At 43.9% G+C, this 144,179-nt stretch overlaps 3 protein-coding genes and 1 pseudogene across 3 annotated transcripts; 1 reads left to right on the plus strand and 3 right to left on the minus strand.

Moving 5' to 3' along the window:
• Positions 1-5,090: 5,090 nt before the first annotated feature.
• On the minus strand, positions 5,091-57,847 carry LOC142202392 (complement C3-like). Its single transcript, XM_075272486.1, has 41 exons — positions 57,758-57,847; positions 51,489-51,681; positions 48,915-49,077; positions 48,522-48,592; positions 40,371-40,465; positions 39,690-39,772; positions 38,322-38,409; positions 37,945-38,047; positions 36,989-37,109; positions 36,655-36,770; positions 35,347-35,490; positions 33,079-33,291; positions 32,788-32,988; positions 31,001-31,156; positions 30,673-30,802; positions 30,525-30,590; positions 22,097-22,303; positions 19,550-19,706; positions 19,151-19,236; positions 18,082-18,221; positions 17,750-17,962; positions 16,880-16,946; positions 16,626-16,715; positions 15,856-16,059; positions 15,692-15,767; positions 14,712-14,871; positions 14,422-14,517; positions 14,082-14,232; positions 13,440-13,603; positions 13,198-13,356; positions 12,798-12,860; positions 12,018-12,108; positions 11,679-11,733; positions 11,505-11,592; positions 10,410-10,499; positions 9,407-9,512; positions 9,196-9,285; positions 8,008-8,094; positions 6,822-6,905; positions 5,995-6,130; positions 5,091-5,497 (listed from the first exon to the last, which is right to left on the minus strand). The coding sequence occupies exons 1-41, from the start codon at positions 57,823-57,825 to the stop codon at positions 5,365-5,367; spliced, it is 5,004 nt and encodes a 1,667-aa protein (XP_075128587.1). The 5' UTR covers positions 57,826-57,847; the 3' UTR covers positions 5,091-5,364.
• A 16,805-nt stretch (positions 57,848-74,652) lies between these two features.
• LOC142204430 (tumor necrosis factor ligand superfamily member 14-like) lies at positions 74,653-82,216 on the plus strand. Its single transcript, XM_075275742.1, has 4 exons — positions 74,653-74,874; positions 77,490-77,532; positions 78,260-78,301; positions 81,786-82,216. The coding sequence occupies exons 1-4, from the start codon at positions 74,653-74,655 to the stop codon at positions 82,214-82,216; spliced, it is 738 nt and encodes a 245-aa protein (XP_075131843.1).
• A 3,139-nt stretch (positions 82,217-85,355) lies between these two features.
• On the minus strand, positions 85,356-85,467 carry LOC142205429 (small nucleolar RNA SNORA17; annotated as a pseudogene).
• A 44,711-nt stretch (positions 85,468-130,178) lies between these two features.
• On the minus strand, positions 130,179-141,310 carry LOC142204722 (E3 ubiquitin-protein ligase Rnf220-like). The gene is made up of 11 exons (XM_075276035.1): positions 140,800-141,310; positions 136,358-136,478; positions 135,660-135,702; positions 135,485-135,565; positions 134,840-134,882; positions 132,955-132,998; positions 132,291-132,387; positions 131,467-131,551; positions 130,700-130,784; positions 130,498-130,572; positions 130,179-130,250 (listed from the first exon to the last, which is right to left on the minus strand). The coding sequence occupies exons 1-11, from the start codon at positions 141,308-141,310 to the stop codon at positions 130,179-130,181; spliced, it is 1,257 nt and encodes a 418-aa protein (XP_075132136.1).
• Positions 141,311-144,179: the final 2,869 nt, after the last annotated feature.

Genomic DNA, 144,179 nt, shown 5'->3' on the forward strand with positions numbered 1-144,179 from the left:
AGTTAGCAAGTAATTCCCCCTTGAGGAGGGTTTTCTCGGCCCATAGAGGTCAGGACCGACCGCCTGAAGGCCGTAGCGTCGGAAGCCCGGGAGTTTAGGCGATAGTGCCTTACAAAGGTGAGAGGCGAGGACCAGGAGGTGCCGCACAGATGTGTTCTAGTGGAACCGCCGACCTCTCCGCCCAGGAAGATGAAACCGCTCTGAATAAGCAGTTAGGCAAGCTGAAGGGGAAAGGCCCCGGGACGAAAAAAGCTGTCTTTAGGGCCTCTCTTACCCAGCGGGATATAGAGGCCTTTGAGGCCTCTAAATCTCCCGGCTAAAGTACTCAGGAGGTGCTCTGACCTCCTAAAAGACAGGATCCGGTCTTGGTAGATCCGGAGGCATCTGCCTAAATCCAAGGAATGTAGCCTAACCTCCTCGGGGGAGGAAGGCCCCGGCACGAAGGTTGGTAAGGATATCAGTTGATTTAAGTTTGCCAGGGAAGGCACCTTGGGCGTATACCCTGGCAGAAAACGCAGCTGAACCCTGTCACTAAAGAAGGCTCTTCAGAAGACAGGGCTTGAAGTTCCCCAACCCTCTCCTATCCCGCGGTCCGATCCCCAGGTTTTGAAGATGTTCCAGATTCTGCGGTAGTTCCTATTTGTGGACACCGCTCTGGTGCAGGAGATAGTTCTCAAGACGGCCTCTCACAGACCTCCTTGAGTGACCAGGTCTGGGAGAGGGGGAAGCCTTCAATACCACAGTAATAGATATTAGTGTAACCTGCACCAAAACAAAAGGAAAAGTTGAAAGAGGATTGAGTTTACCTTACTGCTGGCAATGAATCAAACTGCAGCACTTAAAATATGACTGCAATATCATCCTCAATCTATCTCCAAAAGACAGAAAAAGGAAAAGAAGAGAAGGTTTGCAAACACCTTCTTCCAAACCATACAGGAGACCACACAGGCCTCCTCCACCTGTCCCACCATCACAGGACAGAAAGAAACACGCAGGTGGGAGGTCCTTGTGCCCTCTTATAGGGCCAGGTTGTGGCTGGTTAATGAATTAAAAATTCCATCTGTCCTACCAGCGCACAGGGGCAGAATATCCCACTTGTGCTGCTGTTATGGCTAAGGGAAAACAGATTATCATAATCCAAGCTTCTTGTCTGAGAGAATTCCCAAAGGTTTCGTGACCTAGAAATCACTTAGTGAGTCAAATATGATGAAGGAATGGGATGAATAGTTTTATGACCGTTCGGTAAGAATTGTGAGATCCAAAAAATTAAAACCATCTCAAGATTATCCAGACAATAAAATAATATCCACGAGGATGAAGATGAAAGAGGAAGACATTTCCGGTGATGTTCTTCATGAAACCACCATCAAGATTCAAAAGGATTTTCCTATGAATATTTAAATTTGTAGACAATTAAAAATTAAAATGTTTGCCATTTTAAATAATTTAAAAAATTTGCAGAGCTTCAAAAGATTCTTCACAACCATCTCAGTGGTGACATCTTTTGTTCTGATTATTGTCCATGGTTACCATGGTCTATGCTCTGGGACTTGTCAGAAACCCATCCATGACGTCCTTATTGTGGACAGGTTAATTATACATAACATTGTGGATGTGCCCTTTAAGTGGATTTATTGGGGCACGCCCATTATTGCTTTTTCGTCTATTTTCTAAATTGAAAGTGAAGAAGTCAACTACCGAAAGGCCAAAAAATAAAAATGCCCTTAAAACCCCCCTGGTAATGAATGCACCCTTTTTGTATTTCAGTCCTGCCCATATTTTAGGTCTTGCCTTGCAGATAATAAATAGTTAAACCAAAGTTCAATTTACATTTTGCGCCGACGTAACACCTCCCCCGTATCTGCGCAATTTTGGCCTCACGCCGCCCCATAGTGTGAAGTGTTACTACTGTATATACTATACTGGAATGTTATCTGGGGGAGTACAATAAAGGTTATAAAAGGTCCCACAGCGGGCACTCTCATCACAAGGGGATTTCTGAAAGAATTTTATTGTTCATTGTTTCATTAGTTGTATTTTTATTTTCGCTTTAGACAAACTTCCCAACTTTCAGAGGACGAAACCCACAGTATAATGCCCCCTTCTTATGGCCCCTACGGTATAATTCTTCCTCATTCTTATCCCCAAAATATAACCCCCGTTATTGTGGCCTATGCACAATATAATGACCCCTACCTGTGGCTCCCACACTATAATACCCTCTACCTGTGGCTCCCACACTATAATGGCCACTACCTGTGGCTCCCATACTATAATGGCCACTACCTGTGGCTCCTACATTATAATGGCCACTACCTGCGACTCCCACACTATAATGGCCACTACCTGTGGCCCTAACACTATAATGGCAATACCTGTGGCTCCCACACTATAATAGCCACTACCTGTGGCTCCCACACTATAATGGCCACTACCTATGGCTTACACACTATAATGACCACTACCTGTGGCTCCCACATGATAATGTCCCCTACTTGTGGCCCTCACACTATAATGGCCCGTACCTGTGGCTCCTACACTGTAATGTCCCCTACCTGTGGCTCTCACACTATAATGTTTCCTACCTGTGGCTCCCACACTATAATGGCCACTTCCTGTGCTCCCACACTATAATGTCCCCTACCTGTGGCTCCCAAACTATTATGCCCTCTACCCATGGCTCCCACACTATAATGGCCACTACCTGTGGCTCCCACACTATAATGTCCCCTACCTGTGTCTCCACACTGTAATGTCCCCTACCTGTGGCTCTCACACTATAATGTTTCCTACCTGTGGCTCCCACACTGTAATGGCCACTACCTGTGGCTCCCACACTATAATGTCCCCTACCTGTGGCTCCCACATTATAATGCCATCTACCTGTGGCTCCCACACTATAATGGCCACTACCTGTGGCTCCCACACTATAATGGCCACTACCTGTGGCTCCTACACTATCATGGAAACTACCTGTGGCTCCCACACTATCATGGCCACTACCTGTGGCTCCCACACTATAATACCCTCTACCCGTGGCTCCCAACCTATCATGGCCACTACCGGTGGCTCCCACACTATAATGGCCCCTACCTGTGGCTCCCACACTATAGTAGCCACTACCTGTGTCTCCCACACTATAATAGCCACTACCTGTGGCTCCCACACTATAATAGCCACTACCTGTGGCCCTCACACTATAATGACCACTACCTGTGGCTCCCACACTATAATAGCCACTACCAGTGGCTCCCACACTATAATAGCCACTACCTGTGGCCCTCACACTATCATGGCCACTACCTATGGCTTACGCACTATAATGACCACTACCTGTTGCTCCCACACTATTATGCCCTCTACCCATGGCTCCCACACTATAATGCCACTACCTGTGGCTCCCACACTATAATGGCCACTACCTGTGGCTCCCACACTATAATGCCATCTACCTGTGGCTCCCACACTATAATGGCCACTACCTGTGGCTCCCACACTATCATGGCCACTACCTGTGGCTCCCATACTATAATGGCCACTACCTGAAGCTCCCACACTATAATGTCTCCTACCTGTGGCTCCAACACTATAATGGCCACTACCTGTGGCTCCCACACTATCATGGCTACTACCTGTGGCCCTCACACTATCATGGCCACTACCTATGGCTCCCACACTATAATGTACACTACCTGTGGCTCCCACACTATAATGTCCACTACCTGAAGCTCCCACACTATAATGTCCCCTACTTGTGGCTCCCACACTATAATGTCCCCTACCTGTGGCTCCTACACTATAATGGCCACTACCTGTGGCTCCCACACTATAATGTCCCCCACCTGAAGCTCCCACACTATAATGGCACTACCTGTGGCTCCCACACTATAATGTCCCCTACCTGTGGCTCCCACACTATAATGGCCACTACCTGTGGCTCCCACACTATCATGGCCACTACCTGTGGCTCCCACACTATAATGGCCTCTACCTGTGGCTCCCACACTATAATGGCCACTACCTGTGGCTCCCACACTATAATGGCCCCTACCTGCAACTCCCACACTATAATGGCCACTACCTGAATCTCCCACACTATAATGTCTCCTACCTTTGGCTCCCACACTATAATGGCCACTACCTGTGGCTCCCACACTATCATGCCCTCTACCTGTGGCTCCCACACTATAATGTCCCCTACCTGTGGCTCCTACACTATAGTGGCCACTACCTGTGGCTCTCACACTATAATGTCCCATACCTGTGGCTCCCACACTATAATGCTGCGTTTTTTGATTTATAAAGATGAAGCTTATTACGTACTGTAAATGTATTTTCCCTGTAAAAATAAGAAACTGAACTGAAGAATATAACAAATCTGCATGCGGTAATTTGTAAAGTGCTACCGAATATTTTGGTGCCATATAAGTAAATTGGATTCTTGCAATTTTTTAAATTGTACCCAACTGCACAGTCTGAATGCACCCTAAGGGTAAAAAATGGTGGACTGAACTGTGATGGTATACTCAACTCATTGTCCACATTGTATACTCACTCACGGTATATACCCTAGTGGTGGTTATGAGTTACTGCAGGGTTAGGTCAGGCAAAACAGAAGGACATTTCAATTGCACAGGACAGAGTCCCAGTGTCTGGATATTACCGTACATACTTGTTATGGCGCCCCCTGCTGTGGCAGACACAGAGGTCCAGCCTTTATGAACCCTGACATGGGAAATTTCTTGAGAGGTGGGAAAATCCCTGAGAAGGAATAATATTTGTCACAGCCAGGCAGGAAACATGAGTCAGTGTCTGGGAATAGTGGAGGTGAGCTGGATTATAGAATATTCTGGATTTCTGGAGGGGTGCAGAGGAGTACGAAGGTGGTGCATGCAGGGTAATGCTGGGAACGAACGCCAGAGTATGAGGATTTCTAGATTTCGTGAATTTTTACATAGAGCTGAGATCTGAGATAGATATGTGGGTATATTAGAACACATGACTATACATGGTGATAGCACAAGGGGCGGGGCTGTGACAACCCGTCTTTTATTTACATGAAAAAAATAGAAAACCAATAGAATTTCTTTACAGCTGTTATATATGTTGTTGGGGAAGCTCTTCGACAACCAATAAGGCTGCCACTGCCGCATCAGCAGGGATTGCCGTCAAATCCTCCTAGATGGTAAAATTGATCTAGTGCTGAAGTGATACATTTGCAGGACATATGATGGCTGCCATATAAGTTGTCACCCAGATTTTCCAGAAAGTGTTGCATTGCGCAGTCAAAGTCTTGGAGAGTTGCGTTCACTGGCTGGAAGCATAGGGCACTAGCGCCCCCTGGTGGTGGGCTGTAATCCGGCCTCAGTGGGGGCAGCCGGTCAGCCTTAGATGATCAATAAAATTATAGATATCCTCACACAGGTCGCTGGTGGCGCACTCCCTCTTAGTGGGGACAGTTTCAAGCCACGTACCGCCATTGATAACGTAAGACATCCTGAAGAAGAGCAAAACACAGTCAGGTGCAAGAAGCAAAATATCTAAGTGGGAGTGGCCTTTTTGCGGGGCGTGGCCTGATAAAAGTTCGCTGCTTTTTGAGGGGCGTGCTTCTTCCGGTGCTGGGGGGTCAAACTTCTAGGCCTCAGGCAGAGATGACCGTGGCCACAAGAAAAATGGCCGCTTACACAGTAAGTAAGCGGCCTTTCTTAAGGCTATTCCTACGTGTTAGTCACAAAAGATTGCTTTTTAATGATGGATCCCTTTAAATCTACTCTGGATCGGAGCTAATTTGAAGTGTGCCCCAAATTTTGGAAAGTTTTTGGAAAAATCTCCAGAAATGTAGTAAATCAGGCTGCCGCAAAATGATAAGAGGCATGTGCTAATCTTTAGAATTGTGAATGCAGCTCTGGAGGTGACTAGAGTGTTTGTGTATTCATGATATGGATTTGTGTGTAGAATACGACCACTGACCGTAGACCCGCTCACTATACTCACTCATTCTTCATTTCCCAGACATCCTCGCTGCGCCCCCACATGATGTAGGTTCGGCCCACGTTCACCTTCACCGAGTCTCGGCAGCTTTTGTGGATGTAAAACCTTCGTTTGTCGCCATCTTTTATCTCATCAGTTCCTGTAATGAGGGAAAGGTCAGATCACCTGGTAGGTCACTTATCAGAGCAGAAGTTTGTGCTTCAGAGCTGTTCTTACTAATTAGAAACAGGAATAGGGTTGAGAAGATCGGGATCGGAAAAGATTGGATGCCGATCGGCGATCGAGCAAATTTTACGATCGCGATCAGGATCGGCTGGAAAATGATCGGAAATCGGATTTAAAAATCTCAAGATCGGCTCAACCCGACTGTATATACAATATACTATTGGGGTTGAGTGATTGGGAAAGATCGCATCCCGATCGGCGATTGAGCAAATTTCACAATCGTGATCGGCTGGAAAATGATCGGAAATCGGATTTTAAAATCGATCTTGAAATCTCAAGATCGGCTCAACCCTAAACAGGACAGAGGTTCCAGGGCCCCAATGCTAAATCTATAAGAGGACCCTGCCTGGTGCCACTAGCGGTATATTTTATGTGGCAGAGCACCCTCTGAAGGTCCATGACCCAATAGCAACTTCTACCACTGCACCCACAGGTACACCCCTGGTTATGGCCATTGTGATGGCAGAATCAGGCATTAACACAGTCTTGTATCTTACTCTAATAGACAAGGATAGAAGAAGATAAAACGCCCACGTGACAGCCCACATGGACCCTGAACTAGAAACACAAATTTAGGGTTTCCACTTATTATTTCATTCACCCACCTAGTTTGACGACGCGTGTGACTACCATGGTGAAGATGTCATAGGCCCCGGTCTTTTCAATATTTTCCAGTTTGCATTCGTAGACTGTAAGGAAGAGAGAGAATATGTAAGTCATAGCCAGGAGATCGGGATCTATATATAGAACTTTCCAGACCGGGGTCATACATGTTACCTGCAAATTGCAATACCCTCAATATTTGACTATGAAGGACAGTCGCATGACCATAGCAAGAATTACACCACGTAGGAGGCAAAATGTCTCCATGGAGCCCTCATCTTAAAGGAAAATAATACATGCTGATATTCAACTCTGCGACCTGTGAGCATTCCCCGACCTCTTTTGTCCTCTTCTGTGATATCATGGGCTGGAGGACCAATGAGCCCTGTGATTGGCCATCAGCATTCATATGGGGTGCCCCAACATCAAGGGCCGTGATGTTGGCACTCTTCATGTGACCGTTTAGGCCCAATCACAGGGCTCAGTGGTCCCCTGTGGTCCATGACATCACAGAAGAGGACATAAAAGGCCTCAAGTCGATGGGGAACACGCACTAGACACCACAAGGGAGCCATGAGAGTTGAGGGAAGGTGAGTATCTGAGTTTATTATTTTACCTCCCCTGGACTTCTGCTTATTATACTCCCGGATCTGAAGAGATCGAGGAGTATAATAGTGGTTTGTGGGTGGTGAACCTCAAAAATCTCAAATTTGTCCAAACCCAAGATTGTTGGAAAATTTGTAACAAACCCGGATTGTTACGAACTGGTACCCTCATCTTGACTTGGAACCAGGAAACATGAAAGAGCCTTCAAGTTGATACCAACTGGGCCACATGGGACATTCCCTATGGTCCACCTGGGACAACCAGCCATGAGAAATAGGAGCTATTTTGATTTTTATGGACACAAAAGCTACACAATCTTCCAAGTATTGTCTTGATTCCATCATATTTATAGCAAAGTCTTGGTAGACTTTCTTCAGCCAGGGCAAAGATCCAGACTGGCTTGTTGGCACCTTCCTGGCACATGCCCCTAGCTTACAAGGCTATGTAGAGAACAATGGATGAAGACACAGAAATGATAACGAGGTCCCAACTGCACAAAAGAAGTTCATGAGGAACCACCATTCCTATTGTCCACCATCTTGATGGAGGTAACTGATGATACAAGCTGGAGTGTCTCCTTACCGTAGTCCACTCCAGGAGCACAAGCTAATTCAATTCGCTTATTTGGGTCCAGTTTTCCCTTGTAGGCATTTTTGAGGGTACATCTTTCTGCAATAGAAATGGGTACATCTCCATTTAACATTATATTCACCTTATGTTTACATACATTAAGCCCACAGCTCCTCCATCCATTAGTAGCTCAAGAGACAATTTCAGTCATATCAGATCATGTTTGACCCCAGTAGGTTGCTTAACCTTGTTTGACACTGAAGCTCTGTTTTTTCTGATTAGCTGCTATGTATAAGCACAAGCCCACCACAAACTTATCAAAAAGTTAATGAAGAGAGCTGAGTTACAGGAAAATCAATGTAATCTCTGGTGTTGAATACCTTGCACCAAACGAATGCTCAACCAACAGCTATCCAAGGAGCGTGGACATAAGAGTCCTTCAAGAATACACATGAATGACTCTTCATGGTCATTGCTGGTTCTTGGCCCACAAGAGTGAACACTAATCTAGAATGGAAATCCGGGGACCTCAAGTGAAATAAATTGTATTCTAAGGTCACCAAGATCTGGCACCTAGAACCTTGCGATGCTAAGGATCTGGCACCAACGAAAGTAAACAATGTCGGAAATAACGGGCACCATCATAGTAGTCCTGTTTCAGAGCCACCATTGTAAAAATATAGGTGTCCCTTGACCACTAACTTTATGCTCAGATGTTTTGGCCCATGAAAATTAGAGTGGGAATAATATCTCGATCTCTAGATATTTTTGGAACATAGACAATGGACAACTAAAGTTTTGTTACTATAGGCATTGGACAACCCATGTTTTAACATGAAAGGACTACTGTTTATGGACCATCAATGCAACTGGACTAGCATTTGAGGACAACAACTGCAAGTATTGTCATTCAATGTAACCTAGGTTCTTATTAATCAAGAACTAATTCTGGTTTTTAGATACCTTCCTTGGGTGAAGTACATTGGTTGACCAGGTTTCAAGGTATGCAAGAACTTATAAAGGTACCGGTTGCACCTAGGCCTTGATGTCTAAAGAGGCCCAAAGTGACACGTAAGGAGATACCACCAGAATTACCATTATAGTTGGAAGGTCCTGTTGTAGATTAGTGGGGTCTTGGTACACCTCAGATACTACTCCATCTCTGTAACGTTAATTCATTTGTCCACCCTATCATATTACCTGAAATACAGTGACATTCGGCATCCTTGCAGATCTTCCTCAGCTCTCCCTCTTCTTCTGTTGGGTGATAAAACTTGGTACATCGATTTTCTGGAGGGTGAAAGAGACATTTTTGGATCACGCTAATATTCACTGACTCTAGGTCAGAAATAAGGGAGGTTCAGTCACATGGTCCTGTCTCAGAGAGTGCACATGGTATACCATAAGTTACCTAAAGCGTAATATTCATAGATGGTGATCGCAGCCGGTTGTAAAATTCCGACCTCAAAATTCTGATGGATCCTAAATTTCAGATGTTGAGTCTCAGTGTTGGATACCTAAAAAGGTGATTCAAATAGAAAAATGTCATAAAGTAAATAAAAAATAATGGACAAAGGATTTGGCATGTAGAGTTTTTCACATTTTTTGGGGTCAAATGGGCCCAAATGGTGCAGCTCAGCTACTACGCAGTCCTACTGATGACTTATCCTTAGGATAGATCATCCAGATCGAAATTCTGGAAAACCAAGTTAAAAGGTGTCCATGGAGAAATGTATCAGAAGATCCAAAGTAGTCAGTATGGATCTTTGTGAAGTTCATGAGAAGATTTAGAGAAGTTCTTGAGATGATATGAAACAGTCATAAGATGATTTGGTACAAAAAATAAGGTGCACTGAGCAGATCGACAATTAAAGTGGATATACCACAACTAGATGTGCAACAAGGTTCCTATGAGCGGCAGTTCTATTTACGTCCCCTTATACAGGGGAGCGGCAAAAATCAAACAATAAACCAATTTGGGTAAAACCCAATAAAATATATAGAAAACTGCGCTGAACCTATATCGATAAAAAAACAGATTTTTTATTGAAGACACTTAGTAAAAACACACACCTGTGTGTGTGTTTTTACTAAGTGTCTTCAATAAAAAATCTGTTTTTTTATCGATATAGGTTCAGCGCAGTTTTCTATATATTTTATTGGGTTTTACCCAAATTGGTTTATTGTTTGATAAGATGATTTGGAGAAGTTATGGAGGGCCACAAACCTAGTAGAAGATTTTGAGAAGTGTAGGCATACATCAGGTCCAACATTGCTAGACCAAATATAGACTATCCTTGAGAAGACATTGGGTGAGATAAAATAAGGTGAAGATGGACAGAAGGTAAATAGTCAAGAAGGAGAGAACATGAATGATCCTCACGGAATTCTGCAAATCTTAAGTGATTTCTTACCTTGTCCAAGTACAAAATCAAGGATCCTCGTTCAGAACGCTCCGTGTCCATCTCATATTTAGAAATGTATTTGTCCACATGATTTGTGAGCTAGAACAAAAGTTTGAGAACAGAATTAGTAGATGTTACACCTCATGTGTTGTTTGTAATCCTAGAATATTCTGCTATGAATCTAGAGGACCTTGTATGGTGTCGTATGTTAAGGTGGCCATTGGCCGGAAGACTTTTTGGTGAGATTATAATGGATTTTTCCATGGTGATACTCTTGTGGAGGATAGACATTCAGATCCTTGGCCCTAAGTGGGAAATTCTCTTTAAGTTGAAGAGAGTAGTGGTTAAGGAGACCTGATGAACTGATGAAGTATGGGCTCCTTTGGACATGGAAGACGAAAGGAAGTTCCTCCATTTCTTCTTACCTTCTAACATGACATTGGGATACCACATACTATGGCATTAGTGGGTTCTGTCAGCTGGGGGCACCATCACTGATTGCTTCATCCTTAGGCCTCGTCTTGGCAAAATTACCATTCAACAGATACTTACCTTAAACTTGGCACTGGCCAACCATGAATGGAGTCCTCCTGATTTTCCTTTGATGGTGGATATTAGGAAAGAGACATTTGGACTTCAATATATCAAAACCTTATGTTCTCAAAGACAAAACATGCACGCCCACGCAAGCCAAGCATGCATGTTGGGATTTGAGATGGAAAGCTGTTGGCCAAAAAGGCCTGGTATGGTCAACATAGGTCCAAGTTATGTTGACATGGCTTTGGAGATCACCCAGTCTATGCTCAATCTTCCTGCAGAAAATAAAACCTTGCCTAGGGATTCACGGATACACTTGAGGGAATGTTATAGGAATGTTTTATAGGTAGTTTCTTAATGCATATGGGAAAAGGTTGTCCAAAGTAGAAGGCTGCTTTGATGACCTCAAAAGTTAGTAGATGGCTATCGCTGAAATGGTTATAGCAACTAGGTGTGTCTTGAAATATCCCGTCAGATTCTTAACATACACAGCCTACGGGGTTAAGGTTCACAAACTATAAAACTTCATGAGCAAAGGATCATAAATTTTTGGACTTGGTAACAAACCCTATTGAGATCATCCGTGTCAGGTGTGAAACCTGTGAGAAGAGACAAATCCACGATGGTCATTGTAGAGTCACTGGGCCCAAGATATCTGCATTAGAAACACAATCATAAGTTTACAAGGATCACAATGTACATGACAACATGTGAGTCCCAAAAAAGTCACAATGTTCTTACTTCATATAGATGTTTACGAACATGGATTTCATGACCCCAATGGGTTTCTTGGCACCTAAAGATACAAGAAAATGGAATAAAACTACCATGTCGTGCCATGGATAATGCTTTTAGGCCTCATAGGCACCTTTGGTCCTCCTCCGATACTAAGGCTTGAGTACAACTAATGCACCTTCTATAGCTGGGTCCTCGTTAACACCATGGACATGTACTGGGCTGGCCTTGGTGGTTTAAGATCATTGCCCCAAGACTTCCCAACTATCGACCGGGTTTTTCACATTTTTTTCTCTAAATTCTATGACCCTAAATACAATCTTATTTTATTAAGTAAGTGTTCACCTTTAGGAAGATCTTCAAGTTTAACCGAGAACTCAAATTTTTTGCATGGGACAGTTCCTTCAGCTAATGGTGTATAGTAGACAGACATCACCTGGAATGATACGGGTCAGACATAAGACAGTGGTGATACAGAGAGACAAGACGTACAATTAGAAAATGGGAGATTTTTAATAAATTTTGTAAAAATTTATGACTGGCCTATCAATATTCTAACATGTTCAGTAACTAAACCCAGAGTTATAGAGAGTACTGATCTTACCGACGAGGCCATCCTGTCAATCATGGAAGCCCATGGTGGGCAAAGTACTGGGTTGGTACAACCCCAGTTCCTGGCATAGACTGTACAATTGGAACAAAGAATATCAAGACTCACAGAGCACCCATGTGAGTGAGGAAACCAATTGAGGAGAAACTGAACAACAGAGCCCCGAGGACCTCGAACTGGAATCCAAGATGGGAACAGTGTACAATGGTGTGCTGGAACTTGATGAGAGTGGGGTTCGATTAGTCGAAGCATCTCCAATAATATTGGCCCACATTTTACCGAGATAGAGAGAGACTTCCTTTGCATTAGTCAAGTGGCTGAAGACCGGTGTCGAGAGTAAGTTACTATATCAGTTTGCAACTCGATCGAATGTCCAAAAAGTTTCAGTAAAGAAGACTTCCAAAACCGACTTAGTTGCTGGTACTGTGTTCATCTCCTGCAAGTTTAATACAACCCAACACTGTATACCTTACATGAGGAGGACATGGCAGGGAATCCACCATATGGCCACTCACCGTTAGGGTGCCCGTTCCTTTTCCTGTTGCCGTGACTTTAAGCTCGCCGCCTTTCATTGCCATCTGTATATGAGATAACAGATAATGAAATGTTCACCTCATCCCCACCAATAATGACTTACTCATTTTCTGGGACTTGATCTACTATCCTTAGAATCAGTCATTAATAATTGGTCAGTGCAGGACTAAGCTGCAGTACCGAGATGAGCCATAACTGTCACACACTCTTCAACACTAGAGCTTCTTCATTCGGCTGATGGGTGGCAAGCCGTACCTCCACCGATCAAATAATAATGACTTTTTCCATTCTTAAACCCCTTTACAGAAATTTTCTACAAAGACGACAATGGTTCAGTATTCATATCCTTTCGGTGGAACTATATACTATAGGTACACTTACTTTCTCGCTGCGCTGGAGCATAATATTCTGTGTATTGATCTTCCAAGTAAGACCTCCACTTCTACCGGGAAGAGAAAGCCTCACGTCCATGTCAACTTCATTTATTTCAGGTGCATGAATCTGGTACTCTGACATGGCCTGGAAAACCATGATGGTGGCCTGGAAAAAAGACAACAATGAAGAACATGGTGGACATTCATATTCAGGTCCTTGAATTTAACATTCATCGAGAGCCAGCCTACCTGTGTGGAGCCATAGCCTCCACCGTAGAATCGCTGCTCGATCAACCATTGGGCCACAGGCCTTGCCGAGGCGTAGTTGCCAAGCTTGAGGAGAGCAAGCAAGCCATAGGAGGTCGCTTCAATCATGTAGAGCTCGGAGGAGTAATCATCCCAGTGGGTACCATCTAAACATGGAAGAAGATATACAGTGCTGTTACCGTTATGAAGACCTGGGGGTCCTCTACCAAGCTAGTTCTTCAGATCCTACCACTCAGAATTTTCTAGTTGTCCTTCGTAGTCACCATATGGTATAGTTAGTGTTGGCGTTTCAACAATTTTAATAGATCCTTAGTCAACAATAGGTCCTCAATAGATGAACTTGATTTGGGGGTGGTCAACCTTTAAGAACCTCATGAGACTTTGGAAGAACCAACAGTCAGAGAGACTAAAGACTTATCTATGATGACAGTGAGACGTCCTTGAGATGACCAGTGGTCTTCTAGTCAGGAGGTCTACATAATATCTGGTCTACAACATTGATGGTCTCTTCAAAGAGGTAATTGTTTTTGGAGAGGTCTCATTGTACATGGGAGACCTTCATTAGGCCAAGAGGGAACCAACCTGGATAGATAACGTTACCAAAGGATCCAATGTTATACTAACCAGTGGAGGTTCTCAACAGTACATCAGCATTGGGGAGTCGGTCCACCAAGGAGAGAGCGTAGGATGTGATGCAGGTGGAGTACCGTTTCTTCAAGGTCTTCATCCGACCTTCCAAGTACGCAGCGCTCTTACTCACACCGGATTCCAGTTCCTGAAAAGTGACTTTATGGTTTATTCCTTCTTGGATCAGATCAGTGCTAATAGTCTAGTCACCTCCAGAGCTGCATTCACAATACTGCTGAATGCCTTTAGAAGTGATTTGGCATACAGAACAAAGAGAAGCCGTACTGAAAAATTTCTTGGAGTGGTTACCTGGAAGTACAAGTAATATCCGACTTACCGGGACTTTGTCCTGGCAGTAGCTCTTTGCCTCCACTAGGGCGATCAAGACGAACGCTGTCAGGCTGGCATCGGTTTCGGTGTTTCCAGTTCCTCCCTACAGAGAAAGGGTATAGATTTCCATGATTATGGGGGCGGCCATCTTGCCTGAGGTTCTCCTCTGCTCTGTTAACAGCATTTAGTGATACGCTTTACAGCATAGTCATAGTCATCACAAAAACTTGGCTTAAAAGTAAGTCCACTCATGGGCTTCAACAGATAACGGAACTCATGGGCTAGTCTTCAACGTACCACCATCTCTCCATGAATCACAGGGGCATCCTCTCTGAATACCCCATTCGCTTCTTGTTTCTCTTTAAGTAGCCAGGTGATGGCGCCACACAGGATGTTTTTATCTATGGGAATGAATTTATAAGCCAAGGAGAAGACCTTCACCACATATGCAGTGAGCCTGTCAGGATAAAAAACAACATGGAGGGAAATGGTTAATTCAATCACACTTAAAAGGGGCCATCCACCCACATCATATTCACAAAAATCTAATGGGCTAATAGGGGGTGCTCCTAGTAACCAGCCCCCCAGAAAAGCCCAGTATATACATTGAGTAAAATATATAATAATTGGGGTTGAGCCGATCTTGAGATTTCAGGATCGATTTTAAAATGCGATTTCTGATCATTTCCAGCCAATCCGATCGCGATCGTGAAATTTGCTCCGATCTTTCCCGATCCCGATCGCTCAACCCTAGTTAATGCTTCTCTTTGGGAAAAGTCACTTTTAGGGTTGAGCCGATCTTGAGATTTCAAAATCTGATTTCCGATCATTTTCCAGCTGATCCCGATCATGAAATTTGCTCGATGGCTGATCGGGATCCGATCTTTTCCGATCCCGATTGCTCAACCCAAATAATAAGTGTTTATGCATTAGACCATCATGGATAACATACCAATATTAACCCACTGGATCATTGGAAAACCACTGTAGACCATTTGGGATATTACACAAATACCAATACTGACTATCTTGGTGTTGCCAATCTAAAATTTAGTTGACCATCTGAGTCATGGCAGACAGACTGAAACATTTCCTACATCCACAGCGACCAGTCTGTCTTGGATTACTGAAGTGCTCAAGTCAAGGTTGATTGGGCCCTATGAGGGTGGCAGGGAAGGAGTCTTGGCAGTCCTCAGCCCTGGTGAATCCCTATCTCTTAGTGCTCTAGTAATCATATTTGGTGGAGAACATAAAATGGTGGACTACATCTAACTCACCAGGTGCTTGCTGGTCGGTTGGTAAAGGCAGAGTAAGAGTTGTCAGGTTTTCGGAAGACCAATTGTTGTATATAGCCTAAAAAAAACCAAAGTATATCGTGAAAGACCATTATTATTCACCATTTACCATCCTACTTACCTGCCTCAGCAGGTTTCTCACTCACCCTGGTTAATGTTCTTCACCGCTTCCTCTCTACGTTCCATTCCAATTTTTTCCCACTGGTTGGTGACATCCAGGTACCGGCAAGCAATCACAGTTGGCGTCATGCTCATCATGATCTGCTCTCCACAACCGGATGGAACCACGATCAAATGCTTTAGTTTGGCACCATCAATGGAATTGTCTAGTGTTTCTCCGAGAAGACCACCTGGAATCATAATAATTGGGTTAGAGAGTCATTGGAACATGGACAACACTGCTCCCGAACTGTCCCAAAAAGGGGTACAATATGGTCTTCAGTGGAAAGAAAGGGTGGATTCAAGAGTCAAGGACAATAACTTGAGAGAGTCATCAAGCCCCTCTCTGATTAGACCACCTGGAATCATAATAATTGGGTTAGAGGGCCATTGGACATGGACAACACTGCTCCTGTGCTGTCCCAAAAAGGTGTACTATAAAGTCTTGAGTAGAGAGAAAGGATGGATTCAGCACTCAAGGACAATAACTTGAGAGGGTCTTCAAGCCCAACTTCTGACCTATGCTACTCATGAAGCCCAACAAGCGTGATATACAGTCCAAAGCCATAACTATCAAAAAGACCTGGTCATAACGTCAAGCGTAGGGGTTTATTGAAAGGACCCTAAACTGGACCTAGAAGGTGCATGTCTCATGAGTGGTGGCTTAGAACTTACACAATGGCTCTGTCTTAGATACCAAGATATCCTTTGTGACCCTCCCTTACTTTACCAATATTGTGATCCCTGAACTTCTCACCTTTGACACTGACATAAGTCTCAGGGTCGGTGTTGGGTACAATATCGTTTGGTGGAAAAGTGTTAAGAATTATTTCCTGGATTCCGTTATCTGCAAAGTTATTGGGAGAAATGAAGATGTTTAGGTCAAGGGTACTAACATATACAACAGAGAAACGGGAAATAACGAGAGACAAACACAAGATCGAAATGAACCACGTAAAGTTGTAGAAATAAAGAACTTGTACTCCGGATATTCCGATATTAAGATCTCACCTGCCCCGGAACGAAGAGGCTCAAGGATGACACTCTGGATAGTTTTAAGGATCTTCATTCCTTCTGGCTGTGAGAAAATTAATTTATATTCATGAAATGAACAACATAAAAGTAATTGTATACATGTACATAGGGGCAGTATTATAGTAGTTATATAGTCTTGTACATAGGTGGTATTATTATAGTAGTTATATTCTTGTACATAGGAGGTAGTATTATAGTAGTTATATTCTTGTACATATGAGGTAGTATTATAGTAGTTATATTCTTGTACATAGGAGTAGTATTATAGTAGTTATATTCTTGTACATAGGAGTAGTATTATAGTAGTTATATTCCTGTACATAGGAGTAGTATTATAGTAGTTATATTCTTGTACATAGGAGCAGTATTATAGTAGTTATATTCTTGTACATAGGAGTAGTATTATAGTAGTTATATTCCTGTACATAGGAGTAGTATTATAGTAGTTATATTCTTGTACATAGGAGCAGTATTATAGTAGTTATATTCTTGTACATAGGAGGTGGTATTATAGTAGTTATATTCTTGTACATAGGAGCAGTATTATAGTAGTTATATTCTTGTACATAGGAGCAGTATTATGGTAGTTATATTCTTGTACATAGGAGTAGTATTATAGTAGTTATATTCTTGTACATAGGAGTAGTATTATAGTAGTTATATTCTTGTACATAGGAGCAGTATTATAGTAGTTATATTCTTGTACATAGGAGTAGTATTATAGTAGTTATATTCTTGTACATAGGAGTAGTATTATAGTAGTTATATTCTTGTACATAGGAGCAGTATTATAGTAGTTATAATCTGTCTTGCGCAAGTAGAGTTGAATTTTTCTATGAAACTTACCACAACTTTTAGATGTTTGACCACGCCATCTGTCAAATACCAATCCTTGACTGATGCTTTTACTTCTATGCGAATGTTACCAATCTCTAGAGGAACAATAACAAATGGGATGACCCAGGATGCCATTTTAGCCAAAGTGACCACTTGGCGGAAGTTGGCTTCAGCTGTGGCTGAGCTGCACATTTTCGCATTGTGCGTCAGCTCTACTCGTACCTAGACAGATATAATTTTATTAGGGGCAATCATTTCTTACATCTGTTGAGTAGATCCAGTAGACATCCATGGTCTTACATCCGGCCTCAGTCAGTCACATCCCACCCACTAGGCCTTACCTCAATTTCTTCTTCCACATAACTGTACAGGACGGCTTGGATCTCCACTTGCTCATTTCGGACCACAGAATATGGAAGCCGAAGATCGATGAAGAAACTCTTCTTGACCAGCATTTCATAGGGTTTAGCAACGCAAATTCCTGCGGGCCAGCAAACAATTGCTCTACTTATATCCACAATGTGGGAGTGAAGGTATTCAACTTTCTGCATACATACAGCCATGCTTCCATGGATCCTTAAATTCTATAATTAACCCAATTTAACATCCCCCTTTGGTTTTTAATAGAGATCGACTACCATAGCATTGAGGAGACATGGGAGCATGGTGGTACCACTGCAATAGAGGTGGACACATCTACTGGGTGGATATCCAATATGGTGGACACCTCTTAGGTGATGATTAGTTACAGGGCTATGTCTGTTAATGGACTTTGCAGATCTCAACACTTCTTAGTAATCTCTACTATCCAGTATCTAATGGTATGGACACCTACTGGATATTGCATGGTATGAGGACACCTCCTATGTAAAAGTGCCCCTGTTTTTATCAAATATACTGAGACTAATGGACCTCTCTGCTGGATTTTGTAATGTTGTGTGTGTAATTTAATGTAATGTTGTGTGTGTCTACTCTCTCTAGGGGTTGTCCATTTTTTCATTAGACAGAACATCTCATGATAAGCTGAACCTTTCAATGATAAGAGATTGTCCTCATTGGGTTCAATAAACCATCCAACTTCTCGCCATATAACTTATGTGGCACCTCAATACTGATATATAGTCACATCAGCATCTCTATTAGATGATATATAAAGATGGGGTGCTCCTACTGACAAAATTCTAGTGATTTAGGCACCCCCCAATTTCAGGACCAGAGACAGAACAGGTTCTTCTTTGTATAGACTTGGTCCATGTTGCAGATCAAGGTGTTGTTATGTTCTTCAAGATACTAGGGCCACCATTGGTCAATGGCGGAGGCTTCTACAAATGAATTTGGTGCTCACCGTTGCCAAGGGATAACCGGCAAAATACTCCGGCGCTAGAAACTCCACTGTTTATAGGAAATTACCTGATTTTGGAGACAGACTGATGGCCAAGAATTCCCAGGTAGTGATTGATTCTGGCAAATTGGCGTTAATAACCTTTGAGGAAAGCCTGGGTGAGATAAAACCAAAAAACTGGTGAGCCCAGGAAGAACGATTGGACTGTATCATAACAACTTTATTTGGCCATGAGATATTTGATGGCAACACGAGCAAATTTTACTTGGATCTTCCGACAATCTAATACCTATAAGTGACTATAAACCACTCTAAAGGGCCATTGACATAATGGATTAAAAAGGCTCCAAGTACATAGGAACTAAAGCGTATGGACCCCAGCCACAAAATATACAGTATCAGTTAGGGTTATGGAGGTCCTAGAGTGACAGAGCAGTACAGACAGACACTACTAGCAGGGTACTTACCCATTGGAGTCTGCTCTCGTGGGGAGGACCTCCACCTTCCACAGCCAACTCTCGTAGAAAATACTACGTACGTTAATATTTTCCATCATTTCATAGGAATCGTCATCAGCGCTTGTACCCGACTGTATGGACTCCTTAACAACAGAGGCATGATGCACTAAAAAGGATCAAAGGTGGAAAGGAGAGACATCTCAGATCAATGAGGACATCAAGAAGTCTTCTCTTCATTCCTGTCCCATTGAGGAAAAGAATAGAGAACCTGACTTCCTGTCCACACATGGGACACGGTCATCTGGAAAGGCTTATTACTGGCCACTTGACCATGCTGAGGACTACAAGTAAGCAAACTGGTTCATAACAAATGCAGAATCCCAGTGGACACTGCTAAAATGTTTTATTTCGTATACACCTACTTTGCAAGGGACCTGGGTTTGGCCTGGCCAACCATTGGCTAGAGTAAGGAGACAAGAGGGAGAATCCGTTCTGTGGAGTCTTCCACCCCAATATGGGAAGCTGCATTGGTTCAGGTTGCTTCAGTAAGGTTTCAGTATTTTGATCATCTGCACTTCTGAGATGTTCTTGCACTTTTCATCAGCGCCAACACCAAGCTAAGAGTGGAGATGACTCCTCTCAACTGGAAGCACCCCATGAGGACTGCCACAACCATCGGGCCCCCACAACCTTGCCCTAACTTGGGAGGTGGGCTGGAGGAGTCAGTTGAGTGTCCTTGGCCTACTGTTGCCAAAAATTTTTTTTGTGGAAGTGCTACTTTACCTACTTCACTTAGTTCCCAACAAGGAATTCTTGTAATGGGGGACCATGTTATGCTATTTACCTGGTGTTGAAGAAGAAATTAATTGGGTACAGTATTCGAAGTGGAAGACAAACCAAGGCAACAATACTTGGTTGGTGCTGTCTCTCAGTGTCCCCATCTTTGCCTCCTCTTTACTGGTTTAGGACATTTCAGCTATCTGGGCTTCAGTCCTGTTTCTTCTGTCTATCTAAAGAGGACCTGTCAATACCTCCAACTCTTTCCATCCTTCAATCGGGGCCATTCCAATAATTCTGGCCCAGTTGGAATTTTTTCTGACCATCCTTGAACAATCAAAGTTTTAACACCCCCTATGCAAAGTAGTCAGGTGGGCAGCTCCAGTCCAGGACCACCCACCTGACTTTAGATACAATTAGCATGTCTGAAACTAACGGCTCAGGAAGGGTGTGGGCTAGAGAAAAAAGTCCAAAGTGCCGGAATCAGTGGATCAGTGTATTTTATAGAAGTTGGTGGAGGTGGTGAAAGGTCCTCTTTAAAGGACTGTGGTGTGCCATACTGTACTAAGGCGTTGTCTTGCTGTTTGACTAGTCCTTTACCAACTTGACTAGTACTGTTTCCTAGCTGTCCGCCGACTGCCCTAACCTCCTGCCTGCCTACCGTAGACCATGGAGTGCAAGCTATTGTACTAAAGTGTTCATCCAGAAGAAGGCAAAACAGTCCTACAAAGAGGTGTAACTTCGAATATCAGAATAAATTCCCAGGAAAGAGTAGATGTGTCTCAAGAGGGGCAGAGGCCTCAGAGTAGAATAGTGTCCAAATTTGATAATCGGGGACCCCTTAGATATAATGCTGTAAGTGTAAGTAAAATAGTAGTGATAAGGTCAGAGTTGTGTTTTTGACTAATTGACCAATAATCCCGGGTAACTGTCATCGTCCTAATTAATTAGGCGGAGTGCCAACAGTAAGGACATGACACCAGACACACTATGCTGGTATTAGTCCCTCTCTCAACCAAGAAGGAAATACTGACGCACTTTTATTAAAACACCGTGGGGATAACTAGTAGCAGAGAAAGGAAGAGAGATAACAACAATGTAAGTTTTCATATTCATTCCTGATTGGTATGATACATCTCAGTCAAACAGAAAAAGTTTAAGCAGTTCCATAGATAGCCGGCTACTCCCGGTCCTGCATGGTAACCTTGGGGAGATGTCTTCTGGCAGCAAGCCAAGCATTTGTTTTTCTTGCACCCATCCTGGATGCAGGCGCCATCTTATCATATAACGTTATACCAGTTTCAAGCATAAGCAACTCTATCTAGCATTCAGCTTTTTACGGATAACCATGTTTTTCATATATTACATGATTATAACCTTCATAGTAGTGCCCTATAGTCCCCAAATAATAGTTCCTGAACAATAGAACTACCATTACAGAGATGGAAACACAAGAAGACCTGTAAAAGTAGACTCCTTCAGATGCTGAATGGGGTCATAGACATCTTCACGTGGTGTAGGCCTAGGGCTAGTTGCTCCTTGTTATATTATAATCCTACAATGATTATGTGTTACAACTACATCCAGATTTGGTCAAAAACTTAAACAGTGACTACTAAGAGTATGAAAGAACTTCTATACACTGGTGCCAAAAACTGCACCCTCCTCTATATGTGACCTAACTAGATGTTCTCATCATGTGTATTGAAACATATGTAGCCGAATAAATCCTGTATACGACACTATGGCGTTTATCAGCATCAAGCTAGTCATACTCACTATAATTCATGGTTGGACGTCTTCCTGGTTTCCTTCTTATAGCTGTTTCGGGCTCAAAGACGAACTTGCAGCAAGCCAAGAAGACCGTGGCACATTCCCCGTCCTCTAAGACAAACTCGGACCGCTTCTGGCAGGAGTAGCCCATGGGGTTTTCCCTCATTCCGTCTTCACAACATCTCCGCAGGCGCAGATCTATATACTCTTGTGCTAGGGACCCAAAAGAGGGGATATTTAGATTTTATTTGCATTTTATACAATGGCCTGTCCTCAGGGGTGTATCTATTGTAGTGCGGGGGTAAGAGCGACGGACATTGGAGACATCCAGCTGCAGTTTATAAGTTTTTACTGAAAAGACTTTTAAAGAACAAAAGTATGCTTTTATAGGCAGCAAGTGTAACAGTTCAGAAGAACCCCATCTTTGGCGGCACTCCTATGAGCAGGGAGTCTCCCTCTCCTTCCACATAGTTTCCCAGTGTTCTAACCTCCCCCTCGGACAGGGGCAAGGTGATGTTCTTTGCGTCTTACTGTGGGCTCTGTGCTGAATCCATCCCAACTAATCACAGTTATGTCTATCTGTTCGGTGAAGTTTGCAGGCACCCCAATTGTAGTACCATGGCCATGATGGCCCGCTCTCTGAGCCATGCCTGATTCTTGGGAAGTTCTGCAGATCTGACCCTTTCACTTCAGAAATTTCTGAAACTAGAAGACCAGTTCCCCTATCGGCCAAGGGGAGATTCTGTTGTGTTCCAATACCATAAGCATTGATGTAACTATACAATGTGTAGGTGTAACAGGAACCTCCAGTTTTCTTTCTGCCACATAGAAAGACACCAATTTGTATGGGTGGAGAGGACCTGAACATGGAAGTGGTCAACACAGATGTTGCGATGTACCCAAATTGGGTAAGGGTTCTAGGAGCTTGTATTCCGAATAGTCAGGAGCGTGGAGGTGTCAAGAAGCAGCTGAAATCCTCTATATGTAAGAGGGTGAAACAGCCCCTGTGTAGTGAATGTGCAATGTGTAATTGAGTTGATGTTTTCATAACCTGACATTTTGTTGTTTGACCACAAGAGGTCGCTGTTGCGAGATAACAAGTAAAAGGAAAAAGGCTGCATGCCCCTGGAAGATTGATGTGGAAACCCTGATCGTTGTAGGAAGGTTCTAGGAGCCATTTTGAGTCAGAGTGTGCTGGACTCTAGAGGAGAAGAGAGAGCTGTGGAGACATCACTGTGCAGAGAGGGTCCTTGGAGGGAGAAGCCACAGCAAGAATAGCTGAGGATTTGAGACTTTCAGAGTCTGTCCAGACACCATCCTAAGGAGAAGATTACTGTCAGAGACTTGGCTGAGAAGTGAGACTGCCAGTGAGACCGCATGCTGTCCGAGGAGCTCCTCTTCACCCGGATGCTAACAGAGACTAAAAGGTGCCCAACAGAAGTAAGCGTGCACGCACCACACTGCAAGTTTGGCGCCATATTGCTGGGACTGAGTAAAAAGCCTGTAGTTAGTTAGTTAGGTATAATCATCACCCCAGGCTACAATACTGGTGAACTATCTACCTGTCTGGTAAAAGGACTAAGTCACAGAGGATTTCTACAGAGTTATATCTCCCAGAGAGGGACTTGTAAGGAAGTCTGGGAGCAACATTTAGTTTAACTTTACACTGTTTGGCTTGCAAGCTAACTAACCATTATACTTGCTTAGTTGTACTTGGTTTGGGGGGAATTTAGTAGTATTGTGATAAGATTGTAAACACTGGTGTTACACCGCCGGATGCCTGTGTCACACACACTGAATTGTTCCTGTGTAATAGGGTAATAACAGGTAACAGGCAGCTGCATAGGCGCAGCCTGCAGGTAGGTAAAAGCTTGGAGTATATTGAAGGCCACACTAGTGGGCACCGTGCTGTATAACACCAGGGTCCCAGCCTCTAGGCTGTGTAAATGTAATACCTGGGAGTGTTCTTTTGGACAAAAGAGGTTATCTAAACTAAGTAAAGTCCTATCTTGGTTAAATTGAATTGGACTCACTTCCTTTGTTCGTGACTTCGCTGTATCCTGGGGAGCCCACCTCGGTACACGGCTTACAACTTGGCGTAGTCGGCAGGATACAGCGACCCTCATGGACGGGAATGTGGTGGGAGAGAATCCCCTGGCACCAGCTGTGGTGGTCCAGGGTGCCCCTGCACAGCAAGCCCCAGCGCTGGTAATGCCGGCCCAAGTGGGGTACTTAACGGCCGGGGCACTAATGCAGCATCTGCCAAAGTTTGATGGTAATAATATGACGTTGCAGGACTGGACTGAAAGGGTACGAAGTATAGTTAGACTGAGCAACCTGATACCGGAACTGCGTGCAGAGATAGCATTAGGGGCCCTAGAAGGTGACGCTAGACGGACAGTGATGGTACGGCCCGAATCAGAAAGAGACACTTTAGAAAAAATATTTGCTCTGCTAGAGGGAGCTCAGGGAGGGCGTGCCAAGGTAGCGCAGTTGCGGAGCAACTTCTTCAATCGGTCACAGAGGGAGGGTGAGACTTTAACGCAATACTCTAACGCCTTACAAGAGATGCTGAATGAAGTGCAGCGACGGGACTCAGAGGCTATGGGAGCCTTCAAAGAAGTGGACCGGCTACTACGAGATCAATTCATCCTAGGGTTATCCAATAAGTTGTTACAGGATAAACTGCAAGAGATGATCCGGGCAGATGCCAACCTGACATTCTATAATGTTTACCTGGCTGCTGTAGAGAGGGAAGAAGCGCCCGTGGCTGTGAATGTGAAGTCCGTGAGTAGCACCCAAGTGACAGGGACCCGAGGAGGTCCTGAAGACCCAGGGTCCTTAAAGGATGTAGTCCAGGCTCTACGGGCAGAAATGAGAGAACTCCGACTGGAGGTGTCCCAGATGCGAGCAGGTCAATCCATGGTTCCAGAAATGACCGCATCGTCCTACTCTCCCCCGCTGAGAGTACACCGTGGCCGAGGACCCACCAACCGAGGCTCATCAGCTGGGCAGGGATCAAGGGGACCCCTCTGCTGGAGTTGCAGACAGTATGGCCATATCGCCAGAGAGTGTAAGTGGAGGTGGAACCCGAGCCGGCTTTAAACTCCCGACCGCCGCAGTAACGGGGCGTCCTGTGGCGGTTCACCAACAATCAAGCCCCATATGTGATGAATGCGACCTATATGCTAGCAGCCCCGTTATGGAAGCTGAGCTGGAGGGCCAGAAGGTACGCTGCTTAGTTGATACTGGATCGGAGTGCACCCTGATGCCCCTGGAGTTCTTCGAGAGACACTTCGGACATATGATGGAGCCAGAGGATGGAAGTGTCATCCGGTTGATAGCTGCCAACAATGGTGCGATGGACGTACAAGGGATCGTCTGGATGCGGGTCCGGCTGTTTGGGCAAGACATTGGCAAAAAGGGGATCGTGCTGATAGACCATCCGTCCAGGAGAGGACTCGATGTGACGCTGGGCATGAACGTGCTGAGAGACCTAGATCATCACCTTTATGCAAAGGAAGGACCTAAATACTGGCAGCGGGCCACCACACACCGGCCGACTCAGAAGGTCCTACAGCAAATGGTGAGGAGCTGTAGTTTGCAGAAGAGCACCATGGCAGGGCGCTCCATTGGATACGTGAAGGTGCCGCTGAGTGCCCCAATGAAGATTCCACCGCGACAGGAAAATATTGTGATGCTTCCGGTGGGGGCTGGACGACCATTAAATGGACTAGAGGTCTTGATAGAGCCTGCCCTGCAGGGAGAAACGCAGACCCGCCCTCTGGTAGCCCGAGCACTTGCCACTGTGAAGGATGGGTGTGTGCCTATACGCTGTCTCAACGTTCTGGACAGTGAGTTGTTCGTGCCTGGGAATACCCTGCTGGCTGAAGTTCACGTGCCCGGGGGTGACATCCTTCGCCGGAAGAGCTTCACGTTGCAGCCTGATGGGAGGTCGTCTTGGACCTATGCTGTGAAGGTCCAGCAAAGGCAGCCTCCAACGGCAGAGTGGAATGGCCAAGTGATCATGTCTCTGATGGGAGTAGATCGCCGGTCTCTGACCCCGGGACAACAGAAGCTTCTGGAGGACACTCTGTGGGAATTCCAGGAGGCGTTTTCAAGACACGATGAAGACTTCGGGTGTGCTACCGCCATTGAACACGAAATCCCCACTGGCGACGCTGCGCCTATTCGGGAGCGGTATAGGCAGATTCCCCCCAAGATGTATCAGGAGGTGAAAGAAATGGTGGCTAGCATGCTTGAGAATCAAGTGATCCAGGAGAGTAAGAGCCCATGGGCTGCTCCGGTGGTCTTGGTGCGGAAGAAAGACGGAAGTCTCCGTTTCTGCGTAGATTACCGGAAACTAAATGCTAAGACCGTCCGTGATGCATACCCCCTTCCACGGATTGAAGAGTCACTATCCTCCCTCGGTCATGCCAAGTATTTCTCAACGCTTGACTTGGCCAGTGGATATTGGCAAGTGCCAGTGGCCGAGAAGGACAAGGCCAAGACAGCGTTTATCTTACCCATGGGACTCTATGAGTTTAACAGAATGCCTTTCGGTCTGTCCAATGCCCCAGGGACATTTCAGCGGTTGATGGAGCTCTGTTTGGGTGACCTAAACTTTGAGTCGGTATTGATATATTTGGATGACGTTGCAGTGTTTGGGTCCTCATTTGAAGATCATCTCGAAAAGCTGTGGCAGGTCCTAGGGCGATTGCGTGATCATGGGCTAAAAATCAAGCCCAAGAAGTGTCAACTATTCCAGCAGCGAATAGAGTACTTGGGACATGTAGTCACTCCGGAAGGGGTACAACCTGCGCCCAGCAAGGTGGAGGCCGTCCAGAAGTGGCCCCAACCAAGAACCCTGCGTGAAGTACAAGCCTTTCTAGGGTTGGCCGGTTATTACAGGAGATTCATACCCAAGTTCTCTCATCGGGCTGGCCCCCTAAATGAACTACTGAGAGGCACAGCTGGTGGACCCAAGAATCGCCCCATTGAGTGGGGGCCACGACAGCAAGAAGCCTTTGAGGGGTTAAAGAAAGCTCTGACCAGTACCCCGATCCTGGCCTATGCACAGTTTGATAAGCCATTCCTGTTGTACACCGATGGAAGTCTACATGGTCTGGGAGCTGTGCTATCTCAAGTTCAAGATGGACGTGAGAGGGTGATTGCCTATGGCAGCCGGTCCTTAAGGGAGTCAGAGCGTAACCCCGACAACTACAGCTCCTTTAAGTTGGAGCTTTTGGCACTTGTATGGGCCATGACTGAAAGATTCACAGAGTATCTGACGGGTGCAGAAGTGATTGTGATGACGGACAATAACCCTTTAGCACACTTAGAGAACACTAAGTTAGGTGCCCTTGAGCAGAGGTGGATGTCCCGCCTTTCCAAGTATCAATACCGTATCCAGTTCCGATCAGGGAGAGAGAATGGCAATGCTGATGCCCTCTCCCGAGTCCCTGTGGGGTTGCCAACCAAGAGTGGAGAGGAAGGGCTAGAAGACAGTGAAATCCCACACCTCGGCAGAATACCGCCATTCCAGAACATAACCCATTCAAGTGGGGTGGCTTCAGGGATGCTGATGGTGCTGGGGAAGACATTGGAAGATTGGGAAAGGGTTCAAAATAGCTGTCCGGACCTATGTAAAGTGAAAGAGTGGATCCGGACTAAGATCTGGCCACGGCCGAATGAGCGGGCTAGCTTAACCCAAGAGGGTCAGAAGTTACTGAGACAGTGGGATAAGCTGGTTGTCATCCAAGGACTCCTATGTCGGACCATATACATACAGTCAGAGCTGCAGCACCGGCAACAGATTGTCATCCCGATGTCATTGGGACCAGTAGCCGCTCAGGAAGCCCATGAGAGTGGGGCCCATTTTGGGAGTGCCAAAACGTACCAATGGCTCCAACGATTTGTGTATTGTCCAGATTTGGGAAAGATGGTGTCCAAGGCATGTCTTCAATGTCGGTCCTGCGGGCTGAGTAAAAGTCCCGAACAACGTGCCCCTGTACAAACTATTCAAACATCTGCCCCCCTGCAAATTCTAATGATTGATTATGTACAGATTGGGTACTCTACCTCAGGACATTCTTACTGTTTGGTTATGACGGACCATTTTACAAAGTATGCAGTAGCTGTACCCACCAGAGATCAGACGGCTGAATCCGCTGCCGAAGCGGTCTGCAAACACTTTATACAAGTGTTTGGGTGTCCACAGAAAATCCATTCAGATCAGGGGGCGTGCTTTCAGGGGGCTTTGATGAGTGAATTGTATCAACTCTATGGGATCGAACGTTCTCGCATGACCCCATATCATCCACAGGGGAACGGGGCATGCGAGCGGTTCAACCGCACCTTGATACAGATGTTGCGGACGCTAGAGGATAGTCAAAAAGCTCGGTGGCCAGAGTATCTACCTGAACTGATGTGGGCCTATAACAATAGAGTACACAACACCACTGGTTACTCTCCACACATGTTGATGTTTGGGAGGGCAGGTCAAGAGATTGAGGATCTCCACATGCCAGATCCAATGCAGCCTCCTCCAAGGAGCACTACCGCATGGGCGCAAGAACACCGTCGCCGACTGAGAGCAGTACATAAGGTTGTGGGTGAACGCATGAGACAAATAGTACACCCCAACCCAGGGTCGGTGCAGAGGGATGAGTACGCCCCAGGTGATCGTGTGATTGTCAGGGCCAAGAGGCCAAAGGGAAAATTGGATGGGCGGTGGGAGGCGGTACCATATGTTGTGAAGCGAAAGGTAGACCCTGATATTCCAGTGTATGAGGTACAGCCAGTAGGGACTGGAGGACCCTCAAGGAACCTTCACCGTAACATGTTAAGACGCTGCAATTTTGAACACTCGGTGGCCGACCAGGTGGTACAGGCTCCTAGCATTGCTACCAGGGAAACCCCCTTAGACGATGAGTGGTGGGTTGTCCCTGCCCCAGCCGATCCAGGGAACCAAGTCGAGTCTAGTTTGCCGCCCAGGGAGGGAGTTGTACAATCTGCAGAACAGCCATCATTGGGTGTGCCGGGTGCCCCTGATTCTGTAACTCTGCGTAGGACAGCCAGGTCCAATGCTGGGGTACCCCCACAGCGCTATGCACAAGATGAGTTTATATGGGAAAGGTTGCCAGGGACGTCAACCTCTAGTGGGGTGGCATGTAAGAGGGTGAAACAGCCCCTGTGTAGTGAATGTGCAATGTGTAATTGAGTTGATGTTTTCATAACCTGACATTTTGTTGTTTGACCACAAGAGGTCGCTGTTGCGAGATAACAAGTAAAAGGAAAAAGGCTGCATGCCCCTGGAAGATTGATGTGGAGACCCTGATCGTTGTAGGAAGGTTCTAGGAGCCATTTTGAGTCAGAGTGTGCTGGACTCTAGAGGAGAAGAGAGAGCTGTGGAGACATCACTGTGCAGAGAGGGTCCTTGGAGGGAGAAGCCACAGCAAGAATAGCTGAGGATTTGAGACTTTCAGAGTCTGTCCAGACACCATCCTAAGGAGAAGATTACTGTCAGAGACTTGGCTGAGAAGTGAGACTGCCAGTGAGACCGCATGCTGTCCGAGGAGCTCCTCTTCACCCTGATGCTAACAGAGACTAAAAGGTACCCAACAGAAGTAAGCGTGCACGCACCACACTGCAAGTTTTGCACCATATTGCTGGGACTGAGTAAAAAGCCTGTAGTTAGTTAGTTAGGTATAATCATCACCCCAGGCTGCAATACTGGTGAACTATCTACCTGTCTGGTAAAAGGACTAAGTCACAGAGGATTTCTACAGAGTTATATCTCCCAGAGAGGGACTTGTAAGGAAGTCTGGGAGCAACATTTAGTTTAACTTTACACTGTTTGGCTTGCAAGCTAACTAACCATTATACTTGCTTAGTTGTACTTGGTTTGGGGGGAATTTAGTAGTATTGTGATAAGATTGTAAACCCTGGTGTTACACTGCCGGATGCCTGTGTCACACACACTGAATTGTTCCTGTGTAATAGGGTAATAACAGGTAACAGGCAGCTGCATAGGCGCAGTCTGCAGGTAGGTAAAAGCTTGGAGTATATTGAAGGCCACACTAGTGGGCACCGTGCTGTATAACACCAGGGTCCCAGCCTCTAGGCTGCGTAAATGTAATACCTGGGAGTGTTCTTTTGGACAAAAGAGGTTATCTAAACTAAGTAAAGTCCTATCTTGGTTAAATTGAATTGGACTCACTTCCTTTGTTCGTGACTTCGCTGTATCCTGGGGAGCCCACCTCGGTACACGGCTTACATATATACACCAATGCCCGTAACATGTTCCATTCCCATGCCAGAACACGAAAGACAAGTCAAAGATCTCATGTCAAAGTCAAAGCTCTACTAAAGTGTTACGGCCAAGACCTAAACTACATTGACTTAACCAATGGTCCCCATTTTAGACAAATACCTTTCTTAGCTTTTGCCTCAGAGGACACAGATCTTTTTCTTCTACTAGGTTCTTCACAGGTCAACTCTATAGAATGAAAATAAAAAATCAGTCACAAAAATGTATACAAAGCATATCTCCCTCCAGGGCGCTTCATTGTTACTTTTACCTAATCGTATTGAGTTTGTAAGGCCAATATTGGTTTCTACAGAGAGACCGGCGTCTGTAAAGACCCCTGCATTATCTATGCCGCCTCCTGGGGTACATCCAAGGTCACTTTTTTCCACCTCCTGCCAAATCTTAAGAAGAAAGAAAAAAAAATAGTGTTAAGTCTTCTTCAATATTGACTTTGGTTCAGTTGAAAGCCATACAACAACCAATATGGCAGCCATGACATCCCACATGAGCATTTCTCTAGACTTGTTGATGATGGTTCTTCTCAAGGTCTTAAAGCTAACGTGAACTGGGGTCCCCATCACCAGTGTTAGATGTCTCACCTTGTCTTGAGATAATATGTTCTTCTTGTTCAAAACAAAGACAGCTTTGTCCACGGCCACCAGCCCTACACTGGCCCCAGGTTCTCCGGTTATTCTCATTCGCACAACTGATCCTGGTTGTGGATCCATGACAGCTCTGTCTGGAGAAAAGTCAAGCTGCAAGAAAGAACATTGATTATCTTACAATAAGTCCATCACATACCTTGAAATGATCATACATGTTGACAAGGTCATCTACTGGCTTCTTCTTTGAGGGAACATCATAGACCAAGATTAACATAATCATAGACAACACTTTGTGTGTTAATCCAGAGCAATGGGCTATGGCGTACATACCACAAAGCCAATAGATACCCCATTCTAGTACAATGATGCCGGAAGGGAGATTGGTTGGAATCTTAAAAATTGGTTGGTTCTATTAGGTTGGGTGGAGAACATGAGTTTGATGCTCCTCTCCAGAAGATCTATATTGTTACTGAAATTGATGCAAGGGTCAAGAAAATGGTATGAATATGGTAAATACCAAGAGGCTTGGGTTGTACACCTGTCACCATAATAGAAAGCCCAGTTTGATCTTCTATATACTGCCATGCTTACTTTCTTTCTATAGGCTATCTATAATGGAGGATCTCATGACTTTGTTTAGGTTTTCATGGGCAGTTACCAATTGTTTTCCACCTTGCCTGGCTCCAGTGCTGGCTCCGGTCAGTTGAGTGGCCACAGCCCATCCAAGAGTCATGTCTGGTTGCCAAGAAGCCAGAGGCATTTCTTCTGCCCTGGCCTCCATTTTATGCTTATAGTCAAAGACATCTCTTCTGCTAAGGTGACCTGAAGATGACACCAAGCCTGGTGGCCTATTTGAAGGTGGAATTGTCCAACCATACTTCACCTGTTGATTGAGATTTGCCTTTGCCATGCCTGGTTTGTTTTGGTGGAATTATTCTCCTTGGAACCACACCTTCTGTTGTATTCCTAGATTTGACCTTTGTCTCAGTTTCTGACATTGGTTCCCTCTTGTTTGTCGCATCCCGATTGCTTTCCTGGGGATGACTCTTGGCTCAAGTCTATTCATGAACCTGTGAATCTTCCTGCAGTTTATTCTTCATTGTGTGGGTCAAGGGTGAAGACCAGGAGATCCCTTAATTTTTGAACCTAGATCTCACATGCATAAAATGGATTAAGGCTTAGTGAATCTACATCTATGGTATGTAACAGTACCACCAATGATGGCGCCTACCAAAAGCAGGACCTAAAAGGTTGGCAAGGAAAATAATCAAGTGGACACTTGGTGGAACAAAGCTGAGCCTTCCACTGGAAGAAGAAATGCTACAATGTGGTCATTGAGAAGGCCAAGTCAATTATGGTCACAAGAGTTGAAATTAATAGGGGACAAGGACAACAAAAAATGGACTGGGTGAAGGTATCTAAGGGATCATGAACATTCTGCTTAAAAGCCTGGAGGCTCCCAAACGTAGACAGAAGAAGCTCGAGGTTGATGAGTCATATGGTTACTCAGAGTCAAAATTGACTTGGTTATCAATTAAAGCAAAATTTTATTAACCATAATATTCTTCTTGAAGCCCAACCTCAGTGTATGTCGCAGGATCTCTTAATTCTATGTACTCTGCATCCTCTAGATGTTCTGTTAGGATGGCCACCATCTGTGTACATAGTTCTAGGACTGATTCTCCATTTGAAGGTTTTCCTGATATTATCTGGTGACCACCTAAACTTTTCAAACCAACCATAAACCATATGAAGATAAGTCCTCCAACACTAAGCCTCACCTTCTGTATGCAAGAGTTCACCACATCCACCCACACCGAATCCGACACAATCTCTATCTCATTGCCTGGCACGGTGTAATAAGCCACAATACGGAAAGAAGGCATGTATTTATCGGAGATCACCAGTGACATCACAGTAAGGGTCTGTTCGGGATCTCGTGGTTGTTGACCTATTTTTATGATCTGACCCTTACTCAGGATCTGAGGAGAGACCAGAATATCAGCTCAGGGCTAGAAACAAACAATGAGACCAAATGGATTGATGTTATAGGCATTAATACTGTGTTTTACCATATAGGTGATGAAGCTGAAGCTTCTTTGGATGTTCATGTTTTTGGTCTTCACCACAAAGTGAATATGTAGAGTATCCCCAGGATTGACTTTGGTTGATAGAACGCCAATATGCAGATAATTCCCTGGTCCATGCCTGGGTTTGTAAGCCTTCACTTTCAACTTGGCGAAGGTCTGTCTGGTTGCAGAAACATCTAAAGCCTTTGTTCCCAACTAGATAAAATAGGAAAAATTGCAGGATAAATAATATGGCTGCTGTAGTGGAAACAAAACTTTCATATTACTGCCCCATGAGACAAGTATAATTTCTATAATACTATTCCTATGTACAATAATATAACTTCTATAATACTACCTCCTATGTACAAGAATATAACTACTATAATACTGCTCCTATGTACAAGAATATAACTACAACAATACTGCCCCCTATGTACAAGAATATAACTACTATAATACTGCCCCTATGTACAAGAATATAACTACTATAATACTACTCCTATGTACAAGAATATAACTACTATAATACTGCTCCTATGTACAAGAATATAACTACTATAATACTGCTCCTATGTACTAGAATATAACTACTATAATACTGCCCCCTATGTACAAGAATATAACTACTATAATACTACCTCCTATGTACAAGAATATAACTACTATAATACTGCTCTTATGTACAAGAATATAACTACTATAATACTACTCCTATGTACTAGAATATAACTACTATAATACTGCCCCCTATGTACAAGAATATAACTACTATAATACTCCTCCTATGTACAAGAATATAACTACTATAATACTGCTCCTATGTACTAGAATATAACTACTATAATACTGCTCCTATGTACAAGAATATAACTACTATAATACTACTCCTATGTACAAGAATATAACTACTATAATACTGCCTCCTATGTACAAGAATATAACTACTATAATACTACTACTATGTACAAGAATATAACTACTATAATACTGCTCTTATGTACAAGAATATAACTACTATAATACTCCTCCTATGTACAAGAATATAACTACTATAATACTTCTCCTATGTACAAGAATATAACTACTATAATACTGCTCCTATGTACAAGAATATAACTACTATAATACTACCTCCTATGTACAAGAATATAACTACTATAATACTGCCTCCTATGTACAAGAATATAACTACTATAATACTACTACTATGTACAAGAATATAACTACTATAATACTGCTCCTATGTACAAGAATATAACTACTATAATACTGCTCCTATGTACAAGAATATAACTACTATAATACTACTTCTATGTACAAGAATATAACTACTATAATACTGCTCCTATGTACAAGAATATAACTACTATAATACTGCTCCTATGTACAAGAATATAACTACTATAATACTACCTCCTATGTACACGAATATAACTACTATAATACTGCCTCCTATGTACAAGAATATAACTACTATAATACTGCTCCTATGTACAAGAATATAACTACTATAATACTACTCCTATGTACAAGAATATAACTACTATAATACTACTACTATGTACAAGAATATAACTACTATAATACTACTCCTATATACAAGAATATAACTACTATAATACTACTACTATGTACAAGAATATAACTACTATAATACTGCTCCTATGTACAAGAATATAACTACTATAATACTACTACTATGTACAAGAATATAACTACTATAATACTACTCCTATATACAAGAATATAACTACTATAATACTGCTCCTATGTACAAGAATATAACTACTATAATACTGCTCCTATGTACAAGAATATAACTACTATAATAGTACTCTTATGTACAAGAATATAACTACTATAATACTGCTCCTATGTACAAGAATATAACTACTATAATACTACTCCTATGTACAAGAATATAACTACTATAATACTGCCCCCTATGTACAAGAATATAACTACTATAATACTGCTCCTATGTACAAGAATATAACTACTATAATACTGCTCCTATGTACAAGAATATAACTACTATAATACTACTCCTATGTACAAGAATATAACTACTATAATACTACTACTATGTACAAGAATATAACTACTATAATACTACTCCTATATACAAGAATATAACTACTATAATACTACTACTATGTACAAGAATATAACTACTATAATACTGCTCCTATGTACAAGAATATAACTACTATAATACTGATACTAGAGGTGAATATTATTGGTTATTATGGTGATTCAGTCACTTACATGAATTTCCATTTCCTGGATATCAGACTGAGTGTTCAGGACAAGTTGAGCTTCTCCTCGTTTATCAGTTGTGATACATTTGTTGTCCACGGTGCAGATCTCTACATTTGGTGCTATGGACCCGTCTGGGCTCTGCAGTAAGATCTGGATAAAAATTATATATGGAATGAGAGCCTTATAGGAGGCGACAGTGACCGTCCTTACATATGGATAGAAGAGGGAACATGTCATTGTGCTCGGTAATATTGATCAGGTCATTTTTTTTTTCCGCTTTTGCTTCATTTTGGCTAAATCAGAATATCTTGAGAACCTTTCAGTCAGTATAGCCATAGGGGGTCTTGTTGTTTGCAGGATGAGCTGTATTTTCTAATTCTCCTATTTATTGTTCTTTTCTACGTGTCTTGTGAAGCTGTAAAGAAAAATATTTGCGGGGTAGAGTGGGAAACATACATGTCCACCATGAATTTTAGGATTTTAGCTTATTTCAGTGGGCGGTCCCAATTGGTGTATCAATCTGCTCAGCTCCTCCTACTGTATAACATGCATTTGCATGGTGAAAGGTCCCTTTAAGGTCCAAACACCGAGGACCACAAAGTAGAGCAGGACATTTGGCACTTACATTCAACAAAGATCAGGACACGTGGTGACCATAGAATTGGGTTTTCCTGGTTGGACGGCCCTTTTACTCAATATCCCTAGTAGGGAGAATGTGTACCCTGGCGGGCCTCCACCATCCTGCCATACACAGAATCTTGACTGCCTACACTGTTGGAAAGAAACCATCATCTACCTCCAAGGAGCAGGACACAAATATCTTGGAGGTGCTTTCAGATCACTACAATAAACCCTCGCTTGATCTCCAAAAAACCCCACGAAAAACGTGGAACAAAAAGTTACTCAAAGTCCATTCTGCCTGAAATTCCCCGTAGGGAGTCTTCTGGACTACGTCTATTGGGAACCTGAAACGTTCCTCTTCTTGGAGTCCTGCAGATGTAAAAGATGACTTGAAGTCTATGAAGTCTATGGTCTCCCTATTAGGGGAGAGCGATCAGGATCGGAAAAGATCGGATTCCAATTGGCGATCGAGTAAATTCCGATCCCGATCTCTTCCAGTGGCATCGAGGTCAAAGGTTATCTCAAGATCGGCTCAACCCTATTCCTGTATATATCATTAATAGGGTTGAGCGATCGGGAAAGATCGGATCCCGATCGGTGATCGAGCAAATTTCACGCTCACGATCGGGATCAGCTGGAAAAAAATCGATCCTTAAATCTCAAGATCGGCTCCACCCCACTCCCTATACTTACGTTTGCTATATAGGGAAGGCCAGGCTTGAAATACTTGGAGGTCTTGGGGAAGAGCATTTTGAATGCGGTCTTCACTATAGGAATGTCGATCCTCTCGGCGGTCACCAAGTCACTGCCTGGAAGAGATTACGTCATGATATAGTCATCAAGTACTGGAAATCCCTATTAACAATCTAATTCTTACAAAATTTAAGCAAGGGTGGGGCTGTGGGCGGGGTTGAGTAGGCATGCTCCTTGGGGGAGGGAGCTAAAAAGCCTCTCTGACTTGAATAAGGTTCAAAAAAATGTTTTTTTTTTCTTAAAAATACACGAGTTGCCCATGTCCCCTCCATACCTGCGTTGGTTAAGACCGTGACAGTGACATAAAGCGAGCTTCCAACGAGGGACTCCACATCCCAGAATATGCTGCTGATCATGTGACGATGCAGCGTTGCCTTTGCTTTGCCATCAATCACCTGTAAGGACAATTACACATTGCTTTTTTGGGAACATACACAACCATACTGCAAATTTTTTACCAACATTTTGTATTTTATCTCCACATGTCCTTCTACCGTTTATGTGATTTTTTGATTCTCCTTTCATATCCAAATTCATAATATGGGAAATCTTATTTGGCATTTAAGCCCCACCCCTGAGCTGCTGGATAGGCCCACGAGGATCTAGTGATATGGTTTACAGCATAGTCAAGTAGTCCATAGGCAGTAATAGTCAGGAGCCAACTCATTGAGTTCTATGGGAGAGTTTTCTAGACATCCCCTGTGCAGGGAGGAGGTGGCGATACGCTGTGACATCATCAGTGGTGTTATCTATGGAGGTGTTATCTTCTATTGTAATCCTGTCTCTGATATCAATGAGGTAACTGCTGCAAAGAAAACTCCTAACCCATTGGCAAGTGTCAGTCTATTAGGCTTAGAGACCATAGTGGAAATTTTGTTCATAATGACATGGAAAACATCTTAAAAAAAAAAAATAATAAATTGTAAATTTATTTAACAAAAAAAATCTGTTTTACAAAGTTTTAATTTTTGGTAACACATTCTCTTCAAGGAGGTGCTAATTTCTTAGCACTACTCTACCATGTTATTAGGCTTACTTGTCAGAGTGAAAATTGCAGGATCACGTAAAAACAAGAAAATGAAAATATTAAACATATGTTGTTTTTTTTTAAAGGCCATTTTTGGTTCCACATGCTCCCTAAGGTATGTTTGGGCCATGCCTAGACACAGGGGCACATGGGACCCTTGTCGGCCCTCCTGGCTCATCTCTCCTTGTGATAAATCTTCTTACCGTGATGTTCTTTATTGAATCTGGGAGACTCCTTTTCTCTTTGTTAACACTGACACCAAACATTACATTTCCAGACCCCTCCACCGCCTTCCCGTGCAAAAACCTAAAAACAAAATGATGACGGTTATCCCATCTATGGAGGTTAATATTTCCCCGTGTCCTAAGTCCCATCCATAGAAGTTTATGACTTTTTGAAAATTGAAAAAAAACAAACAAAAAAACCAAATCAATAAATTCTAGACATTTCTTTTTTAAAATTGTTCAAAAAGTTCTTTAGAAAGCAATAGTGACATCTACAGGACAGGAGGAGATATTACACATATTATGCTGAAGCCAGATCCTTGTTATTTCCCACGTCCCTTTAAGACATGTCTTACCTGGCAGTAATATCCACAGTGAAGTGATCGTCGTCCACAAAGTAATAACTCTGTGGGGTCTCCAGCAAGACTTCAAAACTTGGCAAAACTAAGAAGAGAACAAGTCACTTATAACCACACGGCAAAGTCTGCGGCTTCTTCGCCATCACACAACTCCACTCACAGGAACAAAGAAGGTCTGACAATATTTGTGTTACCTTAAAGTTTCTTCTATCTCATGTGTATTTTTGCTGTGGAAACCAAACCCTGAACCTCAGATATCTGCTCCGGGTACTGGTGTGGATATGTACAGAGACCAGCACATTTCGATGGAGATAACCGGTGTGTGGCCACCTGCTGGGGATTCTAAGCTGAGTATCTATCTATCTATCTATCTATCTATCTATCTATCTATCTATCTATCTATCTCCTATCTATCTATCTATCTATCTATCTATCTATCTATCTATCTCCTATCTATCTACCTCCTATCTATCTATCTATCTATCTATCTATCTATCATCTATCTACCTATCTATCTATCTCCTATCTATCTATCTATCTATCTATCTATCTATCTATCTATCTCCTATCTATCTATCTATCTATCTATCTATCTATCTCCTATCTATCTACCTATCTATCTATCTATCTCCTATCTATCTATCTATCTATCTATCTATCTATCTATCTATCTCCTATCTATCTATCTATCTATCTATCTCCTATCTATCTATCTATCTATCTATCTATCTATCTATCTATCTATCTCCTATCTATCTACCTATCTATCTATCTCCTATCTATCTATCTATCTATCTATCTATCTATCTATCTATCTCCTATCTATCTATCTATCTATCTATCTATCTATCTCCTATCTATCTATCTATCTATCTATCTATCTATCTATCTATCTATCTATCTAGGAAATGGAAAAAATGGCAGCACTCCAATATTTAGAAAAAGTGTGGGTTTATTCCAAGCAGCGACGTTTCGGTTCTTATCTGAACCTTTTTCAGGCTTGAAAAAGGTTCAGATAAGAACCGAAACGTCGCTGCTTGGAATAAACCCACACTTTTTCTAAATATTGGAGTGCTGCCATTTTTTCAATTTCCTATATAAAGTTGAAGATTAGCCACCTTCCAGTTTGGCTTTGCACCCGGTTTGTATGCTGTACTGCTTCTGCATTTTTTTCTATCTATCTATCTATCTATCTATCTATCTATCTATCTCCTATCTATCTATCTATCTATCTATCTATCTATCTATCTATCTATCTATCTATCTATCTATCTATCTATCTATCCATACCACCCATGTATACATCCAATGTCTTATCTGTCTTATATCTATCTATAATCTTATTCTACAGTATATTCTACTCACCATATTCTTTGACTTCAAACTCCGTCTGGAAAATTTCTTGAGGGGCCTCCTGGAAATGACTAGTAATCTTCCATATTCCCTCACTGTAAAGTAAACACGTGGCATGAAATACCCCCAGACTGGGCTGTATATAGTGAGCAGGGCACAATGGAGGGGGCAGCAGAAGGCTTGTCACCCTGACCACTGGTATTCTTGTAGGACGTTATGAGGCTCGATCACATTGGTGTCACCTTCACTTACAACCCTACCACCCACAAAATATGTCCAGGGGCACCTCTCATCTCCTTCTTCTACAGTATTTGTCCCAGGTTGACCCCAGTCTCTGGACTTCTTATCTCCTCAGACACATCCTACCTTCAAAAAGTTGAGGCCTCCAAACCTGCTTTTTCACCCATGTTCCCCTCCACTATGATTGTCCCTCCATAGCTCCCACCTCACCTATGGTTACCTACACGATGATGACACGAAGATGACCACACATACACAGATCTCTCCATTCATCTGTATGGGACTACTAAAAAAAAGTTGAGGTTGTCTTCTTGGGAAGTCCCATTGAGGTGGATGAAAAGAGTTGCATGTGCTCAGCCCTACCTCATCCCCTTATATCTGCCAATGGGGACCCTTCAGCTTGGTCAGTGATGGACCCTTATATACCGGTTCATACAGATGGTATATACTCACGTAGCAATCTCTGGAAGGGTATAACTCTTATGGATGATGACGCTTTCCTTATTGGAAGAGAGCAGGCTCTTCAGCACGACGATGCCATCAGGATTCTGAAAAGTCAGAGGTCAATAAGTTATCAGTGCCCCAAAAATCTAAAGATACCACATGTATTCATATAAGAGAAGTGTGGGAGGACTGAAAAGGTGGCCACCTCCAGGGGGCACCAGAGAGGCGGTCTTCTTATCAAAGGAGAGCTATTTTATATGCGCTGTTTTCCCAGCCCAACCACATGGCCCTAACACCACTGATGGTCCCAGCTGGTGGGGTTGGAAGATGGTGGTCAGGACATAAGGACATTTATTCTCACCTTTCTTCACCTCTTTTAGGGCTCCTCGAAGCTTCCAGTGCTCTTTGTCACAGGGGCGGATCCAGGGCCGGGCGAGCCGGGCAACCGCTTGGGGCCCCTCGCTTAGCGGGGCCCCGCGGCCTGGCCTTAACAAAATGGTCCCGGTCAGCTCGGCAGTCGGGCAAGTGCCGGGACCCTCAGAGCCGCTGGGGGCCCCCCCGGCACTTGCCTGTCACGATTTCAGCTCATCGGCGCGTCCGTCCGCCGATGAGCTGGAATACATACGCGATTAAAGCAGGAGCTGTGACCTCAGCTCCTGCTTTAAAGCTCCGGCCCGGCTTGCGTGTATAGGCGCGATGACGTCATCACATCGCGCCTACACACGCAAGCCGGGCCGTAGCTAAGCAGGAGCTGAGGTCACAGCTCCTGCATCGCGTATGTGACTGGAGTGAGAGAGGAGCATCGGGGGAACGATGGAAGGTGAGTGATAGAAGGTGAGTGTAAGTGTTTGTTTTGTATTAAATATTAAGGTGGAACATAATGAAGGGGGCCCATGAAACTGGGGGGCAAATGAAGGGGAGGGGGGGGACGGCATGACACTGGGGAAGATGAAGGGGGTGGGGAGAGAACGGCATGAAACTGGGGACAGAGATGGAGGGGGCCCAATGAAACTGGGGGGCAAATGAAGGTGAGGGGGGAACGGCATGACACTGGGGCAGAGACGGGGGACATTAAACTGTGGGCAGATGAAGGGGGAGAACGTGATGAAACTGGAGACAGAGATGGAGGGGGGGACATGAAACTGGGGGCAGAGGAAGGATGTGTATGAAACAGGGAGAGATGGAGGGGGGCATATAATTTACGGGTGACTGTAGGAGGATTATACTGTGTGGGAGCACATGATAAATGAATGAGAATGGGTGGAATCAACATAAAAGTGGGTGGAGCCAAATTTGCCGCGGCACGCAGAGCACGCCGTACATTTTACCCCTCTTTCTACTCATTAAAATTAGGAGGTATGGCGTTGGTGACGCCACACTCCTGCCAGACGTCACTCGCTTCATCTGCGACGCACAGTGTCTCGACTCCCCACCTCCTTTACAAGGGGGCCCACTGAGGCTCTGTCGCCCAAGGGCCCATAAAAACCTGGAGCCGGCCCTGGGTCAGCATATCCTGATTTCAACTCATCGGCGTCCTACGGACGCTGATGAGCTGAATACATAGGTGTTTAAAGCAGGAGGTGTCACAGCTCAGCTCCTGTTTTAACGCTGAGCTCCGGCATTTGTAGTCGCGATGTGATGATGTCACATCGCGCCTACAATATGTGTATGAGGGAGACTGCGGAGAGAGCTGCGGGGGAGCGAGGGAAGGTGAGTGTGTGTGAGAACAGTATGACGCTGGGGCAGATGGAGGGGGGGAGAACAGCATGACACTGGGGCAGATAGAGGGGGGGAGAACGGCATGACACTGGGGCAGATGAAGGGGGGAGAACAGCATGACACTGGGACAGATGGAGGAGGAGAACGGCATGACACTGGGGCAGAGACGGGTCGGGGGACATGAAACTGTGGGCAGATAAAGGGGGAGAATGGCATGAAACTGGGGACAGAGATGGGGGGGGACATGAAACTAGGGGTAGATGAAGGGTGTATATGAAAATGGGGAGAGATGGAGGGGGGGGACATATAATTTACGGGTGACTGTAGGAGGATTATACTGTGTGGAATCACATGAAAAATGAATGAGAATGGGCGGAGTCAACATAAAAGTGGGTGGGGACTAATTTGCTGCGGCGCACTGCGCGTAGGGCCCCGCCAAAGTCAATTGCCCAGGGCCCCGCAAACCCTGGATCCGCCACTGCTTTGTCAGTCTTCTTGGTGACATCATGCACCCAGGGTGGCCTGTGATTGGGTCTCAGGGGTGACATGGGCATCGTGATATCACCAGGAGAGTAATGGATGCCACAAACAGGGCCAAAAGAGGTGAGGATAGGGGAGTGTAAATGTTTTTGACGTGAACGTAGAACTTCTTCACTTCCAGTTCCATCCAAATCTGGAATGTGAGCCACCAAAACCCAAAATTAAACAAATCTTGAGAGGTCGCCCATCAGTATATGGAAGCCAGCTGCGGTGAGGTGACATCCGGTCATCTCACTTGGTGAGTAGTTCCATAGAGAATTGTGTCCTCTACCACCAAGCTTTATGTGTGAGGGAGAGGGAGACTTCCCTTCTACAGGTCAGGCGCCTAGAAAACCGGGATCCTGTTCTAGAACCATCTGCCTACTGTTCCGGTTTATTTATATCTTCTACCACATTGAAAGACTTTAGTAACTTTCCCGGCCGTCGCTCTTGTGTCCGCCCCGGCTCACGTTCCAGGCTCATCTTCATTGAACGGTCACGGTCAGTTTCGGGAATGTGCGTTGGTTTTACTATAAATCCCGTCCTTCATCCAGATCTTATCTCCCGTTGACATGATAAATCTTTGTGTATAGATCCTATCTGTGTTGGCCGTTGCTTCATTCACTTCCCCATAAGGGCCCCGCTCTCTGTCATTTCCCATCAGTCTCTGTTTGCTCTTGGGTGGAGGGATCAATCATTACCCAATACTGGGGGTTACTTGGCTTTCCTCTAGTTCTGTGTGCTCAGGTCAACCATTGGACATTACTATGGTGATTGCTAAGGGTTCTGGAGCAAATAGAACAAAGGGTGGATCTGTCTATTTCACCCCTCCCCCCACTGATTAAATATTTTCTTCCACTAGGTGTAGACGTAATGCCTACACATGCCAACCGGGCGCATAGCTGGTCCTAATCTCAGCTGAGAAGTGGTTACAGTTGTATCCAGTGTAGGCAATACTCTGTGAGCTGAACACATCAGTAATAGAGATGAGCGAACAGTGTTCTATCGAACACATGTTCGATCGGATATCAGGGTGTTCGCCATGTTCGAATCGAATCGAACACCGCGTGGTAAAGTGCGCCAAAATTCGATTCCCCTCCCACCTTCCCTGGCGCCTTTTTTGCACCAATAACAGCGCAGGGGAGGTGGGACAGGAACTACGACACCGGGGGCATTGAAAAAAATTGGAAAAAGTCATTGGCTGCCGAAATCAGGTGACCTCCATTTTAGACGAATAGTGGATTTCAAATCCGGGTCATATGAGAATGTGAACTTTGTGACTAAGAGACAGGGATAGCTGTACAGGCAGGGATAGCTAGGGATAACCTTTATTTAGGGGGGAATGTTATTAAAAATAACTTTTTGGGGCTCTATCGGGTGTGTAATTGTGATTTTTGTGAGATAAACTTTTTCCCATAGGGATGCATTGGCCAGCGCTGATTGGCCGAATTCCGTACTCTGGCCAATCAGTGCTGGCCAATGCATTCTATTAGCTTGATGAAGCAGAGTGTGCACAAGGGTTCAAGCGCACCCTCGGCTCTGATGTAGCAGAGCCGAGGCTGCACAAGGGTTCAAGCGCACCCTCGGCTCTGATGTAGCAGAGCCGAGGGTGCACTTGAACCCTTGTGCACCCTCGGCTCTGCTACATCAGAGCCGAGGGTGCGCTTGAACCCTTGTGCAGCCTCGGCTCTGCTACATCAGAGCCGAGGGTGCGCTTGAACCCTTGTGCACACTCTGCTTCATCAAGCTAATAGAATGCATTGGCCAGCGCTGATTGGCCAATGCATTCTATTAGCCCGATGAAGTAGAGCTGAATGTGTGTGCTAAGCACACACATTCAGCACTGCTTCATCACGCCAATACAATGCATTAGCCAGTGCTGATTGGCCAGAGTACGGAATTCGGCCAATCAGCGCTGGCTCTTCTGGAGGAGGCGGAGACTAAGATCGCTCCACACCAGTCTCCATTCAGGTCCGACCTTAGACTCCGCCTCCTCCAGCAGAGCCAGCGCTGATTGGCCGAATTCCGTACTCTGGCCAATCAGCGCTGGCCAATGCATTCTATTAGCCCGATGAAGTAGAGCTGAATGTGTGTGCTTGATGAAGCAGAGTGTGCACAAGGGTTCAAGCGCACCCTCGGCTCTGATGTAGCAGAGCCGAGGCTGCACAAGGGTTCAAGCGCACCCTCGGCTCTGATGTAGCAGAGCCGAGGCTGCACAAGGGTTCAAGTGCACCCTCGGCTCTGATGTAGCAGAGCCGAGGCTGCACAAGGGTTCAAGCGCACCCTCGGCTCTGATGTAGCAGAGTCGAGGCTGCACAAGGGTTCAAGCGCACCCTCGGCTCTGATGTAGCAGAGCCGAGGGTGCACTTGAACCCTTGTGCACCCTCGGCTCTGCTACATCAGAGCCGAGGGTGCGCTTGAACCCTTGTGCAGCCTCGGCTCTGCTACATCAGAGCCAAGGGTGCGCTTGAACCCTTGTGCACACTCTGCTTCATCAAGCTAATAGAATGCATTGGCCAGCGCTGATTGGCCAATGCATTCTATTAGCCCGATGAAGTAGAGCTGAATGTGTGTGCTAAGCACACACATTCAGCACTGCTTCATCACGCCAATACAATGCATTAGCCAGTGCTGATTGGCCAGAGTACGGAATTCGGCCAATCAGCGCTGGCTCTGCTGGAGGAGGCGGAGTCTAAGATCGCTCCACACCAGTCTCCATTCAGGTCCGACCTTAGACTCCGCCTCCTCCAGCAGAGCCAGCGCTGATTGGTCGAGTTCCGTACTCTGGCCAATCAGCGCTGGCCAATGCATTCTATTAGCCCGATGAAGTAGAGCTGAATGTGTGTGCTTAGCACACACATTCAGCTCTACTTCATCGGGCTAATAGAATGCATTGGCCAATCAGCGCTGGCCAATGCATTCTATTAGCGTGAACTGAGTTTGCACAGGGGTTCTAGTGCACCCTCGGCTCTGCTACATCAGATTGCTACATCTGATGTAGCAGTGCCGAGTGTGCATCAGATGTGTAGTTGAGCAAAACTGACTCAGCACTGCTAAGTCTCTGCATTCACATAGGAATGCATTGGCCAGCCTTCGGCCAATCAGCGCTGGCTCTGCCGGAGGAGGCGGAGTCTAAGGTCGGACCTGAATGGAGACTGGTGTGGAGCGATCTTAGACTCCGCCTCCTCCAGCAGAGCCAGCGCTGATTGGTTGAGTTCCGTACTCTGGCCAATCAGCACTGGCCAATGCATTTCTATGGGGAAAAGTTAGCTTGCGAAAATCGCAAACTGACAGGGATTTCCATGAAATAAAGTGACTTTTATGCCCCCAGACATGCTTCCCCTGCTGTCCCAGTGTCATTCCAGGGTGTTGGTCATAGTGGACTTGGTGACCCTCCAGACACGAATTTGGGTTTCCCCCTTAACGAGTTTATGTTCCCCATAGACTATAATGGGGTTCGAAACCCATTCGAACACTCGAACAGTGAGCGGCTGTTCGAATCGAATTTCGAACCTCGAACATTTTAGTGTTCACTCATCTCTAATCAGTAACTGTTAGTCCTGCTCTCAGCTAAGTGGTTACAATTGTATGTAGGCAACGCTCTGTGAGCTGAGGTATCACCTAGTCCTGATCTCAGCTGCAAATGGTTACAATTATAGGTAGTCTAAACAATGCTCTATAAGCGGAATGTATCAGTAATAGCTAGCCCTGCTCTTAACTGAGAAGTGATTGCAATTGTATCCAATGTAGGCAATGCTCTGTGTGCTGACAACAGCAGCAGCTAGCCCTGGTCTTAAGGGTGTATTCACACGGAGTAAAATGGAGTGTAATTTGGAGCGTTTACGGAAGCGTTTTTTACACGCGTAAACGCTCCGTAAACGCCACGTTTAAAAAAAACACTCCAAAATACACTCCATTTTACTCCGTGTGAATGCACCCTAACTGTCTAGAGAGTGCTCTGTGAGCAGCCAGTCCTGCTACACAGCTAGAAGTGGTTACAATTGTATCCAAACTAGACAATGCTCTGTGAGCAAAACACATCAGCAGAAGCTGCACAAATCTCTTGGCTAGTTTCGGTGAGGACTGATAAAATTGTCCTACGCCTCCCCCCCCCCCAAAAAAAAAACAAAAAAAAAAAACCCTCTAATTTATACATCATAGCACCATTCAAAAGTGAATATCTTCTGCTGGACCATTATTGTGTTAGAGCCTGAGCTGTCAGATGATTGGCTGGTATTCTGGTGGGACATTCCAACACTGGCTGGTTAGCCAGGATGCAGAGCTCACAGAGCATTGTCTAGACTGGATACAATTGTATCTACTCGTAAGCTATACAGTAAGTAGGACTGGCTGTATACAATGTATCAGTCTAGAGTCCAGGCTGTGGAGCTTACAGAGCATTGTCTAGGCTGGATACAATTGTATCTACCCCCCATCTCTGAGCAGGATTGGCTGTGTACAAGGTATCAGTCTAGAGTCCAGGCTGTTGAGCTCACAGAGCATTGTCTAGACAGGATACAATTGTATCTATTTGTAAGCTATAATTAGGGCTGGTTGTGTACAATGTATCAACCTAGAGTCCAGGCTGTAGAGCTCACAGAGCATTGTCTATACTGAATACAATTGTATCTACTCTTCAACTCTGAGCATAATTGGCTGTGTACAATGTATCAGTCTATAGTCCAAGCTGTAGAGCTCACAGAGCATTGTCTAGGCTGGATATAATTATAACTACCCCCATCTCTGAGCAGGATTGGCTTTGTATAATGTATCAGTCTACAGTCCAGGCTTTTGAGTTCACAGAACATTGTCTAGACTGGATATAATTGTATCTACCCCCCAGCTCTGAGCAGGATTGGCTTTGTACAATGTATCAGTCTAGAGTTCAGGCTGTGGAGCTTACAGAGCATTGTCTAGACAGGATGCAATTGTACCAACCCCCCAGCTGTGAGTAGTACTGACTGTATCCAGGCATTTACCACATTTGTGCAGTTTTATCTTAGATGTTGGAATAAATACATCCCCTCTGTGGACTCCGGTGGACCTTGTACCAATAGCGGAGGTGACAGATCTCACGAGCAATGTCCTGTAACCCGTCCCCTGGAATTTTGCATGCTGTATGAGGTCTAATACTGGAGATACACATGCGATGTCTACTCAGCTGACAGCTATTCCTCTCTACCGTTCACACACACATGCACACTGATACTAAGGGACCTTGCTTGACCTCAGGATACACCATATGGGGGGGTGGGGGGTGGTATTGTATTCTCATACCTTAGATTGGGCGGCCCCTCCCAGAAGTAAATAGGTGAAGTAGAGGAACCTGCCAAGTTTACACTCAGTCAATGGAGGGCACGACTGCACCCGCTGTACTGGTTGTATTAGGTATTGTATTCTGCAGCACAAAGACTAATGTGAACACGGACAAGGTGTCAGGTTCCAATACAATGGATGGAGGAAAAGCTGGGAGGGGGTAACAAGGGAGGGGGAGGGGGTAACAAGGGAGGGGGAGGGGGGTGCACTTACTTATACTAAGACTACGTTCACACCTGCCTTGGAGAATCTGTGTAACATTGAGTAAGCATGTCCTGCGATGGGACAGTGAAAACATCGGATACCTGATTGACCCCACTATAATTAAAGGGGTCCCCCGGGATTCATCCATATCCATCAACAAATCCCTTTAATATTTGGTTTATGATGGAACTGAAGAATGGACACAAATGTGAACAAACCCGAACAGACCCAGTGTTTCATTTCTTTACTATTTTCCAAATTTCTGCTTTAGCAGAGGGTTTGTTACAATGGATTCCAGTCTGGAAAATCCTCTGCGAGATGAACAGGCCGCACTCCAGACTGTCACATGTTACTGCACTGATACAATGTAACAAACAAACAAAGAGGATTACACAATCTTACCGTAACCTCCATGTCCACCGTCCGTGAATCGGGCTGAAGGGAGAGGCTGGTGACGTACGCTCGGTAGAGAACTAAAGAAGACAAGGAACTCAGGATTATACTCCAGTCACATCCAAAGCTGATCAGGGAACTTTCTTAGTATCCTAAGAACATTACAGTATGAGCCCCGATGATGGTCTGACAATGAGCCCAATGAATAGAGCCCTCAGTAGATACTACTGTCAGGAGAAAACAGCGCCAGGAGAGTGGAGTTGGCCATACATATAACAGCCAAGTTGGCCCAATCTGTCAAGTTTGGCAAACACTGCTCACTAGTGACTATATCTGGCTATGGAGGGGGATCAGTATCACAAGACCCCTTTAATTTGAACAAGATGGTTCCCTGCACGTCACCTGCGGTCCCGGGGTTGTAGATGGGCTTGTCGGTCTGTATGAAGATGTATCCGGTGTGGAATGAAAGCAGCACAACTTTAATGAGATTGCACTTATCCGACCTGACCGACACCGAGACGTACTTCTTCCTCAGAGGCTCTTGCTTGAATTTTGTGGCAGAAATCTAAGACAAAACAAGAGTACAATGTATATGGTAGAGATCCAATATGGCAGGCAGTATTAAAGTAGTTATATTCTTGTACATAGGAGCAGTATTATAGTAGTTATATTCTTATACATAGGAGCAGTATTATAGTAGTTATATTCTTATACATAGGAGGTAGTATTATAGTAGTTATATTCTTGTACATAGGAGCAGTATTATAGTAGTTATATTCTTGTACATAGGAGCAGTATTATAGTAGTTATATTCTTGTACATAGGAGGTAGTATTATAGTAGTTATATTCTTGTACATAGGAGTAGTATTATAGTAGTTATATTCTTGTACATAGGAGCAGTATTATAGTAGTTATATTCTTGTACATAGGAGCAGTATTATAGTAGTTATATTCTTGTACATAGGAGGTAGTATTATAGTAGTTATATTCTTGTACATAGGAGCAGTATTATAGTAGTTATATTCTTGTACATAGGAGTAGTATTATAGTAGTTATATTCTTGTACATAGGAGTAGTATTATAGTAGTTATATTCTTGTACATAGGAACAGTATTATAGTAGTTATATTCTTGTACATAGGAACAGTATTATAGTAGTTATATTCTTGTACATAGGAGGTAGTATTATAGTAGTTATATTCTTGTACATAGGAGCAGTATTATAGTAGTTATATTCTTGTACATAGGAACAGTATTATAGTAGTTATATTCTTGTACATAGGAGGTAGTATTATAGCAGTTATATTCTTGTACATAGGAGAAGTATTATAGTAGTTATATTCTTGTATATAGGAGCAGTATTATAGTAGTTATACTCTTGTACATAGGAGCAGTATTATAGTAGTTATATTCTTGTACATAGGAGCAGTATTATAGTAGTTATATTCTTGTACATAGGAGGTAGTATTATAGTAGTTATATTATTGTACATAGGAGCAGTATTATAGTAGTTATATTCTTGTACATAGGAGTAGTATTACAGTAGTTATATTCTTGTACATAGGAGCAGTATTATAGTAGTTATATTCTTGTACATAGGAGCAGTATTATAGTAGTTATATTCTTGTACATAGGAGGTAGTATTATAGTAGTTATATTCTTGTACATAGGAGGTAGTATTATAGTAGTTATATTATTGTACATAGGAGCAGTATTATAGTAGTTATATTCTTGTACATAGGAGGTAGTATTATAGTAGTTATATTCTTGTACATAGGAGGTAGTATTATAGTAGTTATATTATTGTACATAGGAGCAGTATTATAGTAGTTATATTCTTGTACATAGGAGTAGTATTACAGTAGTTATATTCTTGTACATAGGAGCAGTATTATAGTAGTTATATTCTTGTACATAGGAGCAGTATTATAGTAGTTATATTCTTGTACATAGGAGTAGTATTATAGTAGTTATATTCTTGTACATAGGAGCAGTATTATAGTAGTTATATTCTTGTACATAAGGGGCAGTATTATAGTAGTTATATTCTTGTACATATGAGTAGTATTATAGTAGTTATATTCTTGTACATAAGGGGCAGTATTATAGTAGTTATATTCTTGTACATATGAGTAGTATTATAGTAGTTATATTCTTGTACATAGGAGTAGTATTATAGTAGTTATATTCTTGTACATAGGAGGCAGTATTATAGTAGTTATATTCTTGTACATAGGAGCAGTATTATAGCAGTTATATTCTTGTACATAGGAGGTAGTATTATAGGAGTTATATTCTTGTACATAGGAACAGTATTATAGTAGTTATATTCTTGTACATAGGAGGTAGTATTATAGTAGTTATATTCTACTAGGAGGTAGTATTATAGTAGTTATATTCTTTTTTTTTTTATATGTAGATTGTGATCCCCACATGGAACCCACAATGTACATTTTTTCCCTATCAGTATGTCTTTTTTGGAATATGGGATGGAAATCCATGCAAACACGGGGAGAACATACAAACTCCTTGCAGGTGGTTTTTTTGCCCTTGGTGGGATTTGAACACCAGGACTCCAGTGTTGCAAGGCTGCAGTGCTAACCACTGAGCCACCGTGTGGCCCCTAGTAGTTATATTCTTGTACATAGGAATAGTATTATAGTAGTTATATTCTTGTACATAGGAATAGTATTATAGTAGTTATATTCTTGTAGATAGGGGCAGTATTACAGTAATTATATTTCCGTATATAGGGGCAGGATTACAGTATGTACTTTCTTAGATTTAGGGAATATGGTGTTGGTTCTCTATTTTGGGCATGATAAGGACAATTAGAACATTATCAGAAGAATAACTCTTCTTTTCTCCTTCTTGTATGTCTCTTCTACATTCTTTACCATGTAGTTCTAATCTCTTCTCCTACAACTATAATGTACAGCTCTACAATGGGACATATTGTCGTCTACATTTGCTCACCTTCATAGTCACTTTCTCCAAGAAGCCATTAGCACTGTTTAAGTTGACCATGGTCTTGGCCACCTCAAGTTCCTTCAAAGGAAAGTCTTGGATAATAATTTCAGCCTTGAAATCTTCTTTTTGTAAATGAGCGTCCACCACAATGGTCTCCTCCACCTCCACATGGAGGACATTGGGCATGATGAGGGCACATCTGTTGGCAGAGATAGTTCATCACAGTGAGCTTCCTAAATGGCGCTATGTTATACATATCCCCAAACATGACCCAACCATTGGACATGACCATCACACTGTTCTATTATTCGCTATACACAGAACTCTGTATGTTGCTAACAGGGAGAAATTCAATATTCATGAAAATCCTAACAGTATAAGAGTCCTCAGGCTGGACCCAAGTTCCTGCTCCAGCCCTGGTCTAAAGAACCCTGACATAACACTCCATATACAGCACTCACATATATATAGATTCATAAATTGGTTTATATTATGTATGTACAGTGGGGCAAAAAAGTATTTAGTCAGTCACCAATAGTGCAAGTTCCACCACTTAAAAAGATGAGAGGCGTCTGTAATTTACATCATAGGTAGACCTCAACTATGAGAGACAAAATGAGAAAACAAATCCAGAAAATCACATTGTCTGATTTTGTAAGAATTTATTTGCAAATTATGGTGGAAAATAAGTATTTGGTCAGTAACAAAATTTCATCTCAATACTTTGTTATATATCCTTTGTTGGCAATGACAGAGGTCAAACGTTTTCTGTAAGTCTTCACAAGGTTGGCACACACTGTTGTTGGTATGTTGGCCCATTCCTCCATGCAGATCTCCTCTAGAGCAGTGATGTTTTGGGGCTGTCGCTTGGCAACACGGACTTTCAACTCCCTCCAAAGGTTTTCTATAGGGTTGAGATCTGGAGACTGGCTAGGCCACACCAGGACCTTGAAATGCTTCTTACAAAGCCACTCCTTCGTTGCCCTGGCGGTGTGCTTTGGATCATTGTCATGTTGAAAGACCCAGCCACGTTTCATCTTCAATGCCCTTGCTGATGGAAGGAGGTTTGCACTCAAAATCTCCTGATACATGGCCCCATTCATTCTTTCATGTACCCGGATCAGTCGTCCTGGCCCCTTTGCAGAGAAACAGCCCCAAAGCATGATGTTTCCACCCCCATGCTTTACAGTAGGTATGGTGTTTGATGGATGCAACTCAGTATTCTTTTTCCTCCAAACACGAAAAGTTGTGTTTCTACCAAACAGTTCCAGTTTGGTTTCATCAGACCATAGGAGATTCTCCCAATACTCTTCTGGATCATCCAAATGCTCTCTAGCAAACTTCAGACGGGCCCGGACATGTACTGGCTTAAGCAGTGGGACACGTCTGGCACTGCAGGATCTGAGTCCCTGGCGGCGTAGTGTGTTACTGATGGTAGGCTTTGTTACATTGGTCCCAGCTCTCTGCAGTTCATTCACTAGGTCCCCCCACGTGGTTCTGGGGTTTTTGCTCACAGTTCTTGTGATCATTTTGACCCCATGGGGTGAGATTTTGCGTGGAGCCCCAGATCGAGGGAGATTATCAGTGGTCTTGTATGTCTTCCATTTTCTAATTATTGCTCCCACAGTTGATTTCTTCAATCCAAGCTGGTTGCCTATTGCAGATTCAGTCTTCCCAGCCTGGTGCAGGGCTACAATTTTGTTTCTGGTGTCCTTTGACAGCTCTTTGGTCTTCACCATAGTGGAGTTTGGAGTCTGACTGTTTGAGGGTGTGCACAGGTGTCTTTTTATACTGATAACAAGTTTAAACAGGTGCCATTACTACAGGTAATGAGTGGAGGAAAAAGGAGACTCTTAAAGAAGAAGTTAGGGTGAATTCACACTGAGTAAACGCTAGCTTATTCTGAACGTAAAACACGTTCAGAATAAGCGGCGTCTAAAGCAGCTCCATTCATTTCTATGGGAGCGGGGATACGAGCGCTCCCCATAGAAATGAATGGGCTGCTTCTTTCACTCCGTGCAGTCCCATTGAAGTGAATGGGGAGTGCCGGCGTGTACGCTCCGGCATGAGCAGAGCTTGCCGTATACGCCGGCACTCCCCATTCACTTCAATGGGACTGCACGGAGTGAAAGAAGCAGCTCATTCATTTCTATGGGGAGCGCTCGTATCCCCGCTCCCATAGAAATGAATGGAGCTGCTTTAGACGCCGCTTATTCTGAACGTGTTTTACGTTCAGAATAAGCTAGCGTTTACTCAGTGTGAATGCACCCTTATAGGTCTGTGAGAGTCTGATGTATTCATAAGTTATGAGTCTGGTGTAGTCGTATGCTTAGAATCTGATGAATTCACAGGTTATTATTCTGGTGTAGTTGTATGTCTAGAGTCTGATGTATTCATAGGTTCTGAGTCTGGTGTATTCATAGTTTATGAGTCTGATGTATTCATAGGTTTTGAGTCTGGGGTAGTCGTAGGTTTAGAGTCTGGTGTATTCAATGCTTATGAGTCAGGTGAATTCATAGGTTCTGAGTTTGGTGTATTAATAGGTTTAGAGTCTGATGTATTCATAGGTTTAGAGTCTAATGTATTCATAGGTTATGAGTCTGGTGCATTCATAGGTTTAGAGTCTGGTGTAGTCATAGGTTATGGGTCTGGTGTATTCATAGGTTATGAGTCTGGTGTATTCATAGGTTCTGAGTCTGGTGTATTCATAGGTTCTGAGTCTGGTGTATTCGTAGGTTCTGAGTCTGGTGTATTCGTAGGTTATGAGTCTAGTGTATTCATAGGTTTAGAGTCTGGTGTATTCATAGGTTTAGAGTCTGGTGTAGTCATAGGTTTAGAGTCTGGTGTATTCATAGGTTATGAGTCTGATGTATTCATAGGTTATGAGTCTGGTGCATTCATAGGTTTAGAGTCTGGTGTAGTCATAGGTTATGGGTCTGGTGTATTCATAGGTTATGAGTCTGGTGTATTCATAGGTTCTGAGTCTGGTGTATTCGTAGGTTCTGAGTCTGGTGTATTCGTAGGTTATGAGTCTGATGTATTCATAGGTTTTGAGTCTGGGGTAGTCGTAGGTTTAGAGTCTGGTGTATTCAATGCTTATGAGTCAGGTGAATTCATAGGTTCTGAGTTTGGTGTATTAATAGGTTTAGAGTCTGATGTATTCATAGGTTTAGAGTCTAATGTATTCATAGGTTATGAGTCTGGTGCATTCATAGGTTTAGAGTCTGGTGTAGTCATAGGTTATGGGTCTGGTGTATTCATAGGTTATGAGTCTGGTGTATTCATAGGTTCTGAGTCTGGTGTATTCATAAGTTCTGAGTCTGGTGTATTCGTAGGTTCTGAGTCTGGTGTATTCGTAGGTTATGAGTCTAGTGTATTCATAGGTTTAGAGTCTGGTGTATTCATAGGTTTAGAGTCTGGTGTAGTCATAGGTTTAGAGTCTGGTGTATTCATAGGTTATGAGTCTGATGTATTCATAGGTTATGAGTCTGGTGCATTCATAGGTTTAGAGTCTGGTGTAGTCATAGGTTATGGGTCTGGTGTATTCATAGGTTATGAGTCTGGTGTATTCATAGGTTCTGAGTCTGGTGTATTCGTAGGTTCTGAGTCTGGTGTATTCGTAGGTTATGAGTCTAGTGTATTCATAGGTTTAGAGTCTGGTGTAGTCATAAGTTTAGAGTCTGGTGTATTCATAGGTTATGAGTCTGATGTATTGATAGGTTTAGAGTCTGGTGTAGTCATAGGTTTAGAGTCTGGTGTATTCATAGGTTATGAGTCTGATGTATTCATAGGTTTAGAGTCTGGTGTATTCATAGGTTTAGAGTCTGGTGTAGTCATAAGTTTAGAGTCTGGTATATTCATAGGTTATGAGTCTGGTGTATTCATAGGTTATGAGTCTGGTGTATTCATAGGTTTAGAGTCTGGTGTATTCATAGGTTTAGAGTCTGGTGTATTCATAGGTTATGAGTCTGGTGTATTCATAGGTTATGAGTCTGGTGCATTCATAGGTTATGAGTCTGGTGTACTCATAGGTTTAGAGTCTGGTGTATTCCATAGGTTTAGAGTCTGGTGTATTCATAGATTATGAGTCTGGTGTATTCATAGGTTTAGAGTCTGGTATATTCATAGGTTATGAGTCTGGTGTATTCATAGGTTATGAGTCTGGTGCATTCATAGGTTATGAGTCTGGTGTATTCATAGGTTATGAGTCTGGTGCATTCATAGGTTATGAGTCTGGTGTATTCATAGATTTAGAGTCTGGTGTATTCATAGGTTATGAGTCTGGTGTATTCATAGATTTAGAGTCTGGTGTATTCATAGGTTATGAGTCTGGTGTATTCATAGGTTATGAGTCTGGTGTATTCATAGGTTATGAGTCTGGTGTATTCATAAGTTCTTTGTTTGGCAGAGATCACTCCTGCTGGCCTATCTCTTCCTCACAGTGAACGGCGTCTGGGTGCTTTGATTGTTCTCTCTATTTTCAGATTACAATTTGCTCAGGATTTGTTTGATTCTTTTCCATGGAAATGGTTTATTTACTTTGCTTAGTTTTTGTTGGATCTGTTCCCTTTCAAGGGAAAATAAACATGAGTGAAGACCAAAGACTGTGTGTGATACTATCTGGTACGGCGGGAGCTTATTATACTAGATGTCTATTAGGTCTATGAAACAAATGTGTAAATATAGAGATGTAGCAAAGTTAAAGGAGTTAAAGGGAATCTGTCCAGTGGAGTGCAGTGCAGTGGAGTGGAGTGCAGTGAGTTATGTATAGAAATCCTGCTGAAAGTCACTTTTATTCAGCTGTCCGAGTCACCTGGGTGGGCATGTATGTACACACATTCAGAAGATGTGAGTTTGGGCACACTGCATTAACCATCACGTTCATAGGGGTGTAATGACCCATCTGTATGATGTCTGACCCCTCCAGAACGTCAATCACGCCACTATGGACATGATCACAACAGTGCAGGTGTGACTAGTCAGACAGAATAAGGATATTTTTTAGCAATACCCCCTAGCAGGATATTATACTACTACTCCAGAGCCAAGCAGGCGGAGTAGAGCAGGTCAGCCATGTTATCCAGGGTTGGTGCACCACCAGATAAGACCAAACTAGAAGACTTCCGCTCCCAATGAAAAGATCCCCAGGAGTGGTGTGATGGGGAACAGCATATATACTGTATATATTAGTCAGTGGGAACATTTACACTAGAAGTGTTTTTTATTACTTGATAATCCCTTTAAGGGCACTTTAATGAGCACCTGTCACCATGTGTGAAAGGCCCAATGATATTCATCATCTGATCTGCACTTTCAACCTGAGCATTTTGGTGTCTTGTTTATCCAAATCCGTTCAGTTATTCCAAAGATATAAGCCCTTTTATTATTGATGTACATTAGGGTCTACTAGGCAAGTGGGCTAGTGACATATAGCACACAGAGACCCCGCCCACAGCACACAGAGACCCCCGCCCACAGCACACAGAGACCCCCGCCCCAGAGGAACCACAGTTACCGCCCATTTGGCTAGTATATTCTAGTGTGCATCAACAATAAAAGGGCTTATATCTTTGGAACGGATCGTAAACCCCCCCACAGAGGTGAATGCTCAACGGAATGTACTCGGAGGACACTGAGAAGTCACCCCAAATGTTATTCACTGCAATCCACTGCCAAATCAGCCCCAACTTGGAAGGACACTCGGCTGTGTACATGGGGTCTAATACAATTCTATGATACTGTATACATAGAGCACTACAACTCCCAACATAAGCGACCACGTGACATGATATAATCCCATTATACACTATACTTCGAACACTACAACCCTCAATATGGCCGACTACTGAACATGATTATAATACAATGGACAATGTACAGGACCCTATTACAAATCTATAATACTTTATACCAGCAGGACCTACAACTGGACATGACCAGAATACATTATCATACTGTATGCACAAAAGACTACAACCCCCAACATAGCCAGACCACTAGACATGACCCTAATACAATTCTATTATACTGTATACATTAGGGTTGAGCGATCAGGAAAGATCGGATCCCGATCGGCGATCGAGCAAGTTTCATGATCGCGATTGGCTGGAAAATGATTGAATTTTTAAAACGATCCTGAAATCTCAAGATCGGCTCAACCCTAATATACATGGATCACTACAATCCCCAGCATCACTAGATATAATTATAATACAACAGAACACTAAAGTGCCCAGCATGCCCCTGGCACTGCCCATACTACCCATGTTACTCACGGTGGCTCTCCATAGACCGCAGTCAGGCAGGTGAGGAGCGTGATGTACAGGACTACTCTCCCCATCATGCCGGCAGGACTGTGTGCAGACCTTCTTAGACAGGGGCTTTATGTAGGATTAAGATTTTTAGCAAACAGTCCCATTAATCAGTAACTGGGAGAGGAGCCAAAACCAGCAGGAAAGTCCAAGCTTGTGCAATCCAAACAGCCGGCCAGGTACAGCGCCCCGATGATCCTGCTACCTGGTGTACAGAGCCATGACCCTCCGGGACACAAACACTACTGGGGAGGTCTATTCAAGGCCGGGGACTTTAAGCACTGTGGGCTAAGTTACCACAGGGCACCCTGTTACACCCTGAAATGGGCGGGGTCAGCCACAGCTTTAAGAACTTTTCTCCAAATAAACTTACAACCTCTGCACAGTGGGTATGACGCGGTATGCCGGCCGCAGACAAGTCCGCCTTCAAATTGAACTCCCAACTGTCCTGGATTCAGCGGAACAGTCCTGGATTCCGGGTCCTGTCCCACTGTCACGGTTGGCAGGACGTATGTCCCGGCTTCAACACACCAAAGATCACAGATGAATTGAATATGGTGGTGAAGCAGGAGCCGATGGCTTCCTGCTTCACCACTGTACCCAGAAGCAGAAGTACAGCTGTAGTGGCTGCCACAGGGTCTGCAATCTTAGGGGGCTCGGGGGGCCATTGCTGCTTTTTTTCTTTCCTTTTAAATAGGCCGTTACCTGCTGAGTAATGGACCCTATTTACTTACCAATCTCCGTTCCTACTCACTGCCCCCTCCACTTCTCCTTCTGCTCTCCTTGAGTCCTAAAGTACGTCGCTGGGGCCCCCTGGGGGCAAGAAAGAAAAGTGGAGGTGTCCATCAACAGGAGCAAGGTTCAGTAAGCAAGGCTGCGGGCCCATGGCTAGAGTATTGGTTGGGTGAACTCCAACAAATACTGTGTGCAGGGACCACTATGAGACATTATATTGTGTGGAGGAGCCACTATGGGACATAATACTGTGTGCAGGGGCCACTATGGGGGATAATACTGTGTGCAGGGGCCACTATGGGGCATAATACTGTGTGCTGGGGCCACTATGGGACATAATACTGTGTGCAGGGGCCACTATGGGGTATAATACTGTGTGCAGGGGCCACTATGGGACATAATACTCTGTGCAGGGGCCACTATGGGGCATAATACTGTGTGCAGGGGCCACTATGGGGCATAATACTGTGCGCAGGGGCCACTATGGGGGATTATACTGTGTGCAGGGGCCACTATGGGGGATAATACTGTGTGTAGGGACCACTATGGGGCATAATACTGTGTGCAGGGGCCACTATGGGACATAATACTGTGTGCAGGGGCCACTATGGGGCATAATACTGTGTGCAGGGGTCACTATGGGGCATAATACTGTGCGCAGGGGCCACTATGGGACATAATACTGTGTGCAGGGGCCACTATGGGGCATAATACTGTGTGCAGGGGTCACTATGGGGCATAATACTGTGTGCAGGGGCCACTATGGGGGATTATACTGTGTGCAGGGGCCACTATGGGGGATAATACTGTGTGCAGGGACCACTATGGGGCATAATACTGTGTGCAGGGGCCACTATGGGGCATAATACTGTGTGCAGGGGCCACTATGGGGTATAATACTGTGTGCAGGGGCCACTATGAGGATAATACTGTGTGCAGGGGCCACTATGGGACATAATACTGTGTGCAGGGGCCACTATGGGGATAATACTGTGTGCAGGGGCCACTATGGGACATAATACTGTGTGCAGGAGCCACTATGGGGCATAATACTGTGTGCAGGGGGCACTATGGGGGATAATACTGTGTGCAGGGGGCACTATGGGGGATAATACTGTGTGCAGGAGCCACTATGGGGTATAACACTGTGTGCAGGGGCCACTACGGGGAATAATACTGTGTGCAGGGACGACGCCAGAACCGTTGGGGCTAAACTGCTACTAACCACTGTAGGGACTTGTCTAGCCACTGCCCGTACAATAATGGCGCTGGCTTTTGGAAAGGGCAGGATATGTTAGCTGCTCTATATCCTAGGCTGACACTCTTGGCTGGGTGATCTCTTGTTCTCAAGCTTTGGGAAGTAACATGTAGCACCCCTGGAGGTCAAGGTGGAAGTGGGACTAGACAGAATTAGGGATGGGGCAGCCAGATATGGACTGTTACCCATTGGAATATCCAATAATAATCCAATAGTTTTCAGCCTAATGTGTCACTGTGTGTGGGGGGAGGAGACAATGTTATGTGTGTGTGTGTGTGGGGGGGGTCAAGGAAGGGACAATGTACTGTGAGAGGGCCAGTCAAGGGGTGTATATACCGTATGAGTCAATAAAGGGGGCAATACAGTATATGGAGGCCATTACAGGTGGCAATAATCTTTTTAACCTACAATCGGGAGGGGGCAATTTGGACATGGCCTAAACGTTTTGGGTCCTCAGACACAATTTTGCTTGGGTTCCCAAAATCACAAATGTGGGCAAAGGGAGGCTTGGAAAAAAAGGCCACAATGTTGTAGACAAGGCTCTAGGACCCTGTTGGGCCATCTCCGGCCTGGGTACAAGGTGAAGAACAAAGGTGATGGTGGCTGCTGTCACTGGCAGGACAATGGGCACCATGACCAAATTTCCTTCTGCTAAGTGCCTGGAAATTGTTCAGGCAGTGACAGGGGTGTGATGAAAGCGCCCCTTGTGTCTGGGTGGGGCACAAGGAAACTGTGGGATCAAAAGATCCTCCCTTAAGGTGATCCATCAGGTCTGCAGCGTTTTTAGCGGATGTGCGCCCTCACGTAACCGCCGCCCCAACACCTTCTAACAGCTAGGTCAGAACATCTCAGATGGCAGGCTGGTCGTCGAAATCACAGTCCGGCTACTCAAATGGGAAACAGCGTCTTTGAGTGTGTTGTAGAGGAATGTCTTGTAGTCAGTGATCTCTCACCAAGAGGTACACTACCCAAAAGTAGCCTGCAAGAGTATTTTATGGCCTCTTGTGGCAAGACCCAGTGTCTAACCAGACCCCTCCTGTAATCATTTACATATCTGTCCAAAGCTTCACTGCAGGACACGTTTTGCAGCAATCCAACACTTCCATCTGGGGGCGGTATTTTTTTTGTAGATTACTTCATCTGGGTCTACATCAGGACACTGTGGAGGGCCACAACCACCACCCCGCTCCTATTCAGGTGATGCCCTTATATAAGGAGATGACCTTCATATTACACATATAGGAACTTACGTGCTATCGACACCCAGCACCTCTCAGATACTCTACAGTCCTCTCTGTCCCCCATCTTCTCAATCTCCTGTCCCAATCTGGCCACCAGTCACTATAATGAAACCCTTAAAAATGCATTGGATGAGGTGGCTCCCCCCTCCACTTGTAAAGTCCCACATAGGAGGCAGCAGCCCTGGCACACGCCACAGACACGATTTCTTCAGCGGTGCTCTAGGTGTGCCGAACGTCTCTGGAGAAAATCACGTTCACCTGCAGATTTCCTCCACTTCAAATTTATGCTTAAAACATATAGTTCTGCCCTTTACCTCGCCAAACAAGACTACTTCACCGCCCTCATCTCTTCTCTCTCCAACAACCCTAAAAAGCTTTTTGAAACTTTTCACTCCTTACTCACACCAAAGGTGCAGACGCCATTCACAGACCTTAGTGCCGATGACCTTGCCACTTATTTCCATGATAAAATTGATACGATCCGTCAGGAAATTACTGCCCAAGCCCCAGGTGGCATTGATAACCTCATCAATCGCACTTCAGACTGTCCATTCTCATCTTTTGAACCTGTTACAGAAGAGGAAGTCTCCCAACTACTTTCTTCATCTCGCCCTACAACCTGCAGTAGTGATCCCTTCCCCTTACACCTTCTCCAATCTCTGTCCCCTGCTGTCACAACTTACCTTACTAAAATATTTAACCTCTCTCTCTCTTCTGGAATCTTCCCATCCTCCTTCAAGCATGCTGTTATAACTCCGCTGTTGAAAAAACCCTCCCTGGATCCATCCTGTGCTGCTAACTATCGACCCGTCTCTAACCTCCCCTTCATCTCTAAACTCTTGGAACGCCTGGTCTATTCTCGTCTAATCCGCTATCTCTCTGCTAACTCTCTGCTTGACCCCTTACAATCTGGTTTCCGTGCTCTGCACTCTACTGAAACGGCTCTCACAAAAGTCTCCAATGATCTCCTAATGGCTAAATCCAATGGTGACTTCTCTCTTCTTATTCTACTGGACCTCTCTGCAGCCTTTGACACTGTTGACCATCATCTCCTCCTCACTATGCTCCACTCAGTTGGCCTCAATGACACTGCGCTCTCCTGGTTCTCCTCTTATCTCTCAGACCCCACTTTCAGTGTATCATTCGCAGGCTCTGTTTCCTCCCCGCTTTCCCTTGCTGTTGGGGTTCCTCAGGGCTCGGTCCTAGGCCCCCTCCTCTTTTCTCTCTACACAGCCCCCATTGGACAAACCATTGCCAGATTTGGCTTCAGGTACCATCTTTATGCTGATGACACCCAATTATACACATCTTCCCGTGACATCACCCCTGCACTCATACAGAACACCAGCAACTGTCTCTCTGCTGTCTCAAATATCATGTCCTCTCTCTATCTGAAACTAAATCTCTCCAACACTGAACTACTACTGTTTCCACCATCTAACAGATCTGTCCCTGATATATCCATTGCAGTCTCAGGCCTTACTATAACTCCTAGGCAGCAGGCCCGCTGCCTCGGGGTCATGTTTGACGCAGACCTTTCCTTCACCCCTCATATTGAATCACTTGCACGTTCATGTCACCTCCACCTCAAAAACATCTCCAGAATACGCCCTTTCCTTACCAGAGATACACTAAAGACACTTATTGTCTCTCTGATTCATTCTCGCCTTGACTACAGTAACTCCTTACTAATCGGTCTTCCCCTCACTAAACTCTCCCCTCTACAATCTATTCTGAATGCAGCGGCCAGGCTCATCTACCAGGCTAGACGCTACAGCGATGCCTCTGGTCTCTGCCAGTCACTACATTGGCTGCCTATTCAATATAGAATAAAATATAACGTTATCACCCTCATCCACAAGGCTCTCCATAATGCCGCACCTCCCTACATTTCCTCCCTCATCTCTGTCTACTGCCCAACCCGTGCTCTCCGCTCACTCAATGATCTAACACTTACATCCTCTATTATCAGAACCTCCCACGCTCGTATACAAGACTTCTCCCGAGCTGCACCACTTCTCTGGAATGCTCTACCCCGGACAATCAGAGTAACTCCCAATTTCTACAGTTTCAAACGCAAACTAAAGACACATCTTATCAGACAGGCCGATCACAATGTCTAACATAAACCCTTAACCCTCCTCTGTCTCCGCTCCCACATTTCCCTACATGATATGAGGCCATCTAAGGATAACTTTATCTGTCCAAGCTCCATCCACATGTTACAGGACATGACTTTCAACTGCTCATAAAGTCTTATGTTTATGCAATGACAGTCACCTCTATTACAAAAGTGTCTGACCTCTGTATAAGCAATTTACCTCTTGTGTCACCCCCTCTACCTTATAGATTGTAAGCTCTTGCGAGCAGGGCCCTCAGTCCCATTGTGTGAAATGATTTTCTTTGTAATGTATCTTTCTGTCTGGATTTGAACCCTACAAATTGTACAGCGCTGCGGAATATGTTGGCGCTATAGAAATAAAATTTATTATATTATTATTATATAAGTGTATATAAGAGAGTCCACCAGATGCTTCTCCTCATGTAGTTTCCTTTGTCACCACTAGAGGACACTCCGCACATCTTGCAGGATGAGTCTGTGTCTGTTCTATTCCAGGTAATGCCCCAATTCTAAAATCGTAACCTCACAAAGATTTTCTCTGTATTCAGATGTAGCAGAGCTATAGGCGGTAGGTTTACTGGAAGCCATATGGCAAACCACAGATACTTATGACATGTTCTATCTGACAAGGTCAGCTCTGCTACATCTGTAGGTGTATAGGAACCCTGCATCATTGTATAGTGCTGGTTCTGTACTGGTGCCAATAACCTGATGTTCCGTATATAAAACCTGACCCCTGATCTAACTAATGTTGGTGGGTCTACAGGCTGAATATTGGGGTCTGGATAAGGGGTTTTTATTATTATAGGCTTCAGTTTGGGGTCCGAATAAGGGGTCTGGATATTAGGGACAGATCCCAACCCATAACAAGCCCCACCTCAATAAACTTTGACAACTACGTCAGATCCTTTATTTGCCCTCAGAATAACCTTTATAAAATACACATGTGGGTGTCATAGAGAAGAGTTTCTTTGCCCCGGACCCCCCTCCATGAGCCGATGACAGACAGCAGTCCCCGCCCCGTCATACTCAAGCTGTTTATATATTTCATGGACTCTGTTTCATCTGAATGGCCGTTATGCAATACCTTATCTCTCCTGTAGTGGCCACTGCTGCCTGCTGAATCACCATGACAGTTCTCAGGGATAGTCTGTGATGAGAAAACCCCTTTAAGAGCAGAATTCAGTCCTTACTAGGGTATATTAGGAGGGGATTGCTTGGTGGCGTCACTTATGTCACACAGAACAGTATAGTAATAGCAAGTTCTATCCATTTTCTAAATTAATTTTGTGAGGTTCGCTCATCTCTGAGATCCCCACCGACCAGGACAATGACATACTGTTGTCCCCCATTGTGAATGGAGCAATCATATTCCTATAGCACAACTGCAGTGAGGGGCCACTGGGGACTGGTCAATGCACTCTACTGAAACGGCCCTTACTAAAGTCTCCAATGATCTCCTGACGGCTAAATCCAATGGTGACTTCTCTCTTCTTATTCTACTGGACCTCTCTGCAGCTTTTGACACTGTTGACCATCATCTCCTCCTCACTATGCTCCGCTCAGTCGGCCTCAATGACACTGCGCTCTCCTGGTTCTCCTCTTATCTCTCAGACCCCACTTTCAGTGTATCATTTGCGGGCTCTGTTTCCTCCCCGCTTTCCCTTGCTGTTGGGGTTCCTCAGGGCTCGGTCCTAGGCCCCCTGCTATTTTCTCTCTACACAGCCCCCATTGGACAAACCATTGCCAGATTTGGCTTCAGGTACCATCTCTATGCTGATGACACCCAATTATACACATCTTCCCATGACATCACCCCTGCACTCATACAGAACACCAGCGACTGTCTCTCTGCTGTCTCTAATATCATGTCCTCACTCTATCTGATACTAAATCTCTCTAAGACTGAACTACTACTGTTTCCACCATCTAACAGATCTGTCCCTGATATATCCATTGTAGTCTCAGGCCTTACTATAACTCCCAGGCAGCATGGGTTGTTTGACTCAGACCTTCCTTCATCCCCCATATTCAGTCACTCATGCACCTGTGTCATCTCCACCTCAAAAACCACTATGTTTTATAGATAGGTGTCTAGGAGCCCTGACAGTGTTATACACTATGTTTTATAGATAGGTATCTAGGAGCCCTGACAGTGTTATACACTATGTTTTATAGATAGGTATCTAGGAGACTTAAGAGTATTCTACGCTATGTTTTATAGATAGGTTCCTAGGAGCCCTAAGAGTGTTCTACACTATGTTTTATAGATAGGTTCCTAGGAGCCCTGACAGTGTTCTACACTATGTTTTATAGATAGGTTCCTAGGAGCCCTGACAGTATTCTACACTATGTTTTATAGATAGGTTCCTAGGAGCCCTGACAGTATTCTACACTATGTTTTATAGATAGGTTCCTAGGAGCCCTAAGAGTATTCTACACTATGTTTTATAGATAGGTTCCTAGGAGCCCTGACAGTATTCTACACTATGTTTTATAGATAGGTTCCTAGGAGCCCTAAGAGTATTCTACACTATGTTTTATAGATAGGTTCCTAGGAGTCCTGACAGTATTCTACACTATGTTTTATAGATAGGTTCCTAGGAGCCCTAAGAGTATTCTACACTATGTTTTATAGATCGGTTCCTAGGAGCCCTAAGAGTGTTCTACACTATGTTTTATAGATAGGTTCCTAGGGGCCCAGACAGTGTTCTACACTATGTTTTATTTGATAGGTTCAATGGAGTCCTAAGAGTATTGTACACTATGTTTTATAGATAGGTTCCTAGGGGCCCAGACAGTATTCTACACTATGTTTTATAGATAGGTTCCTAGGAGTCCTGACAGTATTCTACACAATGTTTTATAGATAGGTTCCTAGGGGCCCAGACAGTGTTCTACACTATGTTTTATAGATAGGTTCCTAGGAGCCCTGACAGTATTCTGCACTATGTTTTATAGATAGGTTCCTAGGGGCCCAGACAGTGTTCTACACTATGTTTTATAGATAGGTTCCTAGGAGCCCTGACAGTGTTCTACACTATGTTTTATAGATAGGTTCCTAGGAGCCCTGACAGTGTTCTACACTATGTTTTATTGATAGGTTCCTAGGAGCCCTGACAGTATTCTACACTATGTTTTATAGATAGGTTCCTAGGAGTCCTAAGAGTATTCTACACTATGTTTTATAGATAGGTTCCTAGGGGCCCTGACAGTGTTCTACACTATGTTTTATAGATAGGTTCCTAGGAGCCCTGACAGTGTTCTACACTATGTTTTATAGATAGGTTCCTAGGAGCCCTAAGAGTTAGGAGTTGAATTAAGTTTTGTGGCAGGGAAACCAGTTTGATTTGCTACAGTAACATCTTGGTTCCTTCAAGTGGGTTGGAGGTTGTTAGATGTTAGACCAGTGGATGATGTAGAAACATATTATTCTTTTTTATTTTACAAGGGCTTTGTCCGTTCCGTTGCTTGGTCCATTCCTACGGGCATAGTCGTGGGACAGCTGTGACAACCAGCCTAGTCTGATGATAACACATGGTAGAAGGTTTAATATTGAATATCTTTAACCTTTGTCTCTGAATACGGTACATTGTATCTGAGCTAGGTAACTTGTGTTTTGATCTTGACGTTGACCTTGACCCTAGCCTTGCTTCTTGATTCTTCTTCTATCTTGCTCACTGTTGCCTTGTACTTATAGTTTGACCATCAGGTTTAGACCCCTGAAATATCTTCTGAGAATGACTTATTCTCATCCTTGGCTTGTAACATACTGCCACCAATTGGTGACTATTTTGGAGGATGCAAACTGGGAATCTGACCAGGAAATTCAATACCTTCTTGTTGGGTTACGGATGAAGAAAGAGAAGCTTCCATTGACTAGGTATCTTAGTTTAGCCAAGGCCGTTGGGTATCCATTATATCGTTTCCCATTTTTCTTGCGTATAGGACTTTTAGATAGAATCTGGGATGGAGCCTCCTGATAGAACCTCCAAGAAAGATGTGAACATAGACTTATCAGTCTAAAATAAGCTACAAATACATGACACCCCCCTCCTTCCATTTAGATTGAGCCGTTGGAACCCAATGGTGGGCGTTACGGCCACACTGGCAATGGTTAATTAAAAATACAGTAATTACAAAATATTTTTGCCCATGTGGGTTCTTCGCTTGTCTGAAGAGTTGTATCTTACTGTTGTTTATCAACGCTGTGCTTCGGCGCTTCTTACTGACCAGAGGAACATGTGGTTAGCACCTCTACATGTCATGACACCGCGTGTTGTTTCCGCACTGTAAAACAATGCATACAAGGCTCATAATGGAAGGGAACGTTATATTATAGGGCTGGAGAATATCACCGCCATTAAGAGAGGGGAAAGGAGAGAGGTGTAGGAGGACCAAAAGAGAAACTCATTTGGGAAATTTATTCGGAAACCCAAGGTATTAGAAGAAGCCACGAGTCGTCTTAAGATCTGGCCGGTTTGTTTCATCTTGTTTACGGAAAATGAGGGGGTGTAAAAACCAAAAACACTCTGAAGAAGAGCATTTATTCTGTATATTGTGTTTCCTGTCCTGTTCTGAGCCAACTAATGTAAATTACCCAAAATCTGGAGCAAAATATGATGTTGTAGTGCGCAATATGAGGATATTTAGTCAGGCGAGAAGTGTCTGACTGGTGGGGACATGCATCCTGATGGACAGGGAAGTTAACTGTATCAAGCTGGAGTGGAGGTATCTGAAAGTATACAATCCCCTGTAGGAATCTAGTAAAGTAGTCTCCAAATAAGATATAAACTACTTAGTCACCATGGATTAATAGAACACCAGGGATCATCAGCCACTAGGCTACCGGGGATCATCAGCCACTAGGCTACCAGGGATCATCAGCCACTAGACTACCAGGGATCATCAACCACTAGGCTACCAGGGATCATCAGCCACTAGGCTACCAGGGATCATCAGCCACTAGACTATTTGGGATCATCAGCCACTAGACTATTTGGGATCATCAGCCACTACACTACTGGGGATCATCAGCCACTAGACTATTTGGGATCATCAGCCACTAGGCTACTGGGGATCATCAGCCACTAGACTACTGGGGATTATCAGCCATTAGACTACTTGGGATAGTCAGCCTCTAGACTACTGGGGATCATTAGCCACTACATTACCAGGGATTATCAGCCACTAGACTACTTGGGATCATCAGCCACTAGACTACCGGGGATCATCAGCCACTAGACTACCGGGGATCATCAGCCACTAGACTACCGGGGATCATTAGCCACTAGACTACCGGGGATCATCAGCCACTAGACTACCGGGGATCATCAGCCACTAGACTACCGGGGATCATCAGCCACTAGACTACCGGGGATCATCAGCCACTAGACTCCTGTGGATCATCAGCCACTAGACTACTGGAGATCATCAGCCACTAGACTACCGGGGATCATTAGCCACTAGACTACTGGGGATCATCAGCCACTAGACTACCGGGGATCATCAGCCACTAGACTACCGGGGATCATCAGCCACTAGACTCCTGTGGATGATCAGCCACTAGACTACTGGAGATCATCAGCCACTAGACTACCGGGGATCATCAGCCACTAGACTACTTGGGATATTTAGCCACAAGACTACCAAGGATCATTAGCTACTAGGCCAACAGGGATTATCAGCCACTAGACTACTAGGGATCATCAACTGCTAGACCACCAAGAATAATCACCCACTAGATTCCTAGGGATCATCAGCCACTAAACTACCAGAATTCATCAGTTACTAGACTACTTGGGACATTCAGCCACTAGAGTACCGAGTATCATCAACCAGTAGACTACTATGGATAGTCAGCTACTAGACTTCCAGGATTCATCATTTACTAGATTACTTGGGATATTCAGCCACTAGACTACTACGGATCATCAGCCACTAGACTACTAGGTAATGAGGTCATCAGCCAGACTACTGGGCATCATCAGCCACTAGACTGTGCATCATCAACTGCTAGACCACCAGGGATCATTACCCACTAGATTACTAGAAATCATGATTCACCAAACTACCAGGATCATCAGATACTAGACTACTAAGGATAGTCAGCCACTAGACTGCCAAGGATCATCAGTCACCGAACAAGTTGTTACCAAAGCCGCTCAGACAGAAGGATTACATAGTGCAGGCAGTAGACGATGGTTTCCTTGTTGGCCACATACTTAGTTTTGAGCAGTCATTGTGTCTCTGAACAATATAGACCGGTGGCAGAATATTCCTATTCCATATACACACATTGCCAATACAGCATACAGTCAGTGAACCTCTAATACCTATACAGTAGGTAAGTTGTTCTCATACAATCAGTGGCATAACTACTGGGGAAGCAGCGGAGGCAGCTGCCACAGGGCCCGGGACATTAGGGACCGGTGACAGCCGGTACCGCTGTGTTTTTTTTTTTTTTTTTTTAATAGGCCGTTACCGGCTGGAGTTACTCCAGCCGGTAACGGGCCCTGCTTACTTACCTATCCTGGCAGGGGCCGGGATCGGTAAGTGACACCGCGGGCCATGCAAACATCATTATTATACTCAGGGGTCTTTTCAGACCCCCTAGTATAATGATCGGAGGCCCAGGAGAGGTAACGGAACATAACATACAGTGTTACTTACCTCTCCACGCTCCATGAAGGCTTCGGGGCCTACTTGTGTGACGTCTCAGACGTCACATGACCAGGGCCTGCATCCTTATGCATTGCGACGCAGGCCCCCGGTCACATGATGTCCCTGACATCATTGAAGATGGCCGACAGCGGGGAACGCAGGGAGAGGTAAGTAACAGTGTTTATGTTTGTATCCCCCTCTCAGTCTCCGGTTATTATACTCTGGGGTCTGAATAACTGTTAATGGGTGTCCACAATGGAGCATAATACTGGGTGATGGGGCCACTATGGGGTATAATGCTGTGTGCAGGGGCAACTATGGGGCATAATACTGGGTGATGGGGCCACTATGGGGCATAATACTGGGTGATGGGGCCACTATGGGGCATAATACTGGGTGAAGGGGCCACTATGAGGTATAATGCTGTGTGCAGGGGCAACTATGGGGCATGATAGTGTGCGCAGCAATGTGGCGAGGGGGGGGGGGGTTGGTCAGGGTCTTCGGTGTCGGTCGGGGGGGGGGGGGGGGCATGTCAAAGGTTCGCCACGGGGCCCCACCATTCCTAGTTGCGCCACTGCATGTCCATACAGTGTGCATACTGAGATAATACCGTAGAGTAGAGATGAGCGAGCAGTATTCGATCTAATACCTCTCCTGCATAGTTATTGGTGTACTTGGTCAAATACCACGCGGTCAACGCAGTAAAAATTCGATGCCCCTCTCACCTTCCCTGGCGCTTTTTTACACCAATAACTATGCAGGGGAGGTATTAGATCGAATATTACTCACCCATCTCTACCGTAGAGCTTTCCTAATACTCAGCATTACCCTCAGTCATCTACAAGTGACAATATTTTGCTTTTTGGTTTTGCCGAGACCTGAACCAGACACGAAAGATCATTTATAATGAAGTATCGGCGTAAGACCCCGGTGGGCAGGAAGTCAAGGCCAATAAGGCCAAACACAAGATGATGTATGACGCATAGAGAAAGGAAACAGGAAGAAAGATGGGTCAGAGAAGAAACAGATGATAAAACGAGGTCAAGAGCAGAGCGGAGGCCACAAGCTGCACAATACGAGCGCTGACTGCTTACACCAGCACATGTCACGGGGATCTAATGACGGCCTGGAGGACATGGTGGACGGATATAGGTCAGCTCCTTTACCACCTAATTCATCCAATATCTACTTGATGGTATTGCACCATCCAACATTTGATAATCCAGATAAGGTTGAGTAGAGCTGAGCGAATCAGCTACACCTCCTCATGGATTCGGTACTACCCCTTGGCACCCTTGTGGGCTGCCATAGGTACTAAAACCAGTCATAAATGAGGAAGAATATGGAAGTCCTTAAGACAGCGGAGAGCAAATCACAAAGAACTAACAGGTCTAAGGTCATTGGTAAATCAGACAGTATAGAAAGCCCAGGCTGATGGAGAAGGTGCTCATTTTGTGGGGAGAGATTAGACAGATCAGGTCTTAGATGGTCAGACTGAGAAAGATAGGTAATAATACACAGATGGAAAGGTTGTGGATGTAGGACTGGAGAAAGGGCTTGGATTTAATGAATTAATGAATTGATAGAGGGAGATAAGAGTGTGAGGGGTCTGCAGGTTACCATACAGGGGTAAAGGTACTGCAGGTTACCATACAGGGGTAAAGGTACTGCAGGTATACCATACAGGGGTAAAGGTACTACAGGTTACCATACAGGGGTAAAGGTACTGCAGGTTACCATACAGGGGTAAAGGTACTGCAGGTTACCATACAGGGGTAAAGGTACTACAGGTTCCCATACAGCGGTAAAGGTACTGCACGATACCATACAGGGGTAAAGGTACTGCAGGATACCATACAGCGGTAAACATACTGCAGGATACCATACAGGGGTAAAGGTACTACAGGTTACCATACAGGGGTAAAGGTACTGCAGGATACCATACAGGGGTAAAGGTACTGCAGGATACCATACAGCGGTAAACATACTGCAGGATACCATACAGGGGTAAAGGTACTGCACGATACCATACAGGGGTAAAGGTACTGCAGGATACCATACAGGGGTAAAGGTACTACAGGTTACCATACAGGAGTAAAGGTACTGCAGGATACCATACAGGGGTAAAGGTACTGCAGGTTACCATACAGTAGTAAAGGTGCTACAGGTTACCATACAGAGTAAAGGTACTGCAGGTTACCATACAGGGGTAAAGGTACTGCAGGTTACCATACAGGAGTAAAGGTACTGCAGGTTACCATACAGGGGTAAAGGTACTGCAGGTTACCATACAGGAGTAAAGGTACTGCAGGTTACCATACAGGGGTAGAGGTACTGCAGGTTACCATACAGGGGTAAAGGTACCCCAGGTTACCATACGGTGGAAAAGGTACCCCAGGTTACCATACAGGGGTAAAGGTACTGCAGGTTACCATACAGGGTTAAAGGTACTGCAGGTTACCATACAGGGTTAAAGGTACTGCAGGTTACCATACAGGGGTAAAGGTACTGCAGGTTACCATACAGGGGTAAAGGTACTGCAGGTTACCACACAGGGGTAACGGTACTGCAGGTTACCATACAGGGTTAAAGGTACTGCAGGTTACCATACACGGGTAAACGTACTGCAGGATACCATACAGTGGTAAAGGTACTGTAGGTTACCATACAGGGGTAAAGGTACTGCAGGTTACCATACAGTAGTAAAGGTGCTACAGGTTACCATACAGGAGTAAAGGTACTGCAGGTTACCATACAGGGGTAAAGGTACTGCAGGTTACCATACAGGGGTAAAGGTACTGCAGGTTACCACACAGGGGTAAAGGTACTGCAGGTTACCATACAGGGTTAAAGGTACTGCAGGTTACCATACACGGGTAAACGTACTGCAGGATACCATACAGTGGTAAAGGTACTGTAGGTTACCACACAGGGGTAAAGGTACTGCAGGTTACCATACGGGGGTAAAGGTACTGCAGGTTACCATACAGGGGTAAAGGTACTGCAGGTTACCACACAGGGGTAAAGGTACTGCAAGTTACCATACAGGGGTAAAGGTACTGCAGGATACCATACAGAACCTGTATATACCTCCATGGATGGCCGTATCTCTTACAGGATTGCCTGTGCACTCGCTGGCCTGGATTGTGGGGTATTAAGGTTTCCATATAACTGCTGACACAATGGTTCATATGCGGTGAGATGTCACATATAGAAGCCCATATACAGCTATACAGATAACCACAAACACTCTCCTCTCTGCACCACTTCCTGATGTAGCAGAGGTGATATTTATATTACCTGCTATCAAACCATATTATCTCAGGAAAGAGAGCGTGGGAACTATTATAGCAGGTGTATTAGCCGTCACCCAGCTTTCTGAGAAACAGACAACGAGGAAGGAAAAACCGAGGACGTTATGTAGAATTATATACTGAGTCATGGTATAGTAGCTTCTTAAAGGGATTGTCCATTTTATGTAAATAAACCGTACAGTCACTGCTTGCTGCCACTGAAACAAATTTACAATTCCTTAAAGGGGCTGTCTAGAACTTAAAGGGGTTATCCAAGGAATTTTATCTGATCTGGAGGACTTTTGATGATGGACCCGGGGGATCCGTTGTGATTTTGACCCCTGAATCATATGATCAGAACCAGCGTTTCTGGAGGGCAGCGAGATAGTAAATAATGGCCTATCCCTTGGACCTCCACCATTCACTTCATCAGGCTGAGCTGCAGTACCAGACACAGCCACACTTGTAAGGATAGCGCTGTTTTTGAAAACAACAATGAAAGAGCCGTGACCTCTTCACTCCACTGATCAAACCTTTTAAAGGGTAACTCCATCCATATTGGGTACTTTAGATTTAGGTAGAGTGAATCTATGAATATCTGATTGGTTGGGGAGCTGACAGCCGGCGCCCACACGGATCAGGAATTTGGGATTGATTCTGATCCCCGTACTATACACTGCACTGAGCTGGAATCAGATAGCGCCATGCCCTTTCTAGTGGCCGGGCGGTGTTACTGCAGCTCAGCTCTCACTGATGTCAATAGGAGCATGGTGGTCGATCTAGCCAAGGTGACATCCTATACAGTGCCATAAGTCACCAAACCTACACTACGACATCCATATCTATAGGGGTTACATGTATTTGTGGCTGTTTCCAGAACATTTTTAAACCAATTTTTCATTTTTTAATATAGATTTGTTTTAGTTTTCCATGTCACCATCTATATTGAGAAATAAGAACTATATCCTGCAATTTTCACTCTGGCCACTAAGCCTAATAATAGGCAGCCACTTGCCAAATTCCGTTTTCTATGCAGAAGTCAGCTCGTTTACATTACAGACAGGATCCCAATAGAAGATAGAAGATTTCTATAGATAACACCAGCATTACTGACAATATAGGGACTATAGTGATACATGTCCAGACTATTGCTGCCTGTAGCCATGACTATTGCTGCAAAGCGTACAGAATCTGGTTTTAATAAATAGATAATAAAATAAAGGGGTGTCACATTCCCTTTAAGTGCTCAGCAGGGGGGGTTCACATACTTTTGGCCATACAGTGCAGGTCTATCTGATAATTCGGCTGCGTTCATCCAGTGTGATGCGTTGAAGTTTCCGCGGTGCAGTTTTCCATTGTACTGCAGGATCTAGGACAGGTACGGCTCTGCTACATGTGTCTCGGGTGACTGTGCACTTCTTGTGTCGGATGAATTTCCCTCTTTGTGGTCACAATCTGTAACTCCCCCGCTGTCGCCTCCCCCTGGTGTCGGAGATCTGTGTCACTGCTGCCGCCTCACTACACAAGCCCCTAGTGCTCCAGTAGTGATGGACAGGTATGGCCAACCTCCAATGTCCGTCTTCTCGGTGGAAGACCATGGCCAGTCTGCGGCCCCTTGGCCCCCCAAGGTAAAGAAGAAGAGTGACAAGAGCCTGGTTCTGATCCAGATGGTGCTGGTCGCCTTCTCTCTGCTGGCCTTGTGTGGAGCAGCCTCCGAAATCTACATCTTAAAGCAGGTGGAGGCCAAATTAAGGGCGACCCAGGATATGGTGAGTTCTCCGTCTACAAAGGGGGTCAATGGGAGGAACGTGGCCGAATGGGCTGCAATGTGCAATGGACCTGGTGTCCAGAGACTCCTCTAGGTTTAGGCTGTATCACACAAGGTGGGCTTAGATACTCACCTGATGGGCTTAGATACAGCCACTCAGCAGAAAGTGTTACCCATGATACGCTTGGATACACCAGTACACGGGGCATCACCAATAGTAGACTTAGGTACCCTGGATCAGGAGACAGTATTACACAGGATAGGATTAGATACACAGCTCAGTATACAGTATCACGCAGGATAGGATTAGATACACAGCTCAGTATACAGTATCACGCAGGATAGGATTAGATACACAGCTCAGTATACAGTATCACACAGGATAGGATTAGATACACAGCTCAGTATACAGTATCACGCAGGATAGGATTAGATACACAGCTCAGTATACAGTATCACGCAGGATAGGATTAGATACACAGCTCAGTATACAGTATCACACAGGATAGGATTAGATACACAGCTCAGTATACAGTATCACACAGGATAGGATTAGATACACAGCTCAGTATACAGTATCACACATGATAGGATTAGATACACAGCTCAGCAGACAGTATCACACATGACAGGATTGGATACATTGGCTCTCGCGTGTTGTACTGTTCTATTTCTTGCACTTCTCTTGTGAGACTTTACGTCTCGTGTCTCTGAGTCTTTTTGACTTTTTGCCATATTTCCTGTGTAACCCAGAGGTGTAACTATAGGGGGGTGCACCACTGACTGGGGTACCAGGCCTGGCTGTTTAGGGGGCCCCATGATCCCATTGCCACGTTAGAGAACATCAGTACTGTGACACGTCATGGGGTCCCTTAAAAGTGTGGAGGTTCACAATGTGAAGGTGGTTTCTGGTGCCTCATAGTACATGTGTGATGTATGGGCCATCTTCTAAAAATGAGGCCACGTGGCATCTCCATAGAAAGCAGAAGCCTACAGAGAACATGGAGAACACTACTAGTCACAAACTAAGACGTGTTCAGGGGAACCTCTAGTACTTAGTGAGTCTCTCCCACCCTCGGCCCACTCCAGTGCTGAACCATTACAAGAGATATGCTTACCAGGAAATCCAGCAACGAGTCTAGGCCGCCATCTTCTCTGTATGGTATACAGGACCTCATTCTATTCCAAGGTTGTCACGCACTAACAACTTCTTCTGTTCCTAATATAAGTAATAATTCCTAACTTCCATGTGCCTCGTGGTTTATGGGGCAGAGATGACATTGACCACCCTTGAACACTTTGGCCTAGGTGCAGCTTCTACTTATACATTCAGTCAAAGTTCACATTAGGGTCAAAGATCTATTGGGATGTTTTTGGAACGTAGGAGGAAACACAAGAGCCTGAACCCGAGCATGAGGAGGTCATACATGACCCATGGTTGGTTAAATAGTATTAGACAGCAGTATGTGTTGACCCCTGAGTCCAGTGGCTTACTGTGTAAAGGTGGAAATGCTCCTCAGACCTTAAAGGTCAGCCAAACATGGAAACCATTGTGAAGATCAGGTCTTCCAGACTCCATTTGACGTTGCCAGAAGAGCAGATCCACCTAGATTTATTTTATGTGCATCAAAAAGATTTTCTTGGAATTTGCCAAAAGATGTAGAGCGAAAAATAAATATAAATATTGCAATATGCTTACCCCATTAGTTCCTCCCTGCTCCACCACTTTGGTACCCTGAATCCTCCCCTGGTCTTTGTAGTCCTTGAGGACACATCTTGACGATATGTCTGGACTGACCATTAAACCCACCACCATTTTGTACCTGACCTAAATTTTCGATAAAGTCTTTCAACCCCTCTTGGATGCATAAACTTGTGGCAATGGGAGCTGGTAATTGGGCCCCACCGCCGTACATTATGGTGGTGTGATCATAGAGGCACCACCGTTCGGCCAGCATGATCTATTACAGTGTATGGCTAGCCGATAACCGCCATGATATCTTCAACCCCAACCCATTTTGGCAATCAATTTTTGAAACACTTGTTTGATCTGGACAAAATTGGGCATCTGACCCTGACACAGTCCACATGGTGAGGCAGAAGAACCTGTCTGAAGATGATTAATGAAGACATCACTTATCACTGGGGTCTATTACTTTTTGGATACGTCCACAAATATCACCTATCCCATGCGAGATTCAAAGAGATGACAATGCAGTAGATGGGGTATATTGTGTACAGTGATTTCCTGTCAAGGGCTCAAGAACATCTGAGGTTTCCTCCCGTCCTTGTTGGCCGCATGTATACACTACACTCTCTGCCTGGTCCTCAAATGGTGTCTATGGTCCTTGTGTGCTCAATTTTTTTCTCGGATCACCTTTATAAGACTTTGTAAAACTTCTGCATTGCAATGTATAATGCTAGTCAGTGCCGCACCAACGGGCAGCCTATTAAGCCCTGCCGTGAGTTATATAGTCTACTATAGTTGCCTAAAAACATGTCTGAGGACATCACAAGCCCCCCATTACTTATATTCACATAGGAATTCTCAGAATGAGAGGTCTATATATAAGTTACCCGTTCTGTATCTAACATTCTGAATTTAATCTCTTCTAGATGAGAGACAATGTTACTGCACAGAAGATCATCTCCAGAAAAGGTAAGAGTCATGAGAGCTGAATGTGGGCCCCAGGGTCTGCAAGAGGGCTTAGACGTTGTATGAATCAGCCCACAGTGCTACACAGAGGAGATAGCACTGGTTAAGGTCACCATAACATCTGTCCAACCTCAGGGACCTCACTGGTCAGTGACAAGGACCTCATGATCTTCAGTTGAGTTTGCTTATGGAATCCAAGACTGCAGTGTATAAAGAAGGGGAACAAGACCAACCCTAGTTGGAACCCCTCAGAATCCTAACTGGAAAATGCTGGGCACATAACTCCAACCTCATGGCTATGTGATCCAGACCACTAAAATAATTTGGCACCTAGTGTAGACCTTGAACAGGTTGTCCAAGTTGATGATCAAACCACAGAATAGGTTATCAGATTGTTGGGGAACATCTACGACTAACTGATCGTAACAGACAGCTCCGGAAGTGGACAGCTCCGTCCATAGTGCAGAAGGTTAGCCATCCTACTGCAGCTTGGCTACCATTCACGCCGGATACTGTACAGCTCTGATCTTTAAGAGAACTGGATAGGGTTGAGCGATCAGGATCGGGAAAGATCGGATCGAGCAAATTTCACGAACAAAATCGACTGTTAGTGGAAATATCTCTGTGACTTAGGACATAGTTGAACTGGCCAAGGCAGAGATTGGTATTGGGTAGATTTTACGAGGATTTTCTTCCTTTTTTGATTCTTCTTTTTTTCCCCTTTTATCAGGTTTAAGAGATGGACCTCCTATGCCATCTGCTCATGTTACAGGTATGTATGGTGGGTAGATCAAATATGAAGATAGGTTATGATTAGAGATGAGCGAACACTAAAATGTTCGAGGTTCGAAATTCGATTCGAACAGCCGCTCAATGTTCGAGTGTTCGAATGGGTTTCGAACCCCATTATAGTCTATGGGGAACATAAACTCGTTAAGGGGGAAACCCAAATTCGTGTCTGGAGGGTCACCAAGTCCACTATGACACCCCAGGAAATGATACCAACACCCTGGAATGACACTGGGACAGCAGGGGAAGCATGTCTGGGGGCATAAAAGTCACTTTATTTCATGGAAATCCCTGTCAGTTTGCGATTTTCGCAAGCTAACTTTTCCCCATAGAAATGCATTGGCCAGTGCTGATTGGCCAGAGTACGGAACTCGACCAATCAGCGCTGGCTCTGCTGGAGGAGGCGGAGTCTAAGATCGCTCCACACCAGTCTCCATTCAGGTCCGACCTTAGACTCCGCCTCCTCCGGCAGAGCCAGCGCTGATTGGCCGAAGGCTGGCCAATGCATTCCTATGCGAATGCAGACTTAGCAGTGCTGAGTCAGTTTTGCTCAACTACACATCTGATGCACACTCGGCACTGCTACATCAGATGTAGCAATCTGATGTAGCAGAGCCGAGGGTGCACTAGAACCCCTGTGCAAACTCAGTTCACGCTAATAGAATGCATTGGCCAGCGCATTCTATTAGCCCGATGAAGTAGAGCTGAATGTGTGTGCTAAGCACACACATACAGCACTGCTTCATCACGCCAATACAATGCATTAGCCAGTGCTGATTGGCCAGAGTACGGAATTCGGCCAATCAGCGCTGGCTCTGCTGGAGGAGGCGGAGTCTAAGGTCGGACCTGAATGGAGACTGGTGTGGAGCGATCTTAGACTCCGCCTCCTCCAGCAGAGCCAGCGCTGATTAGCCGAATTCCGTACTCTGGCCAATCAGCACTGGCTAATGCATTGTATTGGCGTGATGAAGCAGTGCTGAATGTGTGTGCTTAGCACACACATTCAGCTCTACTTCATCGGGCTAATAGAATGCATTGGCCAGCGCTGATTGGCCGAATTCCGTACTCTGGCCAATCAGTGCTGGCCAATGCATTCTATTAGCTTGATGAAGCAGAGTGTGTACAAGGGTTCAAGCGCACCCTCGGCTCTGATGTAGCAGAGCCGAGGCTGCACAAGGGTTCAAGCGCACCCTCGGCTCTGATGTAGGAGAGCCGAGGGTGCACTTGAACCCTTGTGCACCCTCAGCTCTGCTACATCAGAGCCGAGGGTGCGCTTGAACCCTTGTGCACACTCTGCTTCATCAAGCTAATAGAATGCATTGGCCAGCGCTGATTGGCCAATGTATTCTATTAGCCTGATGAAGTAGAGCTGAATGTGTGTGCTAAGCACACACATTCAGCTCTACTTCATCGGGCTAATAGAATGCATTGGCCAGCGCTGATTGGCCAGAGTACGGAACTCGACCAATCAGCGCTGGCTCTGCTGGAGGAGGCGGAGTCTAAGATCGCTCCACACCAGTCTCCAGCGCTGATTGGTCGAGTTCCGTACTCTGGCCAATCAGCGCTGGTCAATGCATTCTATTAGCCCGATGAAGTAGAGCTGAATGTGTGTGCTTAGCACACACATTCAGCTCTACTTCATCAGGCTAATAGAATACATTGGCCAATCAGCGCTGGCCAATGCATTCTATTAGCTTGATGAAGCAGAGTGTGCACAAGGGTTCAAGCGCACCCTCGGCTCTGATGTAGCAGAGCTGAGGGTGCACAAGGGTTCAAGTGCACCCTCGGCTCTCCTACATCAGAGCCGAGGGTGCGCTTGAACCCTTGTGCAGCCTCGGCTCTGCTACATCAGAGCCGAGGGTGCGCTTGAACCCTTGTGCACACTCTGCTTCATCAAGCTAATAGAATGCATTGGCCAGCACTGATTGGCCAGAGTACGGAATTCGGCCAATCAGCGCTGGCCAATGCATCCCTATGGGAAAAAGTTTATCTCACAAAAATCACAATTACACACCCGATAGAGCCCCAAAAAGTTATTTTTAATAACATTCCCCCCTAGATAAAGGTTATCCCTAGCTATCCCTGCCTGTACAGCTATCCCTGTCTCATAGTCACAAAGTTCACATTCTCATATGACCCGGATTTGAAATCCACTATTCGTCTAAAATGGAGGTCACCTGATTTCGGCAGCCAATGACTTTTTCCAATTTTTTTCAATGCCCCCGGTGTCGTAGTTCCTGTCCCACCTCCCCTGCGCTGTTATTGGTGCAAAAAAGGCGCCAGGGAAGGTGGGAGGGGAATCGAATTTTGGCGCACTTTACCACGTGGTGTTCGATTCGATTTGAACATGGCGAACACCCTGATATCCGATCGAACATGTGTTCGATAGAACACTGTTCGCTCATCTCTAGTTATGATTGTGGGTGGTCAGGTCCAAGCTCCTCACAAGGATTCTTCATTGGTCAGATCTTCTCACTTTGTCCCATAATGGTGGTGATAGGATCCATCCAGGTATATGCCTTTGGTGGCCTTGATCAAGTTCTTTTGCCTTCATCAAAGTTGCATTGGCAATATTACAGTAGACGTAGGAAAGTCTAGCTATGGCTCTCAAAGAATATCAACCAGACACCTCCAAGATGGAGCCAAGGGATGATTTTAAGAGTTAGTAAACTGGGCAATTTTTCTTTCTTGACCTCCATTCACTTGGAGATGGTTCCGACAATGAGAAACCCAAGAGCGAAACAAAAACACCCCATATTATTTAGGATTGGGAAATGCTCACCAGATGCTGACAGGGAGCCTAGGAAAGGTGAGAGTTGATTATCATTGTTTATAATCTTACTGCACCTCACCTAGGCCTCCACCTTGGACCTCAAAGGACCCAAAATATCAGTACTTTCAGAGAAAACAAGATCAGATGAATGTCACGAGGTCACCGATCTCGATCTGCAATCCATATCCCTAAAAATAACAATAAACAATGCTATATAATAGGGGATATTTTTGGTTTGCTTTTTTTGGATTCTCATTCTCAAAGGCTTCCTAGTAAATGGAGGTCCTGAGAAGTTGTCCAGTTTACTACCTCTTAAAATCATCCTCAGGCTCCATATTTTTCACATGATTGAATCAATGAGTCTGAAGAGACCCCAGAGTATAATGGTGATTCATGAGTGGTAAACCCCGAAATTTTCAGGATTACGCGAAACACAGATTTTTGGAAAATTCGTAAAGAACCCAACTCGTTACTGACTGGTTGGCTCATTTCCAATCTCTTATGGGTCTGTAGGATCCAACGCTCTTCTGGTGGTGTCCATACATCATCCAATGGAGCATGGCAAGAGGTTATTTCATAGGTTATATCATAGAACGGTGTGTAAAATAACCCCTGAGATGACATTACGACCACACTACTATTGTGTACCACATGGAGCCGAAATATCGACCCAATCCTGTTTTTTGTTTTCCAGGTCTCGTTGTAGACAGTTCTTCAAATTCTCCTCTTCAGTGGGAGCATAGCAGAGGCCTCGCCTTCCTTCATGAGGTTGAATATAGAAATGGGTCACTTGTGTGCCCAAAGACTGGATTATATTTCATATACTCTAAGCTACAGATGGGGTTAGCTAAATGTCCCCCAAACGCTAAAAATGTATTTTTTACCCATCGAATATTCAAGAGAAGCTCCAACTTCAACATACCCATGACAGAGGACGTTGGAAGATTTTGTGACACACAAGGATCCGTGGTATGGAGGGGAAACAGCTTTGTAGCTGGGAGCTTCATGTTAGCGAAGGGTGATGAAGTCTATGTGAGCATGTCGGAAAAACATCTCATACGTGTCCAAGGGGACACCGCCACGTTCTTTGGAATGTTCATGGTTGGGAACGCGAAAAAGGAATGAGATGAAGACAAAAGTGATCAGAAGACGTCCTTCAATGTGGTACAATAAATTATGGAGAGGTGCAAAAAAATTCTCCATGAGTACAAATCCCTCAACGGGACATCTTGGTGGACAGATGTCTACAGATAACTCAACCCAAAAATATGACTGGTATTATGACCAACAAACCAACTTCAACAAACTCAAATACTTACCACTACTCAAAGCTTGATGAATGAAACCATATCAAGGAAACTTTTGAAGGATCTACTGGTTCTCATGATGTTCCATGACCATCTCAAGAGAAGGTTCCACCATGAGGGGAAGATAAACATGAGAAGAACCACCTGCACCACCTCAAAACCAACCAAAAGATGTTACTCTGTAGTAGAACTCCTAGTACTCTCTGTGGTGTTTGAAGAACAAAACCCAGGTCCTTGTGATTTTGTCAGATACTGTGTATTTAACCCCTAATTTAATCACAAATGTTTTTGTCCTTTTTTATGTTACATTATGAATGTGGACATAAGAAAAACCGTAAGGTAACCGCAACGTAAGGTATGGACTAAGTCTGAAGGGTGACAATGGTGAATAGCAACAGATAGCAGTACATTGTATTCTATAAAGCTACAATAAATAAAGACGTAAAATAAGAGGAATTGGTTAATCTGTAAAGTAACAACTGGAGACTGAAGAATGGATGATAGTCACAATCCACAAAATGTATTTATCACACAGCAAAAAATATTGATTAGTGGACATTTAGAAGCAGTATTATAGTAGTTATATTCTTTCACATAGGAGTAGTATTATAGTAGTTATATTCTTGTACATAGATGTAGTATTATAGTAGTTATATTATTGTACATAGGAGCAGTAGTATAGTAGTTATATTCTTGTACATAGGAGTAGTATTATAGTAGTTATATTCTTGTACATAGGAGCAGTATTATAGTAGTTATATTCTTGTACATAGATGTAGTATTATAGTAGTTATATTATTGTACGCAGGAGTAGTATTATAGTAGTTATATTCTTGTACATAGGAGTAGTATTATAGTAGTTATATTCTTGTAAATAGGAGCAGTATTACAGTAGTTATATTCTTGTACATAGGGGCAGTATTATAGTAGTTATATTCTTGTACATAGGAGTAGTATTATAGTAGTTATATTCTTGTACATAGGAGCAGAATTATAGTAGTTATATTCTTGTACATAGGAGTAGTATTATAGTAGTTATATTCTTGTAAATAGGAGCAGTATTATAGTAGTTATATTCTTGTACATAGGAGTAGTATTATAGTAGTTATATTCTTGTAAATAGGAGCAGTATTATAGTAGTTATATTCTTGCACTTAGGAGGTAGTATCAGGGCCGCCATCAGGAATTTTGGAGCCCCATACAGCCTAAGTGTCTGCCCCCCCCCCCCGCCATTTTAAAACGACCTTATTTTGCGACATACCAATTCTGTATCACATTTCCCTTTATTTAGCAGCATTACAAGGCTTAATCAGATTCTATTTGCAGGTAAAATCTACTATGAGTAGAGAGCCAACACCATCTATAAGAGCCCTCCTAATAAATCCTCAGGGCTTTTTCACATTGCGTTTTTGGCCTCCCTTGCTGGGATACGTTGGTAACCAGTCAGAATCAGCTGTCAACTTATCCCTGCACAAAGAACTGGCCATTAAAAAAAGGGGGGGGGGGCCTGCAGTTCTCCGTGCAGGGATAAGTGGGTAGCTGATTGTGACTGGTTACTAACGTATCCCGGCAAGGGAGGCCAAAAACGCAATGTGAACACTCCTTTAAAGTGAAAGTCCCACCCCAAACAGGCTGCTATGCTAGTAGCATAGCAGCCTACATCATTATTAATACAAAGCACACATACCTTTGGAGGGATTGTGTGCTTTGTAGTTCTCCAGCTAAAAACTTATATATTATTGCCCCAGCTTCCTCTCCGCAGTGCCGCACACCCGATGTTCCAACAATCCCCCTCCCCCCCCCCACCCTCTAACATCTTTCCATTGCCCCCAGTACCCATATCTCCCAACTTTTGAAGAACCAAAAGAGGGACAAAATGTGCGGCGCGCTTTGCGCGCCGCGGGAAATTTAGCCCCACCCACTGTTATGTTGACTCCAACAACTCATTAATTTTTCATGTGCCCGCACACTGTATAATCCTCCTACAGTCACCTGTAAACTATATGTCCCCCCTCCGTCTCTCCCCCAGCTTCATATACACCCTTCATCTGCCTCCAGATTCATGTCCCCTCCATCTCTGCCCCCAGATTCATGCCCCCCCTCCATCTCTGCCCCCAGATTCATGTCCCCCCTCCATCTCTGCCCCCAGATTCATGTCCCCCCTCCATCTCTGCCTCCAGATTCATGTCCCTCCATCTCTGCCCCCAGATTCATGTCCCTCCATCTCTGCCCCCAGATTCATGTCCCCCCAACTCTGCCCCCAGATTCATGTCCCCCCATCTCTGCCCCCAGATTCATGTCCCCCCATCTCTGCCCCCAGATTCATGTCCCCCCATCTCTGCCCCCAGATTCATGTCCCCCCATCTCTGCCCCCAGATTCATGTCCCCCCATCTCTGCCCCCAGATTCATGTCCCCCCATCTCTGCCCCCAGATTCATGTCCCCCATCTCTGCCCCAGATTCATGTCCCCCCAACTCTGCCCCCAGATTCATGTCCCCTCCATCTCTGCCCCCAGATTCATGTCTCCACAGCTCTGCCCCCAGATTCATGTCCCCCATCTCTGCCCCCAGATTCATGTCCCCACATCTCTGCCCCCAGATTCATGTGCCCCCCCATCTCTGCCCCCAGATTCATGTCCCCCCATCTCTGCCCCCAGATTCATGTCCCCTCCATCTCTGCCCCAGATTCATGTCCCCTCCATCTCTGCCCCCAGATTCATGCCCCCCATCTCTGCCCCCAGATTCATGTCTCCACAGCTCTGCCCCCAGATTCATGTCCCTCCATCTCTGCCCCCAGTGTCATGCCGTCCTCTCCTTCATCTGCCCCCAGTTTCACGTTCCACATTAGACTTACCTTCTCCTTCGTTCCCCCGCTGCTCTCTTGGCGCCTCTCTCTCTTACTGGCGCACAGTTGTAGACGCGATGTGATGTCATCACATCGCGTCTACACTGCCGGGTAGCCGGCGGCAGCGCTGAAGCGAGGAGCTGACCTGTGTCAGCTCCTCTCTTCGCTGCTGCCGCCGGTCTCGCTGACACATATGCGGCTCGCTTCAGCCGCATATGTGTCAGCGAGAGAGGCGGCAGCAGCGAAGAGAGGAGCTGACACAGGTCAGCTCCTTGCTTCAGCCGCGTATGTCTGCAACTCAGATCTGCGTCCTCTGGACGCAGATCTGAGTTGAAACAGCAGATATAGAATGACTGCTGCGGGCGCCAGGGGGCCGGCACACGGTGGCGGGCCAAAACCGGGCCCCAACCATTTTTAAATTTGGCCGGGCCCCTGACGCCAGTAGCAGTAGTACTGGCCTATCGGCGGCCCTGGGTAGTATTATAGTAGTTATATTCTTGTACATAGGAGTAGTATTATAGTAGTTATATTATTGTACATAGGAGCAGTAGTATAGTAGTTATATTCTTGTACATAGGAGGTAGTATTGTAGTAGTTATATTCTTGTACATAGGAGCAGTATTATAGTAGTTATATTCTTGTACATAGGAGGTAGTATTATAGTAGTTATATTCTTGTACATAGGAGGTAGTATTATAGTAGTTATATTCTTGTACATAGGAGCAGTATTATAGTAGTTATATTCTTGTACATAGGAGGTAGTATTATAGTAGTTATATTCTTGTACATAGGAGGTAGTATTGTAGTAGTTATATTCTTGTACATAGGAGCAGTATTATATTATTTATATTCTTGTACATAGGAGGTAGTATTATAGTAGTTATATTCTTGTACATAGGAGTAGTATTATAGTAGTTATATTCTTGTACATAGGAGCAGTATTATACTAGTTATATTCTTGTACATAGGAGGTAGTATTATAGTAGTTATATTCTTGTACATAGGCGTAGTATTATAGTAGTTATATTCTTGTACATAGGAACAGTATTATAGTAATTATATTCTTGTACATAGGAGCAGTATTATAGTAGTTATATTCTTGTACATAGGCGTAGTATTATAGTAGTTATATTCTTGTACATAGGAACAGTATTATAGTAATTATATTCTTGTACATAGGAGCAGTATTATACTAGTTATAGTCTTGTACATAGGCGTAGTATTATAGTAGTTATATTCTTGTACATAGGAACAGTATTATAGTAATTATATTCTTGTACATAGGAGCAGTATTATAGTAGTTATATTCTTGTACATAGGAGCAGTATTATAGTAGTTATATTCTTGTACATAGGAGCAGTATTATAGTAGTTATATTCTTGTACATAGGAGTAGTATTATAGTAGTTATATTCTTGTACATAGGAGCAGTATTATAGTAATTATATTCTTGTACATAGGAGCAGTATTATAGTAGTTATATTCTTGTACATAGGAGCAGTATTATAGTAGTTATATTCTTGTACATAGGAGCAGTATTATAGTAGTTATATTCTTGTACATAGGAGTAGTATTATAGTAGTGTAAGGGGTTCAGCTCACACGGTTAGGAACGGCAATGACACCATGCAGACAGGTATTATGAAAAACAAGTTCCGAGTGTTTTATTTGGGTTTTCGGCATAAAACACTGTGCCAGCCAAGAAACAAAAAACAACAAAACCTAAGCCTTGTCCGGCTCTACCTATACAGTAGGTTACCTCTCTGACCTAGAGCAGGTTGAGTCACCATATAAGCAGGTCCAAATCCACACAATACCTGTTTGTCTCAGGAGTGTTTTTGCTCACACACTTCATGTGAGTATCCGGCTCCTGAGCTTCCTTCCCCAGTAAAATAGCCCTAAGAAAGCCTCACTTGTGACTGCCCCGGACTCAGGGCAAAACCCGTGGTGGAGTAAGGGTGTGGACTGGAAGGCTCCCACTACCAACCTGCCCTCCAGTCCAGAAAAGCCAGCCCATAATGTGGAACAAGAGTTCCAGCAGACTATGCTCTGCTAGAACATGATTACCCTGGCTTTCCTTTATCTCACCTGGCTGAGGAAACCAGGCGAGATATACACTCCATCCACCACCTTACCGTACACTTTACCACATATCCCCCCCCTCTTCTCCAGACCAGAGGTCTGGGCATTTCTACTGAACAGACAGCAGACCCTGGACAATGCATCCGCATTTCCTTGTAATTTCCCTGGTCTATGTTCCAGTTTGAAACAGAAGTTTTGTAAGGAGAGAAACCATCTGGTCACCCTGGCATTTCTCTCCTTATTTTGCTTCATCCAGGCCAGTGGAGCGTGATCTGTCACCAACACAAACTTTCTACCCAGCAGATAATATTTTAGGGACTCTAGGGCCCACTTGATGGCCAGACACTCTCTCTCGACTATGGCATAATTTCTCTCTGCTGGGGTCAGTTTCCTACTCAGGTACATCACTGGGTGTTCTTCCCCATTTACTACCTGTGACAGGACGGCTCCCAACCCTGTATCAGATGCATCAGTCTGAACCAGAAACTGTTTTCTGAAATCTGGGGAGATTAGCACTGGCTGTTCACACAGAGCCGACTTTAGACTCTGAAAAGCCTTCTCTGCCTCTGGGGTCCATTTTACCATGACTGACTTACCGCCCTTTGTTAAGTCTGTCAATGGTGCTGCAATGGAGGCAAAATTGGGCACAAATTGGCGGTAGTATCCGGTAATGCCCAGGAAGGCCTTGACCTGTTTTTTCGTTAGTGGTCTAGGCCAATTCTGTATCGCCTCAATTTTATTTATCTGGGGCTTAACCAATCCCTTACCAATAATGTAGCCCAGATATTTTGCTTCCTCCAGACCCACTGCACACTTCTCAGGGTTTATGGTCAGGCCTACATCACTGATGGCATCTAGGACGGCCTGTACCTTACAGAGGTGACTTTTCCAATCAGGCGAAAAGATGACCACATCGTCCAGGTAGGCAGCGGCATAATCACGGTGTGGTCTCAAGATCAGATCCATCAGCCTCTGAAATGTCGCAGGGGCCCCATGTAACCCAAATGGCATCACTACATACTGGAACAGGCCTTCAGGAGTGGAGAATGCCGTCTTTTCTTTTGCCTCATCAGATAACGGTATCTGCCAGTAACCCTTTGTAAGGTCAAGTGTTGTGATGTACCTGGCACTCCCCAGCCTCTCAATCAGTTCATCCACTCGGGGCATGGGGTACGCATCAAATTTGGATACCTCATTTAATTTCCTGAAGTCATTGCAGAACCTCCATGTCCCATTGGGCTTTGGGATTAGTACAATGGGGCTTGACCATTCGCTGTTTGACTCCTCAATGACTCCCAGTTCAAGCATGCGCTTGACCTCAGAGGATACGGCCACTCTGCGGGCTTCTGGTATCCTGTACGGCTTCAGGCTCACTTTAGTGTGGGGCTCAGTTTTAATATGATGTTTTATCAGGTGCGTTCGGCTGGGTAGGTCAGAAAACTTGCATCTGTTCTGCTGTAAGAACTCCTTTACCTCCTGTTTCTGGTGTCCTGACAGGGCCTCTCCTATTCTTACTGGGGGAATTGGCTGTAACCCTTCTTTAACCACAGTCGGGGCGGCTACCAAAGCCTCTCGATCCTTCCACGGCTTGATGAGGTTTATGTGGTAAATCTGGAAGGGTTTTCTCCTGCCTGGCTGATGCACCTTGTAATTCACCTCACTCACCTTTTCTACAATCTCATAGGGACCCTGCCACTTTGCCAGAAACTTACTCTCAATGGTGGGAACTAGAACTAGAACCCGGTCCCCTGGATTAAAGGTCCTCACCCGGGCAGACCTGTTGTAAATTCTGCTCTGGGCCTCCTGAGCTTTTTGCATGTGCTCTCTGACAATGGGCATCACCGTCTCTATTCGGTCCTGCATCTGGGCCACATGTTCCACAACACTTTTATATGGGGTGGCCTCAGTCTCCCAGGTCTCTTTAGCAATATCTAGCAGACCCCTTGGATGCCGCCCATAAACTAATTCAAAGGGGGAGAACCCTGTAGATGCTTGGGGTACCTCCCTGATGGAGAACATAAGATACGGTAACAGACAGTCCCAGTCCCGGCCATCCCTTTCCACTACCTTTTTCAACATGTGTTTGAGGGTTTTATTGAACCTCTCCACTAATCCATCAGTTTGGGGGTGGTACACTGAGGTACGGATATGCGCAATTTTAAACAATTTGCATAGTTCTTTCATAACTTTTGACATAAAGGGGGTACCCTGGTCCGTAAGTATTTCTTTGGGAATACCTGTGCGAGAAAACATGTAAAACAACTCCCGAGCTATATTCTTGGAGGCCATGTTTCTTAAGGGAACTGCCTTCGGGTACCTGGTGGCATAGTCTAACACAACCAGAATGTATTGATGTCCCCTAGCGGATTTGACTAGAGGCCCCACCAGGTCCATTGCAATTCTTTCAAATGGTACCTCAATAATAGGAAGTGGCACCAAAGGGCTACGGTAGTGGGGTGTTGGGGCACTTAATTGGCACGTGGGGCAAGACTCACAGTACCTCCTCACTTCTTCATATACCCCAGGCCAAAAAAAACGTTGGAGGACTCTCTCTTGTGTTTTACTAGCCCCCAAATGACCACCCAACACATGATTATGTGCCATATCTAGCACCATGCGACGGTACAGTTTTGGCACCAAAAGCTGTTCCACAATTTCATTGTTACACTTGGTGACTCGATAAACCAGGTCCCTATTCATAGCAAAGTGAGGAAATTTGTGGTCAGCTTCAGGATCCTGTGGTACACCATTTATTACCGTAACATTGGCGCATGCAGTACTCAAAGTGGGGTCTCTCGCTTGCTCAGTCCCAAAGTTACCCCGAGACACTTCTAAATCTAGCACCTCCTGCCCTGGTGGGGAAGTTTCTTCTTCTTCCCCGGCTAACACTTGCAGGGGGAACCATTCATCATTGCACACCTCAGGTTCATTCACATTTTTCCCCAAATTAGTTTTACTATTTCCAGGGGTCCCTTCACATGAACCATTATTGTCAGAGAAAGGAACAGATTCTGCTGGAGTTACTTCACTGGCAGCAGGAGCGTTACCTTTCTTCCATAATTCCCAAAACAACGGGAAATCACGGCCCAAAATCACCTCATACATGAGCCGTTTTACCACACCGACCTCATAGGTCACAGTCCCGGAGGGAGTTACCAGTGTAACTGAGGCCACAGGGTAAGCTATAATATCCCCATGGATGCACAATACTTTCACCTGTTTGCCTGGTATATAGTCCCCAGTCACCAGGCTGGCTTTAACCAAAGTCACTGAGCTACCAGAGTCCAGCAGGGCTGTTGCCGAGCGGTCATTAACCCTTAACATGCACGCATGTGGCTTAGTCCCTGGCATGGCTGCACACACCGGTACAGCAAATCGTGACTGCCGCCTATTAGCGTCACACTCCATGAGCTCTGAAGTAAGAGGGCAACGGGCGGCCACATGTCCCCACTCATGACACCTCCAGCACTGGAGGGACCCAGGCCTTTTCAACGGGGAGTCCTTTCTAGGACCTGTGGGCCCCTTAGGTTCAAGTTCAGTCTTTTGCCCTCGCCCGAGGTCCAGAGCCCTGTTCCCTCTCGCACTTTTCCACACTCCTCCCACTGTACCCTTCTTACCCACCGATGTCACGGGACGGGCAGTCCTGAGAGGAGTTGGTGCTGTGGGAACATCATGGAGGAAGTCCTCGGTCGCTATGTACCTTTCGACCAGGTTGACCAGTTGATCAGCAGTCTTGGGGTCCCCGTGTCCAACCCAGCGTTGTAGCTCTGCCGGCAGCGCCCTGAAGAAGCGATCGACGACCACCTTTTCCACGATCTGTGCGGGTGTGCAGGTCTCTGGTTCCAGCCATTTGCGTACCAGATGGATTAGGTCGTACATCTGGGACCTGGTGGGTTTGCCAATGGAGTAGGTCCAACTGTGAACTCTCCTAGCGCGAACTGCTGGTGTGACACCCAGGCGAGCAAGGATCTCCAACTTTAGTTTGGTATAGTCCCGGACATCCTGCTCCCTGAGGTCATAGTAGGCCTTTTGGGGTTCACCGGAGAGGAAGGGCGCAATCACATCTGCCCACTCTGCACTCGGCAGACCCTCTCTCTCTGCCACTCTCTCAAACACCGTGAGGTAGGCCTCGGCATCATCATCAGATGTCATTTTCTGCAACACCTGCTGTACAGCCCTCTTTACCTTGGCAGACTCAGGCGGGCTTACCTCCATTCGTCGGGCTTGAGTTGTGCCTGACTCTCGGAGCGCAGCCAACTGCTCCATTAACAGGCGGTTTGTTTCCTGTTGCTGCGCCAGGGCCTGTAGTTGTTGCGCCTGGGCCTGTTGTTGTTGCGCCTGGGTCTGTTGTAGTTGCGCCTGGACCTGTTGTAGTTGCGCCTGGACCTGTTGTTGCTGCATCTGGACTTGTACCAGCTGCTTTAATACCTCTTCCATGGTATTGGACTGTCCTTGCAAAGTTGCAGCAGCTTTCACCCAGGACATATACCTCTGGCTCCTTTAATGTCTGCCACACACAACTGTCCAGACTTCTGTTATGCCGTTGTGCCCCGCGTCCTCCACCAATTGTAAGGGGTTCAGCTCACACGGTTGGGAACGGCAATGACACCATGCAGACAGGTATTATGAAAAACAAGTTCCGAGTGTTTTATTTGGGTTTTCGGCATAAAACACTGTGCCAGCCAAGAAACAAAAAACAACAAAACCTAAGCCTTGTCCGGCTCTACCTATACAGTAGGTTACCTCTCTGACCTAGAGCAGGTTGAGTCACCATATAAGCAGGTCCAAATCCACACAATACCTGTTTGTCTCAGGAGTGTTTTTGCTCACACACTCCATGTGAGTATCCGGCTCCTAACTGAGCTTCCTTCCCCAGTAAAATAGCCCTAAGGAAGCCTCTCTTGTGACTGCCCCGGACTCAGGGCAAAACCCGTGGTGGAGTAAGGGTGTGGACTGGAAGGCTCCCATTACCAACCTGCCCTCCAGTCCAGAAAAGCCAGCCCATAATGTGGAACAAGAGTTCCAGCAGACTATGCTCTGCTAGAACATGATTACCCTGGCTTTCCTTTATCTCACCTGGCTGAGGAAACCAGGCGAGATATACACTCCACCACCACCTTACCGTACACTTTACCACAGTAGTTATATTCTTGTACATAGGAGTAGTATTATAGTAGTTATATTCTTGTACATAGGAGCAGTATTATAGTAGTTATATTCTTGTACATAGGAGCAGTATTATAGTAGTTATATTCTTGTATATAGGAGCAGTATTATAGTAGTTATATTCTTGTACATAGGAGGTAGTATTATATTATTTATATTCTTGTACATAGGAGGTAGTATTATAGTAGTTATATTCTTGTACATAGGAGCAGTATTATATTAGTTATATTCTTGTACATAGGAGGTAGTATAGTAGTTATATTCTTGTACATAGGAGGTAGTATTATAGTAGTTATATTCTTGTACATAGGAGCAGTATTATAGTAGTTATATTCTTGTATATAGGAGCAGTATTATAGTAGTTATATTCTTGTACATAGGAGGTAGTATTATATTATTTATATTCTTGTACATAGGAGGTAGTATTATAGTAGTTATATTCTTGTACATAGGAGGTAGTATTATAGTAGTTATATTCTTGTACATAGGAGCAGTATTATATTAGTTATATTCTTGTACATAGGAGGTAGTATAGTAGTTATATTCTTGTACATAGGAGGTAGTATTATAGTAGTTATATTCTTGTACATAGGAGTAGTATTATAGTAGTTATATTCTTGTACATAGGTGGTAGTATTATAGTATTTATATTCTTGTACATAGGAGCAGTATTATAGTAGTTATATTCTTGTACATAGGAATAGTATTATAGTAGTTATATTCTTGTACATAGGGGGCAGTATTATAGTAGTTATATTCTTGTATATAGGAGGTAGTATTATATTATTTATATTCTTGTACATAGGAGGTAGTATTATAGTAGTTATATTCTTGTACATAGATGTAGTATTATAGTAGTTATATTCTTGTACATAGGAGCAGTATTATAGTAGTTATATTCTTGTACATAGGAGTAGTATTTAAGTAGTTATTTTTTGGTACAGTATATTTTGGACAGTATTACATTATATTTCCTCATCTGTTTGCATTTGGAATACTAAGCATCTACTCCTATCTCAGTGTATGTTGCTCAGTATTTTGCACCTATGTAAGTGCTACCATATAAAATCCTATATTTTCTGTGGGATCTGGTGTCCTTACCTTTTATCAGTAAGTATAGCAGTGCTCTATATATTGTGATCCCTTATATGTGAATAGGGTTGACCTGCAATACCATACACAGCCTGCTAAAATAGGTGGTGCTGTTTTAGAAAAAAAATAGTGATCCTTTTCTAATGACTTACATCTTGAGTCTTAAATAGTTCTTGTAATCTGCCACAGACATATGATAATTGGGCTGACTCAGAGGTCTCAGGCAGAGATGAGTGATAACTGAACCCCGGCTGTCTTTTTGGTTGCCTTTTGAGCCGAGTGAGTCATTTATCGATCAGTCACCCCCATCCTCCTCCTCATCCCTCTTTACCGCAGAGCAAAGTAAAAGTTATCTATAGAACTGAACTAACCACAGAAAGTTTTTTGAACTATATAGAAGCCAGAACAGACAGCGCTTCCTCCCGCGCTCTACTAAACAATGCACAATGCAGAAGTAAAAGCACAAACAGGAAGAGGCTTAAAGTAAGTGGCTCATGAAAGACAAGATGTTTGCATGTATAACATGCCATTGAAGCAGAGAGATGGGGCCTGTTCTGCCAGAAACAGTGCCACACCTGTCCATGGGTTATGTCTGGTATTACCACGCAGCTCCTTTGAACTGGGTGTAATACCACACACAACCTGTGGACAGGAGTGGCGCTGTTGGAGGAAAGCAAACATGTTTTTTTTATTTTTGATACTTAAAGGGGGCCTTTCACCACCTCCACCAACTCCGACTCTTTGCGTCATTTCATAAGTACAGCACAGTTGGATTTTTTTTCTGTAGTTTCTATCGTTCCTGAACAAATATTAGCATCTGTATCCAATATGCTAATTAGTGGTGACAGGTTCCCCATTAGTTCAGTGAGCGGGAAGTAATGTGCTTGAGTCCTAGGTGCCCTCTAAATGTGTGAGGAGGAAGGAAACGCTCCGGAGATATTAAGGATCCTTTACAATATTCTATGTATTATATTCTTTTCACACTCACAGCATCTTGGGAGAAAAAAAGTAAATTCCTTGGAGCAAAATAGATTAAAAAAAATGGCAATTTGGTTGTGGATTTTAGAACAATTTTTGAATTTACAGCCGAGCTGGTAAATAAATCAATTTTTTGTTTTAGATGAGGGTGTGATAAAGTTTAACTGCGCTATGTGAATATATTCCAACAGTACATTCACCAGTACCGTGCTCCGCAGGGCTTCCCCCAAACACTTTAATGCACCCAGTGACCCACACAGAGTATAATGCTCCCCAGTGTCCCCACACACAGTATAATGCTCCCCAGTGCTTCCCCCAAACAAAGTATAATGCTCCCCAGTGTCCCCACACACAGTATAATGCTCCCCAGTGTCCCCACACACAGTATAATGCTCCCCAGTGTCCCCACACACAGTATAATGCTCCCCAGTGCTTCCCCCAAACACAGTATAATGCTCCCCAGTGTCCCCACACACAGTATAATGCTCCCTAGTGGCCCAACACACAGTATAATGCTCCCCAGTGTCCCCACACACAGTATAATGCTCCCCAGTGTCTCCACACACAGTATAATGCTCACCAGTGTCCCCACACACAGTATAATGCTCCCCAGTGTCTCCACACACAGTATAATGCTCCCCAGTGTCCCCAAACACAGTATAATGCTCCCCAGTGTCCCCACACACAGTATAATGCTCCCCCGTGTCCCCACACACAGTATAATGCTCCCCAGTGTCCCCGCACACAGTATAATGCTCCCCAGTGTCCTCCACACACAGTAAAATGTTCCCCAATGTCCCACACACAGTATAATGCTCCCCAGTGTCCCCACACACATTATAATGCTCCCCAGTGTCCCCACACACAGTATAATGCTCCCCAGTGTCCCCACACACAGTATAATGCTCCCCAGTGTCCCCAAACACAGTATAATGATCTCCAGTGTCCCCACACACAGTATAATGCTCCCCAGTGTCTTCCACACACAGTATAATGCTCCCCAGTGTCCTCCACACAGATTATAATGCTCCCCAGTGTCCCCATACACAGTATAATGCTCCTCAGTGTCCCCACACACAGTATAATACTCCCCAGTGTCCCCACACAGTATAATGCTCCCCAGTGTCCCCACACACAGTATAATGCTCCCCAGTGTCCCCCTACACAGTATAATGCTCCCCAGTGTCCCCACACACAGTATAATGCTCCCCAGTGTCCCCACACACAGTATAATGCTCCCCAGTGTCCCCACACACAGTATAATGCTCCCCAGTGTCCCCACACACAGTATAATGCTCCCCAGTGTCCCCACACAGTATAATGCTCCCCAGTGTCCCCACACACAGTATAATGCTCCCCAGTGTCCCCACACACAGTATAATGCTCCCCAGTGTCCCCACACACAGTATAATGATCCCCAGTGTCCCCACACACAGTATAATGCTCCCCAGTGTCTTCCACACACAATATAACACTCCGCAGTGTCCTCCACACAGAGTATAATGCTCCCCAGTGTCCCCACACACAGTATAATGCTCCTCAGTGTCCCCACACACAGTATAATGCTCCCCAGTGTCCCCACACACAGTATAATGCTCCCCAGTATCCCCCTACACAGTATAATGCTCCCCAGTATCCCCCTACACAGTATAATGCTCCCCAGTGTCCCCACACACAGTATAATGCTCCCCAGTGTCCCCACACACAGTATAATGCTCCCCAGTGTCCCCACACACAGTATAATGCTCCCCAGTGTCCCCACACACAGTATAATGCTCCCCAGTGTCCCCACACACAGTATAATGCTCCCCAGTGTCTCCACACACAGTATAATACTCCCCAGTGTCCCCACACACATTATAATGCTCGCCAGTGTCCCCACACACAGTATAATACTCCCCAGTGTCCCCACACACAGTATAATGCTCCCCAGTGTCCCCACACACAGTATAATCCTCCTTAGTGGTCCAACACACAGTATAATGTTTCCCAATGACCCACACACAGTATAATGCTCCCCAGTGTCCTCCATACAAAGTCTAAGGCTGTATTCACATTGAGTAACGCTGGCGTTTTTTGTGCTTATTTTTGCACATAGCGCCGTTAACGCCGCACTATTTTGCGGTGGCGTTGCCCGGCGTTAACGCCGCGCTATGTGCAAAAATAAGCACAAAAAACGCCAGCGTTACTCAGTGTGAATACAGCTTAATGCTACCCAGTATCACCAACACATACACAGTATAATATTCCCCAATTTCCCACACACAGTATCCAATATATATACACAGTATAAAGTTCCATATTGTTTCACACACATAGTATAATGTTCCCAAGTGTACCTACGTACAGTATAATGTTCCCTACTGACCCGCACACAGTATAACACTCACCAGTGACCCCCACACAGTGTAATGCTACTCAGTATCCACAATATATACGCAGTATAATGTTCCCAAGTGTACCTACATACAGTATAATGCTCCCCAGTGTTCCTATCACTCAGGATAATGCTTCAGTGTCCCCCCCCACAGTATAATGCTCTCCTGTGATGCCCGCACAGTATAATACTCCCCAGTATTCCCCCCGCACAGTATAATGCTCCCCAGTATCCACAATACATACACAGTATGAACAGTATACACAGTATAATACTCCCCAGTGGCCCCACATACAGTATAATGCTCCTCAGAGTCCCCACACAGTATATACAATGATCACTAGAGGCTCAATAAAGTAATTGTGCCATATAAATAAACACAAGTAATGCTTACCAAGCAGTTATGCAGTCTCTGGTTAGCAGAAGTGTAACATGAAAACTTCGCACACCGTACACCAATGTTAGGGTTAAATTCTCTGTTCATGATTAAGGGTTTTTATGGCCTATCCTGTTGAAGTCAATGGGAGTTGAGTTGTAGTAATGGCGTTGGGCCACTATACACTGCACTAGACACAACTCCGAACAGCAGATTAGAGATGAGCGAGTAGTATTCGATCCAGCGCCGCACCTCCCATGAGGCGACCTGAAGCGGCGCTATGCCAGGGCCTCAGGGAGGGCGGCATTTTTGCTAACCTAAGCCAGTCCAGGACAAGCTGTCCTGGACTGGCTTAGCACCGAGCGGTGGATTGGGGAGGCCACTGCAGCAGCACTACTCCAGCAGCCTCCCCTCACGCTCAGGCAGAGAGCAGGCGGTCTCCGGGCGAACGGCACTAAGCCCTGCCCCCTCCACTCAGCCACGCCCCCGCTCCACCCCCTCCCCCGGCGGGGGGGGGGGGGGCGGCTTTCTGTAGTTCGCCTCGGGCGGGGAAAGGGACAGGTTCACCCCTGATTTGATCTAGTAATTATTCGAAATACTCGTACTCGTTCGTATACTACTCCTATTCGCAGTAAAGATTCGATTCAGAACCAGCGTTGATTGGCTGAATTCCATACAGAGTACAGCATTCGGCTAATCAACGCTGATTCTGCTGGAGGCTTGTCTGTGAGGAGGCGGACTCTAAGATCGGACCACAATGGAGACTGCTGTGGCTTGATCTCAGACTCCGCCTCCTCACAGACAAGCCTCTGGCAGAACCAGCGTTGATTGGCTGAATACTGTACACTGTATAGCATTTGGCCAATCAACGCTGGTCAGTGCATTTCTATGAGAAAAAGTCAGCTCCCGTGTAACCGCAAACTGCCAGCTCTCCCGACTAGCAAAGAAGAGCCTGCTGCAGAATAAGCGTTGATTATACACTGTATAGCTTGATATATACTTTGTATAGCATCCAATCAATGCTGGTTCTGCAAGACGAGTAAAGGCCGGTTCACATTAGTGCTTGCTTCCCGTCCGGAAGGAGTCCGGAGAAGGACCCCACCCCCTCCGAACGGAATATCAGCGCAACTGCAAGTGCTGGACAGTTAAGCACACAGACCCCATAGAATATAATGGGCTCTGTGTGCTTGCAGCGCATGGGGTCCGTGTGCTTAACTGTCCAGTGCTTGCAGTTGCGCTGATATTCCATTCAGGTGGGGGTCCTCCTGCGGACTCCTGGATGGGAAATGCGCAGATATATAATGGAGTGTTCCTTTAAAGTGGTAGGTGGGATGGTTAGGTTGTTTGAGGATATCTGACTTCATTACTTATATTGGGGGCACCTCCGGGAGCTCGGTGCAACTTCATAGACTTCCAATCTCAATGGAATAAGCCTGTAGTACCTAATTATCACCCATAGATGTCACCCTTTGCAATGGTTATATAAAGTGAGACGCTATTACAGGGAGCAGAAATTACGGCGGCGCCCAGAACCTATTAGAGCCCTTTATTGTACATTAGATTGAGTCTAGTATTGGGATGTCTACTCAAGATTGAGTATACCGGGTTATCTCACACCAACATTTAGGGATTCAGTGTAACCGATATATTTTGTCTCTTCATAATACTGTAATGATAATTTTGCACATTATAACCATTTATAATATGTACTTGTGATACCCCTCTTGACCACAAGGAGTGCTATTGAGAAACAACATTCATCCTGGCTGAGATTCCAGGTGCATGAATAGAATGATACAATTACAGTAAATACTGACATGGCCAGCATCATAGTACAGAAGAGTTTAGAGTCTCGGGTGTCCATTTTGGGTATCTTCTAGCCTCAAAGTGTCATGATGTTGATGTGCCCCACGTTGGGTCGCTGACGTCACCCAGGATGTTGGAAGGTGCCAAGGGAGCCCAGGTGAGGTGAGGACAAATGAATATCACCCCAGAGTGACCTAATAATTCCTGGGTGGTGAACCCTCCTCCCCCAAATTTCCCTTTGTATCTCTTCAGACCCCTGAATAATCAAATCAAATAGGCTTTATTGGCACCTCCGAATAGATATTTGGCATTGCCAAAGCTAGTAAAGTGGGGGTGGGGGGGAGGAGTTGGAGTCGGGGGGGTGGGGGAGTGGTGGGTATGGGGGGTTGATTTGAGGTATAACAGTCCGTGGAGTCTCATCTTCCTCTTCGTTGGTGACCGCTATATGGGGAGGTGGGGCGGGGTTTTTTGTATTGGGATAAATATAACAGTCCGTGGAGTCTCATATTCCTCTTCGTTGGTGACCGCTATATGGGGAGGTGGGGGTGGGGCGGGTGGTTTGGGGTATAACAGTCCGTGGAGTCTCATCTTCCTCTTGTTTGGTGACAGCTGGACACGTATTGGGCAGCGATCTCCACAGTGGCCTCTTCTTCTCCCAGTAGGATGTAGAGTTTCCTCTTCTCGTCTGCAGATATGAAGTCTGGGATGTGGGCAGAGAGTCTTTGGTAGTAGACGGCCCTCACAGCTGAGTATTTGGTGCAGTGTAGCAGGAAGTGGGTCTCGTCTTCTAGGGCCCCCTGGTCACAGTGCTGGCACAGTCTGTTCTCCCGTGGCTTGTACGTCTGCCTGTATCGCCCCGTCTCTATCTCTAGGTTGTGGGCGCTCAGTCTGTACCAGCTCAGGGTCTGTCTGTGTTTGGGGTGGCGTATTCTCTCCAGGTAGGTGGCCATGGTGTACTCCCTTTGTAGGGATTGGTACACAGTGAGTTTCTTGGAGTTATTTATTGCGCTTCTCCATTCCTCGATAGACCCCTGAATATAATAAATGGAAGATCTGAAGAGGTGCACTGCTCTGTCACAGACATCTTCTGGCCTCCTGGGTGATGTCATTGTCCTCCAGGGAGAGCTGAGGCCTAAAGGTGCATCCAAGTCATGACAGTTGCATTGTGATGTCAACACACCCATGTGACCACTGAGGCCTAGTCATAGGTCTGAGTGGTGACTCAGGGCCCTGACATCACCTCGAAGGCCAGAAGATGCCCACAATGACCATCGGATGCCACGAGGGAGCTTAGGAGAGGTGAGTACCAGTGTCTAATATGTCTCTGCACCTCCCCTGGGCCTCTGCTTACACGCTGAAGAGACCCCACAGTATAATAATAATAATAATAGCCCTTCCTGAACAAGGAGTTCGAAACAAAACCTATGGCTGAACCTCGTGAATATTTACAAAACGAAACTTGTGAGGTTCACCCATTTCTGGTGTCCGCTAGAGATGAGCGATCTTGTACGGATTAAACATGACTCCACCTAAATTTTCCAGACGTTTCGGGTTCGTCTGAATATGAAACTTTGGGGTTTCGTCAAGAAATTAAATTATTATATTCCAAGAGTATGATAGGTGGAGGTCCAGGGGAGGTGTAAAAATATCAAAAAGTTCTACTCACCTTCCCTCACCTATTCTGGGCCTCCTCATGGTGTCCGGAGCTTTCATTCAGTCCTCTTCTGGCCTCCTGCATTACATCATGCACCTCAGAGTCATCACTAAGACCTGTGATTGGTAGGGTTGAGCGATCGGGATCGGATTCCGATCAAGTAAATTTCACGATCGCGATCGGAATTTTGGTCCCGATCTTTTTCGGTGGGATCGAGGTCGGAGGTTATCTCAAGATCGGCTCAACCCTATTCCTGTATATATCATTAATAGGGTTGTTGAGGGATCGGGATCAGAAAGATCGGATCGGCGATCGAGCAAATTTCACGATCAGGATCGGCTGGAAAATGATCGAAAATCTGATTTTAAAAACGATCCTGAAATTTCAAGATTGGCTCAACCCTAGTCATAACATCACCTAGGAGGCCGAAAGAGGCCAGAAGAGGACAGGTACCTGAACAGATCCGGGGTCTTAAGAGGTCTCCGTCCAAATTATAATGGTTTCACTTTCTGATCTATCGAGCGTCGAATCGTTCGCCACCAAAACAAAACAAATCTCTAGAGGTCCACCCATTCCTGATGTCCGTCCCTGTTTAGCATCCTCATGATAGGCCCTGCACAAAATTTTAGTCTCTTGTTTAAAGAAATCCCCCCTACTGGTGAACATTGGCATAGCACTATACTGTATATAGCTGCAGTTGATGTCATAGACGGGCAGAAGCAGGTAAAAAGTTGCACTGAGAATTTTGAACTGAATTTTATTATTTTCTTGATAACATAAGGCCATTTTTAATGCAGCGTCTACTTCCCCTTTTCCTGTCGCTGGCGGTGTCGCTGTAAGTTATTAACCCTCGTTGCATTGTGATTCCTGACGCCCACGCCTCCGGTTTCAGCATTCATATGTGTCATGGTCTTTCCCTGGTGAAGCTCTTTCAAGATGTTTATTGTGTTTCATCACATCACCATGTGACAAGAGAAAAATCCATCGGCTTTATCTGCTTCCTCCTGACACCAAACTTGTCCATGCGACGTGGAGAAACAGAGAAACCGCTGCATGAAAGTGCCGGCTCATAGTGACACATGACACGGAATGATCCTGCGCCCTGCAAATAGGCAATATGTAATAACAGAAGAACCACACAGTGTTTTTCTGCATTGCTTTATATATCCCTAGTCAGAATCTCCCTGATGTCATGTATCTATAATAATATTGGTGACTTCTGGTGATGCGCAGGAACCCTTCGGACCCCGCCAGGCACTATGGTCATTGATGTGACTGCTATCACTCACCAAGAAGGGTGGTAATCTGGTGGAGACATCCCTGTCGAACCTTTGTGGGGGCGAGCATTATCCTACTGAAAAATGCCAGTTGTCCGACCTACCGTGAGAGACAACACATGTGGTCGAAGGATGTCCTTTATATATCACTGAGCCCTTAGTGTCCTCGTATCACTACCAGGGGTGACCGAATGTCCTATGTGATGGCTTCCCACATCACCACATCATCAGGGGGCTTCCCATAAGGCCTCCATATTCCAACCCAACCATTGTTGGATCCCAACAGAACTTGGATTCATTGCTATAGATGATCCAGTTCCAGTTTGTACAGACCAGGTCAATGGCAGGACATCTAATGGGCGCCATGACACCAAATTTCCTTCTGATAAGTATCTAGAAATGTTTTGGGCAAAGACAGAGGTGTATAATGAAGGCGCCCCCTATTTCTGGGTGGTGCACAAGGAGACTGTGGGAGCTCCTCGTGCTTGTTGGTGAATCAAACAATCCTATATCAGGTGGTCTGTCTGAGCCATCCATAGCCGATTCACCATAACAGTTAGGTTAGAACAGCCTGGATGTCAGCAATTCAGTGAAACAACCCTCCTGCTTCTCTCAGAACAATTAGGCGCCCCCTCTCTAAGTCTGTCAATTGGGCAAAATGTCTTTGAATGCATTGTAGAGCGGTCAATGATCTCTCACCAAAAGGTACACTACCCAAAAGTTGCCTCTTTTTGGAGGACAGCAGGAAAGGCACTTTTACGCCCTCTTGTGGCAAGACTCAGCATCTGATCAGTCCATACTTGTAATCATTTACATAAGAGACAGAACTGCAGGACGAGTTTTGCAGCAATACATTTGTATCTGGGTGTGGTATTTTTATGTGAGTATAAGTACTTCGTAGTTAATGTTGTCCTTCAGTGCAATGCCCGCTGGCCATGGCACATACCACCTTTAGAACGGCAGATAGAAATCTGTGAACCATTAGTGGGTAGCACAGAAGCAGATACAACATCCTAATAGATAACCATACAGCGGCCGGATACAGAACCACATACGTAGCATTCAGACAGATGGTAGAAAACAGTATTCATGGTTATTGTCTGCATCACTGGTGCTGTAGGGTGGTGAAGGGGTTAATTAGAACATCCATGAGGGTTTTAGACAAAGAAAAGCATTTCTGGTGGTCTAGGGCATTGAAGAGGTTAATTATAGTATATACCTAGAGGCCTAGGGCTGTGAAGTTATTGTTAGTACACCTGGTGGTCTAGGGCAGCAAAGAGGTTAAGTTTAGTATACTTGGTGGTCTAGGGCAGTGAAGGGATTAATTATAGTATATACCTAGAGGCCTAGGGCAGTGAAGTTATTGTTAGTACACCTGATGGTCTAGAGCAGCAAAGAGGTTCAGTTTAGTATACTTGGTGGTCTAGGGCAGTGAAGGGGTTAATATCATTACACTATGTTGTCTATGGGAAAGAAAGGGTTAAATTGATCATCCAGGACTATTTTAAACCTAACAGGATATGCAACTATGCCCAGTCCTAGGTTTGCCTGGCACCCCTCGATCCCACCCGTCAACGAAAGTGCAAGGAGTTTGGTGAGCATTGTAGTCTATCAACGGCCTCTGCAGTCATGTGTTGGGTACCAGTGACATGATAAACTAAGGCGGTAAGGGGGTTTATTTCAGTATTCCTGGTGCTCTAAATGGGTAATGTAATGCGTCCTGGTGGTCTAGGACAGTGAAAGGGTTAATGGAAATATTCCTGGTGGGAATAGGTTTAATACGGCGTCCTTGGGGTCCAGGGATTGTTTTCCTGTCTCCTTCGACGTTCTTGGTATAACTTCCTGCACCAATCATAGAAATATCTGCAGGAGGACATAGAGAGGACTGTGCAGCTACATGGCAGCAGAGTTCTCTCTATGATCAAGTTCAGCTATTCAGGAAAGTTCTACCCGATCAGCATTAATGGGGTGAGAGCGGCCTTGTTGTAACAACCACTGGTCAGGGATGTAAAATGTAGGGATTTTTTTTGCTAAAAATTACTTTTTAATTTGAGACAATATTGATTCCCATTAAGATCCCTTTCTTAGCATTCAGGTTGGAGTGACATCCTCTCAATATTTCTGAATGGTTGAGAAGACACATTGAAGGGAGGGACATATGTGGCGAACTATACTGGTGTATGGGCATTATGGGTCCAGTAATGAGTTGTTTAGTGGAAGGGGGAGGAGATTTCGATATGTTCTGGAAACACCTGAAAAACTACAAGCTTCTGGAAGTAGATGGGTCCCCTACAAAAACCCAAAACAGGGTCATTCTATCAAAATTCCTTACATGCACAAAAACGAAAACCTTTGGAAAGTCACAGAGCACTAATACCGAAAGAGGAAAAGCTCTTGTTATTGGATTGTGACAAAAGCCTGCAAAGAAGAGCAAAGCTTTATTCATGGCTTACAAAAGACATCGCTCGGCGTGGGAGTCTGAAAGCAGAAGCAATAAGAGCAGATGGCGGAGCGAAAATAAAGGTCAACAAGGGCGAGAGGAACAGCAAAATTGGGAAATGATTCCTATAGTCTGCCCATTTACTGTATACCTTCTCACATTATGAGGTCTTGAGGTATGTATCTCACTGGCCAGACTTGTGGTCAGCAACTCGATGGACTGACATTCGAACCATGGTCTAAAGTCCTTCAGATCCAACAACAGAATGAAGATGGAATGGGAGAGTTTCACCACTGAAGCCTGATGGTTCGAGTGAAACGCTCATGTCCCGGGATCTGGGAGTTTAAAGAGGTTCCCCACAATGTGGTCAAGATTGACTGTAACTTAAAACTTCGTGTTACGTCAATGTGCTTGAGAGTTTGAGGAGTGTTTTTGACTCCTACGTCATAGTAGAAGTAGATGGACACATTGGTTTCAACTCCTGGTAGACCACTGAGCCATAGAGGGCCTCCAAAGCCCTGATCTCTGCACAACATAAAGCATCTCAACCAGTCTAGGTGTCCATATATGTGTGTGAGCAGAGATCCCCAATCAACAGATTTAAGTAGGCCATTATCCAAGTCCAGTGCCAGTCACCAGGCAGATGTCAGGTACCACAGGACCGAAACAGTCCAAGATAAAGACTATGCATCTGTTTGAGGGCTTGTTTTTTTATAGAATGAGTTTCATTTTTCAACAGCATCACTTTTAGATACATGTACTTATTATGGGAGAAAGGGGGCGCAATTTTGCCAATACTTTTTTCTAGCGATTAGCTTTATTTAACCTTTTTCTAAGACTTTTGTGCAATACATTGTTTTTCTGGCAAAGTAGCCATACAAGGACTTGTTTTTTGCAGGACAGATTGGCCTAAGATGCAGATATCAACAACAATCCTTGAGACCTTTTTGCAATTCCTGACACCTTCACTCTTTCAAACATTTTAAGTGCCATGGTTTCTATGGACTGTGGCATCTAAGGGGTTAAATAATTGGAGACCAACAATCACCAAGTCCTCCATTCCTAGATGGTTGAAGGTATGGTGATGTCAACCAAGCTATAAATGAACTTTCACAGCTTTAATATTTGCTATGAGGCCAACTTTTTTTTTACACCTAACGAGAAGATAACGTTGCACCTACTAGGCCTGAGGCTGCTCGGTCCAAGGACCCCAAAGTGGCTGGTTTGTCTATATGTTGAGGATACACTTGACCTCACAACATTACTAATAAATCTCTCCCATTGTATCTGAAGGCCTCAAGGACCCGGTGTGGAGGTCCAAATTAGATGATCTATGGGGCAGAGGTGGACTGGACACAGAGACCATTAGGTAATGTCCAAAAACCCTGAAGCATCTGAGGTCTCTCTTCTGGTGGACCTATATCTGAAGACCTTTTATCTCCCCAGGTGGTCTCACATAGGATGATATTACTACTTTGCTATATAGAGCTATTTCTTGGCCATAACACAAGATGGACAGGTTGTGTTTATAGTAAAAAAACTTCCCTTTGAAAAAGAAACAGAGAAGTAGTTTAGTGCAAGCTGTCAGGAAACAAACATGGCCTGTGCGAGAAAACAGAGAAAATCCCTGCCGACCAACATTAACATTCCTGTCAAGTGATTTACCACCGAGAGGTTTCGCTGTGGCCACTACGGTTTCACCAGCCTTGTCACACAGGGGTGTCCACCAATTCTTCATTCAGGATATCTCAGGGTTTCTTCAATCGTGACTGCAAAAATTTCACAACGAAGTGTTAACCGGTATGAAAACAAAAATGTTTTTGGGCAATGCTTTAGAAAAATTACATTAACTTACCTGTTTGGGGAAATCCAGTCTGTGGGATCCCATTGACCCAGAGAATGGATGGGCACCTGTCCCATCCCTCAATGTAGTAAAGACTTGGTTGGTCCTTGAGGTCATAAGTACCATCAAAGAACATAAAGGTTGAATAGTCGACTTTATTTTCTGGAGTCTTCTTGGATCAAAATATTGATGTCTTATGGTTAGACAAGACCATCAATATTCGATCAGTGGTGGCCTTACACAGAATAAGCAAAAGTTGGCAGCCACTTTTTTTGCACTCTAACCATAGGTGGACTTAAGAAGTTTGGCATGATCTACCAGTCCTTAGAGAAGATGCCTGTGCCAAGTTCTGTGATCTCCTTAGATAGCAGGGTGCCGAAAGTCAGACCTCCACCAATCCAATAGTGATGTCTTATCCATCTCAATAAGTTTAGCGGTTGTCTATGTTTTAGGATTTATGGCCTATCCTTTGGATACTCTCCCATAAACGTCAATAGAGTCTACTCCCGACCATTGTGTCTACGACCCAGTTCTTTTCCAGGAAACGAGAAGTGACAGTCTATTTTAGGCTTCGTGCTTCGAGCTGGATTTGCGAGATTTCTCGAATTTCTTAAACTATAGATACATGGGAAACTAAAAACATCACCAACAATTCTTTAACAATATGTTTAGCGTAAAAATGTGATTTAAAGAATAGGTCATTTTTTTGGTGGCACATTCCCTTTAAGAATCACTTACATTCTGATTGCAACAGCAGTAACATAGTAGTACAATTCTATCAGTCCTCCCGAAGCCTCAGACAGCCCACAGAGTCTCAGTATCTCTCTGCGCTGACGTCTCACATAGACCACACTGTTTCTCGGATTTGGCTCCTTAAAGAGACAAAACCCGCGGTGGGTTAGAGATATTTTTCTCAGCCAGCTCACTGACTACTTCACCCTGATCATACTTTGGAGACCATGAACCACTGGTTCTCTTCCACAATTTTTCAAGACCCACTGGGCTTCTTCCACCGCAACTTGCTCCAGCTTCGGAGCGTTCCTCAGTTGACCACCACTGTCACTGGTCAATGTTAGATCCTTCAAGCAGCTAATGAGATCTCGCCGTACATGTACGGCATCCTCTTTTCAAAACCCAACATATCAACATATTGCTCCAAGGACGTATGCTCCGAGGAGCTTACTTGTACGTTGACCAAAATATGGATATCTCGGCAAAGAGAAAACCTGCCTATTTGCCGGGCGGGGATAATATGCTCGGTTTTGGTGACAGACTCCTTTTAAGGGCCATCATTGTAAAGAAGATGGTGTGCACCATGGACCTGGTGTTGGCAATTGGCCACCTTGGCCTATTACAGTTGTCCTTTGCTCCACTATAGTGTCTTGCTTTTGACACTTGACTTGAATGATTCTATAACATGGCTTGACCTTGGCTCCTATTGGACTTGTATATCTTCTGGTTTGGTCAGCTACAGTATGATCTCTACCGTAACCGGTTCTTTCCTTTTTTAATCATAAGCAAAAACTAAGGACCAAACCTGAAGGTGACATCTCAGTTCATCCCTCTTTGTGGGACCCTACTGTCTATCTCACCACCGTGACTCATTGTTTACTATCGGTGACAGCTTTCCACCACTTCCTTGTTTACATCAAATCATTCCTTGCCACTAAAAATATCACACAACTTTATTAGTCATGTGGTCTAGCCTCCAAACCATCTCAGATATGGACACTGGTGAATATATATAGAAGCTTAAAGCTATACAGGATCTCTTTCCAACCAAAATAAAGTCCTATCGGTGTAAGGGATTGAGTTCTTTCATACTGAACTAAACCCCAACCCCAAACCCAACCCCAAACCTTGAGGACATAGTGATGACAATCACCTAACTTTATATCGCTAAATGGGCACAGATATTTTATTTTATGTGCTATCCGGGCAAAACGTAGACAGTAGTTCTAGGACATTAATATGTATGGTGAGGGACCAACGTCCAGGTAAGGTGAGGTCCCAACCCACGTTAGCTTATAAGCAGAATGAAACATAGGCGTAGTGTTATACATACTGTTGTAGCTGTCCTTTTTTTGGTACATGGATTTTCAGTATAACACACTCCAAAAACTGGTCTGTCCCACTTTGCCTATTTTCATGGAAAGTGGTGAAAGAGGCAACAGTTTTCTGCCATCAAAGAGCTCAGATGAATGGGCCTAATCATTGGGTAGACTCTATCTACAGAGTCCATGGTTGAAGCAAATGCAGAATTCTCGACTAAATGGATCAGGACACTTGAATACAATCAAGGTGGAATCTGCATGGGGCCTTACTCTGGCATAGGTAATAACTTCCCCCAGTAACTATCTATAATATTCTGACATTTTCAATAGATTGTCTTACGAGATACCATGAAAGAAGCATTTCCTGTTTCCTACACAATTTGACCTATTTACTAACTTACCGACAGCTGATATCGAGACCAGACCCGAAAAGCGTCTCCACAATAACACCAAGTGACCCGGAAATGTAGTCAGTGCACTAGTGTATTATTTCAGTTAGTCCAGCATTCATTGCACCAGTGTAAAGTTGAAATGGTGAAAACCAAAAAGTTTAAAGTCAGTCTCCACCCTTTTCGCTCCATTCAACATTACCTGTAATATTCATGGGCAGACACTCTCTAGAGGACCCCAAACCATAGTGTCACTTGGTGGGGCACACCTAGAAACAACCTGACAATTGTCCTAAGACACAATGTAATATAGATGACATATGTAACAACAAACAGTGTAATACATTTATAACATGAGTTGATGATTGGTGTAAATAAATCTAAAAACTTTGGCGAACTAGCTTTTTCCCTGTATTTTTCTGAAAATAAAAATAAAAATAATAGAAACACTAATAGACACAAATAAAAAGTATCTTTGTAAACGGTACCAACATAAAACTCCTCCTGCAAAGTATGACTCCTTCTGCAAAAAACAAACCCTCATACAGGCAAAGTATGACTCCTTCTGCAAAAAACAAACCCTCATACAGGCAAAGTATGACTCCTTCTGCAAAAAACAAACCCTCATACAGCTACAATAACCAAAAAACTTAAACCCTAATATCTATGTGCCAATGATACCTACATAAATATCACCTGCATATCACTCTTCTTTCAATGTAAAACTCCTCCTGCATAAAACAAACCCTTATACAGACACAGTGACCAAAAAAATGAAACCCTAATACCTATGTAACAATGCTACTTACATAAATAGCACCAAAATATAACTCTTCTTGCAATGTACAACTCCTCCTGCAAAAAACAAACCCTCATACAGCTACAGTGAGTAAAAAATGAAACCCGAATATACATTATTTCATTTACTCGTAAAGCGTCAACATATTCCGCCTGGACATTGTCAATCACTGTCCCATCTAGGGCTCTCAATCTAAATCCCTATCAGGATGTCTTTGAAGTGTGCGAGGAAGCCAAAGTACCCAGAGGAAATCCAGGCAAACATGGGAAGAACATACAAAGTCCTTATCGATATTGTGCTTGGTACATTTACCAATCGTATCTACATAAATGATTCCAACATACCACTGTGGCTGCAAAGTACAACTCCTCCAGCAAAAAACAAACCCTCATATGGTTACAGTGAACAAAAAAAACCAGACCATCAAAATGCAAATGGGTAAACTTGACCTGGTTGTTGAGAGACTAAAATTGTGCTCATGAATGGACTGTAAGGAGCAAGTCTAAAGATGGCGGCCATGTTGTTTACACTGTGGTGGAGGTGGACCATGTCGAGCTGTAATTTCCAGGGGCAGTCCCGATTTCTGACAGTCTGATATTTTTGTTATTGGGCCTCTTCCTTATTTTGGTTTATGATCATCGCTTGTAATTTCCATGCATTCTACTCCTTTGTGTGTTTTGTGGTTTAGTATTGTAGTTGTACATTTTTTATTGCAGTGCGTCCATATGATTTTTCACAATGAGGAAGATACAGACCGCCTTTGTGTTTTATGCCATGGAAATCCCCCAGCAGTCTTGTGATGTTACTCAGATACAATAATATCCGTATTCTCCGACTCTAAGATAGATTTAGTTGTCCTTGTGATGACATCATCATCCTGCAGGATGTGACATCATGATGAGGTAATATCATCTGATCTAAAATGATCTTCTCACACAGCGGCGTAACTAGGAGTGGCGGGGCGCCGTGGCGAACGTTTGACATGGATCCCCCCCCCCGACCTACGCTGAAGACCTCGACCAACTACCCCTACCGTGGCCCCAGTACACAGTATTATGTCCCCATAGTGGCCCCTGCACACAGTATTATGTCCCATAGTGGCCCCTGCACACAGTATTATGCCCCATAGTGGCCATTGCACACAGTATTATTCCCCATAATGGCCCCTGCACACAGTATTATCCCCCATAGTGGCCCCTGCACACAGTATTATCCCCCATAGTGGCCCCTGCACACAGTATTATCCCCCATAGTGGCTCCTTCACACAGTATTATCCTCCATAGTGGCCCCTGCACACAGTATTATCCCCCATAGTGGCTCCTTCACACAGTATTATCCTCCATAGTGGCCCCTGCACACAGTATTATCCCCCATAGTGGCCCCTGCACACAGTATTATGCCCCATAGTGGCCCCAGCACACAGTATTATGCCCCATAGTGGCCCCAGCACACAGTATTATGCCCCATAGTGGCCCCAGTACACAGTATTATGCCCCATAGTGGCCCCTGCACACAGTATTATGTCCCCATACTGGCCCCAGCACACAGTATTATGCCCCATAGTGGCCCCTGCACACAGTATTATGCTCCATAGTGGCCCAGCACACAGTATTATGCCCCATAGTGGCCCCAGCACACAGTATTATGCCCCATAGTGGCCCCAGTACACAGTATTATGCCCCATAGTGGCCCCTGCACACAGTATTATGTCCCCATACTGGCCCCTGCACACAGTATTATGCCCCATAGTGGCCCCTGCACACAGTATAATCCCCCATAGTGGCCCCTGCACACAGTATTATGTCCCATAGTGGCCCCTGCACACAGTATTATCCCCCATAGTGGCCCTGCGCACAGTGTTATGTCGCATAGTGGCCCCAGTACACAGTATTATGTCCCATAGTGGCCCCAGTACACAGTATTATGCCCCATAGTGGCCCCAGTACACAGTATTATGTCCCTTAGTGGCCCCAGTACACAGTATTATGTCCCTTAGTGGCCCCAGTACACAGTATTATGTCCCATTGTGGACACACATGAACAATTATTATATAGGTCTTTTCAGACCCCCGAGTATAATAATCGGAGACCCAGAGGGATACAAACATAACAAACTACTGTTACTTACCTGTCTCCCGACTCCCCTGCATTCTCCGTCGCTATCGGCCATCTTCCGGGACGTCATGTGACAGGGCCCTCCGTCATGAATCATATGAAGTCACGCAAGTAGGCCGAAGTAGGCCCAGAGCCTGGAGAGGTAAGTAACACAGTTTTTTATGTTTCTTACCTCTCCCGGGCCTCTGATCGTTATACTCGGGGGTCAGAAAAGACCCCCGAGTATAATAGTGCTTGTGGGGCCCACGCCGTCACTTACCGATCCCGGCCCCTGCCAGGATCGGTAAGTATATAGGGCCCATTACCGGCTGGAGTAATGCCAGCCGATAACGGCCTATTAAAAAAAAAAAAAAACAGCGGTAGCGGCTGTCGCCGGGCCCCTAATGTCCCGGGCCCTGTGGCAGCTGCTACCACTGCTACCACAGTAGTTACGCCCCTGTTTTCACATGATTACAAGGCAGAAGATCCGGTAACTCGATTGTTCCTCAACATTTTATGAAACCAAACCTTAAAACCAACCACTCTTGTTGGACATGTTGGAACTGATGGCCGCAGGAGATTTCTAGAGAAGGTGCTACCATATTTTGGTCTTGGGTTACGGGTCTCTTCCTTCCTCTCTGACCGTTCATTCAGTTCATCCTTTGCTGACTCTACTTCTATCCCCTTCCTTCTTACGATTGGGGTTTGTCAAGGCTCAGTCCTTGGTCCTCTCTTAGTCTCTTGGTCTCTCTTTGATGACAACACTCGATTATAAACCTCTTCCTGTGACTTCACTATGGCACACTACAAAACACCAATGTCTCCCTGTCCAGTCTCTAATATCATGTCTTCTGTCTATAGGAAATGGAATCTTCCGAAGTTTTTGCATCTCCACCATCTACTAAGTGATCTGATGTTTCTATTTAACTGTGTGATCTTACCATAACTTCAATGTAGCACACATCTTGGGGTTGGGTTTGACTCAAAGAGGACCTTATACCACCTCTAAATTGTTGCTACTTTTGCTTTCTTTAATAGGTGCTGCTCCATTGAGTTTGGGATCTCTATTCTAGCCTCTGCAGTTGTGAGGTTATGGCAAGGACTAGAGTAGCAATTCCAACCTTATCGGACTCAATGGAGTGGCGCCTATTAGAAAATGCAACAAACCAGAGTTGGTGGAGATGGTGAAAGGTCCTGTTTATATCTGCATCTTTGCCCCTTACATCCACTCACGTTAATGCCACCTGAACCTCAAAAACATCTCTAGAATCTGCCCTATCCCTCATTCCTTCTTTGTTACGGTGCAGGGAACCCCGTAAATTGTAAAGTTCTGTGGACTATGTTGGCACCATACAAATAAAGATTAGTACCACCATTGATATGGAACGTTCCTCACATCGGTCTGCCTAGAGTTGTCTATACCTTTCTGAATTTCCAGAAACCAAGATGTATTTACCAGATTTGGTCGGATCTACAATTTTCCATGTGAGAGCGGTGCGTACACCGTAGCGCTGCCTCACTGACCAGTCTATGGGTTTCGTTGTCCACACAACTTTCCGTAACTGTGATTCTGATGATGACACAAACCACACAGCTGTAGCTTGAGTGGAATAAGGAAGGAAATGTGCTAAGACTGAGAACTTGTACAGCACCAAGTCCTTGTAGTTGTCTTATTTGTGGACTCTTACAAGACACTTTCTGACTTCACCCCAAGTGCACCATAGGGGGTATATCATAAAATGTATTTGCATATTGTACCCCCATAAAGTCATTATAGTCCTGTGTCATGCATTTGAACATAACTTTTTATGCAGATTTCCTTGAGGCAGGGAAGGTGAAAAACCCCCAAAACATACTCCTGTTCCCCGGACTCCAGTGTCAGCCACTGGGGTCCGGTCCTTCTGTTTCGGGGTCTTGTTATGACAGAAGCCCCTGCCACACGTGACTGCTTAGGAAAGGACATGGCACGTCACAGGTTCCTTCAACAGTCACATGCGGTGGGGACTTCTGCCAAAACATGACCTTGGTGCACCAGGACTGGACCACAGTGGGAGACACCGGAGCACGAAGGACAGGAAGGTCTGCAAAAAACCAGCTATCCCGGACAATCCCATAAATGTGTCCCGAGACGCCCTTGAAGAGTAAGATGCTTTTCATGAAAATGGAGCTGCAATGCAGAACAAGAAAGGCATCTTTGGAAAGTGTACAAGCAGCCCTATAAGAAACTGTCATTAGTTTGATACCAATTTTCCTGTTGATAGACTCCCTTTAAATAGACAAGCCTATGTCAGCTGCCCAGTGCTCAGCGGGTCTGTAGTCCCCTGTGGTTTTATAAACCTGTTTGGGTCCTGATTATTTTTGGAGTCCATTTTTTGTTTTATATTTAGGATTTGCTATAGCATCTACACTGGGGACGGGAGCTGAAATTTCCTTGCACAAAGTCCAAGGAGAGTTTTTAGATTTAGACTGTCCCATTAGACTTTGAGCCCCTCCATTAACGGGGTATTCCAGTAAATATAAGTTATTGGCATGGGAGACACCTGTCTGATCAGTGGGGGTGCAACAGACGGGACCCCACCAATAACTAGGATAGAGATCCTGACTACCACATATAGCAGGGATCAGCAACCTTCAGCACTGCCGGGGTTGGGACATCCACCGTATTTACCCAGCAGAGGTTGTGCGATATATTTATGATGCATTTGCACCATATTTATAACTTTTTAAGACACAATTGCACCAGAGCACATGGTCAGCGTGAAAACGCCCCTCTTTTGGGGGTCCCAGTGATCAGAACTCCACCAATGAGAAAGGGAAAGGATAAAACTGAGAGCAATGGACACATCTTCAAGTCAATAAGTGATGTAGAAGATAATGGGGTCATTGGTGGGCAAAGACCCAGGACTATTGGTCCATGGTGTAAAAGCTGGACCACAATGGCCTATTGAGCTTATTGTATTCATCTAAATATTGAAGAGGAATGTCCAAGATTGGTGGGTGAATTCTATAGGATCATGGTGGATCTCGTGCACAACGCTTTAGATGATTCTTTGGGCACCTTACGATGGTCCATGGCCATCTGTATACACCACCTATACAGTACAAACAATGATGCAAAGCACAAGCAATAGTAGAGGACATGTATACTCGAGTCCCGAGTGGGAGGATGTGGTCACGGATTTCGCTGCTTCATACTTTTGTTTCCTTTACTTGCAAGTAACTTTCTGCTACCCATGGAGAATGGAATTATTGAGTCTCTTATAAGGACAGTTAAACCAAGTCTTAAGGTGTCAAAAAGTATTTCAATACTGGAGCTGCTTTGCTATGTGGATTATATTGATGTTTGAAGAGAGAAAATTTGACTCGGGGTTCACAAACTTAACCAACATCTTAAAAATTGTCGGATCTCTTTCTGCAAAAAACCCAAATGAGTCTTCACGTTGGTGGACACCGGAAGCTGAAGCCTCCATCAATGTCATGAACCAATGGTTCCCTAAACATGTTGAGTAGAGTAGACATACTGAGAGGCTTATCCATGAATTACAGGTTTCTGCAAGGAGACCAGGGAAGATTAAAAAACAAACAAACAAAAAAAAACCTCACTTGTTTCCAGTGCTCCAGTGTCACCCACTGTTGTCCAGTCCTGTGGAACACAGAGACTTGTTCCTGCAGAAGTCCTGGCATGTGATTGGCCTCAGCTAGGGTTGAGTGATCGGGATCGGGAAAGATCGGATCCCGATCGGCGATCGAGCAAATTTCACGATCTCGATCGGGATCGGCTGGAAATCTGATTTTAACCACTTTCGGACCGCCCATAGACTATATACTTCCGGGAAGTGGTTGCCTAGTTCTGACAGGACGTACCTGTACGTCCAGTCAGAACACAGCAGCTGCACGCAGATCGTGCAGCTGCTTTCAATGGGAGCCGGCTGTAACTTCAGCCGGAGCTCCCACAGAGATGACAGGGCAGATTTATTAATTTCCCTGCTATCTCGATCGCTGTGTATACAGCGCTCAATGAGCGCTGTATACACAGCTATGGACGCTGCCATAATTCAGCTGCCCTCTGACCTGGCGGACATGTGATCTGCCGGGAGCAGAGTCTTGCGAAAGCTGCTGGGTCCTACAGGACCCCAGATCAGCTCAGTATACAGTGTATACAGCGTGCAGGAGGCTGTATTTCTCCTGTAACTGGGGTTAAATGTAGCAGCCCCAGTTATAGGAGAAATCAGCCTCAAGTACAATAAAAAAGTGATCAGATGTCCCCAAAGGTCTCTTATCACCTTATGGGGACACAATCTGGAAAAAAAATAGAATAAAAATATAATAAAAAAGTTTTAAAAAAATGTAAATAAAATAATAATAAAAAATAAATAAATAATACGCTAATAAAACGCCATTATTAAAGGTTATAGCCCCACCCCCGACGACACCATACAAAATAAAAATTACCGTAACGGAGTGGAAAAACTATATTATAAAGTTTTTCAGTGACACTTTGTGTTATTAAATAAAAAAAATAATAATAAAGTGAAAACCAGACACAATTTCCCTCCTATTATGTTTATATTTTCCCGGATATAAAAAAAAATGAAAACACATTTGAAAATAAAAATAACATAAAAATAAAGCCTTATGTGTCCCCGAAAAAAGATGCAAAAATTAGTTGACCGAGACATACGAGAAAATTTTTACAGACCTCAAAACCGCACATACAAAATAAACTTAAAATGTGTCTGGTCCTGGACCACAAATTGGCCCGGTACTGAAGTGGTTAAAAATCGATCCTGAAATGTCAAGATAGGCTCAACCCCCCTGTATATATAATATACAATTAGGGTTGAGCGATCGGGATCGGGAAAGATCGAATACCGATCGGCGATCGGGAAAATTTCACGATCGCAATCGGGATCGGCTGGAAAATGATTGGAAATCGGATTTTAAAATTGATCTTGAAATCTCAACATTGGCTCAACTCTAGGCGGTCTCACTAGTACCGAACGGGGGATCACAGCGGTGGCACTAGACGGTGGCCGCCTGATGTCTCCTTTCTAGCTTGATAGCCTGAAACAAATATACTTACCCCAATATACCCCTGATAAGCCGACCGGAGGGCCGGTGAAACGCGTAGGGGGGGTCTAATAGATGTAGGAACAGGCTTTAGGTACAGTATGGGGAAGGCAGCAATGTGGTAACAGCAACATTTGGTCAGAAAAACTACAGCCAGGCTGGTGTGGTGGATCTGGTCAAAAGGGCTACAAGGTTTAATTTGTGTTAGGACCTGGCACGTGATGGAGTGGTGAAATCTTGATCCTCATCCCTGCAGGTGTAACTATACCCAAGTCTGACCGACAAGCACTTTGTTTTACCTGGAATTAGTTTTTTCTTTGAACATTGAGCCACATTTATAGCTGATATACCTCCCCCTTTTTGTTCTGTTTCTCCTGCCGACACACTCATTAGGCAGTGGACATTGTAACAGGATATTTACACTCACCGGCCCCTTTATTAGGTACACCTGTCCAACTGCTCGTTAACACTTAATTTCTAATCAGCCAATCACATGGCGGCAACTCAGTGCATTTAGGCATGTAGACATGGTCAAGACAATCTCCTGCAGTTCAAACCGAGCATCAGTATGGGGAAGAAAGGTGATTTGAGTGCCTTTGAACGTGGCATGGTTGTTGGTGCCAGAAGGGCTGGTCTGAGTATTTCAGAAACTGCTGATCTACTGGGATTTTCACGCACAACCATCTCTAGGGTTTACAGAGAATGGTCCGAAAAAGAAAAAACATCCAGTGAGCGGCAGTTCTGTGGGCGGAAATGCGTTGTTGATGCCAGAGGTCAGAGGAGAATGGCCAGACTGGTTCGAGCTGATAGAAAGGCAACAGTGACTCAAATAGCCACCCGTTACAACCAAGGTAGCCAGAAGAGCATCTCTGAACGCCGCACAGTACGTCCAACTTTGAGGCAGATGGGCTACAGCAGCAGAAGACCACACCGGGTGCCACTCCTTTCAGCTAAGAACAGGAAACTGAGGCTACAATTTGCACAAGCTCATCGAAATTGGACAATTGAAGATTGGAAAAACGTTGCCTGGTCTGATGAGTCTTGATTTCTGCTGCGACATTCGGATGGTAGGGTCAGAATTTGGTGTCAACAACATGAAAGAATGGATCCATCCTGCCTTGTATCAACGGTTCAGGCTGGTGGTGGTGGTGTCATGGTGTGGGGAATATTTTCTTGGCACTCTTTGGGCCCCTTGGTACCAATTGAGCATCGTTGCAACGCCAAAGCCTACCTGAGTATTGTTGCTGACCATGTCCATCCCTTTATGACCACAATGTACCCAACATCTGAAGGCTACTTTCAGCAGGATAATGCGCCATGTCATAAAGCTGGAATCATCTCAGACTGGTTTCTTGAACATGACAATGAGTTCACTGTACTCCAATGGCCTCCACAGTCACCAGATCTCAATCCAATAGAGGAGCATCTTTGGGATGTGGTGGAACAGGAGATTCGCATCATGGATGTGCAGCCGACAAATCTGCGGCAACTGTGTGATGCCATCATGTCAATATGGACCAAAATCTCTGAGGAATGCTTCCAGCACCTTGTTGTATCTATGCCACGAAGAATTGAGGCAGTTCTGAAGGCAAAAGGGGGTCCAACCCGTTACTAGCATGGTGTACCTAATAAAGTGGCCGGTGAGTGTATATGAGCACAGGATTACTGAAAAGCTATTGAACTTTTTAACGAGAAATTTTCTGTTGACTCAATAAATATTTACCTGCTCTTCTGTCCCTGTTGATGCAGGCTGAGTAGAGGGTAGATTGGGAAGTGTGAACATGTAAGGTGGAGGAAGTAACAATTACCACTACCCTACTTCAGCATTTAAAAAAAAAAAAAAAACTACATAGCACAAGCGTTTTTTTAAAATTTATATCTATTTCTAGGGTTAAGTACCCATAATAAAGCGTTACTTTTTAATTCAATTCACAAACAATTTTTTGGTCCTCGGCTCAACTCTACCCTCAGCAGCTTGATAAAGGGACCAGATGTCACTCACTTATGTTACCTGTGATGTCCTGTAGGCTACAGACCAAACCAAATGGCTATTAGCGGGCAGAGAAAGAGTCGCCAATCTAGCCGAGGTTGGGGACCTAGCTAAAGCCATAAACAGAAGAAATACTAGTAGAACAGGCCGGAGTCAGGACACAAGGAATTACAAAGCCAATCTGGGCGAGACACAGCTTTGTGTCCACAACTTCTGGCTGGTAGAGCAGACCTAGTCAGAGTTTGACTGGCAGACATAGCAACCTTATAGAGACAGGCGAGTATCAAATGCACCTGTTGGCAGCCAGTGGGTGTAGAAGCTGGCACGGACAGTCAGATTCCTAATTTAGGATTTGTACAAAGCACTAGTGGTTCCAGAAGAGAGAAACCCCATGATTGGGTGATTGATGGAGACCAAACAAAAAAAATACATAAGATTTCCATTAGAAGGATCTACACAGTCCAGTCCTATTAATGTGACCACCGCCTACTTTTGACGTCAATGTTAAATAACCAATGGCAGAAGGCACGTGTCATCAGCCATCTGGGTGCGCTCATCATTGTGGAAGGCACGATGGATGAACACCAATATGCCTCTATCCTTGCGGACCATGTTCACCCCTACATGCGAATTGTTTTTCCTCAGGATGATGGCATCTACCAGCAGGACAATGCCACGTGTCATAAAGCTTGCAGTGTACGTGCGTGGTTCGAGGAGCAACAGGATGAGTTTACCGTACTCCCTTGACCAGCAAATTCCCCAGACTTGAACCCATTTGAGAATCTGTTGGACCACCTCGATCGGGTTATTCGCGCCATGGATGCTCAACCGCGTAACCTAGCGCACTGGCCACGGCACTGGAGTCGGCATGGCACAAAATCCCAGTGACATCATGACAACATCCCCTCTCTTCCTGCACGTCTCGCAGCGGTCCGCTCTGCCGAAGGTGGTTATTCTGGATTTTGGCAGGTGCTCACATTCATGTGACTGGACTGTGTGTATTCTACAAGGAGTTTCTCACATCATTGTGGACTCTGGAACAGAAGTAGATGGCGGTCATCTACAGCCCGCTTTACGCATCATGCTTTCCACTTGCTTACACAAATTTCCTACGACTGTCTAAAAACAACGCTAGTCGGCATGTTGGTTTCCTTTGTGTTTATATGTTTAGATGTATGTTTGTGGGGAGGAAATGAGAAATATGGTCTCTGCTTTTGCATTCTGTTTTCGCATGATCTTATCTTCTAATCTTAGTATAGAAATATAGAATAAGATGGTGCTAGATTAAAACAACAGTCCCTTCTACTCTAGACGGTCCATATTATTGGCCATATTTTCCAGTTTCATAATATATAGGCCAAACATAACCAATACATTAAATGGTGTAGGAATGGCCATCACTATGTTCTCCACGAGGTCCCGATTCCTATGCCTTCACCTAAACATTGACTAAAGGTGCTGTGTGACCTCTTCACCACAGTATATGATGCAGACACTTACTGGACTAAGGATAAGTCTTCAATCCAGGAAAATCACTTTAAAGAGGACCTTTCACCATCTCCACCAACTCCATCTCTTTGCATCCTCACCTCTGATTCTGGTGCAATTTTTTCTCTAGATCCCACCATTCCTGAGCAATCATTTCTTTTAGTTTCAGCACTATTGTGCTCTCTGCTGTCAGGTGGGAGGTCCTTGACTTTTTTTTCTCTAACCTAGAACCACCCACCTGACAGTAGTAGTTTGCTGAAACTAGCAGAGCGGTGTCATGGATAGAGAAAAATTCCAAAGGGCGCCCGAATCAATGGGGTGGTACAATGAGTTGGAGTTTTTGAAGGTGGTGAAAGGTCCCATTTATAGAGTTATAAATAGAGATGAGTGAGTAGTACTTGATCGAGTAGGTATTCGATCGAATGCTACGGTATTCGAAATACTCGTACTCGATCGAGTACCACTCGCTGTTCGAATGTAAAAGTTCGATGCAGAACCAGCATTGATTGGCCGAATGCTATACAGTCGGCCAATCAACGCTGGTTCTTCTCCTACCTTTAGAAGTCTTCTCCGTGCAGCTTCCCCGCGGCGTCTTCCAGCTCTGAATTCACTCTGCCAGGCATCGGTCCTGGGCAGAGCCGACTGTGCATGTCCGCTTGTAGTGCTCTGCCCAGTAGTAGTCGACTCTGCCCAGGCCCGATGCCTGGCAGAGTGAATTCAGAGCCGGAAGATGCCGTGGGAACGCTGCAAGGAGAAAACTTCTCGGAGGATCCAGCCCGACCCTCACTTGTGGACTTGGTAAGTATAATTTGATCGAACGTTGCCTACCCCTGAAACGAGCATTTTCCCCCCATAGACTATAATAGGGTTCGATATTCGGTAGTCGAATATTGAGGGGCTACTCGAAACAAATATCGAACCTCGAACATTTTACTGTTCGCTCATCTCTAGTTATTAACTCTTGAACATCTATGACCGTGATGGCGAACCTATGGCACGGGTGCCAGAGGTAGCACTCAGAGCCCTCTCTTTGGGCACCCACTGTGGAGCAGATTATACTGTGTGGGGACGCCCGCTGAGCAAATTGTACTGTGTGGGGGCCACTGTGGAGCTGATTGTACTTTGTGGGGGTCACTGTGAAACATATTAGACTGTGTGGAGGTCACAGTGGAGCAGAAAGCTCTATAAAGCCCCCTTCGTATGACCATATTTTGCAGGTCTGTAATTGTGGATCCGCATATTACTAAGGTTAAATTGCCGTGTTGGCACTTTGTGATAAATTAGTGGGTTTTGGGTTGCAGTTTGGGCACTCACTGATCTATGGCTCATCCACCTGAAGTCTCCATGGAACTCTATGTAAATTATGGTATTTGCTTGTCTTTTTCCATAATTCCTATAGACGACAATGAAAAAAGCCATCTGTTCCTTTACAAGGAATGTTAGGTCAACAAATAGGGGTTGTTACATCCCATTACCAAACATTGACTTGTGGGGTGCTCCAATGAGATTGTATAATAGATTTTATATTGACCATTTCTGAAGACCACAACCAAAACCAACAGGTTCTTAGGTTTGGTCAATGTCCTGCTGGCCAGCTATATGTATAAAGAAGAGAAAATGGCACACGTCATACCAAACAATAAATATTTAATAAATAAATTATAATAAATTAAAGTCATAACAATAATAAATATATATATTACAGCAATAATAAAATAGAAATTAACAAGACTCTAGAGTAGTACGTGATATCGGGCATCATCAAAGCAAGCCTTTGAAGGCATTGGTCAAGAACCACCCAAAGGTCGGCAAAATTCTCAATCTTCTCATAAGGTATCGGATATCTGGTTTCAAGATGGTGGGGTGAGGGTAATGTATATCAGGGACTGATCTGATACGTGACGTAAACAATAAGATCGTTCTGTTAAGTGCATAGTATCGTTGGCTGCTCGATGACTTATAGTTCAAGAGTCCACCACTTCTTTCGAGAATGTAGAGCAGCATTTTTGTACAACAAATTTTACAACAAAGGTTCTTATACTACAGTGGATACACAAAGGAGCCATGGATCCCGTGACCTATCACATAGTGATATACAAAGCTTTTGTTCATAAACATGTAGGGGCTCCACCTCAACTTTTCGAACACCGATTGCCTATCCCAACTCTGTATATCCCAAACTTGAGCCTTGATGATCATACATGTGACCTTTACATGTATACATAAAGTACAGTAGTGCATTTCCCCCTTATAGTCTAGGAATAAGTCTTATTTTTGACCATGACTGGCCACTTATTGGCCACGAAAGTCCACAGAGGAAGGGTCGCTCATCCAGGTAAGTCCTACGACGCTAAGTTCTCGATCAAACTGCCAGTCTTTAATTTCATGACTAGTCCAGAGTTGTGCCCTTATTCGGTCACCCTTAGTTAGGCGTCTGATGCTTCCAGAGAAGGAGGTTGGTTGGGTCTCCATGGTGGACTTGTTGATGTGAACGTTCACCTTAAGCAATGGATCTGTTTCGATGTTTTTCAGAATGGACAGAGATACAAATCCATCTTCTTCGCATTGATCGGAGGCAACACATTTCAAAGTTATCTGGGAGGTGATGGAGTAGAAACCAGATTTTTGCACCATGAGTTCATGTTCGCCCAGTTCGAAAGAGTGGCCCACAAATGTGCTGGTTACTCCGCTCCTGCTCCACTTCAAAGTGCCGTTTTTCAACTCAGCTACAATATCAAACAGAGATGGGTTAGTAACGGGTATCAAAGAATCAGAAAATACTCCATAAACAGATTACATAAGTTTCATGGAATCTTTAGGTGGCCTCTACATTGTACAGAAGGAGGGCTAACTTAAAGGGATTGTTTAGTTTAGAAAGTCCATACGGAGACCTATTCAAGACCTTCAACTATTAACCAGAGTGACTACAAAGAGTGTCCCTCACTTTGAAGGACCCGGCATGTCCATGAACCACCTGGGCAACATATCGATGTAAGGTGACACTAGTCATTGAAGATACCTGAAGATCAGGTTATCATCAAGGGACCGTCTAATTCTATCCAAGATGGACCATTACTTCAAGTGTTTTACTGATGTACTTTGACGTTTGCTAGCAATATGGATGGAAATGTATGATTGTATAGGATTTTCCATTTTCCATGGGACAGTTAGTGCCCCACCATGTGGTGTTCATGACCTACCACCACTCCATTCACTTCCATGATGGAAGCCCCATAAAAGTAAATAACGCAGTGGCCACCACAATTCCTTTAACATGGATCACTCCGGGAATCCGCCCCCCATTATCCTGATCACCGGGAATGATCAACTGATCGTCAGGGTAGGGGGGCTTCTTAAAAACAGAATTGGCTGAAATGGACATCCCCTTTAAATCTACGAGTCCATTCTTACAGGTCTTTGAAATACATAGCAGCAGGATATGGACATATTGGTATAAGTAACAATACTAGAATTGTATAAATGAAACTTACCATTTTCCACCACCAGTTGAGCGTTCCTTCCCTATAAAAAAATAAGAAGAATAAAAATGATTAATAAAATTCAAAAAATTTGAAAATTTCTAAAAAAAAATTAATAGAAAGAAGAGCCCATTGGGGTAATGGTAGGTTATAGGTTGGGCTTGATGGACTTCTATGGACCTTTATCAACTATGTTATGAGACCCAAGTCTCATCTCATGTTTTGAAGACTCTCGTGAAGTTTGGTCAATGTATGGTGTCCAATGTAACAGAGAAAACTTACCTCTTGGACCATCTGAATCTTTTCACTAATAATGGATCCAAGCTTTGGTCTCTCCCAAGCCACATACAATGTACAGAGTGATCCCACCATTATAGTGAGCACCACCAACGAGATGACAAGGCAGTAGTCCAGAAGGCGACATCTCGGATGGGATGGTTGTGGATTCTCTGGGTCTTCTGATCTGACTGTTGGGGACATGATGTCCACAGGAGAGGAAGAGATTGAAGCCTTCGTGAGCGAGATGCAAATGTGTCAGGGAGCTGCGCCTACAGCCGCTTATATACTAGTCTGCAGAGAGAGGAAGTATGCCTGACAGCTGGGGTTTCCAAGACATAGAAAAACCATAAGTGTACAGTGGAGATTTCCACTATGTGACCGAGCGAGAGAGACAGTGAAAGAGACAGCGAAAGAAAGAGGAGTAGAGATAGACATCACAGAAAAGTGACTGGGGCTGAGAGAGGGGAAAAGACAGAAGGCGAAACAGAGACGGAAGGGCAAAGGGGGCAGAAGAGAGAAGAAATAGTCAGCAAAAGACCTGGGCTCCAATGCAAAATCTGTAGTATGACCCCCCAACTATAAGGAGCACCGGGGCCTCTATGCAAAATTTGTAATCAAGCCTCTAAGTCATTTAGAATAGTGCAATATTTTATGTTCCAGAGGGGCCTTTGGAGGTCCCCTCCGGTTCCAGGACCACTTACCAACTGCTATGCCTGCACCTCTATAGCTACGCCCCAGCATGATGCAAGTCTGTTGTTCTTATGTGTCATAGGATCAGAGCAATGGACTGAAAAACTGACAGAATGGCTGACGCAGATGGAACACCCTACATTCCTGCACACAGGACTTCATCTATGACAATAAACAGACAAGACAGAAGAAAGCGCCCATCTTGCTAATAAGATGACAATGAATGGACACAAGTGTCACCTTTCAATCCATTGCTCCGATTCTATGACGGATCAGACCAATGGACTTGAATGAGGCTGGTGTGAATCTAGTCTGACACTTATCATAGTACATTTTATATTACTCATCTCCTCGGTAATCCTTAGAGAACTCCACCGGATCTTAGGATAAAAGAAGAGAGAAAAAGCAAAGAAAGTCAGACTGATAGAAAAAGAACAACAAGGAGGAATCCCGGCAGTCCCTCCCCGATACATCTACTGCCCCTTATCCCTCATATTATTAACTTCTTCCCTTCTTTTTGTCTTCCTTCCCCCTTCTTTTCTCTTCCTCTCGTTCTTCTGTCCTCATTTCTTTCCCTCCTTGTTTTCCTCCTTATTTCTTTCTTCCTTCCCACCTTCCTGTCTTGCATTATTTTGTCACTTTCTTCCTTTCTATCTTCCATCTTCTTCCTTCCTTCTTTTATTTTTACATCTTCTTTCTTCCTTTTTTTCATCTTTTATTCTCTTATTTCTGCTCTTCTCTACTTTCTTCTTCTTTTTTTCCTTGTATCAGTTTTATATTGATGGGGGATCAGACTGTCTGGACCCCCACAGATCAGCTGTTTCCCAGATCACAGAGTGCCTGCCATTGTATACACACCATGCACTGGGCTGCTCACTTGCTTAATAGTGGTGTCTGCTCTTATTCTGTATATATGGACAGTGCACAGTACTACTTCTCTTATTCTGTATATATGGTTAAGGGGATATTGTCACTCATTGGGGAGAGACCACCATATAGGTGTGTGGAGACTCATTAAGCCTTTAGCACTCCACTTTGCAAAGGACCATGGGAAGAAATGCAAATCTGTCTTCCATGATGTAATTAGGAAGTCAGATGCTGCCTTTGCAATGACGCTGGGATTATTACCAGGTATAGTAATTCCTAATTACATCAGGGAAGACAGATTTGCATTCTTCCCATGGTCCTTTGCAAAGTGGAGTGCTAAAGGCTTAATGAGTCTCCACACACCTATATGGTGGTCTCTCCCCAAGGAGTGACAATATCCCCTTAACCCTGTCTAAGCCTCTCACCTCTACCAGGTTATAGTCCTCTCTACATCGAGCTGAAGAGGTGCAAGTACATTGGAACAGCTGTCCTCGGTTGAGAGACTATACCTGGTAATAATCCCAGTGTCATTTCAAAACAAAGGCCTCTTGGAAGGTCGTGCATGATGCAAAAGTGAGCAACCTTTATGGGGTTATTTCACTGGAATTCTGTCTTCCCAACTACATCAGGGAAGACAGGCTTGCACATTCCAGTGAGCGCCCTCTATTGGTTTGCAATACTGAGGCAGCATCTGACTTCCTAATTACATCATGGAAGACAGATTTGCATATTCTTCCCATGGTCTGTATATATGGACAGTGCACAGTACTACTTCTGTTGTCCTGTATATTGTGTGTAATTCTCAGGCCGGACACTGACAAGGAGGAGGGGGGGGGGGCTGCATGTTAACTTATGGTGGTTGTAGTTTTTCCACCAGAGCTCTTCCAGCTCTTCCCTCTTATCCTGGGTGGACTCAGGAGGCAGTGGTGCAGTTGAACCAAAATTAAACTTTTCTATGATAACATGCAGCTTCCTGAGGGGAGTTGTAGTTTCCACTGTGGTGGCTGTTCCCAGACGTAGAATGAGGGATGCCCAGAATAAGATGGTGGTATAAGGTGCTTTTTCTGCAATACAAACAGTATATAAAATCTCTGCATCTCCCAGTATAGCTATAGGGGCTGAGGTCTATGAAGTCCCAGGGCTCCTGACTGGTGGGTTCTGTAAACCATGACATCCCTGTCTCAGGACTGCATGTATCTATGTATCTATGTATCTATCTATCTATCTATCTATTATCTATCTATCATCTATCTATCTATCTATCTATCTATCTATCTATCTCCTATCTATCTATCTATCTATCTATCTATCTCCTATCTATCTATCTATCTATCTATCTCTATCTATCTATCTATCTATCTATCTATCTATCTATCTATCATCTATCTATCTATCTATCTATCTATCTATCTATCTATCTATCTATCTATCTCTATCTATCTATCATCTATCTATCTATCTATCTATCTATCTATCTATCTATCTATCTATCTATCTCCTATCTATCTATCTATCTATCTATCTATCTCCTATCTATCTATCTATCTATCTATCTATCTATCTCCTATCTATCTATCTATCTATCTATCTATCTATCTATCTCCTATCTATCTATCTATCTATCTATCTATCTATAATCTATCTATCTATCTATCTATCTATCTATCATCTATCTATCTATCTATCTCCTATCTATCTATCTATCTATCTATCTATCTATCTATCTATCTATCTATCTATAGCTATAGGGGCTGAGGTCTATGAAGTCCCAGGGCTCCTGACTGGTGGGTTCTGTAAACCATGACATCCCTGTCTCAGGACTGCATCTATCTATGTATCTATCTATCTATCTATCTATCTATCTATCTATCTATCTATTATCTATCTATCATCTATCTATCTATCTATCTATCTATCTATCTATCTATCTCCTATCTATCTCCTATCTATCTATCTATCTATCTATCTATCTATCTATCTATCTATCTATCTATCTATCTCTATCTATCTATCATCTATCTATCTATCTATCTATCTATCTATCTATCTCCTATCTATCTATCTATCTATCTATCTATCTATCTATCTATCTATCTCCTATCTATCTATCTATCTATCTATCTATCTCCTATCTATCTATCTATCTATCTATCTCCTATCTATCTATCTATCTATCTATCTATCTATCTATAATCTATCTATCTATCTATCTATCTATCTATCTATCATCTATCTATCTATCTATCTATCTATCTATCTATCATCTATCTATCTATCTATCTATCTATCTATCATCTATCTATCTATTTATCTATCTATCTCCTATCTATCTATCTATCTATCTATCTATCTATCTATCTATCTATCTCCTATCTATCATCTATCTATCTATCTATCTATCTATCTATCTATCTATCTATCGTCTATCTATCTATAATCTATCTATCTATCTATCTATCTATCTATCATCTATCTATCTATCTATCTATCTATCTATCTATCTATCTCCTATCTATCTATCTATCTATCTATCTATCTATCATCTATCTATCTATCTATCTATCTATCTATCTATCTATCTCCTATCTATCATCTATCTATCTATCTATCTATCTATCTATCTATCTATCTATCTATCTCCTATCTATCATCTATCTATCTATCTATCTATCTATCTATGACTGCTGTAGGGCTGATGATACTTAGTTTCCCTCAGGGGCTGCAGAGGACTCACAGCAGGTCTCACTTGGCTGATGACACATACTACTGACCTAGAACTCAGTTATAGTCTCCACTTCCAACCCAGTAGCCAGCGATTGGCCAGGGCTGTTCCAAGTCCCCTAATACAGAGGAGTAGCCAAGCACATGAGAAAGAACAAAATGGGGAACAAATAAAACAAATGAGAAGCTGAGGAGAGGGAGACTGAGTACCTGCAGGTGTATTGCCAAGATCGATGAGCTCGTGTTTCAAGTCACTCCCTGTTAGAGTCAATTGCAAGTTTTATTTATTAAAATATCCTGTATTTTTCTGAAGATGTTGCAGTAAAAGGTACTATGTCTCACTCTATCCATGTGCATGTGAAGAATTACTTTACACTCCGCCTCCATTGGAATGGGTTGGTGGCCACTCCACTTGGCCCTCCGCTGTTCCAGTATCCCGTGGGTGTGCCCTAGATATCTATGGTGTCTCCAGTTAACCCCATTATACTGTAATTGTTCTAGTTCTAACTGTAAAGGATTAAAGCAATGTATTATTAATGTGCAGGAAGTGTGGAAAACCTCAATCACCTCCCGTCTACAGCGTTACATTACATCACATTCAGACACTTGTGGAAAAATATCTCGTTGATCTCAGTTTTGGTTTGGTTTTTAGTAATCATGTCACCCACTATTCCCTCTTGTTAGATTGTATGCATACATGTTGCTCAGGTTACTTATAGCAAACGTCTGGCCGCTAGGGGTAGACTTGGGAAAACATACAGCTAATCCCGGGCGGTTCCCTGAGACACGTCTATGGTCGTGCCAGTTTTGATGTTTTTGAAAAAACAAAAACAAATCTATTCAGTAAAATTAAGGTTGAAGGGACAATTTAGGGAATTTATCTGCAAGGAAAGCAAGTTTCGCTTTCCCAATCTACTAGTTGTTGGTTGATTGAGAAATAAAAGGATGTGTTTCAATGGCTAAAACGTCCAAAAATAGCAAAATAATAACCACACTAGGAGATGTGAATGTCAATGTGCAAACTTTATTAACCCATCATAAAAGTCACATAAACAATACTGTCATTAGCATCGTAGAGCATCAAGTCACCGAACCTGGCCCGTTCACCCAATTAGATTTAAGTTCACCATACACGTTACATTTTCAATGGCCGAAATGGCCAATTTGGGCAAAAAATGGTCAACAATCTGTCATGTAGAGGATGTGATCGGACGCTCACGAGTGGATGACCACAGGCTTTAGGCTGTTGAAGGCAGATTGGCCATATTGGATATTTTTGGCTAGGTATGTCAATGTTTGGTGTGATTTGCTGCCCTTCTTTAATTCTAGTTGTGTATGTTGTTGGTGGGATCATGCATGACAGCCATCCGAAATCTGAAGTGTATAGAGAGACTTACTGTATCCTCATCACTTAGTACAAGGCAGTAGGTACGGTATCACCCCAGGTCACTAAAACTCATCTCCTCATATGTAACACTTGTTATGTGGAGCACGTCCTAGCATCAACCCATACATCTGGACGAGTGGACCATACCAATAATATATAGACTTATTCAACCATTTTATTGCGCCAGTGCATCTACAATAAAAGTGAAGTACCTTCGTAACTATACAAAGTCATCAAAGAGTTGCTAACAACCAGAGAAACAACCAGAAAAACAATTGTAGTCTACGTAGACTGCAAATCCTATACACTGGTGGAGTGAATTGGAAGGTCCAAGTAGTCTTTGACGCCTAAGTCTAGATTGATGGAGAAGACATGGTCCTGTTGTGTGGGTGCTGTTGTGTATAGAAGTAAGGCCAACAAACAAGGAGACAGAAGATGACGCCCATCATGGTGGAGCCTTCAATGACCCATGACAGTATAAATCCATTAGCGGTAGCCACCTGTTGACTTGGTTACTGTACTCTGGAGATCTTTATGGGTCACAGGTAAACTCGACGGAGGTCACTGGGGGATGTGATCGTGTTACACTGAGGACAAAGCTTCTTTGATCCCTGGAAAGAGGAGAAAAACTTCAGTTCCTAATATTAGGTCAAGAAGAGTCTCAGCTTTGGCCACCATATTGGCTTATCTTGTATCGATCTAACATTACATCAAGCCTCAGCATGTGACCTAAATGCCTAGTTGAAATGAGACTTCCCACAATGCACTATAACAGGAAGCCATTAGTTACAATAGCTTAAGCTTGGCGTAGAGTATAAAATAGAAAATATCAATATTGGGTAAAATTTTGGTTCTTACCAGTGCTCTTAACCAGCAACCCTCACAGTGTATGTGCCAGCATTGGATAGACGCAACAGGGACCGTGTAAGCATCCTACGTGAGAAAACAAGTCAACATAGAACATAAAAAGGGCAATGCCAGTCTAAATTTATTAGTCATACCCATTGCACTATGGTCTACCTTGTCAATGGTGAGCAAAGTGGGTCCATTAGAAACTTACCAGGCAGATGTGACAGGTGTGCGTGTTTTTCAGTTTGTCAGTCAGTTCTTGGATCTTCTCTCGAAGAGCTTCCAAACTCTCTTCACTAAATGTAACAAAACAATACAGCCATTATTTTTGTAACTATTATGTTCCTACAACATGTTACATAGGTACATACAGCCAGGGATCAAGGAGAGAACCAAGGTCCGAGATCTTATGGAGTTTGGTCTCTAAAATAATCTAAAAGAAAATATCTAGGACCACAAACATTGGCCCTATCAACTTACAAAATAAGATTATCCACCATTTTAGAGTAATATGTTCAAGGGTAAGGTTAGCGTTTGGGTGTTGGGTGCTTAAGATTGTCTAAATTTATTTTTGTCCATTAAGGATGACTCAAAATGATCCAATCAGACAACGTATGGTCCTCTTAAGATCTGCAGAAACCACAATGTTCTCAAATTCTTGAGATGCCCTCTTCGACAGGGTCCAAAATTGGCCAACATTTTTTAGGTGAACAAGAGTGACTGGACCACCAGAGAAACATTAAATATCCTCATGTTTTAACATGGTCTGAGAGGGTGCAGGTGGGTCCATTAAAAATGTTAAAAATTGGGATTCCTCATGGGTTCCATCTTTGTAATGCTTGCATGGCTGGATAAAGCATTTCATCCATGGTCCAGAATTATCCCACCATTCAACATTGGAATCCAACTTACAGTAGATCAATTGGGCTATATGTTCAGGTCCAAAGATTACATGGCAAACAAGTTAGTACTACTCACTTTGTATGGGAAGAAGCTGGCATCTCCTCACTGTCGGAGTCTTCACTGTGACTAGGTGAGCTGATTCCTGGAGATCCCCTACAACCTGCACGTAAGACGAGAAAAAATTGGGCAAATTCCTTATAAATGCAATTACTTATATTGACTACATATCATAGATTCGGGTCCTCAAGTCAAAACTCCTTCCATGGAGTAGAATAGAGAAATGCTCTACTGGAATGGCTACCATGTAATATTATGTTTCTCCCATAGCAGCCAAAGTCTCTGACCAGATATGACCTCCAGAAAAATTGGTTGTTTGTGGGGGAGTTCCAGGAATTCGATTTGTCGAAGAGTATCACAATAGGCAGAAGGCCTTTTTCCTTTTTTTCAGTTTTTATACGTTCCACAGATCCCAGCAAAACTTCACATCTGAGTTTCCCGCATCAGACACTTGGTAGTTTCATAAGAAACCAATATGCCTACGGAGACATTTTTGAACTTTGCAAAGAAACCAGAGAACACCCATGCAAATAGATTATGCAAACTTCTTATGGTGCCCTAGTTATTGAACCTGTAAAGGAGAACTAAAAACTCTGCCCTTGAGATTGCAAACCCGTTCTACAGCAGTAGTCTCAATGAGTCTAGAGGTTATCTATAGATATTATGTTACGGGCATCAGAAATTCAACGTTTAGTTGGACCAGTAGAACGTTGGACTCCCCAATCCAATGTCAACAACATCTCTTTGCTATTGCTCACACCAAATAAGTAAACAAGATTAGTAGAAAGGACCATGTCCATCACAAATCTAAAAATCTCTTCGATTTCATTGGTTTTGCTCACCTGTTCCATGAGAAGATGCTTTTTCCGGACTCCGCACCTCATCATCCCAGCGGTGATCCTCTGTGGCCTCGCTGTCTGCTGGAACGCCCCTCAGAGGCTGCCATAAGATGGAAAACAATAAGGGCAACCTTAGAACAAGTTCCCATTGGAATGCTTAACAATATGTGTGTTGCCAAATTCTCCGAAATTGTAGGATATCCTGTTGCATTGACCCAATGGTGTTTATAGTTTGTGGTTTCTCAAGGTCAATGGGATGAGGAGTTTTATTTTGTTGGTGGATATCTGGTATTATGGAAAAATTCCCCTTGTTCAAGTAGGTGGTTACACACTGTAGGTCCCATAGTTGTCCAATTTTGTGTTTCTCTCTCTTGAATTTCCATTGTACCGTAGGATTCAGTACAATGTGTGGCCGATGGACAATAGGTTTATTGTCCTGCAGAAATCAGCCTATCCCTGATCGACAAGCAAACACTCTTTCATTGGGTGTCGGCCCTATAAGGCGGGCCAATGCTAATAAGAGCGTTCATTCCCGATAATTGCCTGCTAAATGATCCTAATAGAGCACCGGAGTGTGTTTGGGGAAAGATGTGAATAAGCCCTAATCACATGATAATTGATAGTCTTTACAATGTCTATTCATGTGCAAACTAACGTGTCCACTCACCTCCTCAATATTCAGCCGAGCTCTCTTACACCTTCCCGCCCTTGCTGTGTACAAGAAAACAAAACCAGGAATTAAAAAGGTAAGAATACAATCTTCAGAGACCAACCCTACAATAAAGATGTCATCTATAGACCTTACTCACATGTCTAGGAAGTCTTCTATATTGGTGCTTAAAGACGACCTTTCACCATCTCCAATGAATAGCTGCTACTTCACTGACACTGCCACAGTTGGAATTTTTTATCTTGCCCCCACTATTCCTGAGCAATCACTATTAGAGATGAGCAAGTAATATTCGATCGAGTAGGTATTCGAAATACTCATACTCGATCGAGTACCACTCGCTATTCAAATGGAAAAGTTTGATGCAGAACCAGCATTGATTGGCCGAATGCTATACAGTCGGCCAATCAACGCTGGTTCTTCTCCTACCTTTAGAAGTCTTCTCCGTGCAGCGTCCCCGCGGCGTCTTCCGGCTCTGAATTCACTCTGCCAGGCATCGGGCCTGGGCAGAGCCGACTGCGCATGCCCGCTTGTAGTGCGGGCATGCGCAGTCGGCTCTGCCCAGGCCCGGTGCCTGGCAGAGTGAATTCAGAGCCGGAAGATGCCGCGGGGACGCTGCACGGAGAAGACTTCTCGGAGGATCCAGCCCGACCCTCACTCGTGGACTTGGTAAGTATAATTTGATCGAATGTTGCCTACCCCTGAAACGAGCATTTTCCCCCCACAGATTATAATAGGGTTCGATATTCGATTCCAGTAGTCGAATATTGAGGGGCTACTCGAAACGAATATTGAATCTCGAACATTTTACTGTTCACTCATCTCTAATCACTATTATTAGTTTTGTTGCCTGATGTTTTATTTAGACTCTGTAGTGTCAGGAGGGCGGTGTCAGGCAGGAGAAAACAAGAGGGTGTGATACTGAGCTCTGCTACTGTCTGTCTCTGATTGGAGTTCTGAATCACGCCCCCTGCTTGACACCGCCCACCTGACATTACAGAACTGAAATAGCAGATCAGGTAACAAAATTAACTGCCCTTGTTGCTCAGGAATGGTGGGAGCTAGAGAGAAAATTCTGGAATCCATGGAGCAGTGACGATTAGCAGATGTTAAGAACTTGAATGGCTGGAGGAGGTGAAAGATTCTGTAAGCTATTTCTATTGTATATCAGGTTAAACAGTCTGTTTGCTATGGACATATGAAATATTGTTCCTAGAGAACAAATTGAGATGACCAACACTCCCCCACTGGCAGATGTGGGAGGAGATATGGATTGGGCAGTGGGATATCAACTACCCGATCAATCCAACTGCCCGATCCTTATGTGGTCAGGGAGACATCAGTGATCAATGGCTGAGCTGTGATATTCGGTTCAATTGGAGCACCACTGATCAGACAAAAATTGGCTGATGGTAAATAAAGACCGGGAATCCCAATTCCATAGACTCTCCATTGGATCCTCAACTCAACGGAGACTGGAGTACATAGTGATTATTTTAAGTCTCACTAGTATGCCAAAAAATAACTTGGAACACCCTTTATACAAGACATCCAATTTAACTGTAATATGTTGATCCAGCCTTATAAGAACGAAATTTGTTCCCTTTTGGGGCCCTATTGACCAAATCCTAAGGTTGTTCCTCCACTGTAAAGCCAGGTCTTCGAAGGTTACCCAGTCCTCCACTTATAACCACTCCCTCAACACTTTCACTTGCCACACATTTGTATGTTTCGAACCTTTCTGACCATGAACCCATGTAATATATAATATACATGTCTATTTTTGAAGATCCCTTCAGGTCGAAAGTAAGCATGGCATGAAATTATACAAAGGTCCAATCATAGACATGTGTAATGAGCTTGGTATGATGAGTGAACTTACCTCCCAATCGCTCTTCTCTGTTCCATCTAACCTGCTGAAAAATCTAAGGATGAAGACAGTGAGATAGTGACAATCATATGCAAAAATAGACATGACAGTGATTGAAGTTCTCTATCTGGCTGAAAGTATTAGACCTATCAGGATTGGCCAACAATCTAATGTGGAAGGGAAGATTGGACCAACTGTCCAATTTTCCCTTCCAATATAAGAAACATTTGACAAGGTGGACACTTTGGATTTTCTCATGTTCTATATTTCGCCATGAGATAACTTGCCCTCGTTGTAATATTATGTATCCTTGATTGGGCAAAGATCACTGTTTATGGTGGTGCCATGCATATCGTTGGTCAAATTAGCCAACTGCTAACCTTATATCTATGGTCACTTGTTTGGGACTTCGCGAGATTACACAGTTGTCAATTGTTAATTTAGTAAATAGGTGGTTCCTGGTCAGTGTTCAGGTTGAGAACCTTAGGCCCACCAAAGAACATTTATCTTGAGGGATACATTCCTATTTCACATTCCAGCCAATGACTAACACCAATGCTAAGCTATTGAACCTCATGGGTCAGGACCTAGGACCCACAGTAAACCTCAATCTACAATTGAAAGATTGCAATGTTTCTGAAAAGAAGTTCAATTCACCTGTTGCCTGTCCAGCTTCTGTCCATCTTCTGAGGTCATGAGTGGTGAGTCACTGCGGGTGTCTCGTCCTTGCTGTGGGGACTACAAGAACATGGACAGAATGATAGTCATTAGAAAATGATGATAACATAGTCAAAGACTTATTATATAGATTGCTGAATAAGTATTACCCCACCTGGGTAAAGTTGGTGGAGGATTCTGGTGTAGCATCAACTTCACTGCAAAAAAACAGAAAGAAAATAATTTGTATCAAAAATATGAAAATCAACCATTGTTGGTCTTGTGTTGGAAGATATGTTAAATGCCACCCAATATTCTATGAGGAAATTTTAGCTGCTTCTTCCCAATTTTTCCTTCACCAATTGTTCACTTTTCTATGATCAGTGGCCAAAACCAACTGGTGGAGATTTCTCAAGATCCCTTTTCGAAATTTTCCAATTCTATATTGAGAGGTTGGAAGAAGGGGTTCAATGATATTGTTTACTTGAGAAGATTTCAGAAGAAGAGATGGACAACCACCATAATATATAGCTTGCCTGAGGAATCAAGCAAAAATAAAAATTCTCAGAAACCCATGACCATGAATATTACATCACGTTTGGACCAAAGAGATGGATTCTGAGGAAGCTAATGCATATAGAAGAAGACAAAGCAGTGTCCTGGTGGATGGTTTGGGGGCAATGAAGAATCCCAACATGCCTAATTTTTGGGGGTTCCCGAAGGAAAACCACCAAATGAGTTCATGGGAAGGTAGCTGTTGACCAATATGACTAGAAGACTTGAATCTAAACTAAGACCCTTTGTAGACCAAGCGAGCAACTGGAGAGTGGAGACCACCTTAGGTTATGTTATTTGAAGAAACAATGGCTTTACCTGTCAGACAGATGAGTCAGTTGTTCCATTTCGTGTTGTAGATGGTGTGAGAGCTCATCTTTCTGGAGATGTTTATGGCACAGAGGACACAAGAGAGGTAACGATAGGGGGCTCTTTTTATCTGTAAGGAAAGCATATGAACTCATTGTATTAAGAACTTTTATTTTAATAGAATATATCATTTTTGTACTGGTTCCTAAGGTTGATCGAAAGATACACAGTAGAGATGGGCGAACCCCATTGGTATGAGATGGGTTTGACCAAATAAAACAAATCTCAGATGATCTAAAATGCCCATCACGACATGCATTGCGTTAAATTGGTTCTGGCCCTGTGAACTTATACTTACCTTCTGTCATCAGTTTTGGACCATCTGGTGGTGTCCAGAGCTCTCCTGTTGCCTGTGAGTGGGTCACAACAGTCACATGTTGACGCCAAGCTTCATAACATTATGACACTTGGCGTGTCCATGATTGGGCCTCAGTGGTGACCATGGGATCGTGACGTCACCGAGAAGACCAAGAGAAAGCGCCAGATGCTTCAAGGAGGCCCAAAAGAGGGTTTTTTTTTACTTTGTTGACACCTCACTGGGCCTCCACCTATGACTGAGGCAGAACTCGTCTTGAAGACGACGTCTACATACATGCTCTCCATGAACGTACAACATATTTTTCTCAGTAAGGCGATATTTGTACACGGATATATTCTGTAAAGGGCCAACATAAGATACCCCTAATGGTTCTAGGCATTGAAAGGAGAGCTTTGCCTTACTCAGGGTTGGCGTAGACCTGTTCGATGATTGTCCTCTTCATAGATTCCACAACCTTAGTAAAACTTTTCCTATATACGACATGGAGTTGGGTGGTGGGTTTAAACAACGGAGGATTGTAATGGTATAAACCATAGCTGGCCACATTTTTGCTCCGCACCCCTTAACCCAGATAGAACCCCAAATATTTTTATACACAGTAACAATAAGGACTTGGACATGTATCTCCTCACGCGTCTGGGATGACTACCAACTGATATACCCTGGCTCAGTCCTCATGATACCGATGTGGGCAGGGGACAAGGACCATAGAAAAAAGGCAGAAAATGCACCAACAAAAAAATACTAATTGTTTTTGAAAACAGGAACATTCCTGAACACTTGGTGGGAAGGGGCAGCAGTGAAAGGCGTATAGGCCAGGCCGAGAAAGGTCATGTGTCAGCTTTGTGTATAAGACCAGGGTGACAATGCAGACATAGTCAGAATAGGAGAGGGGGTACTCTGTTATACCGCATGAGAAAGGCTTCTCTATTTCCATAGTGTCCAGGAAGTACAATAGAGTGTGTGAGAGATAAACTCAGGATAAATTGTCCATGTACAATGGGTTAAGGGTCTCTGTGTGAGGCGAGGACTATTGTCATGGAGGACAGGCTGAGTAATGATGTCTCAGCCACACACACTGATTCAGCGTGAATTGCTCATTTTCCGCCTAGCTGGAGGTTGCATTCACAGAATCACCTAACACCCTGTTTATACCCCCTCAGCCCCCTCCTCCCCGCTATTAGTGTCAGGAGCAATTAGCACTGCATGGGGGGTATGACCTTTAGTGACATCGATCCCCAACCACAGAATACATTCCAGGCCTATTGTGCACAGTATAGATCTATCTATCTATCTATCTATCTATCTATCTATCTATCTATCTATCTCCTATCTATCTATCTATCTATCTATCTATCTATCTATCTCTCTCCTATCTATCTATCTATCTATCTATCTATCTCCTATCTATCTATCTATCTATCTATCTATCTATCTATCTCCTATCTATCTATCTATCTATCTATCTATCTATCTCCTATCTATCTATCTATCTATCTATCTATCTATCTATCTATCTCCTATCTATCTGTCTATCTATCTATCTATCTATCTATCTATCTAATCTATCTCCTATCTATCTATCTATCTATCTATCTATTTATCTATCTCCTATCTATCTATCTATCTATCTATCTATCTATCTATCTATCTCCTATCTATCTATCTATCTATCTATCTATCTATCTAGCTCCTATTTATCTATCTATCTATCTATCTATCTCCTATCTATCTATCTATCTATCTATCTATCTATCTATCTATCTCCTATCTATCTATCTATCTATCTATCTATCTATCTATCTATCTATCTCCTATCTATCATCTATCTATCTATCTATCTATCTATCTATCTATCTATCTCCTATCTATCTATCTATCTATCTATCTATCTATCAATCATTTCTCTTTATCTATGTACAATTTATCTACAGTATATATCTTTTATCTATCTATTTATCTGAATTCTATCTATTTATCTATTATTTAACATCGATCTATCATCTGTCTATCATCTCATATCTATCATCCACAGTGTGTATCTTTTTTTCTATCTCTCTACTTCATATCTTTCTTTCTTTCTTTCTTTCTTTCTTTCTTTCTTTCTTTCTTTCTTTCTTTCTTTCTTTCTTTCTTTCTTTCTTTCTTTCTTTCTTTCTATCTCCTATCTATCATTTCCTCTAGTGGGTCTAATCTTTTCCTTCAACTTTGTCTTCCCCCTGACTCATTCCCTCTGTGGTGCCAACAACCACCATAATCCAAGCCTTCTACTCCTGACTCCAAGACTTTTCTCTAGCTGCACCAGTTCTCTGGAATGTGCTACCCTGGACAGAGTAATTTCCAATATCCACAGTTTTAAGTGTGCCCTAAGCAAACTTGTTACAGCTGGACTATCACACTCTTCTCCATTTACCTCTGTGTCACCTCTTTCTCCTCATACATGTCAGCGAGAAGCCACTACTATTGGAACTACTAACATTGGAAAGTTGAAATAGTTAGATAATAGATAAATGGATAAATAGATAGAAAGATAGATATTACATAGATAGATAGATAGATATTAGCTATAATTTAGTATAGATAGATATGAAATATATCGATAGATATGATATATGTATAAATATTAGATAGATAGATAGATAGATAGATAGATAGATAGATAGGAGATAGATAGATAGGAGATAGATAGATAGATAGATAGATAGATAGATAGATAGATAGGAGATAGATAGATAGATAGGAGATAGATAGATAGGAGATAAATAGATAGATAGATATATAGATAGATAGAAGGATAGATAGATAGATAGATAGATAGATAGATAGGAGATAGATAGATAGATAGATAGGAGATAGATAGATAGATAGATAGATAGATAGATAGATAGACTATGCTCTACAAGTGACTATATGGGGCCGGGGCTGCAGGTGTGTGTAATTATCACAGCTATTGCCCCCCTGTTTCCTGCAGGCGGTCATTCTCTGTGCATTAAATCTCCATGAGAAAGGGAGGGGTATACAGTAGCTGTATGCAGGGGAGGGGGATAAGGGTAAGAGTCCAGGCCTGGACAGACCTTAGCACCCCTCCCCCAACCACCCCATGTTTGTTTTTCTTCTTTATGCCCTCTTCTCACTTTCGCCTCAGCTCTGTCTTTTCCTCTCCTTTTCATGGCATCTCCTAATCTCTCTCTGTCCTTTGTCCCTTCTCTCCTGGGAGCCTTTGTGCAGCATCTGGCCAACTGGTGACTTCTTATCCCTCTCCCCTCCCAATATATCGATAGAGACCCCTCTGCTTTCTGGCCTCTCCCCAGTGACACTGAATACATTCAACACATTAACAATGCATTCATTAAGAAGGGCTCAGTGGTTAAGCTTCCACAAGCTGCGCTTTTCTCTGTCGTAACCATGTGTACTGGCTGTGATACAATGTAACTACACATGAAGGTGATAGATAGAAGAGTACAAGATAGATAGATATTACATGATAGATTGATCTATAGATAGATAGGAGATAGATAGACAGAAAGATAGATATGAAATAGATAGATAGGTGATAGATAGGAGATAGATAGATAGATAGATAGATAGATAGATAGATAGATAGAAGATAGATAGATAGGAGATAGATAGATAGATAGATAGATAGATAGATAAATAGATAGATAGATAGATAGATAGATAGATAGATAGATAGGAGATAGATAGATAGGGGATATATAGATAGATAGATAGATAGATAGATAGATAGAGAGATAGAGGATAGATAGATAGATAGATAGATAGATAGATAGATTGATAGATAGATAGATAGATAGATAGATATGAAATAGATATAGATAGATATGACATTGATAGATATGAGAAATAGATGTGAGAGAGATAGAATGATAGATAGATAGATAGATAGATAGATAGATAGATAGAATGATAGATAGATAGATAGAAGATAAATAGATAGATAGATAGATAGATAGATAGATAGATAGATAGATAGGCTTTCATAACATATTACTGGGCATTCATTTATGGCAGAAGTTCTCATTCCATCCTCCTGACCACTTCCTTCTCTTACCTCTCTTGTGAGAACTTGCTCTCAGTTTTGGGGAGCTCCTGTGCGATGTTGGTGCCATCACTGGTCCTGTAGATACATGAGAACTTTCCAGTCCTGTTTCCATGGGAAGGTAATGTAGCTGAGAAGGGTCTGCATCTCCCTTCAGCCTTTTAGGGTTCATAAAGCCAGCTTGAAGTCTTTCCACACTTTCAGGAAGGCGAAAAGCAGCAAAAGGGTGCAGAGCACTGTAACCCAAAACTCCTACTCCTCCGCGGTCCAGACGTGGGTGTCCGTATTGATGAGAAAGAGAAAGGAGTTGCGGGGCACAGGCAGAATTCAAATGTTCTTGTGGTGGGTAAAGTAGAGGGTAGGCCGGGCTCAGGTAGGTCATCTGTGGGGGTTTGTCCATGCCAATTGGTACTGTATAGTGAGGAGGTTGTTGGGCCACTCCAAGAGGACCTTCTGCAGAGGTGGCCATCACCAAGAGTGCTTGAGATGTTAGTGGGTTAATCAAGCCTGGAGTGCTCTCCATTGTAGAACACTGAAGAATCCTAGAAAAGGAAGAAAACAGATTATTTTCACCGATGACAAACCTTAAAGGTGTGAAATATTAAAAACCAAAGGCAAGGTGGCCATTATAATCGTGAAGAAGCTGTAGAGTATATCCCTCTATAAAGGCGACTTCCATTCTTGATATTGCATGTTAGCATTCCTTGCCTTCAACTAGTTGAGTAGTTTTGGAGTTTGGTAGATGAGGTTACCCATAGGCTACTTCAGGTCCATTGACCAAGATATGACCATCAAAAAAAAGCCGATTATAGTTCCCATAGAGACATTTGGTCCTAACAATTGACCCCAACTGGAGATCATACCTTCTCATGAATGATATCTGTAGTGTGAGATTTTGGACTCAGGAAAGCCTAAATCAACCATCTGAAATTCAGGTCTTGCCAAATCATCTCTATTCAGACCAAGGCTAAATTTGCTTCTCCGTAACTATTTTTTATCATGGTTTTTCTGAAGAACCCGAATTTGCTTCAGCTTATGGAAAGAAGACCAGATCGTGTGAAGAACTTTTTGATGGAATTCAAAAATACCTGTCAAAAGATCTTAAGGTCTTAAGGCACCCAACACATCACGTTATGATGCCCACCAAGAATGACTGCTCACCTCATGTTCCCACTGTGATATGGTCAGATCTAAAAGAGTCCATACATATAAGAGCAAAGTCAATAAACCGGCAGCTTTCAGCAGGACCAGCTGGCTATTTTATTTGTGTTGGGTGTCAGAAGGATTGGGGATGTTTAACATACTTGATCCTTTGTCTTCTCGGGAGAAAAGCTACCATCAGAAGCCTCTGCAGCTATTGAAGGTGTTTGGCCACCCTAAGGATGTTCCTCAAGAATATTTTATGGGTGATCTCTGTGACCTTGGAGTGGTTTTGTCTGTCTGGTTCCTCCTAAGAAGCTCTTCAGCATCTTCAGATCTTCTTCATTCTTGGAGCTCCATGTTCATCAAGGGTTGATGGAGTCTCAGAATCTTACAGATGGGTTTCTAACTCTTAGACTGATGGTTTCACCTTGTCCTAGTTTCTACAGGATATTCCTTCAGATATGTCATTTTTAATTGATCATCTAAGGGGGCACATACTTTTGTGCATGGTCACTGAATGTATTCCTTGTATTGGTTGGTCCTCAATAAGTGTGATAAGTTTCCCAAGGACACATTGTATCCGAGAAACTACTGAAAACACACATTACATCTGAGGTTCAGACTGTCACATCATGGCTCGCACACTTACAGATACATTTCTACCGCATTTCCATGTATTTCACGCCACTATTGAATTGTGATGACAACCTCGCACTAATATATGTAGTGAAACCTGGTAGTGAAGAGTCAGCGATCCTCAGTGGAAGATGAGGTCACGGTGCCGAGAGTGAAAGCCGCCTCACCATGCAACAGGATGTCCCCACACCTCCACTGAGGAGGAAGAGAGCAGTATTATCTACAGGGACACTGTACTCCTCTGCTGGCGTATCTAATACTAACATGATGTGTGATACTGTCTGCTGAGCTGTGTATCTAATCTGATCATATGTAACACTGCCTGATGAGCTGTGTATGTAACTCTATTGTGTAACTGCTATATGGTACTGTGTAGTACTTTTAGTCTATCCTGATATCATGCCTGATACTGTCTACTAAGCCTACACCTATCCTGTATACCGTCTACTAAGCCAGTGTATCTATATGTTTGCTGTATAAGTCTGTCTAATAAGTCGGTGTATCTATAGTTATCCTGTACTATATTATCTACTAAGCCAGTGTATCTATACTGATAATGTATGATACCGTCTACTAAGCCAGTGTATCTATACCTATCCGGTATGATGCCATCTACCAAGTCAGTATATCTGTACCTATCCTGTATTATACTGTCTACTATGCCAATGTATCTATATATATCCTGTATGATACCATCTACTAAGCCAGTGTATCTATATGTATCCTGTATGATATTGTTTACCAAGCCAGTGTATCTATACCTATCCTGTGTGATACTATCTACTATCTATGCCCATCTTGTATAATACTGCCTACACTAGTGTATCTAAGCTTATTTTGTGTGATATTGCCCATTAAACCAGTGTATCTAGTAGGAAAGCCACGTGTGATACAGTCTAATCCTTTCCTCTCACAGTCTCCTGAGCTACCTTATTCATTATTATCATGTATCACGTCTGCTGAGCCCCTATATCTAAGTCTACCAAGTGTGTAACTATCTGTTAAGCCACTGTATTATTGAATGTGTTGTGCTGTCTGCAGCGTCACTGTATCTAATCTTAATAGGTGTGATACTTTCTGCTTTGTATCCACGTTCATCATTTGTAATACCATTGAAGAGATCTGAGTGATACTTGTCCCATGATCTAATATTATTGAATTATTGTGATAAAATCTAAGCCCAGTATGCGTCAGGGTTGGCGTATCTAAGCAAATAGTGTGCTACCCACTTAAAGAACTACACAGTTTTAAGATTTTACTCATCTGGATTATAATTATAGGTGTGACAGAGAAGTATTAGACCATATCCATGACTCATTAAGAGAAGGAACAATCGGCACCATTAATTACTTTTTTCCAAGGAACTTACTATGTCCAAACTTCCTGTATAAGAATAGAATATGTCACAATTTATGTCTCATATTATTTAATGTCTTCCTTCTTGTGCTAATAGTTTCCAATAAAGCAGATCTATTTATGTTCAATGGGGATTGAATTTATGCAATACAAAATTCAATCCCCTCTCTATATGTATCTATAACCCCCAAAATATGATTCTTTTAAGACCTACATTACATTTTCAAAGTAACACATTTATGGAAAGAATTTAATCA

This window comes from Leptodactylus fuscus, chromosome 5 (genome assembly GCF_031893055.1).
Source record: "Leptodactylus fuscus isolate aLepFus1 chromosome 5, aLepFus1.hap2, whole genome shotgun sequence".
In the NCBI taxonomy this organism is placed as follows: Eukaryota; Metazoa; Chordata; class Amphibia; order Anura; family Leptodactylidae; genus Leptodactylus; species Leptodactylus fuscus.

Bases quoted from the DNA above. Each gene is read 5' to 3' on its own strand.
- LOC142204722 (XM_075276035.1), bottom strand. From the start codon at position 141,310: ATGGAGAGCACTCCAGGCTTGATTAACCCACTAACATCTCAAGCACTC. The intron at 135,703-136,357 runs GTAAAGCCATTG...GTTTTTTTGCAG, and splicing joins CTGACTCATCTGTCTGACAG to TGAAGTTGATGCTACACCAG. The intron at 132,388-132,954 runs GTGAGTGGACAC...ATCTTATGGCAG, and splicing joins CTCGGCTGAATATTGAGGAG to CCTCTGAGGGGCGTTCCAGC.
- LOC142204430 (XM_075275742.1), top strand. From the start codon at position 74,653: ATGGACAGGTATGGCCAACCTCCAATGTCCGTCTTCTCGGTGGAAGAC. The intron at 74,875-77,489 runs GTGAGTTCTCCG...AATCTCTTCTAG, and splicing joins TAAGGGCGACCCAGGATATG to ATGAGAGACAATGTTACTGC. The intron at 77,533-78,259 runs GTAAGAGTCATG...CCCTTTTATCAG, and splicing joins GAAGATCATCTCCAGAAAAG to GTTTAAGAGATGGACCTCCT.
- LOC142202392 (XM_075272486.1), bottom strand. From the start codon at position 57,825: ATGATGGGGAGAGTAGTCCTGTACATCACGCTCCTCACCTGCCTGACT. The intron at 48,593-48,914 runs GTGACGTGCAGG...TGTCTTCTTTAG, and splicing joins CTACAACCCCGGGACCGCAG to TTCTCTACCGAGCGTACGTC. The intron at 37,110-37,944 runs GTAAGAAGATTT...TTGTCCTTACAG, and splicing joins ATTCAATAAAGAACATCACG to GTGATTGATGGCAAAGCAAA.